General features: G+C 43.2%; 1 protein-coding gene across 2 annotated transcripts; it reads right to left on the minus strand.

The window, feature by feature from the left end:
• Window positions 1–51,865: 51,865 nt before the first annotated feature.
• Window positions 51,866–111,575, minus strand: trub1 (TruB pseudouridine (psi) synthase family member 1). 2 transcript variants are annotated; one of them, XM_041210527.1, is made up of 8 exons: window positions 111,400–111,575; window positions 98,386–98,481; window positions 97,052–97,107; window positions 69,202–69,283; window positions 62,648–62,720; window positions 57,641–57,780; window positions 53,552–53,608; window positions 51,866–53,409 (listed from the first exon to the last, which is right to left on the minus strand). In XM_041210527.1, exons 1-8 carry the CDS (start codon window positions 111,530–111,532, stop codon window positions 53,195–53,197), a joined length of 852 nt encoding a protein of 283 aa, XP_041066461.1. In that variant the 5' UTR covers window positions 111,533–111,575; the 3' UTR covers window positions 51,866–53,194. The 2 variants fall into 2 exon arrangements, with proteins under 2 accessions (XP_041066461.1, XP_041066462.1); XM_041210528.1 differs by lacking the exon at window positions 98,386–98,481.
• Window positions 111,576–144,179: the final 32,604 nt, after the last annotated feature.

Raw genomic sequence — 144,179 nt, forward strand, 5'->3', positions numbered from 1 at the left:
GAGTGGCTTTCTGGCAGTTCTGGGAGGTATGCATTTCTAGAGATTGAGATCACCCTACATTTCATTGTGTGGGGTCGTGAGATGGCCCTCCAACTGATTCTACCTCACCCGATGCCACAATGGTTGGCTGGACCTGCCCTCGTTCTGGCACATCTTCAAGGGCGGTGGGGGAGAACTGTATTGTCAGAATCAAACTGAGAGGCAGCACCCTCATCCATTTCTATTCTAAAACATCATCCTTGTTTCCTGCATTTACCCAAAGTTATTATCTAACAAAATCTAACATTTTCACGCATATATCCAATAGGAAATTCAGGAGAAGCTTCTTTAATCAGAGGTTGGTTAGAATATGGAACTCGTCTCCACAAGGAGTAGTTGAGGTGACTAGCATAAGTGCAATTAAGGGAAAGGTAGATAAGCACACGAGGGAGTAAAGAGTAGAAGGATATATTGATGGGGTTAGATTAAAAAGGGTGTGAGGAGGCTTGAGTGGGACATGAAGACTGGCATAGAGCTGTTGGTCTGCATGGCCTAATTCTGTGCTGCAAACTCAATGTAATACCTATTTATTAGTGGGATCCAGACAACAATTGACTATTTCTTAACAATATATTATACAATTGTATCAAGATGTCAGCCACGGTTTCAGTGATAGCACCCTTGCCTTTGAATCTGAAAGCTGTGGATTTCAGTTCCACTCCAAAGCACATAATCTCGGGCAACAGTGATGGAGCACTGCACTGTTTGAGTTGTCTTTTTTGACATGATTAACCCAGGGCTTCTGTTCTCTCAGGTGGACATAAAATATCCCATGGCACTGTTTAAAGGAGGACAGGAGAGCTCTCTGGACATTCTCAATCAAAATCACTAAAACATTAATTCATTGCTGTGCGAATTAGCTGCCATGCCTCATACATTACAACAGAAAGTATATTTCAAAGGTAGTTCATTGACTTTAAAGCATGTTGATAGGTCCTGAGGTCATGAGAGGTGCCATATAAATGCAAGTTCTTATTAAATGGCAATACTGCTTGTATTTAGATTGAGTCTTATTGTGTAAAACATCTGCAAATGTTGCACACAGTGGGCTGGATTCTAAGTGCATGACACACGCTCGGAGCAGGGGCAGTCTGACAGTGCACAGAAGCCCAGAATGAAATGCAACACATCAGTCAGTGACCTTTTAACACAACTGCTGCATTACTGTACCAGTTCGAGGTTTTCTGACCAATTAGCATCAACGAGTGTGATGACGATCTGCATGACCTGATTTGAACTCCAGTATTTAAAGGGATATCATCCATATTCACTACAAGCCCACTGACTCCCAAAGCTACCTTGACTTTAATCCCTCCCACCTCAGGTCCTGTAAGGTCTCTATTCCATTTCCCCAGTTTTTCCATTTCTGCCACATCTGTTCTGATGATGCCACTTTCCATGTGTGTGTGTCCAATATACTTCTTTTTCCTCAACTAAGGATTCCATTTCATGGTGGTTGACAGCGCCCTCAACTGTATCCATTCCATTTTCTGCACTTCTGTTCTCACCTGCTCCCCTCCCTCCCAGAACCACAATGTCCCCTTGTCCTCAGCTGCCACCCCACTACACTCCACATTCAACAGATAATCATTCACCATTTCTGCCACCCCCAACATGATGCCACTACCAAACATATTTTCCCCTCCCCTTTCATCTCCTGAAGGGATTGCCACTTCCACCCTGGTCCACTCCTCAGTCACCCCAAAACCCCCTCCCCTTCCCACAGCAATCGCAGGAGGTACAACATCTGCCATTTTACCTCCTCATTTCTCACAGTCCAAGGCCCCAAACACTCATTCCAGATGAATCAGTGATTTATTCATACTTCTTTCGATTTAGTATGCCATGTTCAATTGTTCACAATGCAGTTTCTTATACATTAGGAAACTTAATGCAGATTCGGATACTGTTTTGAGCAACATCTCTGTTCTGTCTGCAAGCATGACCCTGTGCTATAATTTTAACTTTCTGTTCCCACTCTAATCTCTCTGCCTTTGGTCTCCAGCATTCCAAAGAAACGTAACAGAAGCTCACAAGGAATAGCAACACCTTTCCTTAAACCTTCTGGACTCAACATTGAGTTTAACAGTTTCAAATCATAATCACTGCTTCCATTTTTCCATCCAGTCGTTGCTGGTAATGATTCAGTTTGTAATTTTCAGGTCCTCTAGGCCTATATTTTATTTCTTAACACCATCCACGTTTGTCTAACAATGTCATCCCTTATGTCATTTAATCTCTCCTGGCTCCCCTCTACTACAGGTCTTCCCTTTAGTTCTTTCTCTTGCTGCTCCCCTTATTTCCTGAACTATATACTTGCTTAAAACCTGTTATGTCTCCAATTTCGGTATTGGGAGAATATTTAGAAATGATAATTCAGGACAAAATTAACATTCGCTCAAACAAATATAGATTAATTAAGGAAAACCAACATAGATTTGTTAAAGGCATGTATCATGTTTAATTAACTTGATTGAGCTTTTTTGATGAGGCAACAGAAAGGATTGGTGAGGGTAAGGTGATTGATGTGGGTCTTCCAAAAGATATTTGATAAAGTATCACATAATCAGTTTGCCAGCAAAGCTGAAGCCCAGGAACAATGGCAGTGTGGATATGGAAGTTGGCTGAGTTACTGGAAACAGTGCTGGTGAACAGCTGTGTTTCAGGTCAGAGGAAGGTATATAGTGTTAATCAGAATAGGACAACCCTTTCTTTGATCTATATTAATGGCCTGACTTGGATGTACAGGGCATCATTTCAAAATTTGCAGGCAACACTAAACTTGTAAGTGAACTGTGAGGAGGATAGTGATAGACTTTTGGTATTTTGGTAGGGAGAACAAGGAAAGGCAACAATAGAGCATACAATTCTAAAGTGGGTGCAGGAGTTGAAAGACCTGGAAGTATAGGCGCACAAATTGTTGAAGGTGACGGGGTAGGTACAGAAAGTGGGTAAAAAGGCACGTAAGATCCTGGGCTTTATAAATATAGTCATAGGGCAGAATTTCCTGTGCCCACTGCTATTGGGGTGCTTGGTGGCGTGAGCAGACAATATGGCATGAAGGCCAAAAATTGGTCTCACGACATAGTGAAACCAGTTTACGATTGTCTGCTCAGCCCATTGATGGCGGGCCGCCTTTCCCACTATTGGACGTCCGGAATCTCATTGTAATACATCACCATATCATTGCCAGTCTGCCAGAATCATCCCACCTCACTGGATCATTTGCCCACATCTATGGGAAAACACACAGATGCAGAACACGTCTTGACAACTGTGGTATGCAGAAGTTGGGACTTACCACCAGGCCCTTGTTCACATCACTGACATCCAAGGAGCAGAAGGTGCTGCAGCTTGACAGCAACAGGATCCTGGAAGAGTGTCCATGGCATGCTGGGTGGATTCTCACGGACATGGCTGTGCTGCGAAGCAGCTCACGGAAGTTGGAAAATCACCATTGAGGCTCATGATGGATGAAAGTTGAGGGGGTGGGATAGGAAGGTCTAGGATTGACTGGTAGAGGAAGAGGTGTCGGGGGGGCGCTGAGGTTGAGGGGAAGGGAGGGAGTACAGGGGAGGAGGGGGTAATGGGGAGAAGGTGGCAACTGAGGAGGTAGGTGTAAGGGGGATGGAAGGTGTAAGGGAAGGAGTTCAGAGGGGGGAAGGAGTGTGGAGAGGGGAGGGACTAAGGCTGGAGGAAGATGTAAGGTTGGAGGAAGAAGTAAGGATGAAGGAGTGAGGGAGGGGGAAAGACTAAGTGTGGGGGGAGGGAGCCAGGGAGGAGGGTTTCCAAGGGAGGTAAGGGGATCCAAGAGTGGATGGGGTGGAAGGGGTTCCAAGGGGGAAGGGGTTCAGAGACTAGTCAAGTCACTAGTTAAACCACACCTAGAATACTGTGAACAGTTTCGGTCCCCTTACCTAAGGAAAGATACCTGGCATTGGAGGCAGTTCAGAGAGGGTTCATTAGGTTGATATCGGATATGGAGGGATTTTCTTATAAGGAGAGGTTGAGTAGGTTGGGCCTATACACATTGGAGTTTAGAAGAATGAGAGGCGACCTTATTGAAATATATAAGATTCTTAGGGGGCTTGACAGGGTAGATGCTGAGAGATTGTTTCCTCCTGTGGGAGAGTCAAGGACCAGAGGGCATAATGTCAGAGTAAGGGGGCCCCCATTTAAGACAGAGATGAGGAGGAATTTCTTCTCTCAGAGGATAGTGAATCTGTGGAATTCTTTAGTACAGAGGGCTGTAGAGCTGGGTCATTCAGTATATTCAAGGTGGAGATAGACAGATTTTTAATCAGTAAGGGAATCAAGGGTTATTGGGGAAAAGGCGGGAAAATGGAGTTGAGGATTATCAGATCAGCCATGATTGCATTGAATGGTGGTGATCTCATCAATGGGCCTAATGGCCTACTTCTGCTCCTACGTCTTATGGGTTCCAAGAGGCGGGGGGAAGGAGTCTGGAGGTGGGGGGAAGGGGTCGTGTCCACATGAACATGCAAAGGAGGGCTCTGATGAGTCCATGACTGCCTCTTGGGGAGTGAACTGAGGGTGGGTGTGGAATGAGGGGATGGTGAGGATGACTGAGGGCAGAGTGAGGCAGTAGGGCAGGAGGGTGAGGGTTTGGCAGTAGTGATAGAAGGTGAGGGCAGCAGGTGGTGACTTGGAGGCAGACAGACCCTGGGAATGGGAAGGAGGGGGTTGGGGCGGTTAATGAGGATGGAGATTTTTGGGAAGGAAGGGAACATGCACGTTCACCTGGACAACCACGAAGGAAAAGTGTTGTGGCTGGTAGGTCACATAGAGGTGATGGAAGGTGATGCCAGGGGGTCAACAGTGATGGGGGAAAGGAAGAAGTGGGTGACTGGGGGAGAGGAAAGGACAGGCAAGCGAATGCAAAACTGAATCATCACCATGCTGTCTAAATCAACAGTGAAACGAGGGTTATGGTGGGCAAGATCAGGTGCTGCATGGGAGTGTGATCAGTGGGTGGGCGGAGATGCAGGTCAGCTCAGGTGGACAACTGAAAGTGAACCCCAGCAGGCAGCTTTGAAAATGCCCAGGACATTGCGATAAGTGTGATACGTGAAGGATCCGTGTGCGTGGGAGAGTGCTCGCAGGAGGCTCCAAAAAGCCCTGCCACAAACATACTTCTCCCTCCAGAGTCACTTGTGGCCAGTTGCTTCCTCTGTGGTGACAGAGGATGAGGTTGATGTGCTCACAGGCAAAGGGGACTCAGAGGGAGAGGACAGCCTCAGATTCCTGAGTGGATAACCCGGGGGTGTCCAGCTGCTGCTCCTACTCCCATCGGGTGCCCGGGGCCCCCGGTCCAACTCCTTGAGAGGAAGGAGCACCTGGAGGACGTCAAGGTGCCCTGTTTCCTCTCGTGTTGCCACTGAAGGAACTCACCCATGGCTCCCACGACAGAGTGCAGGCCCACGCACATCTCTGCATTCTGCTATACCAGGGTCTCCATGGCATCCGCCATCCTCCCTATGGAAACCCCCATACACGCACATGTGGGCACCACTTCATCAGAGAGTATGTGGATGCACTCCGCCGACTCGCAAGCCACTCTGTTGAGGGCTTCCAACAGCTGTGTGTGATGTTCCCATGCCTTCTGCCGACTATCCAGGACCTCAGAGATGCCTGGTCCCTCGCAGTCCTCAGAGTTCCAGGGAGCTCGGCTGAATCTGCCTCCTCCTGCTGTGGACAGGTATCCATGCAGCGATCACCAGGTTGTGAACCCGAGCCTGCTCCAGATCTAGTCCCACCAAGGTGTGTGTCTCTGTGCTGGTGGAGGGTGTGGGTAAGCGCTGTGACTGGTCCTCCAGGCTGCTTATTTCCAGCTTTTCAATGGAGGATTCTCCTGGCTGGAGATGAGGACTTGAATGAAGTTGAGGAATTGGCTGGCTGAGGGTATCAGTCGCTTGGTAGAGCTCCCTGTGAACCCTGTGAAAGTAGAGATAATTAGTGCTTGGCAGCAGAGTCAAGAGCAAGAGAGAGCAGTCACATTTGCATCGAGAGAGGGATGGTGTGGTGGAGAATCCTCACGAGAGTATTTGCTGCCGACCTCACCGTCACCGCAGGCATGGCCCATGTCTTCACCAGTCAGAGTGATGGCACCCTCCTCGAAGCGAATGAGGGGCCTAATGCGGACCATTCCACCCCTGGTCTGAGACCTCTCCTTCCTGTTGTGAGCCAGCTTCTCCTGCATGAAAACAGATGAAGAGAGGGTGAGCCGGACACATGGCACTGCGTAGAATATTTATGTGGTGAGCGGAACCATGGACAGGATGAGGATGCGAGCTCCAGAGGAAATGAGCCTGATGGTGATGTGAGGGTGTGTGTGAGAATTAATGGTGTTGTTCCTTGAGGTGGGAAATCCCTGTGAACGTATGATGGGTTTGTGAGTGTGTGAGTTGAGAATGATGAGAAGCGTAAGCTACCCTGGCAGAATGGATGACACCATTCATCCTGTAGTGGCATTGGGAGGCTGCTCTCTTTTTCAGGGCATTGGTGCTGACCACCACTGCCACCCCTCCCATGCTGGATTTGTGATGCCGCTGCCCCTCCTGTGGCCAGAGCGGGGTTAGAGGACATCACAGCGGGCCTCCATGGTGTCCAAAAGGTGCTTGAGGGACGTATCACAAAGCCGGGGGGCTGCAGTTTTTTTGCCTTTTGGCGCCATCGTGAATTCTGTGTGGCAGTCCTGGGCTGGGAGCACTGAGAAGTGTGCATGTGGCTGCATTTTAAATGTGGCGCTCAGTGTGATGAACGGCGGGGTGATGGCATGGCAGGTGAATGAGAGCCCACCATTGAAATGGCGTGTTTCCTGGGAATGCATAATTAATGCAGCAGGTTTGGGTCAATACAGCATGAGAAGCTGCCATTGTCATTTTCCCTGCCCACTACTGCACTTAGAGCAAATCTGGGATGATTATGCCCATAGAGTACAAAAGTGCGGAATTCATGATGAATTTTTATAAAACACTGAGCAGAATTTCCCGGTTGGCTTGTGGGGGTGGGCCCGACACGCTGACGCGTAAAATGATGCACGATGACGTCGGGCGTGCACCCTGAAGTCATCGCACACCATCGTGATATTTCGTTCGGCGGGCGCATGCCAGAGTCGGCTATGCATCTGCCGAAATGCAAACGGCCTATTAAGGCCATTAAGAAATTAATTGAACCCCTTGTGAATGCTGCCCGTCGAACCTTAAGGTTGGGGGGTGCAGGTGAAGAGCCCAAGCAGCCTTCGCATTTTTTAGGAAACCTCATCCACAAGCGGGATGAAGTTTCCTGAAGCTTTTATTAAATAAATAAATAAATTTTCATATATATATATATATATATATATATATATATAAAAACAGGCCCCCACTCATGTGACACAGTCACATGAGGGGGCATGTTTAAATAAACGTTTAACTCATTTCTTTAATTATTTTAATAGCCATTCGATCTCCGAGGCTGCTCCATGCGTCAGGAAGATTTCTGCACTCTTTTGCCTGCATGCGTGAAAGAGCACAGGCCCCGATTCTTCCTCCTCCCCCTGCCCGCACATGTAACGCTGAGCGCTACCGGCCGTGTATTACACTGGGCGGGTCTTAATTGGCCCGCCTGCTTAAAATGGTGGCGCAAGCTGATCGTGGGCGGCGATCAGCTTCGCGCCCGCCCCCATCCACTCCTACCGAACTCACCCACCATAGGAAAAATCCTGACCACTTATTTGGCCTGATTCATGGCTTTCAAAAGGAAATTGGATAAGCACCTGAAGGAAAAAAAGTTGCAGGGCAACAGAATAAGGGCAGCGGGGTGGGATCAGCTAAATTGATCTTGCAGAGAGCCGGCCTGGACTTGATGGGCTGAATGGCCTCCTTCGGTGTTGTAATTATTTTATGTTCCTATTCCAGTTCTGATGAAAAATCATCAAACTGAAGTGTTAACTCAGTTTGTCTCTCCACAGATGCTGACTGTGAGCATTTACACATTTTCTGTTTTTAATTTAATTTTTTAATTTGATCATCGTTGTGATTGATTGCTTATCAAATACTTCATAATCAAACAATCAAAATTTAGGCACTTAAAAATAAATATGCTAGGCCAATTCTTCTTTACGACTTCGTCATATTTAGTGCTATTCTTAAAAGTAGGTTTGTTACATACTTTGCTCGATTACAACTGCAATGCAGGATTTGCAGCAAAGTGAATAGGAGAGAGCCTCTCTTTGAACATAATTCCAAAATGCTTGTGATGCCAATCTTGAAAGTTTTTTTTGTTAAAAGATAGAATACTTTTTTTTTTGTTAAATGATAAAAAGATAAGACACATAGGGTAGAATCTTTCCTCTGGCGGGCGGGGTGTTTGGGAACGAGCGCGGAGCTGATCACCACCCATGATCAGCTGCACGCTGCTATTTTACGTGGGCAGACCAATTAAGGCCCACCCAGCGTAACACGCAGCCAGTAGCGCTCAGCTCTAGCTGTGCGGGCAGGGGGAGGAGGGAGAGTCGGGGCCTGCGCTCTTTCACGCATGCGCACGAAAGAGCGCAGCAATCTCCCTGAGGAGATGCCTCAGGGAGATTAAGTTGAAAATGAAACTTTTTTATAAATAAAGTAAAAAATTATTTAAACATGTCCTCTCATGTGACAGTGTCACATGAGCTGGGACATGTTTGTGAATTTAGCAAAATTTATTCATTGATTTTATAAAACCTTCAGGAAACGTCATCCTGCCCGTGGATGAGGTTTCCTGAAAAATTCGAATGCCGCTTGGGCTCTTCGCCTGTCACCAACCTTAAGGTTGGAAGGGCAGCATTGTTAATAAGGTAAATTACTTTTTTAATGGCCCATTGACAGTTTGGTGGGCGCACAGCTGCCTCCTGCGCACACCCACCAAACGAAATATCGAAATGACGCCCTATGACGTCGGGATGTACCCAAATATTCTGCCCATGTATTTTCGGATGTAAGTGTACAGAGGAAATTTGATTGTCTTCATAGCTCAGAGGTCACAAGACCAGCCCTGCGGTAAATGGGAAGCATTTGCATAGAATTTTTTAATCTGACGGACGATGTATACAATTGCTCTTCTGCTGGATCTGTTTTCATGACACGGAGGGTGGAACTGTCCCAAATTTGTACTAAGTGCGGTATGGGCGGGAAAAATGATGTTTTACCCACCGGCCACATTGGCAGCATTTCACACCGTATTGTCCCAAATGCGCCACATTAATTATGCATTCCCAGGATACACGCTGTTTCGAAGGTGGGCGGGCTCCGATTCGCCTGCCACTTCGTCACGCCTGGCACCACATTTCAAGTATAACTGTACTCAATGTTTCCAGCCCAGGACTGCAGCAAAGAAGACATGGCCACAAAAGGCAGAAGACTGAAGCCCTTGAACACCTTTTGGACGCTCTGGAGGCCCTCTGTGATGACCTCTCTTTCCACTCAGGCCGCAGAAGGCGCAGCTACATTAGCCCTCTGGCTTGGTAAGTGATGGCAGTGGTGATCAGAAGAGGTTGGCTATCCAATGCAGATAGAGAATGAACGATCTCATCCATGCAGCCAGGGTAAGGCAACCATCTCATCACTCTAAACACTCACACTCAAGCCCATCACACATCCACTGGCATCTCACTCACTGCCAGCTCAAGGGACATCAATGCCCATTCTCACACACACCCTCACATGTCCATCTGGCCTCATCTTCTCTGGAGACTGCCTCCTTAGCCTTCACCATCTTGAGACCACTTGCACAGATCAACAAGTGCCCCCACACACCCTGGGTTACCCTCCTTCCCCAGTATGGCTCTGCAGCCATTCAGAAGCCAACCACATATGGCTGATCTGGTAGGTAGAGACCTCCTAAAAGTGATGTGGTGCCATCTGTGAAGTCTGGCGCTGATGACTGAGTGTGCTGACTGAAGCATGTAGGCAAACAAACATTGAAGTCCCGAGTGAATTGCAGCCCACCAAGCGCACATCTTAGGTATGCTGTTGTAAAGCACATTGGTGTGCTTTGCCACCGAAGTGGGCGAACAATCCATTGGGGGTGAGAGAGGGGGCAATTCTAGTGAGCTGGCCTAATATTGATATGCAGGTGTATTACACTGAGGTTCTCAACGTCCGATGGCTGGAATCGCAGCCATCGGTGGACTGAGCGGACAATTGGAAACTGATTTCATGCTGTCTTGAAACCAATCGCACCATATTATCCACTCACGCAACCAAACGCGCCAGACACCAGCGGGCATGGAAAATCACGGCCTCAGTATCAGAGACTTTTTAAGTTAGGATTTATGTAACTAGGGAACGGTAATTGGTCGCTATATGTAGAAAGGCATTTGTTTGTAGTACTGCAATGAAATCCATTTGGTGAAGAATTGTCAATAATCAAACAAACAAAACCAGAGTGATCCCAGTTCAGGATGACTCTAGTTGACTGACCTTGTGAAGCAAGGTAACGTAATTATATCAGTTATGTTTCAAGTTTAGGCAATGGTGACATTGTTAAAATGCTGGAAAATACAAAGAACTGACACTTCAATTGTGCTAGAGTCATAACTTGATCTAGATGTGATATTTAAACTTATAGTTTGCAAACCTGATAATCAGTTTAGCTTAAGATCTGTTTTAAAAGTTACTTTCTTTCCATATTCCTTTAATATTCAGTTACAAAACAGAAAAAATAGAATTACAATTGTATTAAATTTATCAAAATACGATAATACCTTCACTAGAAAAATGCCTGATGTGTTTCAAAAACGACTATTCCTTCAAATAGCATGAGTATGCGGCCTATACTCATCATAATTCCCTTACTGAAGGAAAGATGAATGATTATTTTAAAGTATACATTGGGTCATCATTCACCTCATGTATGCACTTCATTGTGATGAAAATAAAAGTATCACTCAAGAAAAAGAATCACATCACATATTGTTCTGTGGCCTTTGCTTTAAAAAGTGCTTTTATTCTTTAAAAAAAGATTCTAGGAGAAAATCTACAAATGATTCATATTTGCTGTTCAGGTATTTGGTCTACAGGATTATTTCAAGTTCCTTGGAGTTGCTTTTGAAGATACCTCAATCTTTTCTCTTATTTACTTTTTGCAATAAAGCCCAAGGCCTTATTAGATGTCTTAATGCAACCCAAGTGAACAAGCACATGTACTGTAGTAAAATTAGGGGTTTCCTGCGCATGGGCAGTGTTGATAGGCTGGGGTGTATGGTTTGTGTTCGGTATTCCAGGCCTCCGCCAGTGGCCTCCCTAAATGTGGCGACTTAGCTCGCACTGTGTAGCAGCAGGTGTATCTCACTTTTAAAAATGCCCATCAGAACAGATGAAAGAGAATATACCTGCATGTGAAATTTCCTTGTTATTTTTTTCAACATTTTTTTCAACATATTCTAAAAGAAAAGGACAGGGGGTGAAATTGGACAGTCACTTCTGTCTCTGCCTTTAATAATGCTGGTGCTTAAAGTGGTGGCTCCAACTTTAAGATGTAAAACAAAATGGTGTGTTTCAATGAAAGACAAAACTGATACTTGAAAGTGGCAACACGGGTGAAATGATGCATTCATTCAGCTGTGGTTTTCCATTTTAAAAAACGTTTTCATCATGGAATTTTCACTTCATTATCCCGGCTGCTGATATTGTGCCTGACTGCTAAAGACATGCTGAAAATTGCAAATGGGAAGTTTGAAATAATCATGTTCCATTTCCTTTATTGGTAACTTTCATAAAGTTTAGAAATATTATTTAACTAATTCAGTTAGCTTAGAACAGAAAATATTATTATTTTATGCTACGTATTACTACTCATCATTTGTCCTACCAACTCATTCTATGGTAGGCTCTCAGCTTCAGACTTATCTAGGGTAAACATCAGGTATCAAATTTCGCTCTAGAAAATAAACCACAGGCCTTTTAAATTTAGAGAGAGCAAATGTGTCAATATTTTTGCAGGAAATCTGTGATACAACTGCGATCTTTTTTCTGCTTTGCACAGTTCCTTGCATGCTTAACAAATATTCTAAAACTTTTAATTTTGCACCTTTGTGTACCATAAAAAGTTGATTGTATTACCATTTAAAGAAATAGATTCAGCCATTGCCATTTTACACCTACTTTGACAATGTACCATAACTGGGTGGGCATTGATATGCAGAAATATATTTCTATGATCAGGTGAATCATTTAAGAATAAATTGGATACTTTATTATGTACTCTTTGAATGAATCAAAATGAAAAATTTTCCTAATCTGTTATTATATGGCCTGTGGTTATTTCAGCAAACCTTTGCTGCTCATATAGGCCATGGGGTTGATATGAAGATCACTGTTTATCACATGGGTGTCATCTGTGATACCTATATTTAAAGGAATTATGATAGCCCCAGATTTATTTACTTCCCAGAGGAAAAGTGATGAATGTTGCCCCCTGCAAACAAAGCATTTATCACATATTTGACAGACGTACACTACAGATGCTTGTTTCAACTCCTTTCAAATCCATTATTGAAACACCAACAAAGAAAGCTCCTTGTGTTTCATACATAATTGTGAACTTAACAGTCTGCTCACCTTAATGTTCTTTGTATCTGGTCATTTTGTTCTTTGGATGCTGCACAAAGGGCCATTCAAAATTTAACACCTATCTGAAAAGCAAAAACAAATAATTATTTAAAATAATGAATGTACCAGGAAGAAAAAAATTATTGCATGGAAAATGGTCATGATTAATAATCAGGAAGCATGTAGTTCCAATGACACGCCACCTTAGAAGAGTTTAAGGAGGTAAGTCAGCCTTCGGTTAAAGCAATAACATTTATATTTGAAAACTGTGTGTTTTATTGCCAGAAGGAAAATTGGATTTTCAGCAGTCAAGCTTGTTTATTTGCATTTTCCAAATCTTAGGTTAATGACGTTTGAATTAATGAACCAGTTGCCTGAATTCCATTAACCATCATATCTATCTAGTCCCTTAAGTATTTTAATTTAAATAAATTGAACCACAATCTGGATTTAGGGGACAATTAAGATTCTAGTCAGACCCCAGCCATTCATTTTCTATTTCATTTCTTCTTTAATAAATAAATAAGTTGGGTTGCTGTAATACACACTGATGATTGGAAAACACACACAGGAATTCCATTCTCAAATGATATTTACACACAAACTTCCTCTGGATACAGGGGGAAGTTTGGCAAATCCAGACAGGTGTCTCTCAGGGAGATTAAGGTCAAAATCATCCCAGAATTGTACTAAGTGCGGTAGTGGGCGTAAAAAAAAATTTACAAGCTGCAATGGAGGATTTTCCCACTGTATTGTTTGCTTTCCACATCATTAATTATACAGCCACAGGGACCACACCATCTTGCTGGCAGGTGGCCTCTGAATTACATCACCTTTGGCTAATTTTTGACTGTCAATCAGGTGACAAAGTATTCATTTTCCAATCGGGTGGAGCGATACATAGGTGGGCATATCAGGCAACCAACGGAGGGAATGTGGAGATGGGGCACCCGAAGGCAGGAGGTCATGTGTTGAAACCTCTGGGAATATGTCAACTAGAGTTGGCAACTTTAATTATCGATTTAGTTTCCATCGTCTCCATCACAAGGACTGAATGCTTGCAGCCCTATAACACCACCATTGCTGTAGTTGCCTCAGCGCTTCTACTGCTGAAACCCTCATCCATGCTTTGATAAGTCAGACCCAGCTATTCAAATAAGAACATAAGAACATAAGAAATAGGAGCAGGAGTAGGCCATTTGGTCCCTCAAGCCTGCCCCACCATTCAATAAGATCATGGCTGATCTGCCCCAGGCCTCAACTCCTCTTTCGTGTCAGCTCCTCATAACCCTCAACTCCCTGATATTTCAAAAATGTATCTATCTCCTCTTTAAATACTCTCAGTAATCTAACCTCCACAACTCTCTGGGGTAGAGAATTCCAGACATTCACTACCCTCTGAAGGAAGAAATTACTTCACATCTCAGTTTTAAATGAGTGTCCCTTTATTCTGTAACTATGTCCCCTGGTTCGAGATTCCCCCACTAGTGGAAACATCTTCTCAACATCTCTTTAGCTTGCCTCCCCTCGATAAAGATAATCTTATCCAAAAGTCCACTGTTTGTATCTTAATCTGTACCAAGTCCCACTCCACCCATCATCCTCAGCTCACTGGCTTACATTAGCTCGATTTACCAATGTCTCAAATTTGAAATGTTCACCCTTGTGTCAAGTCCCTTCTTGGGCTTGCCCTTCCCGATCTTCTTGCCTTCTCCAGCCCTTCAAGTCTCAAAGATCTCCAAGTTCCTCCAATTCTGGACTCTTGTGCTTCCCAGATTTCCTTTGCCCCATCATTGTCAGCTGTCTCTCCAGCTGCCTAGGCCCTAAGCTCTGGAATTCCCTTCCTAAGCCTTTCTGCCTCTCCTCTTCTCTCTCCTTTTTGATGCTCCTTAAAACCTACTTCCTCACTGAACCTAGTATCTCCCTTGTGCCAAATTTTGTCTGATTGCACTCTTGTGATGTGACTTGGGATGTTTTACAACATTAAAGGCCTCATATAAATGCAAGTTGTTGTTCATTGCAGAAAAATTGGAATTGAAATCCCATATTTTCTTTGTAGTTAAAATATTCTATCACTGCCAGATATAGAACTTACAGAAATCTAAAGTTGTTAGCTGTGACAAATCAGGTTGAAAAACCATTGGTCAGCTATAGCATTGTATGAAAAATGTATGAAAACTAAAATTTACAGATATAAAGTTTGACATGTTACATTACAACATAAGAAATACATTAATTGAACATATTTATTAAAAATTAAGAAGAGAATTTACATAGCTATAAAGTGTAGAATAACAGATCGCAGAAGCAGCATGTAATAGGCACACACTCAGATAATTTCAACTTCCATTTATAGTGAATTGCTAAGTGGCATTGTTATCTCGATTTGGCTTGACACGAAACTTTACTGCTTTAAATAACCAGCTGTCTCTAATCTAGAATGTTGAATTTATTAATTACCATCGGCAACAAAAGGCACGTGCTCATTTCCATCTGAATGCAAATAAAGGCCAGGAAACATTTCTCCCTACGTTCTCGGAAGGACACCTGCTGTGGAAAGTGCACAGTAAAGTTAATTCATTTGTACAGAAGCTCGGATAAAGCTTCCCTAGATATAACAAATCAGCATATCTATTGCATGAAATAAACTATTTTGAATCTTTTTTTTCCACGGACAATTTGCATTTATATGAGGCCTTTATTGTAGTAAAACATCCCAAGTCACATCACAAGAGCGCAATCAGTCAAAATTTGGCACTGAGAAGATATTAGGTTCATTGAAGAAGTAGGTTTTGAGGAACAGCAAAAAGGAGGGAAGAGAAGAAGAGAGGCAGAAAGGTTTAGGGAGGGAATTCAAGAGCTTAGGGCCTAGACAGCTGGAGGCACAGCTAACAATAATGGGGCAAAGGAAATCTGGGATGCACAAGAGGCCAGAATTGAATGAACACGGAGATCTTTGAGACTTGCAGGGCTGGAGAAAGTTGCAAAGATCGGGAAGGGCAAGCCCATGAAGGGATTTGAACACAAGGATGACCATTTCAAATTTGAGATGTTGGCAAATCAAGAGCTAATGTACATCAATGAGCAGAGGGTGATGGGTGAAGTGGGACTTGGTGCAGATTAAGATACAAACACTACACTTTTGGATAAGATTATCTTTATCGAGGGGAGGCAAGCTACAAAAGCAGTTGATTCTGACATATCAGAGCCTGGAATAAACAGAAAACATGTTCATGTTTCAGGGCTGCTTCAGTGTGAAATACACAAATTTTTCACAATATTAGTTCTTGAACTATGAAATTAAAAATAGAAATCTGCATTAGGGAATATTTGAAGCATTATCTTGTTTATGTGAATTATCTTCTGGGATAAATATACATAATGATTCCAACACTTGGCTTCACAAGATGTTGCACGTTAGCACTTAAAATCATAGAATCATTCAGCATAGAAGGAGCCCATTCAGCCAATCATGTCTGTAAAAGAACTACCAGTTAATCCCATTAGCCTTCTCTTTTCCCATATCCTTAAATTTTTTATGTTTATACATGATTTTCTTTTAGCGATGAATATTGAATCTGCTTCCACTATCCTTCCAGACAATACATTCCCAATGTATTAAAACTGGACTTGTTATAACAATGCGCAGGGTAAAAAAAACTCTCATCTCCCACCACCAACCACACCCCCCAAAAACCCCCAACATTGTCAATTATCTTAAATCTGTGTCCTTTGGTTACTGACCCTCTTGCCAATTGAAACAGTTTCTCCCTTTCATAATTTTGAACACTTTTATTAATTAATATCAATTTGACTGGGACTCAAACATGTTAACAATTATCTTTTATCTATCTGTTGGAAACAACACTTGCTCTTTGGTTGCAATGTATCTCTTTTCTTTGTTCTTAAAATGTTGCTGATGATAATTCCTTTGTTGAATGTATATTTGCCTTGGCAGTTTGTCTTGAATGAAAAGAGGGATCCAGGGTAACCTAAAACCTAGGTCTGACAGTGGGCCTGTTGGAGAAGAGGCCTAGGCTAAAACCAAGTTCATAAGAGGAGCAACCCAGGATAAAACCAGGCCCAAGAATGAAGCTGCGTGAGAGAGAGTGAGGGGGACAGCAAGTCAGGAGTCAGAGTTTCAAAAATCAGCAAAAGAAAAATCAAGGAGAAATATCACAGGGCAGCAGGTCGGTAATTGGTTAGTGAGTATTGCAGTTTTACTCACTCTCACGACAGGGAGCTGTGTTGAAGTCAGAGCTAACAATCTCTAACTTTCTATTGCTATATTAAATTAATAAAGCAAGATAAACTTGTTAATCTATAGAATTAAAATAATTGATTGAACAATAATTTTAACTAATTAAATAAGTGAACAGTTTAGATGGACATGGTGGGGCAGGTGATGTACGGTAGCTGTGGGTTGTTGGGAGTTTTTAGGCCGCATTGCAGTACAGGACAGCCAGATCTACAGTAAGTGTGTGCAGCTTGAGGAACTTTGGCTCAGACTTGTTGGGCGGAAGTCTGCACTGCAGACATTGTAGGGCATCAGGGAAGGGGAGGGAAGGGGAAATTTACTTGAACAGTTTGTTCTGGGAGGCAGCCACGCTCCTTAAGTTCGGCAGAACTTTAGAGTTGGTCAATGGTCAGGGACAGGAAGGCTTGACTGTGGGTCAACCAGGTATGGAAATCCAACAGGTAGTGATGGAGAAGCTTTGGCCCTTATCTTTATCCAACAGGTATCGAGTACTTGTTGCCTACACGAACATTCATCCACTCTACAGTCCTTGTTCTCAAACTCAAACATAGCATCATGCAGGAGCCTATTCAGTTGGGGTGGGAGAAGGGATGTGAAAAAGAACATGGTAGTAATAGGAGACAGTATAGTCAGCGACATCCTGAACCAGGAGTTCTGAAAGCTATGTTGCCTGCCCATTGCCAGGGTTTGGGTCAGCTCTTCACAGCTGGAGAAGAACTTGGAACAGGAGAGAGAGGGTCCAGTTGTTGTGGTCCATGTAGGAATCAACAGCATAGGTAGAATGAGTAATGATGTCCTGTGGGGAAGTTTGAGGGACTGGATTTTTAAATAATAAGCAGAACCTCAAGAATTACTACCTGAACCATGAGCAAATTGGCACGGTGTCAACCAGATTAGAGAATTAAATGCATGACTTGAAGTGTTGGGTGGGGAGAAAGCATTTTGATTTATAAGCACTGGCACCAGTACGTGAGAAAGAGAGAACTATGCCATTGGGTTGGGCTCGACTTAAACTGGTCTGGGATCAGGGTCCTGGCAAATCAACTGTGGATAGGACTTTATACTCAATGGGAGGGGAAATTTAGCACTCTAAAGAGGAAAGTCAAGACAACAACGCAGTATAGCATTTTGGGTAAAGACAAGCAGAGTATGATAGGAAGGGAGTTTAACAATAACAGTGAATAAGGTCTATGCAAAGAATAGTGGCAAAAGGAATCAAATGAAAGGTTTGTTATCTGAATGCAGAAAGCAGTCACGATATGATAGATGAACTAGCGAAACAAATAAAGGTAAATGGTATTGATCTAACCGTGTTACAGAGTCAGGGAATTTTATAGCCCCCTGCTGGTGTATTTGCAGGCAGGGAGGGGTCACATAAAATTGAACAAGTGTCTAGCCCTATGCCTTCCAGTCCACCCCTAAGCTATCACGCATAATACAAAGGGCAGATAAGGCGTCAGCCAGCCTGCCCACCTTAGGCCTATTGAAGCACTTAATTGGCCAATTAATGGCTTGTCAAGCAGCTGTTTCCACCTCTACCACAATAAAATGTGTGGCTGGGGAAGACAGAATGAAGGAGGCCAGCCCAGTCTTTCACGACCTTGGGTTAAAAGGCCAGAAGGAAGAGGGAGGTACCTCGTTTGGGTGCCCATTTTGGAAACCCCCCCTCCCCCGCCAAAGATGTTACCACCTCTCTGTGTCTCCCCTCATGACCTCCAGAACCCAATCCCCAACCCCCCTCCTTGCTCTATGCCCCTACCCCTCAAGGGTCATCGACCCCTCTCTGACCAAAAACCCCAGACTCACCTGTAAATCCGGCATCCTTGGATCTTCTCCTTCAGACTGTTTGTGGTCCCGGCAGCAGCCATGACAGAGTTCTCATTCTCAGTTCATTAAGGCCGTACCTGGGACAGCCTTTTTTGAAGTCAATTGGCTCAAGATTGAATTTCTACTGGCGTGGTGGGGGAGGGGTGGGGGTGGGGGTGGGGGTGGTGCAGGATGGTGGTTATCAATATACCCCCACCCTCTGTAAAATTCACCCTATGGTTACAAGATGACCAAGGGTAGAAATTAAATATTCCAGCATACACAAAATTTGCAACAGGCAAACAGAATGGAAAGGGAGGACGAGTAGTCCTGAGAATAAATGATGACATAAGGATGGTAGTGAGAAAGAATCTTGGCTCAGATGATCGGAAAGTGGAATCAGTATGAGTAGATTAGGAATAACAACAGTCAGAAAATGTTGGTGGGAGTAATTTATAGACCTGCTAACAGTTGTTATACTGTTGGACTCAGCATTAAGCAAGAAGCAATTAGAGCTTGTAATAAAGGTAATAATTGTGGGGGACTTTAACCTTCATATGGACTGGCCAAATCAAATTAGAAAAGGTAGTCTGGTAAATGAAAAAAAACAGAAAATGCTTGAAAAACTCAGCAGCTCTGGCAGCATCTGTGGAAAGAGAAACAGAGTTAATGTGCAGAATCCAGTGTGACTCTTCTTTGGAAATGAGCTTCAGAACCGGAGTTCTAAAGAAGAGTCATAAGGACTCAAAACGTTAACGTTGTTTGTCTCTCCACAGATGCTGCCAGAACTGCTGAGTTTTTCAAGTATTTTCTGTTTTCATTTCAGATTTCCAGCAACTGCTGCAGTATTTTGCTTTCACTTTAGTCTGGCAGATTTTTCTGGAAGAATAAAAAAACATATTATCTAAATGGTGAGAGATTGCAGAGCTCTGAGTTTCAGAGGGATCTTGGTGTTCCAGTGTATGAGTCACAAAAGGCTAGTATGCAGGTACAGCAAGTAATAAGGAAAGCAAAAAACGTTATCGTTTATTGCAAGGGGAATAGAATGCAACAGTAGAGAGGTTATGCTTCAGTTGTACAGGGCATTGGTGTGACCACATTTGGGGTACTGTGTACAGTATTGGTCTCCTTACTTAAGTATAAGATGTAAAAACAGTTCAGTGAAGGTTTACTAGGCCAATACCAGGAATGGGCTGTCTTATGAGGAAAGGTTGGACAGGCTAGGTTTGTGTCCATTGGAGTTCAGAAGAGTGAGAGGTGACTTGATCGAAACCTTTAAGATCCTGAGGGGGCTTGACAGAGTGGATGTGGAGAGGGTGTTTTATGTTGTTGGAAAATCTACAACTAGGATTCACAGTTTAAGGGTAGAATCTTTGGCTCAGTGAGCGGGGGTGGGGCCTGCTTGCCGAGGCATAAAATAACACGTGGTGACGTTGGGCATGAATCCCGACGTCACCGTGTGTCATTTAGATTTTCAGTTCAGATGCGCGAAAGAACTCACTCCCCGACTCAGGCACCCCCTCACTCCCACCGCCTGCACAGGGAGCGTCTCGTCAATTCAGGCCCACCCACGTAAAATGGCGGTGCCCAGCCAATCAGGGGCACTGATCAGCTGCACGCCCGCCCACGCCCACCCCCGCACAACCCCCCCGATGGGGAGAAAATTCTCCACTAAAAGTAAGGCGTTACACATTTAAGACAGAGATGAGAAATTTTTCTCTCAGAGCGTTGTGAGTCTTTGGAAATCTCTTCCTCAAAAGGAATCAGGGTCTTTAAATATTTTTAAGGCAGAGCTAGATAGATTCTTGATTAACAAGGGGGTGAAAGGTTATTGGGGGTAGGTGGGAGGCTACAATCTGATCAGCCATGATCTTATTGAATGGCAGGCCAGGCTCGAAGGGCAGAGTGGCCTATTCCTGATCCCAGTTCGTATGAATTTGTGAAATGCATTTCCAATAGATTCCTGAGCAAAAGGTTGTGGAAGCAACTAGGGATAAAGCTTTGTCAGATCTAGTATGGTTTAGATGAAGCAGGGCTAATTAGTAAAACAAATAGTAAAACAAAAAGTAAAACAACCCCTGTGAAAAAGTGATCATACAACTAAATTTCAGATTAAGTTCGAGAATGACATACGCAAGTCCGAAACAAAAATCATAAACTTAAACAAATTCAGTGACATAGATAAGAGGGGAGAATGGGCTAAGGTTAATTGGGTAAATAGACTAAAAGATATAGTGGTAAATAAACAGTGGCAAACATTTAAAGAAACAATTCAAAATGTTCAACAAAAATTCATTCCATTAAAAATCAAAAATTCAGCAAATTGGATCCATCTGTGGCTTACTAGGAAAATTAAGAATGGAATTAGATTAAAAGAAAAGGCTTAAAATGTTGCAAAGTTTAGTAAAAAGCCTGAGGATTGGGAATGTTTTAGAAACTAGGAAAAGGGATAAACATGGATAACTGTGTCACTGAATGACACTCTGGGCAAAACTTTAACTCATTCACAGTTCAGATTCAAAACAGGATGTACCTGATTTCTAATGGCAAAGAGATTGAATATTTGCCAGTTTCAGGATGAATCCAGCTCTGATTTCTCATGACAGAAACACCAACAAAATAGTTGGGGAGCGAAACAGAGTTAATGGGCAGAATTTTCCGAACCCGCTGGCAGTGGGCCGTGTTAGGTGGCTTGCGCGGAAAATATGGCGGGACCCACTTCACAACGGCGTGAAGGCAGGTCGTAATCTTCTGCTCAGTCCACTGACAGCGGGCTGTGTTTCCCGCCATTGGTCAGCAGGGAGCTAATTGTAATACATTAGCATATAATTAAAAGGTCACCCCGCCAGGCTCTTGGCATAACGTCCATCCATGTTGGCAGGAAAGCACGCTGATGTGCTTCACAACAGCACACAGGCGACGTGCACTTGGCGGCCTTCACTTTGGGGGAACTGAGGTGAGTGAGTAGCAGCTTCTCCACAGCTCGCCTGTTCTTTACAGGACTCAGGGGCACAGGGGGGGCAGGGGCAACTGATTCTGGTCCCACAGGTGACTGCTGAGGGGTGGGGGGTGTCTGGGTCAAGTGCTGGCCAGCCTCGGAGGCGACTGCTGAGGGGGTTGGGGTTGGGGGGGGGGCCCAAGTTCTGCCCTGGCGCGGCATCCCGCGCACAGGCAATCGAGGTGGGGGGCAGGGTAAGTGAGGGGAGTGGCCACACATTAGGGACACCTGTATAAACTGACCATGCCTCTACAACTAAAACAGATCAGGCGCAGCCACGGTGATATGACTGGGGTCAGGTTCCTATCTGCCCGCCCATGCAAACGACGCAGAGGCACCAAAAGGCCACCAAGCACTCCACACCTTATCCCGCACCCCCTTCCACCCCTCCCCCCACACAGACTTCGAGTCCGCCACCACTTTATTGGACCGCGGAGCAGTTGGACTGCACACGTTGTACAATCTCCTCGCCAACACTGGCCATGTAGCAGTCACTGCTGGAGGCGCTCACAGCCTCTTGCAATCTCAGCATCCTGGTTTGGACCAGTGTCCCCCATGTCTCAGGTTGATGGGGCAGCCATGCAGTGCACTCAGCTCTAGCCGTCTGAGGGTGACCAGCACTCTCCAGGAAGCCTTAAGGGGCGGTCACACAGGGCCAGGAAAGGTGCTAAGTGCTGCCATGATAACCACGTCGCTCTCTCTTTCATGCTGCAGGAGAACCACGTCAGGATCATGGATCCTGGTGACCTAACCTGATGGCCTACAGAGACCATAGAAGACAGAGGAGAGAGCAACTGAGGCACCTGGCCACACAAAGGCAGGAGCAGCAACCTCATGCAGAAGGGGCAGCAGGGGCTTCTGAACATGTGGCTGGTCGGCGCCTAGCAACACCCAGGGTCTATAGATGCCGCCTGCCATTTCTGCAATTGACTGAGAACCAGTGTCGCCAACAACTACGCATGCCTGGGGACCTGGTGGCTCACATCTGCCACTTACTGCAGGACTTGGTGCCAAGGGGACATGGAGGGCATCCACTGCCAGTGGCTGTGAAAGTGACCATGGCGCTCAATTCCTATCCCAGTGGCTCCTTTCAGGGTTCCACAGGTGGCCTCTGTGGGATTTAACAATCCGCCACCCACAAATGCACCCATGAGGTCACGGATGCCACCTTCTCCATGGCACACAGCTTTGTGCATTTCACCCAGGACTGGGACAGCCAGGATGCAAGGGCCATTAGATTCGCTCTGATCTCGGGATTCCCACAGCTGCAGGGTGCGATTGACTGCACTCATGTGGTGCTCAGGTCTCCATCCCTACACTCAGTGAACTTCATCAACGGCAAAGGATTCCACTCATTGAAGGTGCAGCTGGTATGCGACCACCAGAAATGCATCCTGCAGGTATGCTCACGGTTTCCGGGCAGTGTGCACAACGCTTACATCCTGAGTTGCTTGCAGATCCCTGCAGTCTTCCAGGGTCCACAGAGTGGCACTTGAGTGACAAGAACACTGTTCATCAGAACAAGGAGCCACAGGCAGGGAGACATTCTTTGGAGTTTATTGACAATAGTGAGCAGTGTGTACAAGTGATCAACACCCGTGGTCAGGCTGTGCAACTACTTTTACCTAACTTTCCTAACCCAGCCACTACGTCTTGGTGCTCCCCGGAAATCCACAGCAGAGGTGGAGGCAGCCTGCTGACTGTTACAGCCTGTCTTGTCTGTGATGACCTGTCTGTGATGACTTTGGCGGGTTTCCTCTGGACAGCCAAGACTTGGAGGACCCCGGCCTGCTTTCGGGGTCCTGCTGTGTGGCAGTGGCACACTCCTCGCCCTGTGAAGCTGGATCTGCGGAGGTCACAGGAAGAGGGGAGTCAGATGGGCTGGTCACTCCCAGAGTCACCTGGGTGGATGGCCCCAGAGCTTGCACCTGCTGATCCTCCTCCCTATGGGTGCCTGAGGGTCCCTGGCTGACTCCGTGAGCAGAAGAGGTAGCTGGAGTGAGATCGAGCTGCCCATCACACCTCTTGTGTGCACACTGTTGGAGGCCAACTATGGCATCGGCGATGGAGTTAAGCCCATGCAGAAATGCAGGAGTGAGGTTCTTGGCCAAGGTCTCCATGGCAGCCACCACCCTGCCAGTGTTGACCTCGGTGCATTGCAATGCCAGCACTATCACCCCAATCTGAAGACAGATGTACTCCTCCGTCGTGCCTTGCAATCTGGGGAGTGCAGCAGACATCCCTTCCTGATGTTCCCGAGCTTGCCTTTACATCCCCAACAACTGTGACATGACCGAGTCCAGAGGATCGTCATCTGACTTGGACTCAGCAACGTTCTGGCCTCCAGCAGTCCTCCGAGTGCTGTGGATCAGAAAGTGCGATGTGCTCACCAGATTGTGATCCAGAGTTTACTCTAAAGCTAGGTCCCACCGAGGTATGCCTCTCTGCACTGGTGGAGGGTGTGAGTGAGCACTGTGACAGGACTTCAGGGAGGGTGCCTTCAGATTCATCTTAAGAGTTTTCTTCAGAGCTTGATCGGAGACCCTGGGTCATGGACTCTGTCGGCTGTTTGGCAGAAGTGCCTGCGGAAGCAAGGGGAGATAATTAGTACATGGTAGTGGTCTGTGAAACAGGACACATCACTCACAGCATGGTTGTCTGATGGATGTTGCACTGCTGGATCCTCACTTGGTAGAGCAATGCCAACCTCACCATCAGCACAGGACCGGTTCTGGTCATTACCGGCCAGTTGGATGGCTCTGTTTTCAAATTCTGTCAGAACTTTGATCTCTGGCAACTCTCCACCCATCTGTGGCCTTTCCCTCCTGTTGTGAGCCAGTTTGTCCTGCATGGATAGAGATGGGGAGAGTGTAAGCAGGGTGCCTGCCGGGCCAGATGATAAGTATCCTGGTCTGTGTGGGTGGTGAGTGGTCCAATGGATGGGATGAGGACAATGACGATGTGTGTGAAAGAGTGAATGGTGATGTCCCTTGCACTGGCAGCGAGTGAGGTCCCTGTAGATGTGTGATGTGTTTGTGAGTGAGAGAGTTGGGAGTGATGAAAAGAGTGACTTACCCTGGTGGAATGGAGGAGGTCATTCATCTTTTTGCGGCACTTGGTAGCTGTCCACCCCTGCGAGGCTTTCATGCTGACCACCGCCTCCCAAGCTGGGTTGGTGACATTGCTACCCATCTGCAGCTAAAGTGGGGGTACAGCATATCCCATTCGGCCTCCATGGCATTTAGCAGTCGCTCAACGGACCTGTTGTTAAAGCAGGAGGCTGCATTCCTTTTGCCTTTGCTGGCCATGTCTCCCAGGCAGCGGTGGTGAGCTGGTGGCAATGAGCACTTTGCTGGCAGCTGCCTTTTAAAGATGGCAGCCAGTGTGATGGAACAGCGGGGTGATGGCGAGCAGGCAAATGAGAGCCCACCCGCCATGGAAACGGCATGTTTCACGGGAGTGAATATATGATGAGGCGGGCTCGGGAAGATATGGCGTGAAAACCCACCATTTTCATCGGTGGGTAGCATTTTATCCGCCTGTTACTGCACTTAGTGCAATTCTGGGAAAATTCTGCCTATATTTCAGGTCGATGGCCTTTCATCAGAACAGTTCTGATGACAGGTCATTGATCCGAAACACCAGCTCTGTTTGCCTTTCGACAAGTGACACCAGACCTGCCTGAACTGAATATTTCCAGGATTTTCTGTTTTTATTTCAGATTTCCAGCATCCATTCCATTTTTAACAAAATAATTGGGCTCCCTATACTGCTGAGCTCACATGGGCATTGACATTGCAAATTACTGAAGTAACAGAAATATATTGCATTGTCCTGAAGCTTGTGTCTTCCACAGGGCCCTGGATTGCTGATAATAAATTCTGTCAATGTAATTGTGGAGTTTTTACTATTACTTGGCCCGTTTCTAACTACTTCAACAGGCCTTTGTGGTTTTTGCTCAGTTGTGTTGCTCTTTTCTCCAGAGCATTTCAGCTGAAATTGGTGTAACTGGTGCAAAAGATTGCAGAATTTTAAGTGCAAATTGCATTAGTTTTAAAAATATCGTGCTGGAGGCAAGCTCTGTCCACAATTCCTAGAGTTAATTCATCACCATTGGGAGCTTCTGCTAATTGCATGTTCAAGGAGGCTTTAAAATTAAATTAATCCTTTCGGGTGCAAGGAGGCTGAAAGGTACATTTTAAAAGGTGTTAATGAATTTTTGTTTAAATTTACTAAGAAACTGACTACAGTACTTTAATATAACTAGAAAATCATTCCATATATATTTTTAAGAAGTAGATTTAATATCTGGTTTAGTCAGAGATGGTGAATTGACACTGTGAGTGGAATTTTCCATGCCCGCTGGCGTCGGCTATGATCGGCGGCATGAGCAGGCAATATGGTGAGAAGGCCAGAAATTGCTTTCATGACATTGTGAAACCAGGTTACAATCGTCCCCTCAGTCTGTCAACGGTGGGCTGTGTTTCCTGCCATTTGACGTCAGGAATCTCATGCTAAGGCCAGCCTGCAGGAGGGGTTCCAAGTCCCTCCTTGGGTTCCAAGGTGGGGAAGGGGTCCGGAGGGCGGAAGAGGCATGGAAAGGGGGATGGCCAGGTGAATGTGCAAGGGGGGGCTCTGATGAGTCCATGCCTGAGTCCTGGGGAGTGGTATGAGGGAATGGCGAGAATGACTGATGGCAGAGTGAGGCAGTAGGGTGGGAAGGTGAGGATTCAACGATAGCAGTAGAAGGAATGGCGAGAGTGGTTGGTGGGGACATGGGGGAAGACACGGACCCTGGGGGTGGGAAGGATGAGGTCGGGATGGTGAATGTGGATTGGGGTGGGATTTTCAGGAAAGAAGGGAATGTGGATGATTACCTGAACATTCCTGAAGGAAAAGGGTTGTGGCTGGTAGGTGACGGAGAGGAGGTGGAAGGTGATGCCGGGGGGGTAGTCAACAGTGATGGGGGAAAAGAAATGGGTGACTGGGGAGGGGAAGAACATGGGAGTGCAAGAAAAACTGTAGCACTACCATGCTGTCTAAATCAAAAGTGAAATGACAGTCGTGGTGGTCGAATACAGGTGCTGCTTCGGAGTGTAATCATTGGGTGGGTCGAGATGCAGGTCAGCTCAGATGGACAACTGAAAGAGAACCCCACCAGGCAGCATTCAAAATGCTCAGGACATTGAGGTGAGTGTGATATGTGAAGGATCCGCATGCGTGGGAGAGTGCTTGCACAAGGCTCTGAAAGGCCCTGCCACACACACACACATTTCTCCCTCCAGCTGCTCCCTCTGTGGTGACAGAGGATGAGGTTGAGGAACTCACAGGCAAAGGGCTTGTGGAGGAAGAGGACAGCATCCGAAATTCCTGAATGAATGACTCAGGGGTGTTCAGCTGCAGCTTCTCCTCCCTTCAGGTGCACGGGGGCCCCAGCCTGACTCCTTGAGGGGAAGGAGCACCTGGAGGGACGTCAAGGTGCCCCTTTTCCCTGTCGCATTGCCACTGCAGGAACCCACCTATGGCTACTGCCATTGGAATGTAGGTCTGCACATGTCTCCGTGTTCTGCTGGTCCTGATTCTCCATGGCATCCATCATCCTCCCCGTGGAGACCTCCATACACATACGTGGGCACCAGTTCATCAGATAGCAGGCAGACACACTCCTCTGACTCACGTGCCACTCTGTTGAGGGTTTCCAACTACTCTGTGTGATGTTCCCAAGCCATCTGCTAATTCTCTAGGATGAGTTGGAAGGCCAAATCCAGTGGCTCATCACCTGACTCAGACATCACAGATGTCTCTTCCCCAACAGTCCTGCGAGTGAGAGGAGCTCGGCTGAACCTGTCTCCTCCTGCTGTGGACACGTATCGTGTGGTGAACACCAGATTGTGAACCTAAGCCTGCTCTAGTTCTAGGTCCCACCAAGGTGTCTGTCTTTGCGCCGGTGGAGGGTGTTGGGTAAGCGCTGTGATGGGTCTTCCAGGCTGCTTATTTCTAACTCTTCAACGGAGGAGGTGAGGTCCTGGATGGAGCTGAGGGACTGGCTTGCTGAGGGTGTCGGTTGCTTGGTAGAGTTCCCTGTGAACGAAAATAGAAGTAATTAGTGCATGTTAGCTGAGTCAAAAGCAGGAGAGAGAGCACTCACATTTGCGTTGAGAGGGGGATGATGTAGAGCAGGATGCTCACAAGGGTGTTTTCTGCCGACTTCGCCGTCACCATAGGCACGGCCCATGTCCTCACTGCGATGGCATGTCCCTCAAAGTTAGTGAGGGGCCCAATGTGGGTTGCTCCACCCCCAGTTTGGGACCTCTCCCTGTGGATGTGAGTAGTCTTCTCCTGCATGAAAACAGATGGAGGGAGTGTGAGCAGGACACATGGCACTGCGTGGAATGTTTGTGTGGTGAGTGGAGCCATGGATGGGATGAGGACGCGAACTCCAGAGGATATGAGCCTGATGGAGATGTGAGATTGTGTATTGAGATGTGAGATCCTGTGGATGTGTGATGGGTTTGTAAGTGTGAGAGTTGAGAGTGATGAGAAGAGTGAGTTACCCTGGCGGAATGGATGAGACCATTCATCCTTAGCGGCACTGGGTGGCTGTCCTTTTTGCAGGGCATTGGCACTGACCACCCCTGCCACTGCCTCCCATGCTGGATTGGTGACATAGCTGCCCTTCCTGCAGCCGGAGCAGGGGTAGAGGACATCATGGCGGGCCTCCACGGTGTTCAAAAGGCACTCAAGGGAAGCAGGGGGCTGCAGTCTTTTTGCCTTTCAGGGCCATCCTGTCTTCTGTGAGGCAGTCCTGGGCTAGAAGCTTTGAGTGGTGAGCACGCGGCTGCACTTTAAATGTGGCGCCCGGTGTGATGAGGCGGCAAGGTGATGGCGTGGTGGGTGGACGAGAGCCTGTCCGCCATGGAAACGGCGTGTTTCCCGGGAATACATAATTAATGCAGCGGGTTTGGGGTGTTTTACCAGCCTGCTACTGCACTTCTTGCAAATCTAGGACGATTCCGCCCTGTGATTCAGATACTTATTCTTTGTTATAAGATCATTTTCAGCTGCTTTAATCAAACTTCAAGTTACCACTAAAATTATGAAAAAAAAATGTTATTAATGCATAATTTTTTTAAACAAAAATATTACATTTTAAAATGTTGTGCTATTTCACTGGTTTGTGGCAGATTTTGCATTCGCAGATATGCGAATGATTTTGAGCTTGGGGGGAAAAACACCTTTTTCATACGGGCACAGTTTTGAATCACTGCACCCAAAGCCAAAACCTTACCCCAATATATCCTGCTCCAACCCCTATCACAGGCAATGCCAGATCCTACGCCCAGTCTGAATTGTATTCAAACCAGGCTGTGTGCTGACTCTTAGTAACATGCATGATGCCTTTTCACCTACTTATCAGGACATTACATATGGAATATTAAGACAAATTATCCTCTCCTCCTGCATTGTGCAGTGTTCCCTGTCTGGGAAAACAAGCAGGTCTGCATGTTACTCCCGAATATATTCCACAAAGGCTTGCCTGGAGGCATAGATCAGGTTAGCTCACCTTCTGATTTTCCTGCAGGGAAGTGTCAAGATATTGTTCAGTGCTTTCTCTTAACTGGTTTGGGCTTAAGCCTCAGAGCAATCAGGCAGTCTTGACACCCCATTATTGTGCAGTGCCACATGCTGTACCTTAATGCAACAGATTATACCATTTACCTGACTCACTTCCTCTCCATCCAACAGGAAACAGTCTTAGCATAGAAGAATATAAGGATTTTCTGATCATTTTCATGTTTCACCCTCCCAGCTAAAAGATAAGCAGCTACAGGAAGAATCAATTCAATATTAAAAATAAATAAGTGTAAGAAAAAAAACAGTTGATATAGAATTTCAGACTCGACAGGATAAATTTTTGCTTAATAGTGTAAAACTGGTAATAGTCCTCCAACAGGGATACAGCAGTGAGTTCATTAATATTTACTCATCTCAGCATGATTGACTGCTTATGGAAAGACAGATAGTTTTGTGCTTACAAAGTCACCTTGAATAGGACAACCCAGCGCTAACGTCCTTCAAAGCGCTGAAAACACATCTTATGGTAATGAGACCTCAAGTTAATCAGAAAGATCCTGTTGAGGAGTCACAATACAGAGGCACACCTAAATTACGTGAACGTTAACTTGAAATTATTGGTGAACTTAAAAAAAAATCCATACCTTTGAACAATGAATTTAGATCACATTGCAGGACAAACCAGCACTGCATATGACTGTATAACCATTAGAGAAAAGATTTGTGTGAGCTGCTGGATGTGGAGCATAATTATTTTTTACTGTGTGGTTCCTTCTTTTAAAAAGAAAATATGTTTTATATATATATATATACACATACACATATATATACACACACGCACATACACACATATATATCATATATATTATATATATATAATATATATAGTCACTAGCAGATCTCCTGTGATACTGCTTGCAGGTTGGGTTTAACAGTTAAGATACTGATTTTACCTCTCTCTTCAGGACCACTCTTCCAATTAGGCAAATGTTTAGTTCTTTCAGAGAGGTAACTGCAACTGCTTGTCCATTTCAGGATCCAAAACAATGATTCATTTGCTTTCTTTGTTTTTTTTAACCAATCACTTTCCATCTGGACCATAGGGTGGCAATTTTCAGTATGATATCTGATGGTATGACCTCTGGAGTGTGAAGGACACATATTGGACTCAGGACCTATTGACAGATTTCCCGTGGCAATTACTCTGGATGAGTTGGAAGACATCCTGTTTTATAAAAGGGTCTTGTGCCAGATACTATTATCCCAGTCATTGATTTATGGTAACTGAATGTGTCAAACTGCACTTTTTAAAGCCTGAGGTTTTGAGATCATCACCAGTGTTTTGGGGATTGAATTCTGCTATTCTGTTAATTCTTCCATGTTACCAATAGGAGGGGTGTTTGTCCTAGCAGACGAGTAGACTCTGGTTGACCAATCTGTGTTATGAAACGTAGGTGGCCTATATGTAGCTCTCTGAATTTGGTCTGTGCAGAGCATGGGGTGGGGGTAGGGAGGTGTGGGGTGTTGGGGGGTCGTTTGTGTCTTTTCAGAGATAACGAGGTGCAATTTCTTTGATAATGCCAGGTGGTTCCTTCTGTTCAGGGTTCACAGACAGGCATAGATTCAGCCATTTTAAAAGGTCTTTGTAATAGCCATGAGGATATCTATGTATATTTTATTAAAAAATATACAGGGTGAGGTCTTATTCCCCTCACATCCATGAAAACTGTAATTATTATTTAATTTTGAGATATATATCTTCCACTGTACTCATTTTTGAATGTCACCTTTATTTAGCAGCATGGGATGGTGGGAAATAGCATTTCAGGAATGGGGATAGTCATCACGGTTTCATAGAACGAGGATGAGGGCCCTGGAGTTCAACAGCATTGCTGTGGGTTGGGGGATGGTTCTGGGACTAGATAGAATCATGGAAAGGGGAGGAAATCTGTAGTTTGGCAGAATTAGGTCATGTAACCTGGGATTTATGTTACTGCTAATTCTTTGGGGTCACATAGTAGTGGGAAGGACTGGGGCCTTGGGAATGAGAAGACAAAAGGGGGCAAATATAATGGATCTACTTTCTGTAATTTTGTCCCCTCCTCTCTTCCTGGCTCAAACACTGAATGGAGAGCTGCTTTAATAAATACATTTTAGAAATAAAATACCAATAAAATACCCATAATACAGCACAAAAGCAGCCCATTTGTGCAAGTTTTTTCATTTGGTCACATGGCCTAATTCCACTATCCTGCTTACTCTCCAAATCGTTTAATATTACTTTTCACATTCTAACCATTCTTGGTGTAAAATGTGTTTTTGTGATCATCTTAAGGTCGTGCTTTCCTGTTATAATTTCATTGTTCAATCAAACCTATCTTTCACGACTTGCTTTATCAAAAGGTTCCTTTAACCCTCTCAGCTGTGGTGAAAAAGCTTCAACTTCTCACATCTCTCTTCACAACAGTAACTCCTCAACCCGGGTTACATTCCAATGAACCTCTAAACATTGCTTTTACATCCTTATAAATGGTGCCTAAAAATGTAAGCAATACTACAACTGCACCATAAGTAAAGTCTTGGGTAAATTTAACATGGTCTCCTTCCTCTGATATTCTATGTTTCTGGATATAAAACCAGGAATTGCAAAAGTCTAACTCAAGATCATTTATATTTTCTGAAAATTAGTATTAACCACATCCGCACAAGGAGGCGTAAGGCAGATTGAGGTTGGGAGGGGAAGAATAGAGCAGGGTTAGATGCACCCATACACTCCAATCCAAATGACAGCTGGAGCAATGGAGGGAACTTTGCAAGTGGACAAACACCAGAAAAAAATCTGCCTCAAGACCTGGAAACCAGAGGAGTGAAAAAGCTACCCACCGACTCATTATACCTCTATCACACCACACTCAACCACTCTCCCCCCCATCCAGCCCAAGACACTACCCATCCACCTGCCCCTCACGAGGCTCAAGAGCAAAAAAAATAAAAATTCAATATAAAATTGGTGATTCTGATAGCAGATGGAAGAACACAGGGAGTCTGCAGCTAAGGGAGGGGAGGAAAGAGGCACTGTGTACAAACCAAGGGCAGAAATTATAATATCCAAAAACAAGTGTAATAGCAAGATAAAAAGGCAGGAGGGAGAGTGAACAAGAAACCAGAGGCTAAGAAAACAATCTGAAATGTATAGACGACTATATTTCAAAGTGAAAATGTCAAGAACTAGCTGAACATTGAGAGGTGGGACAGTGCAGCCTGAAACCCTATAAATAATAGCATAAAATAATATATTCTATAAACAAATGTCTGCAATGGGGTGGCACATTTATTTAGCAAAATGTGGGTTGGGGAGTACATTAAATACTTTATATGCACAAATATACTCATGCACAAAACTTTAAAAAATGTCACATGTCCTGTGTGGTGCCTCAGGTTGGGTGAATCTGTGACATGAAGGTGTTACACTCTTAAAATTGAAACTCACTACTCCATTGCCCACAGATGTGACAGGCTCTGTAATGGGTATTTCCGTGCAAGACAGTTTCAATGAAGCTCATGACTCATGTGGCAAAATTAACATATAATCAATTAATGTTCTGTGCCCTTGTATACAAGGAGCACAGGCCAAGGGGACTTCTCAGGTCAAATAAGGTTAGTGGCTGGTAAGATAATTTAACCAAGGTGAGGAAGGGAATGGATAGACAGTAAAGTGGGAAGTGGGGGTAGGGGTGGGGGTGGGGGTGGGGGTGGGGAGAGGAGGAAGGAAAGGAGAAGGGGAGAAAAGAGTGGAGGAGGAGGAGACAGGAGAAGGGAGAGGAAAGCTGAAAGAGGGGAGAGAACATGAGGGAGAGGAGAATAATGGGGTGGGGGTAGGATGAGGAAAAGGGAAGGGACTTAGGACTGAAGTGGGAAAGGAACAGAAGTAAGGAAAACAGGATGAGGAAGAAATGAGGGGCAGGGTTAGAGAATGGAATGGGAGAAAGGAGGGAGAACGGGAGAGGAAAAGATAGGGAATTCAGGAAAGGAGAGTAGGGAAGACGAGATGGAGAAAGAACAGAGGGGAGGGACAGGGGATATAAAGATGGAAGAATGTCAGAGAGGTGAAGGACAGAGGGAAAAATGAAAATCAATAAGATTTAAAGGAAAAGATCTAAAATGAACTCAAACATCGTGAATACAGATGTCTGACATCTATATTCACATGAGATGGTTTAGTGACTGAATTTATCATGTGCTTACTGAAAATTCAATGCACTATGTATAAACTCAAGTCAAACTATTCTAGAATCACAATCTTATGCTGCATACACAGCAGAGACTTCAATTGCCTTTAAGTGACTATTAACCATTATATAGTATTTCCAGCAATGCAGAAATTATCCTATTTATGCTCGAGTCTTCATTGGTAGCTAGGATTGATTTATTGCTTTATTTAATTTCTGCCGTCCTTCAATGTGTGAACTTATTTTAGTCTGGACATTAGCTAGTACAGCAAATCAATGAGCAGAACTTCTGGCAAGAGGGATTGGGGCTTTCAGCTTTTCAAAGAGTGACAAAGATGCCTTTTGCAAATTGAACATTTGGATGTATTTCACATTCGGTCTTTGAAAGCCATGCAGAAGTGGAGAAGTCAGGATTTAAAAAGAGCAAGCATGTTTCATAAAAAGTTAAATGAAACAAGACTGCTTCAGAAACATCTACTTAGAAAAAGAATCAGTAAACTGTAATGAAAACAAGAATATAGCCATATAAAAGACTATTCAAATGTAAATAACTTAATACTAGTAGATCTAGTTATTGGTATTGCTCACAGGCAACAATAAAATAGAAAACGTGTGCCCTCTCGTAAAGGTCTCTCTGTTCCTCTCGCGCTCTCATCTGTCATCTTGTTTTTTTATGTCCTCCATTGTTTGGGGAAATATGACAATAGTAATCTCCAACCTCTCTTTCCACCGCAAAGCCTTTGAATGTTTCGTCATCTCCCAAATTTTTCCCAGGATATCATTTTGAATCCCTCTAATCAGGTTTCTGCTCCTGTTACAGTACTGACATAGCCCCTGTCCAAGTCACAAATGACATGTTATGTGACTGTGACTGCAGTAAACATTCCCTCCTCATCCTTCTCGAACTGTCTGCAGTCTTGAACACAGCATTCTCCACCAATGCCTTTCTTCCATTATCAAGCTGGTTGGAACTGCCCTCACCCTAGTTCCATGCCTATCAACCCAGCCATTGCGATGGCTTCTCTTCCCGTTCCCATAATGTTATGCCTGGAGTCCCCCAAGGATCTATATGCGGCCCTCGATGATATCATCCGAAATCACATCGTGTATGCAAATGGCACCCAATTCTACCTCACAGAAACGTCTCCTCAGACTTCAAAAATCTGATTTGTCACACTACTTGTCCAAAATCCAGTACTCTGAGCAGAAATTTCTTTCAACTAAATATTGGGAAGACAGAAGCCATTATCATCAGGCCCAGCTGCAAACACCATTACGTAACCACTGACTCCATCCCTCTCCCTGACAACTAGACTGTTCACAGCTTTAGTGCCACATTTGACCCTGAGATGAGCTTCCGGTCATTTCCACCTTTCCAACATCACCCGTCTCCACCCTGCCTCAGCTCATGTGTTGCTGAAACTCTGATCCTTGCCTTTGTTACCTCTAGACTTGACTAATTCAACACACATTGCTCCCGGCCCAGCAATGCCCCCAGTACAGCAATGCTTCAAGTTTAGAATTCTCATCCTTAATTTCAAATATTTCCATGGCCTACAATTCAGAGATCTCTGCGCTTCTCCAATTCTAAACTCCTGAGCATCTCTGATTTTGATCACTCCACCAATGGCAGCCCTGTGTTCAGCTGTCTGGACCCTAAGCTCTAAACCTTTCCACCCCCTTTCCTCCTTTTTGACACTCATCTCTTCACCTGGACTAATATTTAATGTGGCCTGTTGTCAAATTTTTGTTTTATATTGTTTTTATTAAGCAATTTGGGTAGTTTTAAATGCACTATAAAAATGCAAGTTGCTATTCCTGCACTGTAGTTCAATATTATTTGGTGCAGACGCATAAAGCCTTCTCTATGTTCAATGAGTTTTGTGCACAATAATACGTCAGCGGCAGAGTACAACATAGAATTTATGCGTAGATCATGAGTCAGGCTAATTATTGTCTGAAAATTTATTTAAAAGAGTCCTTCCTTTAATGTGATCAGGTGTTGGGAGCGTCAACCAGTAGAATCAACAATATGACTGACACCGCTAGGGAGGCCTGTACCTTTCACTAAATTTGTGTTATAGCTCTACTGTTTTGGTTTTATTTCATAAAGGAATTTACCAAATCTTGTTTGAGACTTTGAACAGCAACTTAAAGCTGAACTGCTGTTTTTGGCACTGACTTGACAGCTTTAGTTGTTAAGTGAGCTCATTGTCCCTGAGTTATGGGCATTCTCTATTTGCAGGTTGAAAAGCAGGAAGAAGTAACATGCCAGCTAAGACCACATTTGGACAAGATATCACATTAACACATGTCTACAGGGCTACAGTCTCTTAACTGTAGCTGTCTGGAGAAACCTGCTAGCAGCAACTTTGATTTTTTAAGAAAGTAATGACTGAACTTAGCACACCCCCGTTCTGCGGCCACGTTTCAAGAAGAGACAAGAAAACTCTCAGAAATGCATTCAACAGCATTGCACAACACCTGTCTGGCACTCAGGGAATGAGTGCTCAGAAGATGTAGGTATGATCCACATGAAGAAGTCAAAATGGGGCAAAACTTCACTGGTCTGAAATAGCCATTCCATTGCTTGGACAACCTCTACAGTATAGCCCAGGAAATATCTCAGATTGTTTCCTGCTGTGTCTGCCATAGTTTTTGCACAGAAAATGGGCCTAATAAGCAAATAGCCTGGAAAAAGACAAAAAAACAGCTGATGGTGAAGATAAAGCTGATCAGGAGAGAGAAGAATGGCCTATTGTAGAATCTAATTGTTCTCCCCATATCCTGACCATATTCCATTTTCAACCCCTGCCATTAACAAAGTAACCAATTATTCACTTCACTACCATTTGTGGAACCTTGCTGATGTAAATTCACTGCTGTATTTTCCTACAAACTTTTATATATTTCAACAAGGTAAGTCTATCTATGAAGCCTTTTGGAACACCATGTGGATGTGAAAAGCGATTATAAATCTGGGATCTGCACTAGATATTGTCTTCAGTGACATTGGTTTCTTTAATAAGGCAGCTGACATTCTCTTATAAGCAGGAGGTTGTCTTTACTGACTAATATCCAGTTAGTCTTTGGGATCATAATAATGAAACTCATGATACATTGAATTTTATAATTTCAAACATGTTTTACTAGAATATTTACCAGGAGGTAGGAGTGAGAAGGAGCCAACTGGTAACCAAGAAGCTGGTTTTATTTTGCTTAAATACCAGACTAAACAGAAAAGATATTTCCTTGAAACACAATCTAATCGCTTCTACTCTGGATATAGATATTTCCTTGAAACACAATCTAATCGCTTCTACTCTGGATAACATTGAAAATACCAAATTATACAAATTTCACTTTTATAGTCAGTAATCACTGAGCTAACTGGTTCTAACCTTAAAGTTTCAACTCAGAGTGCTTCCATTATCTGCTCAATATTTCCAACATTTTCTGTACTTATTTTATATAAATGCACCTTTTTACTTTCTTTATCAGTAACTGGAACTTTTATTATTCTTTACAGATTGGTGCTGCTACTATATTCATTGTATTTAGCCTCAATGCTTTCTCCTTGGGTGTCAGTCTTGGTACAGTGGTAGTACTTTGAATCAGGAAGACGTGGGGTGAAGCCCAATTTTAGAGACTTGAGCAGAAAATCTAGATGAGAGTGTGCTTTACTACTCTATCAAAGGTGCTTTCCTTGGAGGAGATCTTAAAGCAAAATCTTTTCATGTGGACATTTAAAAAATCCCCTCAAGGAACCTGAAGAGGTGCAGGGTACGATTTGATTTTCCACCTCTATCCAATTAACAGCCAAGTTCCTGATATTATTGTTATTTGTTGTTACATAATTGGCTCTATTTCACCTATTCCCACATTATTTCCCACACACTGAGCATTGCAACCTATGGCTTCATTTTTTGTTTGGTTTATATTTAAAGCTGCTACTTCCATTTTTTGAAAGCTAATTCCTTTATCATCTTTTTCCCGCTTTGTGTTTTCATCTTCTACTCCCTTTATTCCATTTGAAGGCTATTTTGCTAAATTCTTTAGTTGTTTTATCTCATCTAATTGTACCCTATTTACTCTTTGACTTTCCCCATCTCCTCTTGCTTCTTGGTTTAATGCATCCATTTTGCCAGTTCATTTGTTCCTTTCCTGTAAAATAGCTCCGATTTTCCCCAAAGCTGGTGTCAATGTTTCATAAAATAGATGCCTTTTTCTGACACCACCTTTTTTGTGTTGAGTTTTCTAATCTTTCTACCCTGTCTTATTTTAGTACATGACTGAGGAGTAACTATCCTCGAGTCTTGCTTCTAAACTTGATTCATGACCTCCTGAACTCCTTTCGCAGAACTTTAAGCCTTATCTTCCTCACCTAGTGCCATGTTCACAAGCAAAATTGTATCGGCCCCCATTTAATTAAACTCTGCTGGTAGTCTTTATTGGCAGGTGAGTCATTTCTTTGAATAAGCTACCCACCTTTGTGTCAGACATCAGCATATAGATCAGTGAATCATGCCAACCAGTGCCCAATGTTTATAGCTGTCCCACTTAAAGTGCAGCTTTAAGGGTATCAAGCAGTTCTTTATCAGTTGCTAATGCTTGACATATGTTATAGTCACATATGATGTTACTTGTGACTTTGATAAATAATCTATTAATAACTGTTCTTGAGTTTTCAGAAAAGAACCATCACATCAACTTATTTTACAGGATGCTGAAGTGACCACTGGATTTTCCTGCTTACTATGCTTCCAAATATATCAAGAACTAGATCTTTCGAATATTTCAGGTGCAAACAATGGACTTGAACTATGACTTTATCCTCTATTTCCCTTTCACGCCTCATTTATGCTCTTTGTTTCTTATTGTCTGCACATTGTTAAGTGCTCTATGGTAAAATCTATGGTAACTGCAGAATAATATGTTGGTTTTTAAAATTAGTTTGTGGGATGTGGGCGTTGCTGGCTAGGCCAGCATTTATTGCCCATCCCTAATTGTCCTTGTTCAGAAGGCATTTTTAAGAGTCAACTACATTGACCTCTGAACAAGGACAATTAGGGATGGGCAATAAATGCTGGACACTGACACTGACCCTGCTGTGTCTGGACTCTGACACTGTCCCCACCGCGTGTGTCCGGACACTGACCCTGCTGTGTCCGGACACCGATACTGTCCCCGCTGTGTGTGTCTGGACACTGTCCCTGCTGCGTGTGTCCGGACACTATCCCTGCCCACATCCCACAAACGAATAATGAAAAAAAATTCAATGTTATTCTGTAGTTACCATCGATTTTCCCATGGAGCACTTAACCTGCAGACAATAAGAAACAAAGAGCACAAATGAGGCAAGTGAAAGGGAAATAGAGGATAATTATAGTCCCTGAAAAACTTACTTGAACGAGTGTAGGCATCAGCATCATTCTAATCTGAAGTCTGGGAAGAGTGTCTTCTGCATTCACTGTCGCTGGGAAGCAATCTGGGAAGTGTGTCCTCTGCAGTCACCATCGCCATGAAGCAGTCTGGGAAGAGTCCTCTACAGTCACTGTTGCTGTGAAGCAGTCTGGGAAGAGTGTCCTCTGCAGTCACTGTCGCCAAGTGGAAAAAAAAGAGTGACATCACAGGAAAATCATAAGTTCATTGGTTGGTAAGTAACTGCTAGTTTGAACTACCTATTCTAAGTTGATTTCAGATTAAAGGTAACTACTGGGTCCCAGAATCGGAGGCCTAACACTTCAGCTACAACTCAGCAAAGAGAGAGTTCCAGTTGATTTTAAAAAGTGTATTTTGAATCTCTATTCTAACTTGCTTTGAGATTTAAAGGTAAATAGGAGAAATATTTTACAGATTGATAAACTAAAGACCAGTAGGAAATTTAAAAACAAATTGAAAAACTAATTAAATAAAATAGAGGTGCAGGGCCAGGCGAAGTGTTGTAGCTGCAAGCTGTGGGAGCTGGTGGACCCCATTGTGGTTCCTAGTGACCACATCTGTGCAAATGTTGGTTGCTCGAGGATCTCCAGCTCAGAGTTGATGAGCTGGAGTCTGAGCTTCTGACACTGTGACACATCAGGGAGGGAGAGAGTTACCACACCCCTTAGATTAACTACCTTAAATTTGGCCAGTGGTCAGGGACAGGACAGTGTGACTATGAGTGAGGCAGGTAGAGGGATCCAGGAAGTAGCACTGCAGGAGTCTCAGCCCTTGCCCTTATCCAACAGGTTCGAGATTCTTGCTCCCTGTGTGGACGAGGGAGGATGAGCAAACTGACCATAGCACCATTCAAGTGGGGGGAGAAAAGAGAAATGTACTTGTAATCAGGGATAGTATAGTTAGGGGAATAGGTATTGTTCTCTGTAGCCAGGATCGAGAGTCCTGAAGGCTGTGTTGCCTACCTGGTGCCAGGGTTAAGGATATCTCATCTGGGCTGCAGAGGAACTTGGAGTGGGAGGGGAAAGATCCAGTTGTCATGGTCCACGTAGGTACCAATGATACAGGTAGAATGAGGAAGGAGCTTCTGCTGAGGGAATACGAGCAGCTAGAGGCTAAATTAAAAAACAGAACAAAAATCGCCAGATCACTACCTGAACCACGAGCTAATTGGCACAGGGTCAATAAGGTTAAAGAGGTAAATGTGTGGCTCAAAGATTGGTATGAGAGAAATAGGTTTAGGTTCATGGGACATTGGCACCAGTACTGGGGAAAGAAGGAGCTATTCCGTTCGGATGGGCTTCACTTGAATCATGCTGGGGCCAGTGTCCTGACGAATTACATAACTAGGGTTGTAGCTAGAGCTTTGAACTAAATAGTGGGGGAGGGGGGGGTTTCAGTTGCATGGAAATATAAAAAATCAAAATTTAAGGAGTGGGTAAGAGTGCAGTTTAGTGACAAGGCTGATTGTTACCAAAAGTGATAGGGAGGGACAGAGTGTGTGAATGCCATATTGCACCAAAGAATCATATAAGAGTAGGGAAAATTGACAATAGGGCAAACTTAAAGGTTCTGTATCTGAATGAATGTAGCATTCAGAATAAAACTAATGAGTTAACAGCGCAATAGAGATAAATAGGTATGATTTGATGGCAATTAATGAGACCTGGTTACAGGGGGAACATGATTGGGAGTTGAATATCCAAGGGTACTCAGTGTTTCGGAAGGATAGGCAGGAAGGAAAAGGAGGTGGTGTAGCTTTGTTAGTAAAGGAAGAGATCAGTGCTTTAGTGAGGAATGATATAGGCACTAGAGAGCAAGACGTAGAGTCAGTCTGGGTAGAAATAAGAAATGGTACGGGAAAGAAGTCCCTGGTGGGAGTAATCTATAGGTCCCCAAACAGTAGTTCAGCAGTAGGGCACAGTATAAACCAAGAAATACTGGGAGCATGTAAGAAAGACACGGCAATAATCATGGGTGATTTTAATATGCATATAGACTGGACTAATCAAATTGGCAAGGGTGGCCTCGACGGAGAGTTCATAGAGTGTATTAGAGATTGTTTCTTGGAGCAATATGTTGTGGAACCAACCAGGGAGCAGACTATTCTGGATTTGGTTTTGTGTAATGAGATGGGATTAATTAATAATCTCATAGTAAAGGATCTTCTAAGGAAGAGTGATCATAGCATGATGGAATTTCAAGTTCAGTTTGACAGCAAGAAACTTGAGTCCCACACTAGTGTTCTGGAGTTAAACAAAGGTAACTACATAGGCATGAGGGTGGATTTGGCCCTAGTGGACTGGGCAGGAAGAATACAAGGTAGGACAGTTGATGAACAGTGACAGATATTTAAGGAGATATTCAATTCCTTCCAAGTAAAATATATCCCAAAGAGGAAAAAAGATGGTAAGATGGGGAATAAGCATCCATGGCTAAGCAAGGAAGTTAAAGATAACAAAGGCAAAAACTAAGGCATATCAAATTGCAAAGATCAGTGGCAGGCTGGAAGATTGGGAAACTTTTAAAGATCAACAAAGGGTTACTAAAAAAAAATAAAAAGAGCAAAGGTAAATTATGAAAGAAAACTAGCGCAAAATGTAAAAACTGATAGCAAAAGCTTCTACAAGTATATAAAAGGAAAGAGAATAGCTAAAATGAATGTTGGTCCCTTGGAGGATGAGACTGGGGAGTTAATAGTGGGGAAACGCAGAAATGGCAGAGATTCTTAATCGATATTTTGCCTGAGTTTTTGCAGTGGAGGACACTAGTACCACCCCAATAGTAACAGATAGTGCAGAGGGTGTAGAGAAGGAACTTAGAACAATCACTTTCACTAGAGAAAAAGTACTGAGCAAACTATTGGGATTAAAGGGTGACAAGTCCCCAGGACTTGATGGCCTTCATCCCAGGGTCTTAAAGGAAGTGGCAGCAGAGATAGTGGATGCATTGGCTATAATTCAAAAAATTCCCTGGATTCTGGAAAGGTTCCACCTTTTCAAACAAAATAAAGAATGCTTCTGCATCCCTTTCCTCAAACTTTGGCAGAGCTTGTACAAGTTTGGACATCTCCCCATTGGGTTCTGATCTGGAAATAAGTCCTTCCTCCCCTACTGGTGTCTCTTTTTTAATTGCCAGCATTCAAACTGGAATTCTTCTTTTCTCTTTCCTCCTTTTCTAACCTTGTCATTTCTAATTCCCTTTCCTGTTTTCTCTCTCCTGCATTTCTGCCTGTTCCCTTTGAAATGCTCTTTCCTTTTCTTTTTCTGCTGTCTCTAGCTCAAGTTTTTTCATTTGCAACTGAATTTGAGCCTATTCCAATAACCCACCCCTTGGAGAACTCCAAAGAGTGGTGAATCTATGGAATTCATTGCCACAGAAGGCTGTGGAGGTCAGGTCATATCGTATATTTAAAATTGAGATAGATAGGTTCTTGATTGGTAAGGGGATCAAAGGTTATGGGGAGAAGGCGGGAGAATGGGATTGAGAAACTTATCAGCCATGATTGAAATGGCAGAGCAGACTCAATGGGCCGAATGGCCTAATTTCTGCTCCTATGTCTTATGGATTGGAAAAATGCTAATATAATGCCCTTATTCAAAAAGTGGGGTATGGGGGGAGGCAGAAAGTAGGAAACTATAGACCAGTTAGTTTAATGTCTGTTGTTGGGAAATTGTTGGAATCCACTATTAGGGAAGTAGTAATGGGTCATTTGGAAAGTCAAAATGCAAACCATCAGAGTCAGCATGGTTTTATGAAGAGTAAATCATGTTTGACTAAGTTGCTAGAGTTCTTTGAAGATGTGACAAGCAAAGTGGATAATGGGGATCCTGTAGATGTAGTATATCTGGACTTCCAGAAGGCCTTTGATAAGGTGCTGCACAAAAGATTAATACACAAGATAAGATCACACAGAGTTAGGGGTAATATATTAGCTTGCATAGAGGATTGACTAACCAACAGAAAGCAAAGAGTCCGGATAAATGAGTCTTTTTCTGGATGGCAAGCTGTAACTAGTGGGGTGCCACAGGGTTTGGTCCATGGGCCCCAACTATTGACAATCTATATTAATGAATCAGGGATAGAAGGTACCATAGCTAAATTTGCAGATGACACCAAAATAGGTGGGAAAGTAAGTTGCAATGAAGAAATAAGAAATTTACAAATGGATATGGACAGGTTAGGTGAATGGGCCAAAATTTGGCAGATGGAGTTTAACGTGGATAAGTGTGAGGTTATCCATTTTGGTTGGAAAAATAAAAAGGCGACTTATTATTTAAATGGAGAGAAACTTCAGAATGCCTCAGTGCAGTGGGACCTGGGTGTCCTCGTGCATGAACCGCTGAAAGCTAGTATGCAGGTTATAAGGAAGGCAATAAGGAAGCTTGGCTATTTATTGCTAAAGGAATAGAGTATAAAAATAGGGAAGTGTTGTTGCAACTGTACAAGGCATTGGGGAGACCGCAGCTGGAGTACTGTTTTGGTCCCCTTACTTGAGGAAGGACGTAGTTGCATTGGCGGCAGTTCAGAGGTAGTTCAATGGATTGATTCCAGAGATCCAGGGCTTGTCTTATAAGGAGAAATTGAGCAGTTGAGGCCTATACTGGCTAGAGTTTAGAAGGATGAGAGATCTAATTGAGGTATATAAGATGCTAAAGGGGATAGACAAAGTAGGCGTGGAGCAGATGTTTCCCCACGTGGAGCATTCTAGAACGAGAGGCCATAGTTTTAGGATAAGGGGTGGTAGATGTAAATCAGAGACGAGGAGGAATTACTTTACTCAAAGGGTCGTGAATCTGTGGAATTCACTACCTCAGAGTGCAGTGGATGCCGGGACGCTGAATAAATTTAAAGGAGATAGACAGATTTTTAATTAGTGACGGGTTAAAAGGTTATGGGGAGAGGGCAGGAAATTGGAGTTGAGGCTGAAATGAGATCAGCCATGATCGAATGGCAGGACAGGCTCGAGGGGCTGCATTACCTACTCCTGCTCCTAGTTCTTTTGTTCTTATGAAGTGCAGTGCAGGATTTCAAAAGTAATACAGTTTACTCTGAAAATGGTAATGTTTGAACTATTTCAAGCCATCATTAAAAGTTTACATTTAGATGCTTATCCATTTAAGCAATATAATTTTTAATGTGGACACGAGTTAATTTTTACTAAGGATGTAAAAGGCCATTCAGAGCACACAGAATGCCAGGAACATACAGGGCTAAAGATAACTACCTGGGAACTGAGTAACTTTTCCCCCAAATTCTAAAATGTAACTGCAATTAGAGCATAACTTATCCAGAATTGGGGGGGTCAGAACATTCAACTTATCCTGTTTGCAAGAGGCAAAATCTGTTCATCCAAAACTTAACTTTGTCCATTACAGTGGCAGTACTGTACCTCAGAATTAATAATTTCTCTCTTTATCATCGTGTTATATCAGAAATAGTATGGGAATGATCACAATGCTGATCTGCTTCATATATGGGAAAAAACACTATGATGTCATATATTTCAGGTTAAACTACAAAATATATTACAATAAACAGAAGCTACTTAAATGAGCAATACAGTGCTCAATTTTCATTGGTGCATTAAACTGTTTTGCGTTTTTTAGAGAAGATTGGAGTTGTTCTGCTTAAAGCAGATAAACTTAAGGGGAGTAGAAACAGAAAATGTTGGAAAATTCAGTAGGACAGGCAACATCTGTGGAGAAAGAAAGTTAAAATTTCAGGTCAAAACAAAAGGTAATTTTCTGTTTATGTTACAGATTTCAGCATACACAGTATTTTGCTTTTGTATTAAAGGGAGATTTGATAGTGCAATTTGACATTTGAATGTTCAAAAGCATTTACTTTTATCAAAATCGTTCACAAGGAGAAACTGTTTCCAGCAGGAGAATCAGTAACCAAAGGCACAGATTTAAGGTAATTCACAAATGAACCAGAGGAATTGAGGGGGGAAAAAGTATGCAGTGTTTATGATGATCTGGAATGCAATGCTTGAACAGGTGACAGAAATAGATTCAATAATAACTTTCAAAAGGGAATTGGATAAATATCATAAAAAAGGGGAAAAATCCCAAACTATGGGGCAAAAGCAAATGAGTAGGTCTAATTGGATTGGTCCTTCAAAGAACAAGCACAGGGACAATAGGCTGCTAATGCACAAAGGGCAGTTTGGTCCTTTAGCTTGTGTATTTATATGAATTTTATGCTCATTCTTGTTACAATGCAACTGCTCAAAACACTGATTCAAAAGTTTCAGAGTTAGGTAAGAATATATTTTCCGTTAAAGTGGATGGTCAGCAGACAAAATTATATGCATTTGCTCATTCTACCCATACATAAACAAAGGCCGAATAATACGCTTTAGAAAGGAATCAACAGAAAGTATAAGTCTTTACTAAAAGCAGAAAATGCTGGAAACACAGCAGCATCTGTGGCGAGATGACTTTTCATCAGAACTTAAAGTTAGCAAAACCTCCTTAGATACATTGTTGGGAGGAACAGGTGGATGGTGGGCTGCGACGTGTTGGTGGGGTTGCTGTCAGAGGTCTAAAGAATTGCACTCTCGTTCACAAAAAAGGGTGTGCAAGGATAAACCAGGTCAGCCAGTTTAACCTTGGCAGTGGAAAAGCCTTTAGAAACAATAATCTGGGGCAAAATTATCACTTGGACAAGTGTGGATAAACTCAGGAAAACCAACACAAACGTTTTGAAGGCAAATCACGTTTAACCAACTTTTGTTTGATGAGATAAGAGAGAGGGTTAATAAAAGTTGATGTATTGTATGTGGACTTCCAAAAGTTTCTTAAAGTGCCATATAATGGACTTGTGAGCATCGTTAAAGCCCGTAGAAGAAAAGGGCAAGTGGCAGCATTGGTACAAATTTTACTGAGTGGCAAATTGATAAGAGCACTGGTGAATCGTTGTTTTCAGACTGGAAGGTACAATTCTAATTCTAAAGATGATGCAGGAACAGACACCTTGGCATGTATGTGCACAAATAATTGAAGGTGGCAAGGCAAGCAGGTTCAGAAAGTGCTTCAAAAGGTGTACGTGATTCTGGGCTTTATATTACAAAAGCAAGTTATGTTAAATATTAATAAAACACTTTGGCCTCAATAGAAGTATTGTGTCCAATTCTGGGCACAGCACTTTAGGAAAGATATGAAGACTTTGGAAAGGGTGCAGACAAGATCTATGAACATGGTTCTAGCGATTAGGGACTTCAGTTATGTGGATAGATTGGAAGAGCTGGAAATGTTCTCAGAAAGATTTGATCGAAGTGTTCAAAATCACAAAGGTTGTAAACAGACATACAAAGAAACAGCTCCAATTGGTGGAAGAGTCAAGAACCAGGGGAGACTAATTTAAGGTGGTTGGCAAAAGAACCAACAGCAACATGAGGAAAAACTCTATTTAAAAACACAGCAAGTAGAATCTGGAATGTACTGCCTGATAGGCAGATTCAATCCTGGCTTTTAAAAAGGAATTGGATAACAAAGTGAAAAGGGAACGTTTGCAGGGAAAGGGTAGGGGAGTGGGACCAGCTGAGGTGCTCTTGTAGAAAGCTATCATGGACATGAAAGGTTGAATAGTCTCCTTCTGTGCTGTAACCGTTCTTGAGTCTAACAGATTTTAAGTGCAGAGTGCAGTGTATGATGGTAACAAAAACAGCAAGTGTTGGAAATAATCAGCAGGTCTGGCTGCATCTACGGAAAGAGAAACAATTGAGGTCAAGTTGAATATGACTCTTATTCAGAACTGAATGAAGACAGAATGGGTTTTATGCATTTGCAAGGAGGAAGGGGGAGGAAGAACAAAAGGGAAAGTCTGAGATAGGGTAGAGTGGGAGAGATTAAATGACAAAGATCTCTGCATCATAAAAAGATGAGACCCATGCCGAGTTTTTAGGTACATAGAGAAACACATTTGAATCAGGAGTATACGAGAGAAGTTATTTTCTAGCATATCTTATCATGAGGATGCCATAAAATGTTAGATGACATGACTTAACTAGGAAGATAAGCTATTCAAAAAATAATGGCGCAAATTATTTTTATCCATACTAACTGTTAAGCAGTTCAAAATAGAAGTCAGGAACACATAAAACATGATCTGGATAATCTTCAGTACTAATTGGTTTGCATGCCATTCATAGATTCTAGGTACCATAACATGGGAAGGAAACTTCTGAATTTACCAGGGCTAAATATTTGAGCGTTGCTGAAAGAGTAATTGATGTGAGCAAACAAGTAGAAAGTTTGAGTGTATCTTTTCAGTCAGCCAGCATTATCTGAAGTGAACATGGGTCTTCTGAACAGCTGGCATCATGTATTATTCGTACGGACCAATAACATTACTGTCCTCTTTCCCACTCTTGATGTGATTTCGTTGGGAACTATTGTATATCATTACAAGATTGGAAGTATTGTTCAGTCTGGTTTCAAACAGGCTACAAAATACTCAACAAGGTAATGCATTGCCAACTTTGCATCCTGAAGAAACAGTGAGAATCCTCGCCATACTAAAGCAATAATTTTCCTGTAATTTTCACAATAATGATCAATGGGTAATATGTTACTGTGTTTCAGAACAAAGCAATTGAATTATATTTGTAAATTGTAATTTTACTATATTACTATATTACTGAATAATAGTAATAGATGAGTCTGTTTGCACATCTTTGGGTGATCTGAACTGGATATTTTGAATCATGAACAATGACTAGTTTTTATTTCCAAGCACTTAAAAAAATAGCTATTCCAAAGCAAAGGATGCCAAAACAATATTTCTAGCTAAAAGGAAACAAAAAAAGTTAATGAAGAAATCAAAAAATTGGTTGGAGCCATGCTCCAAACAAATAATACTCTTTCACAGTTTTGGATTGAATAAAGCAATTAAATGGCCAATCTCTGGCACTGACTAACACAATGATGACAAGTACTTATATTATACCTTTAACATAATAAGGCATCTCAAGGCAAAATTTGACATTGAGCCACATAAAGTGATTGGATCAACCAAAATATTGATCAGAGGTAGATTTTAAAACACATCTTAAAGAAGGAAAGTGAGGTAGATAAGCAGAGGGAGGGAATTCCAGAGTTTAGGACCTAGGCAGCTGAAGACACAGTCACCAATGGGTGATTAAATCAGTGATGCGAAAGATGCCAGCATTAGAGGAATGCAAATACCTTAGAGGGTTTTAGGGCTGGAAAAGATTACCGAGATAGGAAGGGGGAAGTTCATGGAGGGATTTGAAAACAAGGATGAGAATTTTAAAGTTGTGTTCCTTAACTGGAAGCTAATTCAAGTCAGCAAGTACGAGCAAAGGGTGAACAGAATTTTGTGTAAGGACAGAGCAGCAGAGTTTTGGATGACATCAAGTTTAGGGAACGTAGAATGTGGGAGGCTGGCCAGAAGTGCATTGGAATAGTCAAGTCCAGAGATAAGAAAGGCATGGATGAGAGTTTTAACAGATGAGCTGAGAAAGGGCAAGTTCAAGTGATGCAAGAGAGGTGGAAACAGGCAGCCTCAGCGATAGCACAGATGTGGTCAGAGGCTCATCTCATCAACTATAACACCAAGGTTGCAAACAGTTAGGCAGAGAGATAATGGAATCAGCAGCCACCAAGTTCATGAGTTAATTTATTCTGAAACCCTCCCCAAGTGAACTTGTCAGCATTACTACTTTCAACTAGCTGATTTCACAAGAATGAAGGAAATTGATCCAAACACATTTTACCTTAATGGTTCAAACAACGAGGGGCACAATTAATTGAAAATTATTAATTAGGTAGTTCGGAGTATGATGACAGTCAAAGGATATCATTTGTTAGTTGTACCCCTTTTGATTTTCAGAACAATACTTGCATGATTAAAAGTTTATGAGATAAATACCACAAGGTATCACAGCTTCCTCTTTATGCCACAGTGGTACATTCTCAAAATGTCCTTTCAGTAGTTTATCATCTCAACTGGGTTGCATTCAGTCTTGTCTCTGATCATCAGTAATAATGGGGTAACAAAGTTCAAATCCAGAACTAAGTTCAAATAACAAATTGGCCCAATTAGTACCAAATAGTTAAGAAGGATTGTGTAAAAAAATTGCAAAAAAGTAACTGGTCCTTTTGAGATTGTAGCACCATTACTGGAGATTTGCATCACATTCATCCTGCTTTATATCTCACTTGACAATGCTCAATGATGCGAATGACTAGAAAGAAGGAAGAGCCATGATGAAAAATATATAATTAACCCAGAAAAGAAAAACATATGATGTCTCAGCAGGCATCTGAAAGATAGAATGTAAGCTCCTTGCATCAATAACCCCCATCTGTGCAGTTTGTTGATTTCATCCACAGCAGTAGTGATAGTGCTACAACTGACCTCACTGCCACAGCTCAGTGGGCTATGGAAGGTTAAATCAGCCAGGTTCTCATTTTTGCAGTAGCAGAAATGGACATGTCTGGCTATCGAGGGAAAACAGGGTTAACCTGATCTATGATGCCCCCATGGTTAAATAGCCCACCATTTATGAGTAATGGCCATTAGAATAAAGCACTGTAGGGCAGTGGCAACAACAGAAGTGTCCAGGAGCACAAAATTGACCACCTTATGAGAGGTGGTTTGTGGGAGGGGCAGGGGGAAGGCAATTTTTAAAAATGTTACCAGAATATTTCTTAATACTTTACCCATCAATTATTTTAAAAACAGCTACATTACATTATAGGTAACTTGCAATTATTGTCTTAATTACGACAACCTTTTGAGTTGAAGGGGGATTTAACAAATGGCTATTGGACTAATTCCTATTCCATTTTATTGAAAGAGATGGATATTAATGGCCTAAAAAATATGGAAATGTGATTGCTGGCAACACCATGCGTCTTGGCAAGAAAATAAAAGATGAAAAAGTAGAACAACAGTACAGCCTCAATAACTGATTTGCATAGCTACACAATGTCTTAACATCCAGCTGTCCAAAAGCTGGACATTTTTGAAAATGTTCCAAAATGTTGCATTTCACATGTGGTTAAATGTAATTCCGACTTAGTGGAACAATTTTGCTAGGCGCTGGTTCTCGGTAGCAAGATGGCTTTGCCACTTCATTTACCAGTCTAGTTCGCGGTCGACAATTCTTGACCCCACTTAGCCTGACCCATATCATTTTCTTTACAAGGTTATTCACTAAATTGTCTTTTTTATTAGTGTTTTTAGTTCTGGCATCACATCAAAATGGTGAGATGCGTAGCACTGGAAAAAGGAAGCATAATTTCTTGTCCATAGACAAGAGTGGAATTATTGCAGAAATTAGAGGGAGGTGTATCAGTGCAAAAGTGAAGTGAGGAGTATGGGGTGGGTACTTCCACCATTTACTGTTTAAAAGACCAGGTCTTGAAATTTAATGCTGAAAGTGGTGTTCAGAAATAAATGAGTAAATGAACAAACTATACAGAAACCAAGAAGTGATGATTTAGACAGAGTAATCCAGCAGAGGATATAGAATGCCATTGACGGCACCGCTGTTAATTAAGCAAGCCAAGATTTTCCACAGTGAACTGAATATTTCAATTTCATGCAACTACACTTCAGGTTGGTTAAGCAAATTTAAAGGCATCATGAAATAAGGCAATTAAAAGTATGCGGAGATAAAGCCTCAGCAGAGTTCGCCAATTGCTGATGAAAGCCTTTCTACTGGACAAACCTATAATGCCAATGAAACATCCCTTTTTGGCATTACATACCAAGGAAATCTTAGCAACAGTTAATAAGAATGATGAGAAGGCACCAACAGGTTTAAAAGGCACAAAAGATAGGCTTACTGTGCTTGGTTGTGCTGAAAAAGCTAGCGTCCAAGATGTTTCAAGGAAGTAAGAATATTTCCAGTTCATTACTATGCTAACAAGTGAGCAGTGATAATCAGGCAAGTTTGTTGGGACTGGTTCAAGAAGCACTTTGTTCTCAAGGCTCACACTCAATGTAAGTCAGTTAAATTTGATGAAGAGGGTAAGATGTTATGATCACCATCCTCACTGTTACTTTCTTTCTCTTCTGGGTATAAAACCATTTCCACAATTTCAATTTCAACATGTGAACAACATGAGCATCATTGCCTATGTTCATAACTTCTTCAATATTTTGTTCACTCAATGATTACGCAACTTGAGAAGACAGCACTTGTATACTCTTAACAGTTTTGAAATCATTTTCTTCTCATTAGATACACAACTCCTTCAAAATGAGTATCTTCATCAACATTAAACATAATTGCTGTCCACAGGTTTTACCAAGCGTTAATCATGGTGGCTTTAGTCACTTGGTTCCAAACATGTGCAGCATGAAGGATGGCATCCTTCATAAATTTCTTTCAGAACTCTGCTCTCCCAAGGATTTGGTTCACAGCATGAAGCATACACCTCAAATTTGTCTTTATACTTGGACTTGATGGACCTTAAAATTCCTTGGTTCATCGGCTACATCATGATGTTACGTTGGGAGGTAAATATATGCCAAACATGTTGCTGAACTTCTCGTGACAGACATCTAGATACGCTGAGCTATTGTAGAACAACAAAGTGCTTCTTAAATCAGCCCAAACAAATTGGCCTTATGTCTTTATCCTTGCATTTGGCCTAGGACAGGCTTGCAATTTTATTTTCCAAAATCCAGGAAAACCCAAAATTTGGCGCAGCCTCGTTCCCTAAGATTTGATACATTGTACCTGGACTACTCCACCAAAAGTCTTTTTAACACATCCATTAAAAGGCACCTTAAGTCTGATCACTTGAAACCCATTTGGAACACTTCAGTATTTGGAGATAATTTATCACATGCTTTTCTATTTTTGGACAACACTGATTTAACATATTTCAACACCCAAGATGTGACATGCAAAATGCTCCAATATCCAAACAAACAGTAAGTCTCTGAGAAATTTTAAAACATTTCTTTAATTTCTTCAAACCTTTGAAGCAATTTTCTTTTAAAAAAAAACACATTTGCAACTTGGATCCCTGAAGTCCCACATCTTCAATGGAGAAATATTGCACTAAATCCATTTTGTTAACAAATGGCATGTATATTACTGTAGAAATTGGGTTGATATCCAAGACCTTCTACAATAACTTATAATAAATGTTTAAACTCATCAGCTGACATCTGCTAGGATTGCTCAAGAGTTTTTAGTTACTGTTCTGAAATAGTAATTCTTTTATGATGATTCTATGAGGATATTTATAAGCTTGCAAGAAACCTAGTTTGGCTAAGTTGCTGCTCTGTATCAGGACTGGCTTTATTTCTATTCATTTTGAATATGAGTGGCCAGACTGAACTGCAAAGTTATCCATGCAAGGACTTGAAACCTTTTCTGGGAGATTCTCCAAAACATCAGAAAAATCACACAGGCATTCAATATTTTGAGTAACTGAAGGACCTTCCATAGCATTACTCAAAAAAGCAGACTCGGGGCAAGAGCATGTTGTGATGTTGAGCTGCTAACTTAGCCTGTCCTTTTAAGGCTAAAACTCTTGAAGTAAATCCAGATAATTGCAGTTATTCAAACTGTTGTTGCAGGGTAGCTGTAATGGCTTGTATATTTCAGACTTAAGGACAGTGACCAATTGCCTTTTTAACAAATGTTGTTTTGTATCTGTAATAGAAGTTGATTGGCTGGATGTAACAGACATTTTATACAAAATATATATGGTGTAGGAATGAATTGTCTAAGGGAGTGAAGGGGTCATTTGTAAATCAACTAGGCCATCATTGTTCATGAGGAGGAGGATATTACAAGATACACTGCATGCTTAAGGAAAAGGTTCTTTACGATCTGATACCAAAATATTCACATCCAGGGTTATAAATGACCGATTCACGTCAATGAAAAAATGATTAATCATCAAACATACAGCTTCAACAACAGTAACAGAAGTTGCCTAATTATTCAAGAGTTATTCATATCTTGCATAAAGGGAAAATTATGTAACATTAACATTTCAACAGAGCAAAGTCTCATAGATGTTGACTGAATCTCCCTTGATGACAAAGTCCATCTGAGGAGCAACAGCTTTGAGATTGTGAAGCTGGATTACAGATTAATTGTGCAACACAAAGGCTTAACAGTTCGGCATTTTCAAAGTGAACTTTCAAAGTGCTGTTATTCAGACTTGTTCAACTTTCAGAATGTGAAGAGAACAGCAGAATAATTCAGATTACATTGTATTCTTTATTTTGTTTTTTCATGAAGAAATGCATCTGAACATCAATCAGCTTCTTCTACTTGTTCAGTGATTTCCTGAGAGTTTGTCTTCAATTTCTTACATGCTGCTTCAGATGAAACTAATTGCGTGCAGGACTCTACGGCTTTTACTATTTCATCTATTGTCCAATTCTCCTCTTGAAGTGCATGTTCATCCAATGTGAAAGGACCCTGTTTGGTTCTGATCAACTCCTTCACATGGGCACATGAAGAAAGCTCTTAAAAATAAAATAGTTGCATTAAAGTATGACATGGCATTTCATGGATATTGCTCCAACAGGGGGGAAAAACTGTTAAAACAACTAATCTTTGCAGATTTCCAGCATGTTGCAGCGAAAGAAGATGCTTACTGGTTCCTACCTTTGCCAAGGTCATTAACCAAACTGCGGACATAAAAGCCACCTCCACATTCAACATCTGCAAAAAAAAACAGCACTTTAACCAGCTAATTTGGAGCATAAAAGGTAAGCAGTCCTTTTCCTTCTTTTAGCACCATTTTACAAGCCAGAGTTTGTGTTTTTTTATTTAGTCAATGCACAATGTACAGAAGGACAAATATGGATCCACTTCAGCAGCTTAGCAAAATATATTCCTAGAATTCATCTAGGTACAATGAGCAAGGCCATTCTACAACATCAGGAACAAAGATGACCAAATTCTCCTGTCACAGCATCTATGTCTCACATCTTCAGGGTTTTTGCCTCGACCACTCTACTCGAAAACCATGTGTATTTGCTTACCGTGCAAAAACAGTTTCCTGAATTTCTCCTTTCGTATTTTGAACTTGTCCCATCAAGATTTAGATTGAATGAGTATTCTGGGGATACTTTTCTACCATTTATAAACCTCTATAAGATCATCTTTCAGTCACTTGCTTTCACAGTTGAAAAGCCCAGATTTTGAGTTTTCTTTTCCTCAATCTTCTTGGCATAAAGCTTGTTTACAGAGCTGGCAGCATTGTAAATTGAGTGGTGCTGAAAATTTGATGATTTGGTGCAGGAATTCGGGGAGGGGAGGTAGATGGTTTCTCATAGGCAATTCAAAAGAAATTAAGCTGCAGTCATAGGATTCTAAGCTAACTATCAAGGTTACATATCTTGGTACATAATACTTAGAAGAGTGTGTGTGTTTGGTATCTCAGCGGTTTTCGCTAAACTTCAGCAAATAATTTGGTCATTGAGTATTTTACTTTGAAGAGTGACTAGAAAAAGAGCAGCGTAGTTTAAATCTAGCTAACAGTAATTATATAAATCTTATATTTTGTTTCCAGTTTTAACGAGAATGGAGAGACACCCACAAGTGGTAGCCTGTAATTGTGCACTACGCGGGAACTTTAAGTTGCTTCCTGTGCCCCAGAGGGCTTTATCTGCATCAAGTACTTTCAGTTACCTAAACTCACGCTGAGGGTTTCTGAGCTTGAGAGATAACTGGATTCACTATATGGGCATATGGGTGGCTGAGTTTCTCTTGTGTCATGGATTCCAGGAGGAGAATCATCCCACAATCAGATAGAATTCAGAGAGGCAAGTGGGTGGCCATGCAGAAGGGTTTATGAAGAGGTAGGCAGTACAGGAATCCTCTGGGATTATGGTACTCAAACCAATATTCAGCACTGAATAGCAATGGGAGTGGCAACATATTGCAGGTGTGTTAACTGCATATTTTGTTTTAATTGTGTGCAAATGGTGGCATTAACTAGAAATTCATTTGTGCCACTATAAATAGACACTGAATGAACCAGTGGTTGTTGAGTTAGGATCTGCATGCTTGTAATGTGTAGCTCTGTAAATAAATGCTTATAAAATAGTTTAAAGATTGGCTCCAGCTCAGTCCTTCACCAACTGGCTTTCTAGAATCCAACAGGGTGCAGTCCTACATCGAGTACCATGAGGCAAGCCAACTCCACAGGGGAATATAGCAAAGTATATATGTGTAGTAGTAATTGGGGATTTGATAGTCAAGGAAATTCCCCTCCAAGCCACTCACCATCCTGACCTGCAGCCATATCGCCGTTCCTTCAAGGTCGAAGTCCTGGAGCTCCCTCCCTAACAGCACCATGTGGACTGCAGCTGCTCAAGAAGGCAGCTCACCACCACCTCTCAAGGGCAATTAGGGGTGGGCAATAAATGCTGGCCTAGCCAGCGAAGCCACATACCATGAATGACAGAAAAAAAATACAAAATTCAGTGCAATCACACAAAATACCAAAAGAGATCCAAGTTAGGTATGGAGTGCAGATATGTAAATGCACAGAGTGTGGCGAATAAGGTTGAGCTGCAGGTGCATTGGAAAGGAATAGGATGTAGTGTCAATGACTGAGGCTTGGCTCAAAAAAGGGGAGCATTTAATGCTTAGTTTTCCAGGCACAAGGTAATCAGGAAACAAAGGGTAGGAAAAAGAAGGGGTAGCAGTTCTGATTAGGAAAAATATTACACTACTGAAAAGGCAAAGAAAATCAAGAGATCAAAGGCAATCTATTTAGTTGGAATTCAGAAACAATAAAAGGAGTTTTTATCTTTGATGCATTTTATAAGCAAAAGAGTGGAAGGAGTTAGAGGAGCAGATATGCAAAGAAATCTTAAGAGGTGAAAGAATGATAGGGTTATGATAATTGAAGACTTCAACTGCCCCTATATTGAATGGGATAGTGATTATGTTAAGGGCAGAGAAGGGGAAGAATTTTTGAAGTTTGTTCAGAGGAATTTCCTTAATTAGTATGTTTCCAGGCCAATGAAGAAGGAGACATTGATGGATCCAGCCCTGGGGAATGAAATAGATCAAATGGAGAAGGTCACAGTTGGAAAGCATCTCTAGACTAGTGATCATAGTATCGTAAGGTTTAGATTAGTTATGGAGAAGGACAAGGACCAGTAAAATAAAATAAATAATTGGAGGAGGATTCATTTCAGTAGATTGAGGGGGGGATCTGGCCTAGGTAAACTGGAGTCAAAAACTGGCAGGCAGCAATGTAATGAAATAATGGGTGGCCCTTACAGAGGAGACAGTTCCAGTAGATGCTTACAAGGGGAAAAGAGAGGGCAGCCAAAGCCAGGGTTCTGTGGATGAAGGAGTTGGAGAGTAGGATGAAGCAGAAGGGGGTGTGACAAATGTCACCTTGATAATACAAGGGGAGATCATGCTGAATATAAAGTACGCAGTAGTGAAGAGAGAAAAGAGAGGTAAAGAGAAGGTACAGGAAAAGATTGGCACCTAACGTAAAGGGAATCCAAAAGTCTTCACAGGACATATTAACACTAACGGTTGCTAGATGACCTGTGAGGCCAAGTAGGGACCATACTGGAGAACCATTGGTCGTGCAGAATGAATAGCTGAGGTACTAAATAAATACCTTGAATCAGTGTTTACCAAGAAAGAAGTCTTTGCCATGGCAATGGTAAACTGGAAGGTTTGTGGGGTACTGGGGAAGAATATAAAAAGGTTGGTAGTGCTTAAAATGGTCAAGTCACTTGCTCCAGATAGGATACATCCTCTAAGTTGCTAAGGGAATCAAGAGTAGAAATTGCAGAGGTGCTGGCCATGATCTTCCAATCCACCTTAGAGACAGGAATGGTACCAAAGAATTGGATGATTGAAAATGTTAGCCCCTTGTTGAAAGAAAAAGAGAAAGATAAACATAGCAATTCCAGGGCCATCAATTTAATCTCAGTGGTGGGAAACATAGAAACAATTATCTGGTAGAACAACAACAACTTGAACAAATATGGACTAATAAAGGAGAGCCAGAGTGGATATATTAAGGGCTAATTGTGTTTGACCAACTTAATTTGAGTATTTTTTGATAAGGTAATAGAAGGTGAATGAGAGGGGTGCAGCTGATGTATATGCAGGCGTCCAAAGGCATTTGATAAAGTAACATATTAGGCTTGTTAACAAAATCAAATACTATGAGATAAAATGGACAGAAGCAACGTGGATTCAAAGTTGATGAATGGATAGAAAACAGAAATTTGTGGTGAATGGCTGTTTTTCAGACTGACAGAAGATATACAATAGCACCTGAGGTTTAATACTAGGACCACTGCAGGTTCTGATATGTATTGATAACTTGGACTTGGGGAGTACAGGGCACAATTTCAAAATTTGCAGAAGTCACAAAATCTGCAAGTGTAGCAAGCAGTTAAGAAACAAAAAAGCAGCTGGTCTCTACTGCCACGGCATTTACAAATTTATGTTCCTACTAATAATATGCAAATTTGAATCTCACTGCCATTGCACTTACTACATTTCTGAAAAAAGGTACAATTCCTGCTGCCTTCCAATTCTTGAAGGCGAATAAACCAGCAGCTACAATTTCTACGTTTAACTGAATTCACCTCTTCTCTTTATCTCCACCCAGGTTGATAAGTGAAATTTTCTTTTTAATAATGAACTAAGTACTGAGCTTGTAATGCATCTCCTTGAAGTAACAGAACGAGTGACTTTGCTTACTTAAAGTAAAGAGAGGAGGATTGTAATCCTGTACAGAAAGACTGAAAACCACAACAGGCCTGGCAGGTTTAGCTTCTACAGCTTTTCCTTTCTTCATCAAACAGGAAAGCCGTTGCCCATTTTGCTTCAAAGCAGAATATCTGAAAGCAAGAATTTTAAAACAATTATTAAACAACATTTTCATGTAATAAAAAAGGCCAAATGTAAAGGTACCCTTGTGATTCCAATAGGTTGTAAAAAAAGTTCATTAACAGCCAGTTGTTAAAAAGAAACGTATATTAAAAAAACCCTGCAACTTTCACAGCAAGTTACATCCATCAGCTTCCTTGCTTCTACTGCCAAGAGAACTGACATGCAGCCAGCAGCCAGACAATCAGTCTCTGAAGCACAGCTTTGAGACACTGTCCAAGCAGGACTCTACCTGTGGATTTCCAATCATGATTAAGTGCAAGCTTCCTGAAGTAATTAGGAAGTACTTTTAAAAAGGTGATTGAACATTTACCTTTATACATTTTTTCAACGTAGGCTAATTAAATGCAGAAAGTCTGCTTTTTGAAAGAAACATTATTTTAGTCAAACTAAATACAATTGGTATAAGACAAAGCCACAGTTGCATAGCAGTTGCTTAATGAATATCAGATATCTGTGGAAGAAACTTTAGGTATAAATAATCTGGATTTGCAAAAGTTGTAATTTAGTTAAAGAATTTCAAATACCAATTACAAAATCCAGAGCCTAAATTACAGCTTTTAGCTTTGTAACTTAGAGATACACAAAGAATGACCAATGATGCAAGATTAATTAATCTTATTTGAGGAAAAAAGCTTTTTAAAATAAGTTACAGAACTTGGTAGCTAGCACAAATTATGTTTTTTTTAAAAAATTCATTCACTGGATGTGGGCTTCGCTGGCTGAGCCAGCATTCATTGCCCATCCCTAGTTGCCCTAGTGGTGAGCTGCCTTCTTGAACGGCTGCAGTCCATGTGGTGTAAGTAGACACATGGTGCCATTATGAAGGGAATTCCAGGATTTTGACCCAACAAGTTAGGATGGTCAGTTATTTGGAGGGGAACTTCCAGGTGGTGGTGTTCCACATCTATCAACCACCCTTGCCTTTCCAGATGGCAGTGGTCATGAGTTTGGAAGCTGGTGTTGAAGGAGCCTTGGTGAATTCCTGCAGTACATCTTGTTGATGGTACACACTGCTGCTACTGTGCATCAGTGGTGGAGGAAGTGAATGTTTGTGGATGTGGTGCCAATCAAGCGGGCTGCTTTGTCCTGGACGGTGTCAAGCTTCTTGAGTGTTGTGGGAGCTGCACTCATTCAGGCAAGTACGGAGTATTCCATCACACTCCTGATTTGTGCCTTGTAGATGGTGGAAGGCTTTGGGAAGTCAGGAGGTGAGTTACTCCGCACACGATTCTAGCCTCTTGTAGCCACAGTATTTATATGACTAGTCCAGTTCAGTTTTTGGTCAATGGTAACCTCCAGGATGTTGATAGTGGGGGATTCAGTGATGGTAATGCCATTGAGCATCAAAGAACGATGGTAGGATTCTCTCTTGTTGGAGATGGTCATTGCCTGACCCTTGTGTGGCACTAATGTTACTTGCCACTTGTCAGCCCAAGCCTGGATATTGTCCAGGTCTTGCTGCATTTGGACACGGACTGCTTCAGTATCTGAGGAGTCGCAAATGGTGCTGAACATTGTGCAATCATCAGTGAACATCCCTACTTCTGACCTTATGATGGAAGGAAAGTCATTGATGAAGTAGCTGAAGATGGTTGGGCCGAGGGCATGATCCTGAGGAACTCCTGCAGTGATGTCCTGGAGCTGAGATGACTGACCTCCAACAACCACAACCATCTTCCGTTGTGCTAGGGAGACTCCAACCAGCTGAGAGTTTTCCATCTGATTCTCAATGATTTCAGTTTTGCTGAGGCTCCTTGATGCCACACTCGGTCTTGATGTCAAGGGCAGTCACTCTCACGTTATCTCTGGAGTTCAGCTTGGTTTGAACCAAGGCTGCATTGAGGTCAGGGGCTGAATGGCCCTGGCGGAACCCAAACTGGGTGTCAGTGAGCAGGTTATTGCTATGCAAGTGCTGCTTGATAACACTATTGATGACCCCTTCCATTACTTTACTAATGATCGAGAATGGACTGATGGGGTGGTAATTGGCTGGGGGGTTGGATTTGTCCTGCTTTTTGTGTATAGGGCATACCTGTGCAATTTTCCACATAGCCGGGTAGATGCCATGTTGTAGCTGTACTGGAACAGCTTGGCTAGGGGCGTGGCAAGTTCTGGAGCACAAGTCTTTAATACTATTGCCAGAATATTGCCAGGGTTCATAGCCTTCGCATTTTGTTGAAGAATAATGGTCATTCAGGAGTGATTACAAGCCAGCAATAATATGACAGAAGTTCAAGCGGTTGCATATAGTTCCAAGAGAAAATAGCTACCTTGTAACGATTTTATGCATCAGCTTTTCAAAAGAAAAATTATGTTGTGGGAGTTTGTGGTAACAATATTATGTTTTGACCTTTTTTGTATCAGCCATGGGTTTCATGTCAGACATCAGTCAATAGGATCAATGCTGTTGATGTGTGATGTCCAGGCTGAAAAATTAATAAATATAATCTAATCACTTAAACTTTGTGATGTGCTAATAATTGAGCATTCCAAAATAATCCTAATGGTGCACATACTATTTGTGGGGAAAAGTAAGGAACAAGCATGTTTTTCCTAATTCTCCTCACTAAAGTTGGCCAGAGGAAGGAAAGGAAGGAGGTCGGGTGGCAGCATTGATAAAGAATGTTACAGTGCTGTAGAGAGAGGATGGATTCCCTGGAGGGGTCAAGTACCAAATCTATTTGGTTTGAGTTAAGAAATAATAGAAGTACCATTACACAGCTGGGTATACTCTATAGGTCATCAACAGAGGTAACAGAAAGGGTTGGTTAGGGTAATGCGGGTGACGTGGTGTACATGGACTTCTAAAAGGTGTTTAATAAAGTGTCACTTAACAGGCTTGCCAGCAAAGCTGAAGCCCATGGAATGAAAGGGATAGTGGCGGTGTGGATACAATGTTGGCTGAGCAACAGGAAACATTTGCTTTTCAGATCGGAGGAGAGTATACAAGTACGCTGATCCCACGGTCAGTACTAGGAACACTGCTTTTCTTGATATATATTAATGACCTAGACTTGGGTATACAGGACACAATTTTAGAACTTTCAGATTACATCAAACTTGCAAATATTGTATTGTGAACTGAGGTAGATGGAGACTTCAAGAAGACGTAGTCAGATGGGTGGTGGTTTGGATGGACACCTTGCAGATTAAAATTCAAGAAATGAGAAATGACACATTTTGGCAGAGAGAACAGAAAGGCAATATAAAATATAGGGTACAATTCTAAAGGGAGTTCGTGAGCAGGTGGATCTTAGGGTTCACGTGCACAAATCATTGAAGGTGGCAGGGCAGGTTGAGAAAGTGACTAAAAAGGCACACAGGATTGAGGGCTTTATAAACAGAAACTTTTAGAGTATGAAAGCAAGGGAGTTATGATGAACCTTTATAAAAGACTGGTTTAGCCTCAACTGGAGTATTTATCGCATCCAATTCTGAGCACCACAATTTAGGAAGAATGTGAAGGCTTTAGAGAAGATACAGATTAGATTTACGAGAATTGTTTGAAGAGTAAGGGTCTTCAATTACATGGACGGACTGGAGGAGTTGTTTGCCTGAGAGTAGCTTGAGACGAGATTTGATAGAGGTGTTCCTGATGGGTCTCAAGTAGATAAGGAAACTGCTCCCCTTGGCGGAATTGTTGCAAAATCAGCAGTCACTAATTTAAGGTGATTGGCAAAAGAACGAGAGGTGGCATGAGGAAATATCTTTTTCTTTTAAGTCTCCATTCGATATATAGTATGAAACAGGCCATTTGGCCCAACCAGCCCATGCTGGTGTTTACGCTCCACTCGAGCTTCCTCCCGTCTTTTTTCATCTACATCTATCACCATAACCCTCTATTCTATTCCCTTAGACGCTTGTCTAGGTTTCTGTTAAATACATCTATACAATTCGCTTCAACCATTCCCTCTGGTAGCGAGTTCCACATTCTTGCCACTCTTTGTGCAAAGAACTTTCTTCTGAATTCCCTATTGGATTGCTGGGTGAACTCTAGTTATGCTTTTATGATTGTTTATGATCTGGAAATGAACTGATCATGTGTGGTGGCAAATACAAACATGGCTTTCTAAACTGGAATGGATAAGCAACAGAAGAGAAAAGATTTGCAGGGCTACAGGGAAAGGGCAGGGGAATGGAGCTAGCTGAGCTACTCGTCCAGAGATGAGGCAAGGATACGACTGGCCAAAAGGTTATAGCATAGAACGAGGCCATTCTATGATTTGGGGCCCTGATGTAAGACCAAATGAGGGTCTTGAGCCCGCACTTCAGGCAGCTGGACTAGCTCGATGATTTTACTGGAGATGGTCTCTTAATTGGTATATCACCACCCCCCCAGGCTGCTGCAGGGGCGGCCACTTCTATGAGCTGATGGCCTGCCCATGCAGCAGGAAGCCACTCAGCCATTAACAAATGCTGGCAGCCCTACGTAATGGCCCCACGTAGGCCTTAATCATGTGATTTGTCTGCTGCCTCCGTGAAGCAGGTAGCCATTGCACATATCAGCCACTGGGAAACCTCCCTGTTGGTGAAGTCATCAGGGAGCCAGCCTGACATGGCTCCCTGCTATTTTAGCAGCACCCACTCCCACCTTTCCCACCACTGGGGAGAGGTTAAAATTCAGACCTATGATTCTGACTGAAGCAGGGGATTTAACTTCATTATAAGTTGAACAATTAAAGACTGTTTCTTATGTAAACGTTTCTTTAATTTATCAAAGTAGCAAGTGGATCTGCTGGTTCAGCAACGCAAAATATCCATAGCAATTGCCCCCATCAGTTTCATATTGCCAAAAACGCATAAGTATTAACTTACAATGGAGGAGTCTGCATAATGTTTCCAGCAAATTTCTTCAGAGCACTTTCCAGATCATCCTTTGTTATGTGATCTAGTTAATAGCAAAATAAAACACTCAAGCTCTTGCATTCATGCCAAAAGGGAGGGGAAAAGTATTATTTCAAAGACTGTTTTGATTCAAAATAGTCAAGATGGTATCACTGTTGCAAGATGCTTTGAATAATACAAATGATCCTTGGATGCTGTATTCCAACATATATAAAAACCTTCCTTTCTTTTCTCTTATCTCTTGCCATTCCACCCACCCCCCCACCCACCCACCCACTAAATCTTTAGTAGGTTGTAATGGATTAGCATACTGTGCTCTCGTCTCTGGGTTGGAATCTCACTTTACTGATGCGATTAGTCACCTTTTATCTTTCTTGTTATTTAGTTGAAATGAATCTGGGTAGATAAGGCTCTGTTCTACTTGGCACAATAGCATAAATTTCACATTGAAAGAGCAAGGAGGACTGCTGTGAGCCTAGAGAAAATTCCATTGGGAAAGTTTTGGCTAAGCCACAGTTGGCACTCAGAAATCCTTTCGTAGACTTCATGAAGACATAGAAAAGCTGGTGGAATGGGTTGACACATGACAGATGAAATCCAACGTAGCAAAGTACTAAGTGATACATTTTGGCAAGAACGACGAAGACAATACGTACTAAATGGTAACATTTTAAAGGGTTGCAAAAAGACAAGCCTGAGGATGCTTGTGCACAGAACTCTGAAGGTGGCAGGACAGGCAAAGCAATTGGTATCCTGGGCTTCTGAGAGAGTGAGTACAAAAGCCAGGAAATTATGATAATGTTCAGCCCTAGGATGAGGGATTAGTTGTGGTAGATAAACTGGAAAGCCGAGGCTGTTGTCCTTCAAGTAGATAAGCCAAAGGGGAGATTTAATAGAGGTGTTTAAAATCGTGAAGAGTTTATGTAGAGTGAATAGAGTAGCTGTTTCCAATGGCTGAAGAGTCAATAACCGGATGGCACAGGTCTACAGTAATTGGCAAAAGAACCAGAGGTGACGAGGAGCAATTTTTTTTAACTTGTGGTGAAGATTTTGAATGCACTGCCTAACAGGGTGCAGGTGGCTAAAGATTCAATAATGGCTTTAAAAAGGGAATTGGATAAATACTTGAAGAAAACAGCTGCAGAGATATGAGGAACGCTTGGGAGAGAGACAAACTGGATTTCTCTTCAAATGAGAAGGCACATACTTGATGGGCCAAATGACTCCCTTCTGTACTATTCTACGGTTCTATAATTATTGGAGCACAGCAATGAAAGCATCAGTCTGCTTTGGGCACATACATTAGTTGGTCCAGGGTTGCTCGACAATGATCCTGCATGCCCAAAATAAAAAAAAATCAATTCCACAGTCCCAAAATACTGTCTTAAAATGGTTCAATTAAAAATGATTTGAGACAACTTCCAAAATTACTCAGTTGCTAAAGAAACCAAGATGGCATTTCCACAGGGGTTCCCCTCTCTGCCACGATTTACCATTGTTTCTCAAGGTTTTTGCCAAAGTTACAACAGGAACTTGAGTAGACTCCATGGAAATTTCTGCCTAATAAGTAATGTGGAACTGAGTCACACAAAAACAGGAAGGTTGCAACCTCGAATAAGAGTTAGTACAAAGTTACTGTAATTCAGCCAGGATGGCAATAAAGATTCACAATTAGCCTCAACATATAAACCCATCATCCTCCCCCATCTTGCCCAGGGGCAAACAACAAAGGTTGATCCTCCTTATCTACATGTACAGTTGTAATGAAGTCAAGTGAGGGCACAGAGAGGCTTCGAGTTAGAATTACCTGTCAGTACTCACTTGATTTAGCTCACACATGAAAAGTATGAGGTAACAGAAGGTACCCAACACCCACAGAACCCATAAAGCCATACAATCTGTCACTTTCAGGGATGGGAAGGAGAGAAAGAAAAACACTGGTACAGGACTAGTCAAAGTGGATTCTTGATCTTTGATGACATATGAAGCAAAAAATGGTATTCTTAGAATTTAATGACTTCAGGTGCAAAAGTACATTATTTCCTCTATTCCATATATTCTCTGTACCCTCCTCAGGAAAAGATCTCTCTGGAGATTGCAGCTAAATCCACTGCAAAGCAGAGCCAACACAAGGAAACATGCCTACAGCAAAACAGGGTGGTGCAGAAGTTCAACTTAAGTGCAGGGAATTGTTGACTAGCTCAATCCGAATAGAATCAGCCTAGCACTGAGATAAAAACAAAAAAACTGCGGATGCTGGAAATCCAAAACAAAAACAGAATTACCTGGAAAAACTCAGCAGGTCTGGCAGCATCGGCGGAGAAGAAAAGAGTTGACGTTTCGAGTCCTCATGACCCTTCGACAGAACTTGAGTTCGAGTCCAAGAAAGAGTTGAAATATAAGCTGGTTTAAGGTGTGTGTGTGGGGGGCGGAGAGATAGAGAGACAGAGAGGTAGAGTGGGGGGGTGTGGTTGTAGGGACAAACAAGCAGTGATAGAAGCAGATCATCAAAAGATGTCAACGACAATAGTACAATAGAACACATAGGTGTTAAAGTTAAAGTTGGTGATATTATCTAAACGAATGTGCTAATTAAGAATGGATGGTAGGCACTCAAGGTATAGCTCTAGTGGGGTTTTTTTTTTATATAATGGAAATAGGTGGGAAAAGGAAAATCTTTATAATTTATTGGAAAAAAAAGGAAGGGGGAAACAGAAAGGGGGTGGGGATGGGGGAGGGAGCTCATGACCTAAAGTTGTTGAATTCAATATTCAGTCCGGAAGGCTGTAAAGTCCCTAGTCGGAAGATGAGGTGTTGTTCCTCCAGTTTGCGTTGGGCTTCACTGGAACAATGCAGCAAGCCAAGGACAGACATGTGGGCAAGACAGCAGGGTGGAGTGTTAAAATGGCAAGCGACAGGGAGGTTTGGGTCATTCTTGCGGACAGACCGCAGGTGTCCTGCAAAGCGGTCGCCCAGTTTACGTTTGGTCTCTCCAATGTAGAGGAGACCACATTGGGAGCAACGAATGCAGTAGACTAAGTTGGGGGAAATGCAAGTGAAATGCTGCTTCACTTGAAAGGAGTGTTTGGACCCTTGGACGGTGAGGAGAGAGGAAGTGAAGGGGCAGGTGTTGCATCTTTTGCGTGGGCATGGGGTGGTGCCATAGGAGGGGGTTGAGGAGTAGGGGGTGATGGAGGAGTGGACCAGGGTGTCCCGGAGGGAGCGATCCCTACGGAATGCCGATAAGGGGGGTGAAGGGAAGATGTGTTTGGTGGTGGCATCATGCTGGAGTTGGCGGAAATGGCGGAGGATGATCCTTTGAATGTGGAGGCTGGTGGGGTGATAAGTGAGGACAAGGGGGACCCTATCATGTTTCTGGGAGGGAGGAGAAGGCGTGAGGGCGGATGCGCGGGAGATGGGCCGGACACGGTTGAGGGCCCTGTCAACGACCGTGGGTGGAAAACCTCAGTTAAGGAAGAAGGAGGACATGTCAGAGGAACTGTTTTTGAATGTAGCATCATCAGAACAGATGCGACGGAGGCGAAGGAACCGAGAGAATGGGATGGAGTCCTTACAGGAAGCGGGGTGTGAGGAGCTGTAGTCGAGATAGCTGTGGGAGTCGGTGGGTTTGTAATGGATATTGGTGGACAGTCTATCACCAGAGATTGAGACAGAGAGATCAAGGAAGGGAAGGGAAGTGTCAGAGATGGACCACGTGAAAATGATGGAGGGGTGGAGATTGGAAGCAAAATTAATAAATTTTTCCAAGTCCCGACGAGAGCATGAAGCGGCACCGAAGTAATCATCGATGTACCGGAGAAAGAGTTGTGGAAGGGGGCCGGAGTAGGACTGCAACAAGGAATGTTCCACATACCCCATAAAGAGACAGGCATAGCTGGGGCCCATGCAGGTACCCATAGCCACACCTTTTATTTGGAGGAAGTGAGAGGAGTTGAAGGAGAAATTGTTCAGCATGAGAACAGTTCAGCCAGACGGAGGAGAGTAGTGGTGGATGGGGATTGTTCGGGCCTCTGTTCGAGGAAGAAGCTAAGGGCCCTCAGACCATCCTGGTGGGGGATGGAGGTGTAGAGGGATTGGACGTCCATGGTGAAGAGGAAGCGGTAGGGGCCAGGGAACTGGAAATTGTTGATGTGACATAAGGTGTCAGAGGAATCACGGATGTAGGTGGGAAGGGACTGGACAAGGGGAGAGAGAAGGGAGTCAAGATAACGAGAAATGAGTTCTGTGGGGCAGGACCAAGCTGAGATGATCGGTCTACCGGGGCAGTTCTGTTTGTGGATTTTGGGTAGGAGATAGAAGCAGGCCGTCCGAGGTTGGGCGACTATCAGGTTGGATGCTGTGGGAGGGAGATCCCCAGAGGAGATGAGGTCAGTGACAGTCCTGGAAACAATGGCTTGATGTTCAGTGGTGGGGTCATGGTCCAGGGAGAGGTAGGAGGAAGTGTCTGCAAGTTGACGCTCAGCCTCCGCGAGGTAGAGGTCAGTGCGCCAGACAACAACAGCACCACCCTTGTCAGCGGGTTTGATGACAATATCAGGGTTGGACCTGAGAGAATGGAGTGCAGTAAGTTCAGAGAGAGACAGGTTAGAATGGGTGAAAGGAGCACAGAAATTGAGACGACTAATGTCGCGCCGACAGTTCTCAATGAAAAGATCGAGAGAAGGTAAGAATCCAGAGGGAGGGGTCCAGGTGGAGGGAGAATATTGGAGATGGGTAAAAGGATCCGTTGAACTGGGAGAGGACTCCTGCCCAAAGAAGTGAGCCCGGAGACGAAGACGGCGGAAGAAGAGTTCAGTATCATGCCGAGCCCGAAATTCATTGAGGTGAGGGCGTAAGGGTATGAAACTAAGTCCTTTGCTGAGCACTGAACGTTCAGCATCAGAGAGGGGAAGGTCAGGGGGTATAGTGAATACACGGCTGGGGTTGGGATTGGAAGAAAGGGTGGGGACGGAGGGACAGGCAGGGGTGGAGGGTCCTAGATGGGTGTTGGTGTCGATGAGTTGTTGGAGCTTGCGTTCCTTAGCACTTGAGAGAAAGAGAAAAAGTTTCTTGTTGAGGCGTCGGATGAGCCGAAGGATAAAATGAAACTGGGGGCACACGCAGCTTTGAAAAAGGGTACGGCGGTGCTGCTGGAGGGAGAGGTCGAGTGTGTTCATATGGCAGCGCATGGCACTGAGTGTGGATTTCAGAATGTGACGGGAACAGCAGTCCGAGAAACGTTTTATGTCCCGGAGATACCTGTAATCCTGGGTGGGTTCGAAACATGAGGGGTGGAATTTCAGTTGAAATCCACGTGGGGTAAGTCGGAGACGGAGACAGTCACTGAGAAAGGAGATATGGCTGTGAAAGCGGGTTTTAGTAAACACCTTGTCAAACACTAGGAGGGAAACGTGAGCTCCCTCCCCCATCCCCACCCCCTTTCTGTTTCCCCCTTCCTTTTTTTTCCCCAATAAATTATAAAGATTTTCCTTTTCCCACCTATTTCCATTATAAAAAAAACCCACTAGAGCTATACCTTGAGTGCCCTACCATCCATTCTTAATTAGCACATTCGTTTAGATAATATCACCAACTTTAACTTTAACACCTATGTGTTCTATTGTACTATTGTCGTTGACATCTTTTGATGATCTGCTTCTATCACTGCTTTTTTGTCCCTACAACCACAAAACCCCCCCTCCACCTCTCTGTCTCTCTATCTCTCCGCCCCCCACACACACACCTTAAACCAGCTTATATTTCAACTCTTTCTTGGACTCGAACTCAAGTTCTGTCGAAGGGTCATGAGGACTCGAAACGTCAACTCTTTTCTTCTCCGCCGATGCTGCCAGACCTGCTGAGTTTTTCCAGGTAATTCTGTTTTTGTATCAGCCTAGCACTTCTATTTATAGTTGTCAACTTGTGTTTGCCTTTGCTCTGAAGTAGGTGAGGATTGGAGGTCGGCTGGAGACACTTGCGTATGAAACAATTTTGATGTTCCAAGATCTAACAAATGTTTTGTAACCTGTGGCTGGAAACAGAACAAGAGGACTGCTCGCTTCACAGTCACTACTTCTTGTGTAGACAAATGAACAATGTCCCACAAACAGTAATGAGACAAATGATCAATAGATCTGTTTTGGCAGTGTTAGTTGAGGAAAATTTCCTATTTCTTTGAAAAAAAAGTGGCATGAGAGCTTTTATGTTCACTTGAACTGGCAAATGGGGCTTCGGTTTAACAGCAAGATAGCACTCACTTTGTAGCACTAAAGTGTCAGCGTAGGTTAATTACTCTGCTCAAATGAAGTGGAACTTGAACCCATAACCATCTGTCTCAGAAGTGAGTGCATTGACCCTGAGCCAAGAATTAATATTTTAAACAATGCAGCCAGTGCACCCCCGAATATATTACTTACCAAACCTATCACATTATGAAGTTTAAAAAACACAGGTAATCATAGTCAGTAGAAAATTCATCTGGAAAAGAATTACTAAAACAATTTAGATTGCTGAAGCTTTCTTACCATATGATTGTTCTTCTGTCACCATCCCTAAAGCATCAAGTGTGTCTGTGGCCTTTCCAAGTTCCCCAACTGTTGTATATTTCTGAAAATAAATTGGGACAGCTAAATTCTACAAGATTGCATTGCCAGATATAACCCAGAGCTCATGTTCAAGGTAAACCTCTTTTTTCATTTCCATGAAATTGTAGTGTTGGTAGATATTGTTCCAGACCCAAACATTTTCACCATCCATTCTTCTTTATGGTATGTCTTTAATTTAAAAAAGACCATTTGTTGCTCACATGTGGTCTGAGACAATTAGCAGGGAGATGGTGAATGAGAACATTAACAGAATTAGACTGCGAGTGTGACTTGCTTGAATTTGACACTGATTATCTCTCGCCTCTTCCTGCTTCAACTACCAGCTGATTTCTCAAACATAGCTAAAAAAGACAAATTACACAAAATTGAAATGAGAATGAATCTGATTCAGTGATTCCAAACACTGGGTCTTAACTTATAGTATGATAAAAATGAAAAAACATTAACAGTTTCTATGGTGTGCTGAATGACAACCATATTAAAAGTGCACAAGGAAAAAAAAAAATTTAAAAACATAATTTGCCAATTTGTTAAGTGACGATTGTCCTGATGAGTACAAAACACAAAGTTTTGAAAGCAAGTCTTTTTTTCAGCAATAACATGCAATTATTAACTTTTTCATGGTCTCCTGGACGTTATATCCTGGACTTAAATGAGGGCAAGTGGACATCCATGAGCTTTTTCCCCTAGTTTTCAGCAAAGCTAGTAAGGCTTGAAATGTGGTTCAAGGTGAATCCCTTTAAATTTTCTGAGCTACTAGCCTGGCTCCTACCTCCTTGGAAGATGCTGTGCCTGACAGGCAAGCAACTGGCAGCAAGCCACCCTGCAAGGCCATATGTTAGTGAAGGCTGGAGTCAAACCACTGCTCCAGCAGTCATAAAGCATACTAATACACACTGCCAGTGATTGCCCATGGAGGGTCAAATTGATATACCAAAAATTGCTCATTATCCTATATTAATAAATCAAAGGTCTAATGAAAGTTAGAAGCAGAATGCTATTGTATTGTTACAAAATTACCAGTTTACTCATATCTTCCTTTCCCAGGGCATAATTTGTTGAAATACTCCTACCACAGAATCAATGGTGACCTATATTCATACACTTCTGTTATGAGTATCTTGGCACACAAACTAAAACTATGAAAACTCTGCAAAGTGAAATGAATCATAAAGTCTAATTAAAGTTTTCAAATCACAACCCCAAAAAATAACTTGAAAATTATATTATCACTGTACAGTTATGGCCAATTATCACTCCACTAATCTCGTCCTGCAGTATAATTCAAAGTACAATGTTACAATAACAGAGCAGAACTTAAAACCTTTGGTAATTGTCAAAATTAAGATGTGGAACCAGAACTATAAGTACATGTCAAAGGTCCAATAAACTTTTATTACACTTTGCAAATGGTAGATAGCCATAAAAACTACACTATTTACTAAAAGGAGGTCATGGATGTTATCAACAGCTAAGAATACAATATTGAGCTTTAAGAAATACAATATTGTGACTGGCAGCAGTGCAAAATATATCTGATTGCCTCCTTGTGCTTTTGGTTTGGAGCCTTATTGCGCCTATAGAATTTGGGAAGTTAAGCACCCAGCAATAAAATGTGGCCTAGGGTCACATTCATAATGCATTTCAAATCCCAAATATTTAAGCAAAAACAAAACATTTGACATGGCAAGTAAATCCAAGGCTACTGCTTTCTTGTTCACCTGTTTTTCTATCTAGTTTCATTTTGAATTTTAAAAGTCATCTCAACCAAACGGTGAGCAGGTGACCTATCCTATCACCAGCCTCACTCACCCGGAATTGGGTGGTGCACAGATTTCCAATGTTCTATGGCACTGGGCTGCCACAATACCTGTTGTATATATCAATGCCAGCTGAAGTATTTCAATTGTCACCCAAGGTCCTTGTTGAACCATTTAGCATTATTTTAAAAAATGAAATTTAATGCAGCAAAATGTGAAGTGATAGGAAGAACAAGAGGAGGTAATATAAAGGGCAAGTTCTAAAAGGGGTGCAGAAGCAGAGGTATTTGGGAGCATATGTCACAAATTATTGAAGGCAGTTGGGCAGGTTGAGAAAGTGATTAATAAAGTAAACGGGATTCTGGGCTTTATGAATAGAGCATAAAAGCAAGGATGCCGGGGGAACCTTTATAAAACACTAGTTCACCCTCCGCTGCAGTAGTATGTCCAAATTCTGGGTACCACACATTAGGAAGAATGTGAAGGCACTGGAGAGGGCATCGAAAAGATTCACAAAAATGGTTCCAGGGATGAGGGACTTCAGTTACGTGGATAGATTGGAGAAGCTGGGGCTGTTCTCCTTAGAGAAGGTTGAGAGGGCTTATGAAGTTGTCGATGTTCAAGCTCATGAAAGGTCTGGGCAGAGTAGATAGAGCGAAATAGCTCCCATTGGTGGAAGGGTGGAGAAGCAAAGGACACCGATATAAGGTGAATGGCAACAGAACCAAAGGCAACTTAAGGAAAAATTTTTTTTTTTAGATGCAGAGAGTGGTTAGGATCTGGAATGCTTGAGAGCATGGTCGAGGCAGATTCAATCACACCTTACAGGGAAATGGATAATTATCTGAAAAGAAAAAATTCACAGCACCACAGGGGAGTGGGACTAGGCGGGTTGCTCCTGCAGGGAACTGGCATGGTCACGAAGGGCAGAAAGACATCTTTCAGTGCTGTAGACATTTAATGATTCTATAATTAAGCAAGCTTGAGGGGCTGTACGAGATATTCCTGCATTCTTAACCATGTCAGACCTCTCATATTAATGAGTGACCAAGCTTGTGAAGACTTGAAAGACATGTGTTAAGCTTTAAAAACAAAAAACTGCGGATGCTGGAAATCTAAAACAAAAACAGAATTACCTGGAAAAACCCAGCGGGTCTGGCAGTATCGGCAGAGAAAAAAAAGAGTTGACATTTCGAGTCCTCATGACCCTTCAACAGAACTAGAAGATTTTCCAGGTAATTCTGTTTTTGTTTTGTGTTAAGCTTTGACTGTCGGATGACAAAGTAAACATTGCAAGGAAATAACCTACTTGATCTTGTCCTTACCAAACCACCCATTGTAAACATGTCTTTCCACAATAATGCTGGTAGATGATACCACTACACAGTCATTGTGAAGATAAAGACATCTCCAGAGGGAGGACAATATCTATTATGTACTCTGGCACAAGTGCTATTTGGGACAGATTAAAGACAGATCTGACAGTCAAAAAATGGGCATCCATGAAGAGCTACAGACATCAGTAGTAGAAGTAAATACCATAATCTATAATCACATGGGCCAACACATCTCTCACTCCATGATCAAGTCAGGCGGCCAGCTCTGGTTTAACATGAAGCATAGAAGGGCATGCCAGGAAATGCACTGGGCACGAGTTGAAATTACAGAAGCTACAAATTGGGTTACCAACACACTAAAAACCAAAAGCAACAAGCTACGGACAGAGCTGTTCAAGTAGCACACAATCATTTGGAGTGAGAGACAGGGTGGGCGAAGGAAACAGCATTACGGACACCTTATATTAAGTGATAATTCCTCTGGAACTGAGGCAGTTCAGGTGCAGTTGCATTGATTTGATTGGAGTCGGGCTTCTAGCTTATCTGCCCACTCAAGCAATGCAGAGGCATCAAGTGCTACCAAGTTCTGCAGAGTTTCTCAGCCCTCAAGCACAGGCTGCAAAGTAATGACCGTTTTAGTGGACTGCAGAACAGTTGGACAACTGCACATGTTGCTAAAGCTGGCCTTGGAACAGTCACTGGTGGAGGCGCTCACAGCCCCTTGCAATGTCAGCATCCTAATTTGGACCAGTCTCCCTGATGGTTCCAAGCTAAAATTGCTGGCTTGCAGCACAGGTTAGGAGAATGCCTGCACCTGAGCTGATAGCACAGCATGCAGTGCAATGGGCAAAGCTGCCACCGGTTGGGTGGACTGGGGTTTCAGACAACCATGCAGCACACTAACCTCTGGCCATCTATGTGGCAGCCAGCACACATTGCGATGCATGAAGGGACCTTCACACTTAACCAGGACAGGTTCTCAGTTCATCCATGCTAACCTGTGTGTCTTTCCCTTTCATCCTGCAGGAGTACATCATCAGCATCATGGAGCCTGGTGAACTAGTTGTATGCCCTGCGGCATACAGAGAGTGCAGGCAATAGAGGGGAGAGCGACTGAGGCGCCTGACAGCGCAGAGGGAGGAGCAGCACCCTCAACAAGAAGGGGTGGCTGGGGCTCCTGCATAAGTCGCCGAAGAGCCACAGCGAGCTGTCACTGATAGGTGCTTAGCGACACCCAGGATCTATAAACGCCGCCTTTAATTCCTGCAGATGACTGAGAACCAGTGTCGCCAAAGACTGCGTATGTCTAGGGAATTGGTCGGTCACATCTCCCATCTGCTGCAGGATTTGGCGTCATGTGGACATGGAGGAAATCTGCTGCCAGTGGCCGTGAAAGAGACGATGGTGCTCAATTTCTATGCCAGTGGCTCTTTTCAGGGCTCCACACGTGACCTCTGTGGGGCATCTCAAGCCTCCATCCACAAATACAACCATGAAGTCACAGATGCCATCTTTGCAAGGGCACACAACTTGGTGCATTTTGCCCAGGACCAGGACAGCCAGGATGAAAGAGCGATTGGATTGGCCCAGATCTCGTGTTTCCTACAGGTTACAGGGTACCATTAATGGCACTCACGTGGCACTCAGGCATCCAACACAACACGTGGTCAACAATGTCAACTACAAAGGGATTCCATTCATTTAGTGGCAGCTGATGTGCGACCACCAGGAACTCTTCCTGCAGGTCTGAGCACTGCTTCCAGGGAGTGTGCATGACTCCTACATTCTTAGTCACCGTCGTCTTCCAGGGTCCACAAAGGCTGCAGAGGTTGGCTCCTCAGTGAGGAGGGCTACTAGCAGAGGACGTGGCTGATGACACCCTTGCAGTGGCCTCGGACTGCAGCAGAGCAAAGGTATAATGATCATGAACGGTTCATGCTTCAACTTGGTGGAGCAGATCATCAGGATGTTGAAAATGAGGTTCTGGTGTCTGGACCAGTCTGGCGGAGTCCTACAATGCAGTCCACAGAGGGTGCCATGCATTGTTGTCGCCTGCTGCGCCCCTTAACTGGCACTGCAATGGGGAGAGGAGCTGGCTAAGGAGGAGATGGAGGAGCTGGAGGTCTCCTTGGATGAGGAGGATGCCAATGGAGATGAGGGTGAGGAGGTCCTCGAATGCAGTGGATATGGATGAGGCCCTCGCATTGGCCAGATGAGGCAGGGACGCTCAGGAGGCCCTCATAACTGTTAGATTTGTGGAGGATGACGGCATGCAGTGAGGACACCTTATAGATGCTCACATTGTATCTGTGAATGTTTGACTCCAGTCTGGCTTATGGCAGGGTGCATACCCTCTGAGATAATGCTCCTGTCATGGAGACACAGTGGAGGCCCGAATAGATGCTCAATTGCAGGAGGATGACGACAACATGCAGTGAGGACACACAGACTCTGAGAATGTCTGACTCCTGTCTGGCAGAGCAGCTTGCTTGCGCTTTGATCAGGGTCATATCAGAGACGCAGCCATGAAATTTTAGAAGCATCTGATCCTTTTTCCGTCTTCAGCACCAGAGGGTGAGCGTGAGTGAGAACAGGGTTGCCTGCCGGACCTTCTTGGGTGACTGTGGAGGTGGTGCTGTCACTGTTGGCAGGGCCTCCCGAAGAAAACTTATGCGGGTGCAGCTGCTTCTGTGGCCCCGTCACCTTTCCGCCTCCTCATCAAGGCCCTTGGGGCGAAGAGCTACATCCACCCCGAAATGACGGTTGAGGCGCGCATAAAGGCAATGGCTGGAGCTGTCGGCCCATTAGCCGTAGTTGCTGCCTCGAAAATGAAAGCTGTAATTTTCTTGAGGTCAGAGCAGGCGATGCATCTGGCCCTAGAAAAGGGGTTCACTGTGGGCGGGACTTTTCTGGCAGTGGACTCCTTGGAGGCCACCGCGCAGAGGATTATATTCCCAATGTCCCGCCCTTTGTCCCCAGTGAGCTCCTCCTCCCCCACCCTCCATCAATTGGCAGAGGTTAGGTCAGTGGTTGTGCCGATCCCACTCGGCCTCAAGGATGTGGTCCTCTGACAAGTGTATTCCTTCCAGCAACAGGTTTTTGTCCAGCAAGCCCGGGAGGAGCGTGTGGTGGGCTTTAATGTGGAATATGAGGGGGCCGCCTTACAGAACCGCAGGGATCTGAATTGGAGCTGTACAAACATGAATTGGGTACAGCTGTGCTTTACAGCCAGATGCTAGGATACAACAGGCCAACTGCCATAATACTCCCAGGTTTCAAGGGCAAAGGGAGGCCTGGAAGATGACTACAGGGTCTTCTGGACTGCAGATGGCGTGTTGAGCTATGCCTGCAAGGTGGTGGGGCATATCTGTAAGAACTGCCCCACCTCCAAGGCTGCCAACACCATCCAGGCGGCCACAGCTGGCACCGCCGCTCCTCCCCCCACCAGCACTCCATTTTCCTCCCTGCAAAGGGAGATGCCGCCAGCAACCTTCTCAGCTGCAGGTGGGGGGAGATTGTGTGTGTGTGTGTGTGTGTGTGTGTGTGTGTGTGTGTGTGTGTGGGGTGGTGGTGGTGGGGGGGGGGAAGAGGCCCTGTGCCATGAGGAGGCATGGAGGTGGCCCCCCAGAACAGCCCTGATCCCCAGAGCCCTGAAAACACCAGCTTGGGCTGGTGTCGTCCCCACTCGGGTCTCCGGGTCCAGCAGGGGTGAGGCGCACAAGAGCCGGTGGCCCTAGTAAAGAGGGTGGACCTGGAGGAGAACAGGGTTAGTTGGTGAGCACCAGGGATAACTTAAGAGTCGTTGTCGGGTGATGTGCTGGATCCCATGGTGCCCCTTACCAATTCTCCCCTCACCCTTTTACAGGAGTTCCAGCATTTTCTAGCGAGTAAACACAGTCACCGAGACAAGGTCCAGTTGGCATTCTTTTCCTCGTGTTCTGGTCTGCCCATGAGGCTCTCAAGGCCCCTGGGCTAGACCAGAACGCTAAGAGGAGGGTCCACGTGTTTCTCGTTGGGCTCCTGAAGGAAAGGGAGGATTAAAATAGTCCTCTCCTTCTTATACTAGGCACTGTAATGGTAGCACATACTTCTGACAATGAAGAGTACCATAGCTAGTCTCAACATCAACGGCAGCAGGGACGCACAGCGCAGGTTCCAAAACTGAATCCTCAGAGACGGGAGGTATGCATTATGCTTCCTACAGGAAACCCATTCTGTTCCAGGTGACAAAGCTATGTGGCTCCTGGAGTGGCAAGGGGTGGTCTACATGAGTCACCTAGCCTCTAATTCTGGGGATGCCTATCTTGTTGGCCCCACATTTTCAGTCGGAGATCTTGCGGGTCAAGGAATCAGTGCTCAGGCCTTTCATCTGGAGAAGGACCAGCCTCTTCTAACTGGGGGGTCCACCTCGGCCTGGCTGAGGAATCCTAGCCGGCGAACTGGCAGGAGCTGGAGACCAAAGTCACCACTCGCCTGCTGTGTTAGGCAGGGCTGCTCCAAGTGCTGTCTTACCAGGGTCGACTTCTGGTCATAAACCAGCTGATTGCTGCCATATTGTGGTACCGGCTGAACACTTTGACCCCATGCCCCAGACTTTGTCACAAAAATCCAAAGAATGCTCGTCGACTTCTTCTGGGACAAAAGGCTGCACTGGGTCACTGCTGAGGTTCTGAGTCTCCCGCTTAGGGAGGGTAGTCAGGTGCTGGTGTACCTGTGCACCCAGGTGGCGACTTTCCGCCTTCAGGCCCTGCAGCGTTACCTTTACGTCGAGCCCCCTCCGAGATGATGTGCTCTGGCAATGTATTTCTCCTGCCAGGTGCACGGCCTGAATTGTGACGTGCAGCTCCTGTTTGTAGACTGGAGGTGCCTTCATGGCTCCTTACAGGCGTTGCCCATCTTTTACCAGGACCCGATCAAAGTCTGGAACTCGGTCGCCTCGCGAACCAGCTCTCCGCCGTCAGGAGTAGCAGCTGTCATCAGAGATCCAGTGCTTAGGAATCTGCTCCTCTGCCCTTTTCAGTGGTTGGCGGAGAGGAGGGCTGTGGCTGCCGGGGTGACCAGGATAGGGGACATGCTGGGTGACAGAGGAGTGGGCTGAATGCCTCCACAGGAGTTGGCACACCGCACATCCGTGGACATCTGGGTCCCAGCCAATGCCATTCAAGACCTTTGGATGGTCGTGCTTAGCTTCGATGTCATTCTGGGTCTTGAGATGGCGCAGGTGCAGTGGTCTACCGTCGAAGCATACCCCTGTTCGGATGGGATTCCACATTGGCCCCAAGCCCTGAGACCTTGTTCAGGAGCCAGTGCACCGCCATCCAAGTCGCCTGACGGAAGTGCCCTCCGTGGCCTTTCGCATCGCGCAGAGGGGTTTCCTGTATGGGCTGTTGCTACACCCTTCACCTCTTTGCCCGCCACCCAGATACATCCTGGCATGCCTTGTTGCCATCTGGCAGTGGAGATCCCCAGAGGGGGCCCTGACAGGGGTGTCCTCCCACTTTCCATCGGGGACCTGGGGTGGAGGGTGTTGCACACAGCAATCCCATATAACCATAAGTTGTGTCAACTCACGGTCTCCCAAGATACCTGCGTCTTTTGTGGCCTTGTGCAGTCTGTGGACCATGTACATGTTAACTGTTGTAGGCTGCACCCCCCTTTCAGTTTCTTGAAAAACTTTTTACTGTTGTCTCATTTGCACTTTAGTCCCACGCTCCTGATCTATGGGCACTTGGTGCAGAGGGGGGCCGGGAGAGAGGAGGACCTCCTCGTGAACCTGCCCCTAGGCCTGGCCAAGTTAGCCATTAACAGGTCCAGGCAGCGGGCAATTGAGGGGGTCGTCCAACCCGACTGTCTGTCCCTCTTTTGCAGCTATGTTCGCAGCGGGTGTCCCTGGAGAGGGAGCACACGGTGTCCAACAGCACTGTCAAGGCCTTCCATGCTCAGAGGGCGCCGTGGTGCTGGGGATCTTTGTAGGCCCTTTTAATCACATTTTGATTTGATGTTGGTAAGTTTCCTTTGCATTTTGTCTTCTGTTCTAGTAGGTTCCATGTAAGGGCTGCTCTTATTTTGTCCCTGATTTTGTTAACTTAGTTTAATTGTTTTGACTCAAAAGAGTTTCGAGGATGTAACTAGTAGAGTTGATGAGGGGGAGCCAGTGGATGTGGTTTATTTGGACTTTCAGAAGGCTTGTGACAAAGTTCTACATAAGAGATTGGTGTGTAAAATTAAAGTGCATGGGATTGGGGGTAGTGTATTGAGATGGATAGAAAACAGGTTGGCAGACAGGAAACAAAGAGTAGGAATAAACTGGTCTTTTTCCAAATGGTAGGCAGTGATTAGTGGGGTACTGCAGGAATCGGTGCTGGGACCCCAGCTATTCACAATATATATTAATGATTTAGACGAGTGAACTAAATGTAATATCTCCAAATTTGCAGATGACACAAAGCTGGGTGGGAGGGTGAGCTGTGAGGAGGATGCAGAGATGCTTCAGTGTGATTTGGACAAGCTGAGTGGGCAAATGCATAGCAGATGCAGTATAAGGTGGATAAATGTGAGGTTACCCATTTTGGTAGCAAAAACAGGAAGGCAGATTATTATCTGAATGGCTATAAATTGAGAGAGGGGAATGTGCAACGAGACCTGAGCGTCCTTGTACACCAGTTGCTGAAGGTAAGCATGCAGGTGCAGCAGGCGGTAAAGAAGGCAAATGGTATGTTGGCCTTTATTGCCAGAGGATTCGAGTACAGGAACAGGGATGTCTTGCTGCACTTGTACAGGGCCATGGTGAGACCACACCCGGAATATTGTGCGCAATTTTGGTCTCCTTAACTGAGGAAGGATGTAATTGCTATTGAGGGAGTGCAGCGAAGGTTTACCCGGCTGATTCCTGGGATGGCAGGACTGACATATAAGGAGAGATCGAGTCGATTAGGATTATATTCGCTGGAGTTCAGAAGAATGAGGGGGATCTCATTGAAACCTATAAAATTCTAACAGGACTAGACAGGGTAGATGCAGGAATTTTGTTCCTGATGGGGGGAGTCCAGAACCAGGGGTCACAGTTTGAGGATATGGGGTAGACCATTTACGACCAAGATAAGGAGAAATTTCTTCACCCAGCGAGTGGTGAGCCTGTGGAATTTGTTACCACAGAAAGTAGTTGACACCAAAACATTGTATGTTTTCAAGAAAAAGTTAGATATAGCTCTTGGGGCGAAAGGGATCAAAGGGAATGGGGAGAAAGCGGGAGCAGGTTATTGAGTTGGATGAACAGCCATGATCATAATAAATGGCGGAGCAGGCTCGAAGGGCCAAATGGCCAACTCCTGTTCCTAGTTTCTATGTTTATTAACTTTCCTAACCCTGCCACTATGTCTTGGTGCTTCCTGGGCATCTACAGCAGAGGTGGAGGCAGCCTGCTAACTGATATGCCCTATCTGTGATTACCTTTGCGTCCTCCAGAGGGCCAAGACCGGGAGGGCCCTGGCCTGCTTTTGGGGTCCTGATGTGTGGCAGTGGCACCCTCCTCGGCTTGTGGAGCCAGAGCTGCTGAGGTCACAGGAAGAGGGAATTTGGATGGGCTGGACACTACCGGAGTCACCCGAATAGGTGGCCCCAGGCTGACTCTTTGAGGAGAAGGGGTAGCTGGAGTGAAATAAAGCTACCCCTCTCATGTACACACTGTTGGAGGCCAAAGATGGCATCAGCGATGGAGCTGAGCCCACGCAGCAGTGACATCCTGTACCAAGGTCTCTATGGAGGCTGCCATTCTACCGGTGTTGACCTTGGTGTATTGGTATGCCAGTGCTATCACCTCAGACTGAAGGTGGACGGACTCCTCCATCGCAATCTGATGAGTGCAGCGGACATCCCTTGCTGATGTTCCCAAGCTTGCCCTTGCAGCTCCAGCAACCGTGACATGACGAAGTCCAGAGGCTTGTCATCTAACACGGACTCAGCAAATTTCTGGCCTCCAGCAGTCCTCAGATTGTCAACCACCTGACCCTGCCACTACCTGCTGTGGATCAGACAGTGCGATGTGCTTGCCAGGTTGTGATCCCAAGGTTATTCTAAAGCTAGGTCCTGCTGAGGCATACGTCTCTGCGCTGGTGGAGGGTGTGGGTGAGTGCTGAGATGGACCGTCAAAGAGGGTGCCTTCAGGTTGCTCTCTAGAGGTTTCCTCGTGGCTTGATTGGAGGTGCTGGGTTGCAGACTCCGTCAGGAAGCAAGTAGAGATAATTAGTGCTTGGCAGTGGCCTGTAAAACAGGACATATCACACACCAAATGATTGTCTGATGAGTGTTGCACTGCTGGACGCTCATTTGGTAGAGCACTGCAGACCTCACCATCAGCATAGGACTGGTCCAGATCCTCGCCGGCCAGCTGGATGGCTCCATTTTCAAAGTCTGTGAGGGCCTCGATTTCAGGCATTCCTCCACCAGTTTGTGCCTTCTCCCTGTTGTTGTGTGCCAGTTGTCCTGCATGATAAAAGAGTGTAAGCAGCACACCTACCAGACCAGGTGATAAATATGCCTGGTATTTGTGTGGGTGGTGCGTGGTCCCATGGGTGGGATGAGGACAATGAAGTATGAGAGCGTGCCCCTCGAAATGGCAGCAAGTGAAATCCCTGTGAATGTGTGATGGGTTTGAGTGTGTGCGAGTTGAGAGTGAGAGAAGAGTGACTTACCCTGGCGGAACCCAGTTCATTCATCCTCTTGTGGCACTGGATATCTTGCCGTCTTTTGAAGGGTGCTGGCGCTGACCACAGCTGCACTGGTTGGTCACGCCGCTGCCCATCCTGCAGCCAGAGCAGGGGTAGAGGACATCGTGGCAGGCCTCCAAGGCATTCAAAAGGGATTTCCAGTGATGCGTCGCTAAACCTAGGGGCTGCAGTCTTTTCGCCTTTCGTGGACATCTTCCCTGCAACAGTTTTGGGCTGGAAGCACTGAGAAGTGTGCACATGGCTGTGCTTTAAATATAGTGCCTGGTGTGCAGAAGCGGCAAGGTGAAGGGCATGGCGAATGAATGAGAGCCCACTCACCATGGAATCGGTATGATTCCTGGGAATGCACAAGCAATGTGGCAGGTTTGGGATGATGCAGCATGAAAACCCTTCATCGTGGCCAGCAGGTAAAACGTCATTTTACTCGCCCGCTACTGCACTTAGTGGAAATCTGGGACAAATCCACCCATAGTATAATGTGATAGGCAGGTGATGACTAGAAGTCTTGGACTCTTGGAAACTAGTCCAACAATTCTATGCCAAGAGCTTCAATGCTTGAAAAAAAGTTCAGTTCACCACTTTAGTCATCATGGTATCAAATTAAATATTACTTCCAGCTAACTGTAGATTCCTTTATTCCACATCCTATGTTCTTATTATATAAATATACATTCTAAATAACTTAATGGTTCATTAAACCCACTTTCCTCACAGATTAGGTCAAATCCATGATAGGACAGTAAACTATTAAATCGCTTGCGAAAGATAACGTGTCTAAAATTGAAACCTGAATCAGACAACATCTGTGTTAACAACTGGACTGCCAGCAGGTTCTGGGAAATTACTAGCTCCCAGTAACACATTCTTTATAAAAAAGTTCTTTCACAATTCACAAAGACATAATAGCGATAAGCTACTCAAGTTTCAGAAGCTACTACCCCTATTGCAAAACTACAGTTTATAAATAATTTTTGCTTGCCCCGTTTTTCGTGGATCCGCTATTTTTATTACGTTAACTTTTTTGTCCATTTTAACAACGTTTGAACCAAAATATATTACTCATTCGTTATCTTCTACTTCTGGATATCACCAAGTACACTGAATCAAAATAAATACTCAGTCGCGTTTAACTGAGGAAAAAGCCCTTGAAGTTGTTTTCTCAGCTGGTCGAGGCTTGGTCGCAACTAGACCTGATCAATCTCTGCAATAATTTAATTGAGCAACTATAGCATCTCCCATTTAGTTGATATATCCTCTCATGGAAAGGGAGGAAAGGAAGGAGAGTCATAACCTGATAGGCTATTGGGAGTGCAGTAAAAGTTAATCTAGGAACAGAAGTAGGCAATTCAGCCCCTCAAGCCTGTTCTACTGTTCAATTAGATCAGGCTTCATATTTCAACTCTATTTGCCCTCCTTTTCTCCATATACCTCATTATCCTTACCCAACAGAAATTATCAATCCGGCTGTCCCAGCATCCACAGCCTTTTTGCAAAGAGGATTCGAAATGACTTCTACACGTGAAAAAGGTGAGTCCTAATTTTTCACCTGAAAGGTTGATTTCTCATTTTAAGATCATGTTCCCTTGAAGTTGATTTCTCTCCCCCGACCCCCAACTGAGGAAATAGTTTCTTTGTATCTAACCCAATTGTAGCCTTTTAACATTTTAAGACCTTTGATCAGATTATCCCTCAATCTTCTGCACACAATGGAAAACAAATTTATATAATCAGCCTCTTAATTTAGTTCTAAGCTTGGCGAATCTACACTGCAGCCCCTCCGCAGCCAAAATAACCTTCCTGAGGGACAGTGCCAGAACTGAAAGCAGTACTCCAGATGGGACCTGGCCAAAGCTCAGTTCAAATGAAGTATAATTTCCTCTCTTTTATAAAATCCAATTTTACAAACCACACTATTCAGCTCTGACTGGTCACATCCCAATCAAGATTCATCTATTCTGTCAGCTGCAACCAAATGCTTGGGATAGGAAATCAGCTAGTTATGATAAAGAAGGTTGGTTGACCCACAATGCCATTTGTATGCCAGGTGGCAATTTGGAAATCTATACCATTGTGTTCTGCAGAGCACCTGCTCTTCATTATAAATCTTCAAGCTTATGGTGTGTTTAAATTTGTTCTTTCAGTTCATTCATGGGTTGTGGGTATGACTGTGGCAAGGTCAGCATTTACTGCCCATCCCTAATTACCCTTGTTAGTTTATCCAATTCTTGTATGATAAAATCAATATTAAATCTATATCCTTAACTAATTTATTCCAACATACTCATCTACTCTATGGGGAGGAGAGGAAGAAAAACCTCTTCTCATCGCTATTTCAATTGAATCTAGTCATTGTTGTACTTGTGCTTTCTAGTTCTGAATCATGATTCAGATTAAATAATCTTCTTACATCTATATTATTCACACTTTTAATTGCTAAAATGGATACTGAATATTCATGCTAATTATTAAACTTGGTAAAGAAAATATGAACAAAAAATCTGTTAAAAGCTATGGTCAGAAAGCAACAGCCTGAGTGAATTTTCTAGAGCGGTGGCTAACACAATCAATTCTTAATGTACTTCCTGAACAAGTAGTTTTATAAATAGGACAAATCTGCTAAAAATTAGTAGACATCTATGAACTCCTGTAACCCAGTATAGCATACTGCAATGGGCCAGTCAAGCTTAGTTTCTTTTCTCTAATGATGAAACAAAAAAGGTCAGATAAAATCTATTGATCAAATCAGTTCAAATCTAAAACAGTAGCTAAGAAATTCTTCATGTTTAATGGGTCTAAAATATACAAACTATTAAATGCAAGATGTTGGATTTAGGTCTTTCAAAGCTTCTTCTAGGCAATTTGTAAATCAACCTATATGGTATCGTAAATAGAAAATAAAGCTAATAAGCCAGTTTTACATTTCCTACTCAATTTAGTTGCTTACTGATTATCTTTCGCTGAGGCTATATGCATGAGTAACAGATGGATAACAGCCTTAATGTATTTCACTTACATGGATGATTTCTGGATAAGTTATTAGGCTACTGCAAAAAAAAACAAATTTGGCATCAGCAAAAAGTTCTTCTGCCATCAAAGAGCTATTACAGTTCACTTTTCAATATTAGATGCACAAGAAATCTGAGCTAGTAATAAAGATAACAAGAATAGTCATTCCACAAAATAACCTTAGTGGTTGCTGGAATCCCCAAAAGGCTTAAAAACATGCAAAGTTGTCACCTGGCATGTCAGGGATCCAAAAAGATCAAATTGTGAGTTAGTGTATTTACAATGCTGTGGCAGATTTTGAAAATCTGATTTACTTAGGAAAACAGACAAAACAGCATTATGTGCAGGGGTTCCGAACTACCACTGGGCAAAGCAAGAAAACTATTTGGGGCTGGCCCGTGTTATGAAGGGTGTTTGTTCCCCCTTTATTAAATAGTCTATTGGCAAATCTTATCTCATGTGCGTACGGATGCTTCTTCCATAAAGATTGTCCGAAGAGGTAATCTTGCCAATTCTGTCTCCGATGGCCTCCGCACTAAGTATATGAGTGTCATGCATTAAGAAACAATCACGTCCGAAATGGGGTCCAATTTGCAGAAGATGCAAGTTTTCAAACAGCATTTGATTGCCATTAGGAAAGATGCAATTTTAAAAATTTGTTATTTAAAATATTTTCTTAAACCCCTTTGACTAGAAAAACAAGAGCCAAGGTATAGTGAGGAAATATTTCCAGCATGGACAACTCCATAACATAGTAAATGGAGCAGGCAGTTCTCCACCCAACCCCGACCCTCAACTGCACAAATGTCTGGCCCCAGGATTTGGGAAGGGTCAGGGCCTTAGCAGACTAGCAAACAGAAATTCCACCCCTAATAACAAGGAATTTAACAATACTACCGGAGAAAGGCAAGATGAAATACCACAAAATATTTTAACTGCGTTATTGCACTAATCACCTGTGGCTATGCCAAAACTAAAATTAGCAGAATACGCAGCCCTCCTAGTCACATATCATAATCCATGCAGAGAACAGGTGGTGGATGAGTATATTGGGAAGCAGACAATTAAAGAAGGGAGAACAGGCACAAAATAAGAACGTGCAATTTTAATCAAAAGGCACACAGATGTTTAAACCATCTTTGAATATTTATTTCATGTAATATATTTTCCAGCTTAGAAAATATATAGTGCAATATCCTAATTTTCTTAATTGGTGTTCAGCAGTATGCAAATAGCAGGGGGAAAAAGGAGGAACAGATTGATTTACTTATAAGTTGGGAAACAGAAATGTTCTGCAGCTGCACACAGTTCACAAGTTTTGAAATTTTGTTGTCTCCCTATATATGAAGTTCATAGCACAAAACCAGTCAAAATCTTGAAAATATTTTTGTCAAACATTTTGGTCATATCTTGCTTTATTCATTAACCGCAATTACTATTAGAAATAACATTTCCAACATAAATTTAGGGAGCCTGACTCTAGAGAAACACAATGTAATGGCCTAGGTTTAACATTGCATTGGGTGATGTAAATGTGGTACCAGATTTAAACCTAGGTTCCACACAGGAAAAGACAATGTGCCTCTATTAGCCACCAGTCTGCCTCATAGGAGATTTTCTAATCGAGCTCTGTCTTAAAACAGATAAGACTGCTGGAACTCAGCAGAAATTTGGTGTCATAAGCCAGCAAGCCTGTACATTAAAAGAATTTGATTAAAAAACCTGAACAAGAATTCATTTTATTACTTAGAGGTGACTTGAAGAAAGAAGTTAATGAACAAGAGTATATATATAATTTTTTACTTAACATGAAAAGATAACAGTTGATATGTCAAAGCTGTAAAAGGCTTTTACTGCTCAGCCACATCAGCATATCTCATTTCCACAGGTCACTGATTCCTTCCTAACCCAGTGCAGAAATCAAGATCCAATTTCCCTGGAGGAATTAATACAGTAATATATGATTGCTACAATAAATATTCACTCTTGCCCAAAACAAATCAATTGTGTTGGATGCAGAGGGAGAATGGGAGCAAAGGTACTCTTTAGTAGTCAATAAATGTGAACTTCCTTTCATAGTTACATGTGTAGCTGTCTAGACATAAAAAAAACCTCCAGCAGCAATGTTCTAGCAACCCAGCAGTTACAAAATCACAGCTGTATTCTATGTTCAACTCCTGATTAGACCCAGACTAGTAAGATTTGGACATTATTAAATGCATTCTGAATTTTAGGTAAACCAAGAATAGCAATAACTAGTCAGGTTGGTGAAATGGATTAAAATTCAAAATAGAGCCTAAGTTACGATTGGCTAAAATGAGGATTCATCTCTAAAATGACCAAGCAGTGCACTGACTAGACATAGGGCAAAAGCAACTCAGTTGGCAAGTACCAATGAGGAACAGATAAGCAGCAGACTGAGCAACTGAATTTTGGCTTTAGAATTCAACTTCAAGTTACACACCGGCTGGGTACAATGGAAGCTACCAGATTTTGGAGTGAGATGAAGTGGGGAGCATTGCATACCAGGGCTTTTATTTTTTTTTAACTCATTCATGGGATGTGGGCTTCGCTGGCTGGGCCAGGCACTCTTGGTGATAGAAGTCCCCCACTCAGAGCACATTCTGCACCCTTGCCACCCTCAGTGCTTCCTCCAAGAGGTGTTCAACATGGAGGAGCACTGATTCATCAGCTGAGGAAGAGCAGTACGTGGTAATCAGCAGGAGGTTTCCTTGCCCATGTTTGACCTGATGTCATGAGACTTCATGGGGTCTGGAGTTGAAGTTGAGGACTCCCAGGCAACTCGCCCCTAACTGTATACCACTCTGCCGGTGGACACAACATACCCAGGGGTGGTGATGGGTGTCTGCAACATTAACTGCAAGATACGATTCTGTGAGAATGACTATGTCACTGTTGCTTGACTATTCTATGAGACAGCTTTCTAATTTTGGCACTAGCCCCTAGATGTTGCAGTAAACTCTGAATTCAGCACTAAGTGTGGTCATATATGCTTTTGGTGTACCTGACCAGTGTACCACACCAAGTTGCTTTTGTAGTAATAACAGAAAGCATGCCATCCAATGCCCTAAACTATGCTTGGTATAGGATGTCAGTGCCAATTTTTCAAAATATGCAATTGTCAATATTTTAATAAATTCTAAAGTAGAAAGAACTATTTAAAAATTCCTGAAATACGAACCTCATCAATATGTACAGATGAGCAAGTTCTGTGTGATGCACTGAGGATACATATAAGGATGGACATGAACTACTGTTGGCATTATACTTTGTAAAGGCAGGTGTGAGCAATCATTTGCTCGTCACATGTTCTTTTGAAGATCTTTTGCTGACAAAATCATAGTTATGTGGTTACAAAGTTGGTTGTTTTTGACCTGAAAAAGCGGTCAGTTAATTACAATTGAGTTCATGAAGTTTTAACTGAAATTAAGGAAAAACTCAAAGTCTGAAAATTTGAGCTGAATCAATCATATTTCTTCAGAATTCTACAACTGTGCCATATTCGTACCTGTCACGCTCCAAACGGATGAATATCTTTTCCCCCCTTAGTTCACTCATCATGCTATCTAAACAGATAATTTTCCCAGTAATTTGAAGGCAGGATGCAGTAGTTATTAGAAATACAATTTTAAATGAACTGTAATTAGGCTCAGCATTCAAATTTGATACCTACAGTCAGTAGAGCCATGCAATTTATAGCCCGCAACAAATACACTGAGCAAGGAAGGCGGTTGGGGGGGTGGAGAGGAATTAAGAACATAAGAAACAGGAGTAGGCCATTCGGCCCCTCATTCAACAAGATCATGGCTGATCTGCCCCAGGCATCCACTCTTCCTTCATGCCAGCTCCTCACAGCCCTCAATTCCCCAATATTTCAAAAGTCTATCTACCTCCTCTTTAATTCTATCTCCTCTTAATACTTAAACATCACCCAATTCACTCATAACTAGTTCATCTGACCGCTAAGCAGATCTCCTTCATCATAAATTGCTTTCTAAAATGTACTGATCAGAAATCTAAAATAAAAGAACAGAATTTATTATGTCACAATTAAAAAAAAAGTCAGATGACACACTCTCACCCCTCACACTCCACCTTCTCAACATACAGAAGCATCTCCTCCATTCACTTTCATGAAGCTTGGAACACAATGACAGCTGTACAATATATTAACTGCACTCCCCATTATCTGCAATCCTCACAGCAGTCAACCTCAGGACAAACCCACAAACACAAAGCGCAGACCATCCTGAGAACAACGCCATTCAATCATACAGCTTTTTAAAAATATAACAAACCAAAGTTATCACAAAATACATGTGTATTTTTACTCTGAATTCCCTTACTTCTGGCACTTGTTTTACATGATAAACCTATGATTTCCTCAAAAATGTATGACAAAAATATAACCCCACCACAAAAAAAGGACTTGTAATTTTCTTCAATAAACACAATCATTTGGAAATCAACTTTTAATACCTAATTCATGCGTCAGAATGGTAGGCAGAAGAGTAGTTTTTTCTAAAGAGTTTCAACCTACTGTACAAGGAGACTCCATAGTTTTGTGCACTGTATATTGGCTTCCAGATTGAAAGATATAGCTTAAGCAGGTTCAAGAAATCATTCAAAAGCCAGGCAAAAAACTGCACCACAACAGATTGAGAGAAAAAGTATGCTATCATGAAGCAAAAGGAATTCATTTTCAATTCCTTAAAATGAATAGCATTTTTTAAAATAATTTATTACATTTTATATCAAAGTATTTTCATTGTACAATGAAAATTTTCAAAGATCAGACATCTTGCGTCAGCACTGAGCATTCAGGGTAACCAGAAATAAAGTTGCTTTAAAGAAATATAAGCATCAGTTTCCATGGACATGGCAGATTCCCAAGGCATAGTCAATTTGTATATTCAATGCCTCTGACTCAGTATATTCTTAACTTCATTTGGATCATTAGAGGCATAAAAATTCTTGCCCAGAGATTAGGGAAAAGGCAAAGAAAACTTGGATTTCCAATATTCATCTTAGCCACAGAACATCCAAATATGTACTTTAGCCAATAAATTGTTTTTGAAGTCAACACACACTATATATATATAAAAAATATACAATATATATAATAAATATATATATTACATTATATATATTATATATATATATTACATTATATATATTATATATATATATATATATATATATATATATATATATATATATATAGATTAAACAACCAATTTTATTTCTATTAAAACGTTGTGAACACACTGCAAAGTTCTAAATTTGTTTTTCAAAATTGCGTGATGCCAGCCTGTCAGGTTGCTGAACATCTAGTAATTTTTTTAAAAAAAATCCGTAACTGCCTGGAAATGATTCATTCTTAGTTACCTAATGTTGGAGTTCCAAATTCTATCAAATACAGTTCAAAACAGACATCACAAGGAAGTAAAATGGAAAAAAAAATATATCAAAGCAGTATACTTGGGTAGCTGCCATTTTTAATGCATTTGAATTTGTTTGTGTTCACCACCAGTAGCGTTCAAAAGTACATACTGCTTCAGCTTTAGCTTCAAGTACTAATGCATTAAAACCTATTAGCATTGGAGTTTTATTCAGGCCATTGAGCCTTGCACTTAACTCTTATGATATAGTCTCACTATCTTATTAACAGGTGCACCTCAATGCTCTATATTTAGAGGTCCATTTCTTCATAAGTATATTTTGGAATTTGTCAGTGTGGAATTGATGATCAGTGCTCAATCTGGATGCTTACTGTTTGCTACAGGCCTTACCAGGCTTGTTGTAGTTAAATGGGTAGTAAAGTTATTTCAAGCCCAGTAATTCATTTTGACACCAATCCCATACTTCGCATCCACATCATTTTCAGTTGTGTACAAAGTTCTCTGATGTGAATTTCTTTTGAAAGTAGGATCTCTCTGAAAATTAGTAGAAGATTGTTACTGGTGTCTCTAAATAATTGCTTTGCAGATCCGTAGTCAATTCAGCTTTCTGGTTTATCATTGTGTAGGTCTTAAAAATGAAGTGAGCCTGCAATTCTGTGAAACACTTGCTGCATATAGACAATGTGATGCAGATCAAGACATCAACTATATGCTGCTCTGTGATTAAAAGGTATATGACTGAACAATGATTTTTTTTTAAAAAAATTAATGGTCGTTTAAATAGAATTTTAAAAATCCTGTTAAATTATTTTAACACGTGCCATCAGTGCCTGCATAGCATGTTTCATTGCTCACACAAGGGTGTTGTTGTTCTGGTACTCACTGGCTTTGCGATCTTTGAATCAAGCACAAGTGTTTAAGCAGGACTCGTGATTTGCTGGTTTCCAGGTCTTGTGTGCATATTGGCTGTTATGTTTCCTGTGGGCAGAAGAGTAGTATTTTTCTAAAATAAAAGAGTCTCAACATAAGACTTAGGAGCAGGCCATTCAGCTTTTCAAGCATCATGAATGTTGCTCGAGCTGCACTCAACCAGGCAAGTGGAAAGTATTTCATTACACTCCTGAATTGTGCCTTTTAGATAGTGGACAGGCTTTGGGGGATGGTGAGTTACTTGCCTCAGAATTCCCAGCTTCTGACCTGCTCTTGTAGCCACAGTACTTATATGGCTAGCTTAATTAGATTGCTGGTCAATGGTAACCCCCACCCCCCCAGGATGTTGATGGTGGGAAATTCAGTGATGGTATTTGTTGAACATCAAGGGGAAGCAGTTAGATTCTATCACATTGGAGATGGTCATTGCCTGGTACTTGTGTGGCACTAATGTTACTTCTCATTTATCTGCCCAAGCCTGAATGTTGTCTAGACCCTGCTGCATATGAGCTCACACTGCTTCAGTTTCATAGTCATTGTGAATGGTACGGAATATTACGTAATCACCAAAAAACCCCATTTCTGACCTTATGCTGCAGGGAAGATCACTTTGAAGCAGCTGAAGATGTTTGGACCTATGGCATTATCCCGAGGAACTCTTGCAAAGCATTCCTTGCAATTTATAGCTGAATTCTGAGGCAAGGTGGGGCGGTGGGGGGAGGGAGAAAAATATCAGAAGTCTAGCTGCATGAATCATTCAAAATGTTGGCCTAAATATGAAAAACAAAACCAGCACCAAATTTTAGCACTGAAAATGCAGAACTTATGGAAGGGGGAGAAAATTCTCATGGTCTTGGTTTGAAATTTAACGGTGATAATTCTATTTTCTTTTGGTCAACTTATACTCTTGAGAGAGCTAAATTTAAATGTCTATCATCTCCTCCAATATGCTGCAGCATAACATACCAGCCTTTTCGCAAACTAAGCTTACATAGAAATTAAAATTCAAACACACAGTGGCGGAGGTGGGTGGCAAGGTCAAAATGGCTTTCAAAAGCCATCCACAATATGCACTTTCCAGTTCTCCACTCTTTGTGCCTCCCAAGTTCGAGGTCACTGTGACGCATTGTAGTGGCTCTAATACTGCTTCATTATTTCTCAACATCAACACACACCAGGCATCAAATCCCATACTGAGGCAGTGAAGCCCATTTATGTTCTTTTTCCCATTGCTTTCCTTAACAGGACACTCCCTCAATTGCAGTCTTTTATCATGGTTCAGTGGTTAACGCTGAGACAACTATCAGATTGATTTAAGGACAGGCAATGCCAACAGCAAAGATTAATAATAGTTTGATACGTTTGTCCTCTAACCCCGTCTACAGACAAGGGTTCAATTTAAAATGAAGTATGGAATGACATTGATTATATCAGCACAAAACCAAGATACAGTAGCTGGCAGCTGAATAAATGTTGGTCTTTGTGTCTCAAGTTTTGACCTTACAGCAAAGGTTTGCAGCAGTTTTTTAAAAAAAACCATCCAAAAATTACAAAATACGTTAACCCTTCAAGTAAAGAATTTCTGTAATGCATCAAAAAAAACCTAAGCTATACTATACACTTAAGATGAATTCCTTAGAGATTATATTTCCCAATATTATGCCATCTTGATGCATGCTGTAATCTGAATGACTGTTATTTTGCTGAAATTTTCAGAGTACAGATACAGCGTATATTTTCATAGAATGTACACCCCCCACGGCCCCCCTCCCCCAACCCTTCAGCCCAATTCTTGCAATGCTGATGGCAATTTCTTTTTTCCTCCACTGTCCTCAAAGCTTTCAATGATTGAAGATAGGGCTTCTCCTAACAGGTGATTCAAAGCTTCCTCCCTCCCCCATCCAGGGAGCTGCCCTATCACCGTACTCCTTCCAGCAATGGAAAATTAAATTTCACATGCTGCAACGTGCAGAAGACAGGTGTAGTGGAAAGTGGAGTGGGGGGGGGGAAACCATTGCTGCAGACAGTGAAACGATACATATCTATTAATCTAGTGGATGAGTACTCTGTACAAGGCGGACTGCTCCAGGCCTTTCCTTGTCTATCAGGTATGCTTGCATTACAACAAAAGGAAACACATAAGATAGATTAGACAATGCTTTAAGGGTTACATTTGCTGACTGTCTCAGTGCACAGTGAATAGGAGGCAACCGCAGCATGCCTGAACCACAAACACCCGGTACAATGACAAAATGATGTTTCCTCAGGGATGTTTCCTATCCCCCATCCCATGCACACCCCCTCAAAGCATGTATAGCTGAAAAGAGAAAAAGTTACCAGAGGGATACTTTGTGTACAAAGTACGCTACTACCTGAAACTACATACAAGACAACCACCCCTACTTTAACTGTGACATAAATTTCCCATCTCATATACAGGAATTCCATGCTTTCATATTTATGAATAAAACTACTATCCGCACCATATACCCACAAGTCCATGCAGGAAGTATAGTTATACAGATGGTCTTAACTGTTAAGGTGTGGGGTGGACCAAGGGGATGAGCAGCATGGTAGCACGGCACAATGCTCACAAGCATATTACAATTTATTGGCAAGGACTGTTGCATTGGTCTAAAGCAGAGGGTGTTCCAAAAGAGGTTCAGAGAAAAACATACTTTTGTAGTATGGAGTTTCCAAAATTAAAATGGATATGGTAAAAAGTAAGCTGTACAGTGGCTATGGTTATATTGTAGCTGATGAAAAGCAAAATTACTGCAAGTTGATCTATATGTGGCATTATCACTTATATTGATACTAACCTGGTTGGGTATTTTTTTTTAGTGCTTTAGGAAGAAATATGTCAGTATGACCTCACCATTGAGAATGAAGTGCTTGATGACACACAATTTTGGGGTGACTAATGCTGAAGGCAATCCTGTCGATTTACAAAAGATAGCATGGAACATATAACTAGGTTGTGTAGTAGACTAGATGTACTTTGGCCTCAGGAGGCTGGATTTATATTAATTCAAGGCTAAAGAGATGAAAATCTCCACTTTCAAGTAGTCGTAATGAAACAAATTATTCTTGCAGGACACAAGAAAGGCAAGGCTATTAATAGCTTCACAGAATTTTGCTTTTATGAATTTTATGCAGAGAATTTAGCTCTTGCAACGTGATACTCAAAAAAATCCTAATTTTACATTAAGGCTACTAAAACATCCGGTGCTAAAATTAACACTTCAAACAAATTTTAAAAACTTTTTTTCACTCCGTCTCTCTTCTTTTTCACTATTTTCTTTTCCATTTTCATAATTTTAATTTTAATTTTTAACATTTGCATCGTCTCCCTTAAAGATTAAATTTGTCCATTGTTTCAATACTTCTATACATTTTCTCATTCCAGAGTGGAGAGACACAATAAATTCTGCGACTCAACTGGTTGAAAAGCCTGCCTCTAAACCAGAGACATCACAACTCAAGCACCATTAAAAGGATTGACTTATGTTATTAAAATGATTTGTGTTTCAATGGATGTTAGGCACTTTACTAGTTTGAGACAATTCATTGATGGCCCAGGACAGCAGGTTCTGTCATAATTGATTTGTTTTGCTGGCAGCACTCAAAGGATTAACATCATGGTGCACTGGCATTAACGTCTAGCTAACAGTGTATCCACTCAAAACAAAAACAGAATTACCTGGAAAAACTCAGCAGGTCTGGCAGCATCGGCGGAGAAGAAAAGAGTTGACATTTCGAGTCCTCATGACCCTTCGACAGATTCTGTCGAAGGGTCATGAGGACTCGAAACGTCAACTCTTTTCTTCTCCGCCGATGCTGCCAGACCTGCTGAGTTTTTCCAGGTAATTCTGTCTTTGTTTTGGATTTCCAGCATCCGCAGTTTTTTTGTTCTTATCTCTGTGTATCCACTCTAATGGCCTTGGCAATTAACCAGCATGTAAGCTGTTTTCTGTCTTGTACAAAATATAACAGGAGACAACAACTTTGTCAATATTAAAATAATAAGAGTTCTGACTTGTTATAATGATTGTATCAGAGATATTCAGAAACTGGCCAATGGCCCTAGACATTTAAAAAATGTTGCTGCTCAGTGTGCTCTGCCCCTGTAGCATTACATTGGTGTTGAATGCAAACATACCTACTTGACACTGAGTTAATTTACACTTTGCTACCAGAGCCTACTGTTTACTGATCCTAGCATTGGACCTCCTAGTTGCCAGCCTGAACCTTTTTTTTTGTTTAATTCAGTGGTGTTCCCATGCACCTATTGCCCCTGTCCTTTGCTGTTTGACATATATGGAGTACTAGCTTCACTAGGTTGCTGTCTAATTTTTGGATATGCCGAGTGCTGCTCTTCTACACTCTTTGTTCAAACAGGTTTGGGCCCTTGGCTTGATGGTAATGGTAGAGTGCAGAACCTGCTGGCCATGAGGTTACACATTGTGCTGGAATATAATTCTTTGGCTGATGGCCAGTTGATGGATGCCCAGTTTTGAGTCTTCAGATCTGAATCTATCCATTAATCACAATAGTATTACCACACAACATAATGGAGGGATATCCTCAGTGTGAAGACAAGGCGATTAAGTCCCAAGAGCTGTGCTGTAGTCACTCTTACACCATTATTAACAGATGCTTCTGTGACAGATGGATAGGGGAGGACATAGTCAAGGAGGTTTGTCCTTCACGTTGGTCCTCTCACCACCTGTCACAGGCCTAGCCTGACAGCTATGTCCTTTGGGATTAGGCTGATTTGGTCAACAGTAGTGCTACTGAGCCACTTGTGATAATAAGACATTAAAGTTCCTACCCAGAGTACATTCTATCACCTTACCACTCTCAGTTCTTATTCCAAGTGGTGTTCGACATGGTGGAATACTGATTAACCAGCTGAAAAAGGCAGTAGGCAGTAATCAGAGGAAGTTTCCTTGTTCATGTTTGATGGGATGCAACAAGACTACACTATGCAGGGTTTGGAGTCAATGCTGAAGATTGTCAGGGCCTTTACCTTTGGTGGGTCTGTTCTGTCACCAGGACATAGCCAGGAATGATGATGCAGGAGCCTGAGGCATCCTCTGGTAGCTTCATGGTCATCATTACTGGCATTAGCTTTTTAAATCCAGGTTTATTTAGTTAAACAAATTCAAACTCCCCAGCTGCTGTGGTGGGATTTTAACTCACGTCTCTGGATTACTAGTCCAGTAATTTAACTACTCTGATACCATACTCATGCCACTGATGCATTTTGTGTCACCATGCACCTACTCTTTTTGGTATAGTGGGGTGAATGGGGAGAATCAGATGGAAATAAGTGAAAAAGGTAAAATGTAAGAAAGGTTTGACAGTAAAGCAAGGATATCACAGGCCGAAGCAGGGGTTGAGGGAGGAGGGGAGAATAGAACTTAATTTAAGTATGCATGATGTATAGGATGACAAACAATGAAGAAATGGACAAAGGGGAGAATAGGGAAAAGAATGAGGAGAAGAAATATTGGGAGTATAGGGCTGTTATCTACTGCAAATTGTTAATCAGACAATAGAAAAAGACTCAAGGATGTGGGGGGATGCAGGTGAGAGAATGGATAAACACAGGGCACAGAATTACTGGATGAGTTGAGGGGCATAATGAATTTGTGGTTCCATGGAGGGAAATTGACGAGATCAGAAGGGGCAGGCAGCATTAAGAGAACACGCAGGTATTCCAATGAGGCAATGGTTGAAATGACACTAAGACAATCTGACCACATGCATTATTTGGCTTAAAAGTCATCCTGCAACCTCACTCCAAAAGCAATCCTATAACCAAGAGTTGGCATTCCAACCCCCCAACACAGTACCTACCACCCTACTGAATCCTTCCCAAGACTAGCACCTTGCAGACACCATTGGGAAAATTTGGCTTGCATCACTGATGGCTTCCTCCCCATATTACCAAGCACCCAAGGAAGAAAAAAGTACAAGAGAAGTAAAAGAAAGGCAATTGATAAGGTTGATAGAGATGGACAATTAACAATGCAAAAGGAGATCAACAATTAATACAATAAATATCTTTCATCTACACCACACTTCCTGTCAGTTTATAACAGTTTTCCATCACATTTGGCTGAATGATTCAAATCAAACAGCAGCAAATCAAATCTCAGATAAGGTATACATGAAAAGCGATGAAAACTGAGGAAGTAGCAAGGACTTATGAAATTCAAATCAACCTAATGAACAGTCAGAAGAATCTGCCGATGAAGGAAATAAAAAGGTAAATGAGTTAAATCACTCAAAATATATTTTGAAAAAAATTCACATATTTTCTTCTGTGACTCAAAGTTCCATTGTCTAAAGAAGCATTTTAATCAAAAATGTCAAAAATGTAATTGTTTTTTATTTTTTATTTTATATTCTTTGACAGAACGTGGGCATCACTGGCAAGGCCAGAATTTGTTGCCAATCCCGAACTGTCCTCAAGAAGCTGGTGGTGAGCCGCCTTCTTGAACCGCTGCAGTCCACGTGGTGTAGATATGCCCACTGTGCTGTTAGGAATCACCTCCTTATTAAACAATCACACTTACCTTGGAGCAGGACAACATTCCACTGAGCATTTTGGTCCCTTTGCCAATGCCAACCACTGGAGTCAAAGAACAAAGGAAAACAGTAATTATTTTAAAATGTGGAGATAAAAGGAATAACAGCAAATCAGCAATGAAAACAAGAAAGATTGGGAGTGTGGGGCAGCACGCTGATCAAGAAACAGGTCTCAGAGCCATAATGCAGAAAATCTATGAAGCTATCAGCACAGGGCTCAGCTGCTGTAACAGAATGATAAAATATAATCAAAAGAGGTTGTATTATTGCTACATAACTCATTGGTCAGACCTCATCTGGACTCCTCTGTGCAGCTCTGGGAATAATCAAAGGAAATATATTATTGCTATATTGCTCGCAACAAGGTAAAAAAGCAAGAAACAGAAAATTCTGAAATCTGAAATTTAAACCCTGAGGTAAAGCTAAGCATTATATTTTGGGGCTAACCTTTAAAAAGACGATGCCGTGTCAGAATTGAAACAAGTTTGACAAGGATGATTCTGGAATTTAGGGCTGAAGCAGCATTCCCTTTAAGGTATGCAGCAACTGGGAATGTACCACACAGGGAACAGACAGGCCCTTCAAGGTGTGTACATGTGTTAATCTTAAAGGGATTATGCAATGCAACAAGCTGGCTGCATACAGCCAACTGAAGTTAAAGGGGATCATTGGCTCGACGGCATGAAAAAGGTCTCAGGAGTGAACTTGTTTTTTAATAAAGGAAAAAGGAGGATGACATTATCCAAGTCTTTATAATAAATATAGGCCAAATATTTGAACTTAGAAATAGAAAACAATGAGTACAAATATGACTAGTTAGGTGGAGACTGGATGAATGTTTTCTCTTAATTTCAGTTGAATGTCATCTACTGAAGTGGTCCAGCCTATTATCTGTTTAGTAGATTCAAAATCAGTCATACCAGTGGCAAATGAATAATTGCCTGCCCACTTCAACCCAATGCTCCTAAAGGCTTTCTCAGTCACTTTTATATCTGAAATGTCAAAAGTAACAAAATGCTTTAAACTTCAGCAGCTTTTCATTTCTCCATATCTATCAGTGACAGGAGTCATCATCTGGTTGTACAATGAGCTGGCATTCTGCTGCCGTCACCAGCATTTCACCCAAATTAAAATGATGAGCAAAGCAAGCACATATTACCTACAAATTACTGTAATTCCTAATTTGTAATGTGTGTCTTGTTACAAAGACGGAAAAGAAATAAGACAGTGGAGGGTGACAACAAACAGCGCCCAAGAAATCAAATATAAACAGCTAATGTTTATCCATTGCTACAAAGTACCTTTACTCTCCACTTCTTACCAAGCACTCCTGATGCTGCACTATCAAGGGTTCCTCCGTGTCCCAGCTTCAGAACTTGTTTTTTTCTTTTCATTGGATGTTGTTTGATGCCAGCCTCTGTTTGAGCAGGACAATTAAAATGAAAGACTACACATCATGATACAGTTGCGTTTTAAGGCTTTTTGTAAATCTTTTAAAACGTGCTTCGTTCCACCTGTTTGTTGGAATTTTCGTGGTGTCACTGATGCATGACTGTATGTTCGAAGATAGTCTACCATCATCATCTCAACACCAAGAATGAGCATTGAAAAAAAAAATGGTCTTGGTGATGGAGAGGGCATGGGTTCTCCCCAGCCTGCTTATTTGGTCAGCAACTAGTTTAGCCATTTATCATCAGATCTAGCTGGATCACATCAAGCACAACTGGGCCTTATTCTCTCTTGCCAGTCACACTGGAGAGAAAATGTAACACCCAGCTTCTTTATTCCACAGCTAAGCATCTCATTAAATCCCTTTCCCATGTCCCCAGTCACCCTCACCAACTGTGAGATGTTCATGGACTTCTTCACCACTAAAATTGAGATCACCCACTCAGCAGCCTCTGCTGCTTCCCATTCTTTCCTCCCCCTTGCCAACCACAAGCCAAACCTCCAAGGCTCTCCCTAATCTAGCACGGAATCGACGCCTTTCTCTAGTTTCTCTGCCATCTTCCCATATGCCCTCAAAATCTCTCTCAACTCGATTTGTAAAACACTGCATAATTGTATTTACATAAAATAGATCACTTTGCTCCCCTTCCTTTCTTCCTTGTTAGCTGACTTTATAAATGGATTCATTCCTCTCTACAGATAACAACAACCCTTTTGCTTTCAAAATCATCACTATTACTACCCTTCCTAAAAAAAACCCTAGACTCCCCCAGCCTTTGCAAAATTACTGCCCCATCTCCAAACTCCTTTTCCTTCCCAAATAGATTGAACAAGTTGTTACCTCCCAATTATCTGCCCATCTTTCCTTCGGTTCCATGCCTGAATCACTCCAGCCAGAGTGCCAAAATGAGCTTGGCCAACGTTACAAATGACATCATCATCTGTGATTGCCTAGACCGATTCAGAAATTGCTGGTGGTTGCCTCCTTGAACTGTTGCGGTCCATGTGATCTAGGTACATCTAGAGTGCTTTTAGGAAGGGTGAGGGTTCCAGAATTTTGACCAAGCAACAATGCAGGAACAATGATATATTTCCAGTCAGGGTGTTGTGCGACTTGGAGAGGGGCTTGCAGGTGGTGGTGTTCCCATGCATGTGCTGCCCTTGTTCTTCTAGGTGGTAGAAATCACAGGATTGGAAGGTGCTGTCAAAGGAGCCTTGGCAAGTTGCTGCAGTGCATCTTGGAGCTGGTCATTGCCTGGGGCTTGCATAGTGGGAATGTTATTTGCCACTTAATCAGCGAAAGCCTGAATGTCATCCAGGACTGCTTCATTATCTGAGCAGTTACAAATGGCTCTGCACTGTGCAATCATCAGCAAACATCCCCACTTCTGACCATATGTTGGAGAGGTGGTCATTGATGAAGCAGCTGAAGATGGTTGGGCCTAGGACACTACCCTGAAAAACTGCTGCAGCACGTTGGGGCTGAGATGTTAACCTCCAACAACCACAACCATCTTCCTTTGTGCTTGGTATGACTCCACTGGTGCCGAATACTTGATTATCTTCTCTGAGCCTTTGACACTGTCAACTATCATGATTTCTCTCCAACACCCTGCATCAGTTGTCCAGCTCAGTCAAACTTCTCTCACTTGATTCCACTCAACCTATACAATCATAGCCATTGCATCAGCAGTAATGCTTCTGCTTCCTACACCTACATACTGATCTCCAGAATCTCCCAAAAATCTGTCCCAGGCCTCCCTCTTCTTCCTTGCCTACTTGCTGCTTCTTAGTCACACAAACTGAAGATATGGGTTCCACTTGTATGCAGACAATACCCAGTTCTACCTCTGTACCAGCTCTCTTGCCACCCTCTTAAAACCCACTCAAAAATAAGATTTCAGTCACCAAATCTCTTGCCTTTTTACACCTAGTTCAGTCTGATCACACCTCTGTAAAGTTCCTTGGGGTGTCTTTCATTTAAAAGATGCCATTCAATTCAAGTCATTGTTCTCAATCAGGCTATAATATTCCATTACTGAATGAGTATAAAAAAACTTAATTGAGTGCAGGCATTACTGGCAATTAAATTTGGGCTTTGAAAAATTCCATTCCACAACAGTACTAACCTTTCCAATTATGATTATTTGCTTGCTCAAAGATGAATCGGTTGCAATTACCAAGCCAGGAAACTGAACATTTGTAATTGAAGTGTCTGTAAACATTATAAAGCGGAGGTGGATTTTTAAAAAAAATTATTCATTCATGGGATGTGGGTGTCGCTACCTAGGCCAGCATTCATTGCTCATCACTATTTGCCCTTGAGAAGGTGGTGGTGAGCTGCCTTCTTGAACCGCTGCAGTCCATGTGGTGTAGGTACACCCACAGTGCTGTTAGGAAGGGAGTTCCAGTAGTTTGACCCAGCAACAGTGAAGGAACGGCGATATATTTCCAAGTCAAGATGGTGAGTGGCTTGGAGAACTTCCAGGTGGTGGTGGTGTTCCTGTCTATCTGCTGTCCTTGCCCTTTTAAATGGTAGTGGTCGTGGGTTTGGATGGTGCTGCCTAAGGAGCCTTGGCGAGATTCTGCAGCACATCTTGTAGATGGTTACACACTGCTGCTGCCTTGCGTCAGTGGTGGAGAGAGTGAACGTTGAAGGCGGTGGACAGGGTGCCAATCAAGCGGATTGCTTTGTCCTAGATGGTGTCAAGCTTAGAGTGTTGGAGCTGCACTCATCCGGGTAAGTGGAGAGTCAGGACACACTCCTGACTTGTGTCTTGTAGATGGTGGACAGACTTTAGGGAGTCAGAAGGCCAGTTACCACTGCAGGATTCCTGCCTCTGACCCGCTCTTGTAGCCACAGTATCTATACAGCTAGTCCAGTTCAGTTTTTGGTCAGTAGTAACCCCCAGAATGTTGATAATGGGGGCTCAGTGATGGTAACGCCATTGAATGTTGATGGTTAGGTTCTTCTTATTGGAGATGGTCATTGCCTGGCACTTTTGTGGCACAAATGTTACTTGTCAAGCCAAGCTGGAATATTTTCCAGGTCTTGCTGCATTTGGCCATGGACTACTTCTGTATCTGAGGAGTCACGAATGGTGCTGAACATTGTGTAATCATCAGCGAACATCCCCACTTCTGACCTTATGATGGAAGGAAGGTCATTGATGAAGTAGCTGAAGTTGGTTGGGCCTAGAACACTACCTGGAGGAGCTCCTGCCATGATGTCCTGAAATTGAGAAGATTGAGCTCCAACAGCCGCAACCATCTTTTCCTTTGTGCTCAGTATGACTCCAGCCAGCAGTAGGTTTTTCCTGATTCCCACTGGCTCCAGTTTTGCTAGGGCTCCTTGATACCACACTCCGTCAAATGCTGCCTTATTGTCAAGGGCAGTTACTCTCACCTCACTTCTGGAGTTCAGTTCATTTGTCCATATTCGAACCAAGGCTGTAATGAGGTCAGGAGCTGAGTGGCCCTGGCAGCCAAAGGTACTCCTATTTTATATGTGATGTGCTATGTTCAGTGCTGAGCACAGAGTTTGTCTGTTGATTGTCAATTCTGCTCATCTTGATCATCTGTGCTTAGCCAACATTTGTTTTTTCCAGATGCAGCTGGGACTCTATAGTTTACAAGGTCCTTAGTAAATGCATTACTTTTGATGACATCTACCCAAGAAACAGTGAGGCCAAATATAAACATGAGACCTTTAAGCACTACACAGACAAACAGCTTTTTTTAAAAAACAATCATGACCTACATACCATTCCTACATTCTACTGTATTGTCTGATGAAATCACAATCACTTCAATCCATACTAGATGCGCCAGAAAAGGTCAGGATTGGAATAAGGTGGAATGACACTTACCAACATTAAAGTGTTAAGGGTAGTCTGTGCTTAATAGGAAGAGTCATTCCATTTCCAGACCAAGATGTGACTATTTTGCTTTGAAATCAGAGAGCAGGTCCTTGCAATTATGATCCCAGCAATAGCTTCACATTCACTATGGCTTCCAATCCTTTAGATACAATAGCAGCAATGCTAATGTAAAAAAGCCAATTGAGTCTATCAGGGCCAAGTTTGATCTTGCCTTGCTGACATCCACATAATGCACTTCAACAAAATACAGACATAGGAGGCCTTTCAACCCTTTATAGTTCAATCAATACAGGAAACAAGTAGCTCCCCTATCACATCATCTAACTGAAAATTGAATGAATCTAAGGGTTTCAGCTTCACTAGCTTAACATTTCAAGTGTCAATCACCAAGTTCTTCTTGACATTTGCCCTAAATTGTCCTTTCACCAGTCAAACTTTCCTTGTTTCTGTGTTTTAACTTATTTCTACTACTCCAGATTTAATTTTTCTATGGCAAATAATATTTTATCCTCCTTACAGTCCCTTCTTCATCACGTCCTTTCAAGCAACAAGAGCTCCAAGTTCACCAGTTCCTACATAATTCAACCCAGAAATAATCCCCCAATGATACAACAGTTTATTTTGTCTTGGAATACCAAAGCTAGCATAATATTCAAGGAACAATCTCATCAGGGCAATGTACTTTTTTTGCATTTCTACCCTCCAGCTTATATGGTATTTGTGTATGTTAAAGATAAAAAAGTGCACTTATTGGTGATAAGTTAATGATGGTATTCGTGCATTAGAGAAACCAGAATATAGAAGTTTTGCTTGAGATGGGAAACAATAAAGGCAAAAAAAGTCACTTGTCAGAGTGGTGTACAGGCCCCCTAATTGTAACTACACGGTAGAACAGAGTATAAAGGAAGAGACATAATGGCAGGGGGAGGCTGTGGCAAAGTGGTATTTCACTGGACTAGTGTTCCAGAGACCCAGGGTAATGCTCTGGGAATCCGTGTTTGAATCCCACCATGGCTGATGGTGAAATTTAAATTCAATAAAAATCTGGAATTAAAAGTCTGATGATGACCACAAAATTATTGCCAATTGTAGTGAAAACCCACCAGGTTCACTAATGTTGTTTAGGAAGGAAATCTATCATCCTTGCCTGGTCTGGCCTACATGTGACTCCAGACCCACAGCAACGTGGTTGACTCTTAAATGCCCTCTGAATAAGGGCAATTAGGAATGGACAATAAATGCTGGCCTCGCCAGTGACGCCCACATCCCATGAACGAATAAATATGAAAGATAATGGAAGCTTGTCAGAAAGGTACAGTGATAATTATGGGGGATTTTAATCTACAGATAGGTTGAAAAAAATCAGATGGGCAAAGGGACCTGGGATGAGGAGTTTATAGAAGGTTGGAGCCAACTAGGGAGCAGGCTATACCAGATCTGGTACTGTGCAATGAGATAGGATTAATTGATAACCTCAACAAAAACAGAATTACCTGGAAAAACTCAGCGGTCGAAGGGTCATGAGGACTCGAAACGTCAACTCTTTTCTTCTCCGCCGATGCTGCCAGACCTGCTGAGTTTTTCCAGGTAATTCTGTTTTTGTTTTGGATTTCCAGCATCGGCAGTTTTTTTGTTTTTAATTGATAACCTCATTGTGAAGGCACCACTAGGTAGCAGCAAACATAATATGATTGAATTTTACATTCAGTTTGAGGGAGAAAAGAGTGGGTCCGGGACGATATTTTAAACTTAAATAAGGAAAATTATGAGGGCTTGAAAGCAGAGCCAACTAGCAAATGAGGTTAAGGGATAGGTCCATAGGGATGCAATGGCAGACTTTTAAAGGGATGTTTCAGAATACACAGAAGAGATACATTCCAATGAGAAAGAAAACTTCCAGGAAGTTGGGGGGGGGGGTGGTCGTTGGTTAACTAAAAAAGTTAATGACTGTTAAACTTAAAGAAAACACATAATTGCACAAAGATGGGTGGCAGGTCAGAAGGTTGGGCAGAATAATGTGAACATCAAAGATTGGCAAAAAGATTAATTAAGAGGAAAAAATTAGAGTATATGAGATAGCTAGCTGGAAATATAAAGATGGATAGTAAGAGTTTCTATAGAGATTTAAATAAGAAGAGAGTTAAAGTGAGTATTGGTTCTATAGAAAGTAAGTCTGGGGAATTAATAATGGAAAGTAAGGAGATGGCGGTTGATATGATCATGTATTTTGCATCGGTTTTCACTAAAGACGATACAAGTAACATCCCAGAGATAGCTGTAAACCAGGAAATGGAAGGGAGGGAAGAACTGCGGAAAATTACAATCACTGGGGAAGTGGTATTGAGCATATTGTTGAAGCTCCGGGCTGACAAATCCCCAGGTCCTGATGGACTTCATTCTAGGGTCTTGAAAAGTGGCTAGTGAAATAGTTGATGTGTTGGTTTTAATTTTTCAAAATTCCCTAGATTCAGGGAAGGTTCCATTAGAGTGGAAAATAGCAAATGGAACTGCTTTATTCAAAAAGGGAAACAGAAAGCAGGAAACTTGGGGCCAGTTAATTTAACATCTGTCATAGGGAAAATGTTAGAAGCTTTTATTAAAGATGTCATAGCAGAGCACTTACAAAAGTTTAAGGCAATCAGGCAACGTGGTTTTGAGAAAGGGAAATCATGTTTAACCAATTTATTGGACTTCTTTGAAGGAGTCACATGTGCTGTGGATAAAGGAGATCTGGTGAACGTACTGTACTTAGATTTCCAGAAGGCATTTGATAAAGTGCCACATCAAAAGTTACTGTAGAAAATAAAAGTTGATGGTGTAGGGGGTAATATGTTTGCATGGAGAGAAGATTGGCTAGCTAACAAGAAAGAAGGTCTTTTTCTGGTTGGTAGGATGTAATGAGTGGTGTGGCACAGGGATCAGTACTGGGGCCTCAAATTTTTACAAATAACTTGTAAATTACTTGGATGAAGGGACAGGTGGTATGGTTCCTAAATTTGCTGACAGCACAAAGATAGGTAGGATGTAAAGAGGCTATAAAGTGACATAGATAGGTTAAGTGAGTGAGCAAAGGTCTGGCAAATGGGAGTATAATGTGGGCAAAAGTGAAATTGCCCACTTTGGCAGGAAGAATAAAAAAGCATTTAATCTAAATGGTGAGAGATTGCACAGCTGTGAGATTCAGAGGGATCTGGGAGTTCCAGTGCATGAATCACAAAAGGCTAGTATGAAGGCACAGCAAGTAATTCGGAAAGCTAATATGATGTTATCATTTATTGCAAGGGGAAATGAATACAAAAGTAGGGAGGTAGTGCCTCAGTTATACACTGGTGAGGCCACATCTGGAGTACTGCGTACAGTATTGTCTCCTTATTTAAGGAAAGAGATAAATACGTTAGCAGGTTTGGGGAAATTTACTAGGCAAATAGCAGGAATGGGCAGGTTGTCTTTGGAGGAAAGGTTGGACAGGTTAAGCTTGTATCCACTGGAGTTTAGAAGTGTAAGAGGTGACTTGATTGAACCCTTTAAGATCCTGTGGGGTCTTGACAGATTAGATGTGGAGAGGATGTTTCCTCTTGTGGGAGAATCCAGAACTAGGGGTCACAGTTTAAAAATAAGGTGTTGTTCATTTAAGACAGAAATGAGGAGAAATTTTTTTGAAGGTCATGTGTCTTTGGACCTCTCTTCCTCAAAAGGCATTGGAAGCAGGATTTTTGAATATTTTTAAACAGAGCTAGATAGATTCTTGATTAATAAGAGGGTGAAAAGTTATCAGGGGTAGGTGGGAGGCTACAATCAGATCAGCCATGATCTTGTTGAATGGTGGAGCAGGCTTGAAGGGCTGAGTGGTCTACTCCTGCTCCTAGATCGTATGTTATCTAGCCCTTTCACAATGTCCCAAAGCACTTCGCAGCCAATGAACAGAGACAACTTAGAGAAATGTAGCAACCTATTTGCATATAGCGAGGTTCCAAGACTAGCAGAGATAAGTGACAGGATAACCTGTCTTTAGTCATGGCGCTTGAAAGATAAATGCTTGGGGAGGCGATGGTGTAATGGTACTGCCATTGGACTGGTAATCCAGAGACCCAGTGTAATGCTCTGGGGGCCAGATGGTGGATTTTGAATTCAATAAAAATCTGGAATTAAAAATCTAAAGATGACCATGAAACCATTGTCCAGCAATTGTACTGCAGACTTGTGCTTGCCATGCCCCTAGGCAAACTGTTCCAGTACAGCTACAACACTGGCATCTACCCAGCAATACGGAAAACTTCCCAGGTATGTCCTGTGCACAAAAAGCAGGACAAATTCAAACTGGCCAATTACCACACCATCAGTCTACTCTCCATCATCAGTAAAGTAATTGAAGGTGTCATCAACAGTGCTATCTAGCAGCACTTGCTGAGCAATAACCTGTTCACTGATGCTCAGATTGGGTTCTGCCAGGGCCACTCAGCTCCTGGCCTCATTGCAGCCTTGGTTCAAACATGGCAAAAGAGCCAAATTCTAGAGGTGAGGTGAGAGTGTCTGCCCTTGACATCAAGGAGCCCTAGCAAAACTGGAGTCAATGGGAATCAGGAGGAAAACTCTCCGCTGTTTGGAATCATCTAGCACAAAGGAAGGTGGTTATGGTTGTTGGAGGTCAATCATCTCAGCTCCAGGACATCACTGCAGGAGTTCCTCAGGGTAGTGTCCTGGGCCCAACAATCTTTAGCTGCTTCAATGAACTTCCATCATAAGGTCAAAAGTGGGAATCTTCGCTGAAGATTATGCAATCTTCAGCACCATTCGTGACTCCTCAGATACTGAAGCAGTTCAAGTCCAAATGCAGCAAGGCCTCAAAAATATCCAGGCTTGGGCTGACAAATGGCAAGCAACATTCATGCCAGGCAATGACCATCTTCCTTAAGAGAGAATCTAACCATTGCCCCTTGACATTCAATGGCAATACCATCGCTGAATGCCCCACTATCAACATCCTGGGGTTACCATTAAGACTGTGGCTACAAGAGCAGGTCAGAGGCTAGGAACCTTTGTGGCAAGGAGGTCACCTCCTGACTCCCCAAAGCCTGTCCATCATCTACAAAGCACAAATCAGGAGTGTGATGGAATACTCTCCACTTGCCCGGATGAACGTAGCTCCCACAACACTCAAGAAGCTGGGTCAAAATCCTGGAACTCACTACCTAACCTCACTGTGGGTGTATCCACACAACACGGGCTGCAGCAGTTCAAGAAGGCAGCTCAACACCACTTTCTCAGGGGCAATTAGTGATGAGCAATAAATGCTGGCCTAGCCAGCAATGCCCACATCCCATAAATGGATTTTAAGAACTAGCCAGAACATAGCTCCCTTGCTTTTCTTCCAAATCTGTTTAACCTGCATCATTAAAAAAATGATCTAGTCATATAGTTCATTGCTCTTTGTGGGACTGTGCTGAGCGTATTTACTGCACTTCAAATGTACTACACTGACTGCGAAACATTTGATGTCTCTTAGTCATGAAGAGAGTTATAAGTCTAAGTTCTTCGCTTTCTGAATCAAGCAGAGTGTTAGCTCTGAACCAAAATAAGCATAAACTGCCTTGAATTTAAAATTCTCATCTGTGTTCAAATGCCTCCTTGGCCTTGTCCCTACCTATGTCTAATCATGGGAAAATGATGCAATCCGTTATTGAGGTAGCAGCAGGACATTTAGAAAATAATGTCAGGCAGAGTCATACCTGGAAAAACTCAGCAGGTCTGGCAGCATCGGCGGAGAAGAACAAAGTTGACGTTTCGAGTCCTCATGACCCTTCAACAGAATTAAGTAAAAATAGGAGAGGGGTGAAATATAAGCTGGTTTAAGGTGGGGGGATGGTTGTAGGGACAAGCAAGCAGTGATAGGAGCAGATAATCAAAAGATGTCACAGACAAAAGAACAAAGAGGCGTTGAAGGTGATGATATTATCTAAAATAATGTACTAATTAAGAATGGATGGCAGGACAGGTACAGATAGCTCTAGTGGGGGTGGGGAGGCATAAAAGATTTAAAAATAATGGAAATAGGTGGGAAAAGAAAAATCTATATAATTTATTGGAAAAAAACAAAAGGAAGGGGGAAGAAACAGGAAGGGGGTGAGGATGGAGGGGGGAGTTCAAGATCTAAAGTTGTTGAATTCAATATTCAGTCCAGAAGGTTGTAAAGTGCCTAGTCGGAAGATGAGGTGCTGTTCCTCCAGTTTGCGTTGGGCTTCACTGGAACAATGCAGCAAGCCAAGGACAGACATGTGGACAAGAGAGCAGGGTGGAGTGTTAAAATGGCAAGCGACAGGGAGGTTTGGGTCATTCTTGCGGACAGACCGCAGTTGTTCTGCAAAGTGGTCGCCCAGTTTACGTTTGGTTTCTCCAATGTAGAGGAGACCGCATTGGGAGCAACGAATACTAAGTATACTAAGTTGGGGGAAATGCAAGTGAAATGCTGCTTCACTTGAAAGGAGTGTTTAGGCCCTTGGACGGTGAGGAGAGAGGAAATGAAGGGGCAGGTGTTACATCTTTTGCGTGGGCATGGGGAGGTGCCATAGGTGGGGATTGTGGAGTAGGGGGTGATGGAGGAGTGGACCAGGGTGTCCCTCTTCTTTTTGTTTTTTCCAATAATTTATATAGATTTATCTTTTCCCATCTATTTCCATTATTTTTAAATCTTTTATGCACCCCCCCCCCCCACTAGAGCTATACCTTGAGTGCCCTATCATCCAGTCTTAAATAGCGCATTCGTTTAGATAATATCACCAACTTCAACACCTCTGTGTTCTTTTGTCTGTGATTATTGGAAAAAAAAGGAAGAGGGACACCCTGGTCCACTCCTCCATCACCCCCTACTCCTCAACCCCCACTAGAGCTATAACTTGAGTGCCCTACCATCCATTCTTAATTAGCACATTCGTTTAGATAATATCACCAGCTTCAACACCTATGTGTTCTTTTCTTCTTTTGTCTGTGACGTCTTTTGATTATCTGCTCCTATCACTGCTTGCTTGTCCCTACAACCACACCACCCCCTCCACTTCTTTCCTCCCACCCCCAACCTTAAACCAGCTTATATTTCACCCCTCTCCTTGGATTCACCTAGTTCTGTTGAAGGGTCATGAGGACTCGAAACATCAACTCTTTTCTTCTCCGCCGATGCTGCCAGACCTGCTGAGCTTTTCCAGGTAATTCTAAGGTTGCAAAGTACTTAGTCGGAAGATGAGGTGCTGTTCCTCCAGTTTGCGTTGAGCTTCACTGGAGCACTGCAGCAGGCCATGGACGGACATGTGGGCATGAGAGCAGGGTGGTGCATTGAAATGGGAAGCGACAGGGAAGTCTGAGTCATGCTTGCAACAGACCGAAGGTGTTCCGCAAAGCGGTCACCCAGTCTACATTTGGTCTCTCCAATGTAGAGGAGACCGCATTGGGAGCAGCGAATGCAGTAGACTAAATTGAGGGAAGTGCAAGTGAAGAACGACTTCACTTGAAAGGAATGTTTGGGCCCTTGGACGGTGAGGAGGGGGGAAGTAAAGGGCAGGTGTTGCACCTTCTGCGGTTGCATGGGAAGGGGTTGAGATGTAGGGAGTGATGAAGGAGTGGACCAGAGTGTCCCGGAGGGAATGATCCCTGCAGAAAGCCGCTGGGGGGTAAAGGGAAGATGTGTTTGGTGGTGGCATCATGCTGGAGTTGGCGGAAATGGCGGAGGATGATCCTTTGAACACGGAGGCTGGTGAGGTGATAAGTGAAGACAAGGGGGACCCTATCATGGTTCTGGGAGGGAGAGGAAGGTGTGAGGGCAGATGCGCGGGAGATGGGCCGGGCATGATTGAGGGCCCTGTAAACCACCGTGGGTGGAAAACCTCGGTTAAGGAAGAAGGAAGATATGTCAGAGGAACTGTTTTTGAAAGTGGCATCATCAGAACAGATGCAATGGAGGCGAAGGAACTGAGAGAATGGGATGGAGTCCTTACAGGAAGCGGGGTGTGAGGAGCTGTAGTCGACGTAGCTGTGGGAGTCGGTAGGCTTGTAATGAATATTGGTGGACAGTCTATCACCAGAAATTGAGACTGAGAGGATCTTACCTATTTCAATAAGGTCACCTCTCATTTTCCTAAACTACAATGGGTATAGGCCCAACTTGTTCAAGCTTTCTTCATAAGACCCAGGAATGAGTCTAGTGAACCTTCCCTGAATTGCAAGCTCAAGGGGCCGAATGGCCTAATCTTCCTCCTATTTCTTTTTAAGTTATGATCTTATGATCCAACTCCACAATCCTTCATATTGCATAGAAGACACTTTTATTTCCTCACAAGGTACAAAACCTTGCACTTGTCTGCATCTGCCACCATTCTGTCATTTAGATTTTATTAAAATCAAGGTTATTGTGATGATCAAGACTTTGGCCAATTTTAGCCAAAGGTTTGAAACCTACTGCTAATTTGGAATCAGATGAACCAGCTGACCAGGGTCCAATCTGGAATCTTCCCAATTTGCATGGCTCAGCGTCACAGTATTACATCGTATATTTTTACTACCAGTAGCTTACAAATCTAGCGTACCAAAGATAAAATAATGAAAAGTTCAAAAACTCAACAATGCCCCAGTCAAGCTAAGCTGCAGCATCCCCTACACCAGTTCTGTAACAATTTCCAAATATATATGAACTGAGCCTATTCAAAAAAACTCCCCTCGAAAGCAAACCACGCTTTTAAAAAATGGAGCAGGAAATATTTAAATTACTACTGACATACCAGGAGATGGCAAACAGGGCAAATACCCAGCCATGCCAACTCCTGGAATGGAACAACTTGAATTGCACATTTGTTCCACTCCCCACTTTGTAATACGGATTTTACCCCTTGCTGGTCTTCCAGGAAATTTTCTTCCAGACACTAATATGAAATACAAGTTCTGACAGAAATTATTCAAGACTCTTAAATGTGCTTTCGCAATGATGCTTCATTACGCAAACAAAAGCTATAAAACGCATGTACCTTTTAAAAGTTTCGTTTTCAGGAGGTTCAGCACATCTGCTGAAGTGGGGCCTTTCTTTTTGTGAATAGCAAAAAGCCCATTGAGACCCTGCAACTTCTCAGCCAAAACAATGGATCCCGATCCAGCCGCCATGTTGATTCAGAACAAACCCCTTCAGCACCTCAAACACGTGCTCGCTACCGGTTCCCACTGCATTCTGGGACTTGTAGTCTGCCATCGTGAGAATTCAGACACGGTGTCAGCACTGCGCCCCTTGATTGGAGAATTCAGATACAGAGCCAGCAACGCGCCCCGTGATTGGAGAATTCAGACCCCGATTGTAGACTACATGCATCATCCCCCGAACAATGCTCAAGTCAGAGAGATGTGATTAAGGTATTTTTGGTTCTATTATTAAAGAAAAGCACCTACCTTACAATTAAAAATACACAGGGAGAACTGTCAGCATCTGAAAAACAGAAAAATGCAAGCCAACTTTTGTGTTTGAAATGGTCTGCACCAGGTTTTTCTCTTCTTATTTTAAAATTCTAGCATCTTCTTGTATTTACTCTTTTAATTTAGACTACTGATTCCATCTTGATTGCTCACAGAAATAGAATGAGGTTAACTGTATCCACTGTTATTGAAGTGTAAATGGGACAGCAATTCTCATGACAACTTGTGCGCAGTTAAATGTGGAAATCAATGTTCTCAATGCTCTGTTCGTTCACAATCTTCATTATTATAGTATCTTACTGCAATACTCGATACTGATGCACAAGGAAAGGCACGGTGTTACTGTATTTATATGATAAGTATCTGCTAACTTTGCCAGAAAAAGTTAGGGGTTATCCTGTCTATACTCTTAGTGCATTAGAAGTCTTAATTATTGTCCAATAACCTCCCTGGCTCTGAAAATTAACTTCTGTAAATGTGGAGACTCAATGGCCTGAATTTTCCCGTTGGCGATTTGGGGGCGGGCCCTGCTCGCTGACGGGAAGATGATGCAGGATGACGTCGGGAGGAACCCCCAGTGTTATCCCGGTCCATTTAAACTTTTAGGAAGGTGGGCGGACAGCGAGATCAGCTGTTCGCCCGCTCACCTGGCAATGGCCAATTGAGGCCATTGACAAGATCATTAAGCTCATTGAAAGACCTGCCCGTCCACCCTTAACGCTGGCGGGCAGGCCAGGAGCCTCAGTGGGCTTCTGAAAAGAGATAAAACCTCATCCATTGGCGGGATGAGGTTATCTCAATTTTTAAAAAGTTTATTAAAGTTTCACTCATATTTATTAACATGTCCCATCTCGTGTGACAGTGTCACATGAGGGGGACATGTTAATAATGTTTTTCTTTCTCTATTTTTAAAGTTTTTTAAATATTCAGCACTCTCCCTGAGAAAGCACTTAGTCTCAGGGAGCAATGTGCTCTTTCACGCGCATGCGTGAAAGAACGTACTTTAACAGATGGGGAATCCCGCCCCCCCCCCCCAGGAAGCGTGCTTCCTGTCAGTCAGGCCGCTGGCGGCCCGCCCATGTAAAATGGTGGCCGGCCCCATTTTGGTTGTGGAGTTCAGCTGCTTGCCCGCCACTGAGCTGGTGGGGCCAGCCTGCCCATCAAGGTCAAAATTCTGGCCAATCCTTCAGATTTTAATTATTGTTGGAGATCTTTAAAAAGGAACAAGTTTTATTTTTTAATCTTTTATTCTGCCTCTTTTTTATCTCCCTCTTAATCCCATCTTTCTTTCCCTCTCTTTATTTCAACTCTCAGACATGATTCAGCATTGAATTAAATATTCTAGCTTTCACTTCCTGGTTCAGACTCTGTGCTGCTCATTCATGATTCTTCAAATTGATTTGTTAAGGAGTTATAGAGTCGTTTGTACCGTTCACACAGGTCCCAGATTCCCTGTAGAGGGTCCACTCTTTTTGGTCCTCTAATTTATAATTGGTTCCAGTGCAAACGTAATCAACAGCTTACACCATCTGTCCTCCACTGAGAGCAAAATCTGGTTCATTATATTACTTTCAGAATATGTTCAGAGTTGGATTCATAGTGTGGCCATTTCAATTCAGGGGCCTATAGTTAATCATTTGTTGGCACACTGGTTTACAAAGACTTCTCTGAAATTCGAATTTAATTCTATTCTCTACCAAAATTGATGTATTTCCCTTTCACAGTCACCACTTTCTGCATGCAGCCTCATCTATTTCTTGGAAATTTGCATTGCTGGTAGCTACTAATATTAGTTTCCATCTATAGAATAAACAAATTGCTAGATCTCAACACAGATCAACAATATTTTATTTATCACCCTGATTGGATAGTTCCATGAGAACCTAGCCTAAACTCCTATCAAAGGTTACTCCTCATGTTTTTTTCTAGTGCAGGCTAGTGTGCCAGCAATTCATCCTTTTTCCTGCAAACCTATTCAAGAATGATGGCTTTAATGACATACTTCATGTTAGTTTTATATTAGATACATGTTAGTTTGTATCTAGTAACTCTGCAAGACTTTAAAATTGTTGTTTTCTAAGAGGCAGACCTTTAAATAATGCAAAGTGGCATCATATCCCCTCCCATGTCATTTTCCAGCCTAACCTTGAGTAGTTAGTTGAACATGAAGGACATTTGTTCCTGTTCCATGTTCCCAGCAGTAAGGACCCACCTTGCAGTAACCTGTGGAAGGTACATACCCAAGATGTACTGGATGATGTAGAAACCCATTGCCCCTATTTAAATGTAGTGACCATTCCACCAACGCGGTTTCCTTCAGCAGGGTTAGCACTGGCAATCAGCATCGAGCATGATGGAGTTTCTCAGTCCAAGCTTTTCCAGCCCCATGATTCTGCAGGTTGACCTGCAAAGGTAAGCAATTTTTATGATGAGGCCAATTTTGACCAGGTCTGGCAGGGACTTTATAAATTCATTGAATGTTTATACTGCACTGTTTTTTATAGGATTTTAGTGCTGTCGGAAATACCAGCCACCATGAGAAAATCTTTCTCTTTTATAAGTTCCCTTCTTCTATTTCAGACAAATAATCAATCTTAGTCAGTTGCTCTGTATGATCTTTGCACACAAGCTTCAAAGTAGAAAATCAGCCCCACTGTGGAGAGATCAGTTAATTGCCCAATATAGAGAACTTTGCTCCAGAAGGATAGAATGGGAATTATCTTACATACCTTGAAAAGGTTTTTGAACAAGTACAAGACATTAAAAGGGCATAATGAAAATTAACTAATCAGTTTTTCTTAGCCTAGGAGACAACACAATATCTAGGAGGGAATCCATTAAAGTTAATGGTTCCCATCCAGATGGTTGAGCAATTGAGTTCCAGAGCTGTCTGTCACTCAAGATCACTGTACAATGTTGAGAGTAAGTTTAACTTGTTATTACTGAATCACTTCTATCCCAAGAGATAGAGCATTGATATTGTCAATTACTTTATGCTGCTGAAAATGTACTTTGCTTGAAGTGGAATTTTAACACTTCAATCCTATTTTTCTTTGTTTTATCTCCCAATAAGGACTGTACCTTTATCAAGTTCAGTATTGTCCATTCCCATTTGCGCATATAAATAATTGATCTTTGTATTCGGGTTCTTTTATAAGATACAAATAGACCTCCTGTTTTGTTGCTCACAGTGACTTTGAGCCTATGCAGTTTTCTGTGGGATGAAGAGGTTAGTGGGGAGACTGGTGATGTATTTCTCCAGTTAAGGGATCTAGAAATACATTTGTTGAGATCTTCCCAGGGACATTTTTATAATATACTGAAGTAAGTAAACAAATCTTTGCAAATAAATTGAGGGAACAGTTCTTTTACATGTTTAAATGTATTGTGTTTTCTAGCAAACACTAAAAGTTAAGTAAAACTGAATCAGAACTTAAAGTAATTTACGTATTTCCCTTTTTTAAATCAAATATATTGCATGAGTACTTAATGGCCAGATCCAGATAACAAAGAACATATGCATGTTTAATAAGCTGCAGCTTATTTCGTGCCTTTAAAAACCTGTCATTATGGGTCAGCAAAATTAATTTGCATCATAATAAAGTGCACATTCATGCATCTAAGGGAACAAAAATAAAGTTGCTGAAAGTACAATTCTGTAGGAAAAAACTGCTAAGGCATTCCAAATATATTGGGATGCAAGGATATAACCCCAATATCTCTGGTATATAAATTGAAGCTGAAAAAGGTGCTAGAGTAGTATTCCTGTTATCACATAATTCAGACAGTAATGATATTTGTAACAATCTGCTTTTCTCGCAATTCTATACAGGCAGGAAATTGGCTGTACATTGTAGCCAAAAGTCACAGTGGGCAGACATAAATCCCAGGCACCCGTAGTGCACAGCAAGATTAGAATTGCTATCACTTCCAGAAATTACTCAGCAGAAATAGCTTAATGTTGATGCTGACTTACAGACAACATGAAAACAGTATGTACTTCATTTGGAACAATTTTTAAAATTTGAATTACATTCCTCAAAACATCTTAAAGTACAGAAGCAGGAATATTCTAAGCTACATAATGCATCCTTTATTTTTTTTAGGAATGATCCAGTCAGTATTTAAAATAGAAAGATGGAATTTGGTTGTTCAAGGATCCATATATACACTGATTTTGTATCATTCAACTAAATTAAGCTTATTGATTCTACATTTTAAGTGAAATGGAATTCAAATTGCAAGGATGCCTGGAAATCTGAAATCTTGACCTGCCCCACCCCTAACCTGGTTCTGTACTTGCTTAAAAGTTTTAAGACTTTCCCAGTTCTGATGAAAGGTCATCAACCTGAAACATTGGGTTGGATTTTTGGGCCCCACTGGGGCCAAAATGGAGGTAGGTGAGATCTAAAAATAGCCACAATTGCCAATGTGCCAGTTTGACGGCTCATTCCACTGCCTCCTCGCCATTTTTACAGAGACAGAAACAGGTGGCAGCAGGGCTACTCATCAGCACAGGGCAGGTAGCCAACCAGATTCATTAAAAGCCTTATTGAGGCCAATTAAAGGAGGCTGACTGGAATTTTCCACTCAGCCTTCACGTTTGTGCAGGTGGTGGGAGCCAATTTAGGTGCCTGGAAGTGGGCACTTGGCAGCAGGCCAGGGGCACATCATTCCAGGCAGGCCTAGAGGCCCTCCTTGCCTGGTTGCAGGAATAGCCATAGGCTGCCCTGTAGAGGAAACCCCCTACCCGGCCCTGGCTGCTGAATCTATTTTTCAATTTAACAGGTTGGGGAGGGGGCACTTCCATGTTGAAACATCCTCTCTCTTACTCACCTTGCATTATAGCCTGCTGCTCACTTCAAGCCGGAAGGTCTCTGATTAGCCCTCCAGCTTCAAGAGCCTGTCTGCCATCCTTAATTGGTTTCCTTGCCGTTAATTGGCTCCTCTGGGGAAAATCACAGGTTAGTGTTTTCAGAAACAGTCCTGACCTCTCTTTCCCTCCCAATCCAATCCATTCAATTTGCTTCTCCACGTACCTGCCTGAGAGTTTCCAGCATTTTCTGTTTTATGAATAAATATTTGTTTTTCCCTGTGATTTTCTTATGAATTTTCTCTATATTCTCTGTCCTATTATCAGTTGGGTTATAATTTGTAATCCAATCTTCAATTGAAGCTTACGAAAGATCCTAATCAAGTGAATAAGTTTTCAGATTTTCATGGCATATTTTGTCACCTTGTGTTCCTTAAGTATATTTCTAATCAGCAATGTAAGAATTTTGAGAAATACATATTGTTATTAATGAGTTACTAAAATACGTTTTCCTCATTAATTTACTTGAATCAAAACAAATTTAAATTTTAAAGTGCAATGAAAGGCTACTGCCTTGCAATTAAAAGGTAGGTCACTTTCTATCAGTAGAGCACTTGTCACCAAAAGATATTCTAGGAGACAAATAACTACCATGGAGATGAATCTAAAGTAAAAATCAACAAATTACATCTTTCAGGAAGCAAAAATATACAAGACAAGAACACAACATTTATCCAATTAGTTTTGTACAGGCAGCTGAAATGAAACCCTTTGGGTAAAATATAGAATTTAAGGTGATGGCAACATCTGTTTTGAATTGTGAAAGGCAAGGCTTAATACATAAGGCACATGCATATTAAAGCAGTCTGCTGTAAGCTGCTAATATAATGTATTATATGATTTGAATGACAAACTAGCAATAAACAAAAAATTATATGCTCCCAAACTGTTTTGGATGCCGGAGGCAATTCTCAGATGCAGGATCAGTCAATAACTAGTTGCTTTTAATGTGGCTCATAAAGTGTTCTGAGCACTACATTAGTAAAAAGTAATATCCAGGAAATTATTTTAAAACAATGTCATCATCTTTAGTTGTAAAATGTATTGCATTCTCATTAACAACCATGTTCTTTGACCTAACCAGATAATTTAAAAACTGAGAGCACTCTTCTGAACACTCAGATTAAATTGATGTATTAGAATTGTGTCAATCAAAACAGATGAAATTACCAAGCCAACCCAGGAGCCTATTTAGTTATATTTTCTCCTGGTTTAAGCCTTGAATTACTGCCTCTGTCCACCACCATTTCCGCTTCCAAGCAGGACTGCAGTATGATGTTTGCTCCCTTCTTGGTCACTTTCTGAAAAGTTAGAATTAAATATAATATGTTATTCCTTTGCGCATGACTTTCGAGGTCTCTGTTACTGTGCTATCCTCTGCATGGCTACTTTCTTAATTAGCAAGAAGAGGGGAGTACGTTGCCTTAGTTTTAACTCCCCCCACCTGGTGGAAGGCAGATGGAGGTAAGGGCTGTTAAAATGAAATGAGGGACACACCCTCTTCTTTCCTATCCTGATCTGGCTGACTCTGATTTTAAATTGCAGATGGCAAGAGCAGTTACCTCAAATCATCCTCTTTAAATATTCAGGTTGGGTACCCATAATGTAACTGGGGCCTGATCTGTCATTTTAACCTGAAGTTTGAATGGTGGAGGATTGGCTTCCTTGTAAGGCCAAACCTGCCAGGATCATCAGCTGGAGCCTGAAGTTCCCCACAAGGTAAGTTTTTTTTGTTTTTTTTCTTGGTTTCTTCATGGACCAGGAGGAGCAGGATGTTGTTTCTGGGACCCACAAGGAAACCTTGGGCCACCTCGGCCAGTTTCTCCCCCGGTCTCCACCACCCACCCCTGTCCCCCTAATGGGGATTCCCCCAGTTGAGTTTTCCAATGAGCTTATTTTATGTGAGGGACCATTCCTGTAGGTCCTTGGTGGTGACCTATGCTACCCAAAGTCTTATTCCGCATGCCGGCTAGGCATTGATTCCTGTCCAGTTTGGGTGGGAGTCTAATCTTGCAGATATAAATGAGGCCTAGGGACTAAAACCACGTGTATGGCAGCTGAATTGAGATTCAAAGCATGGTTGAGATTAATTTTCAACGGTTCTAGAGTTTCCAAATCATTTTAAGATTTCATGAAGAAAGCCAATACTTGCATTTATTCAAGGAATAAGCTTTTTAGATATTAGGGCCCTGCAATTCTTTAAGTAAGGTAGCGATCTCAGGAGGTGGTCATCTCAGGTAAGAATTCCAGGGTGACAAACCATGGAACCAGCGAATTTTTGGTGGTGATGCAGAAGAGCGAGAACATAGAGGAGCAGTGGCTGCTTACAGGTGGTAGATCTTTTGGGGAAGAAGATTTGTGTTTCCTGTAGGTACAAATGAAGAAGGCAACAGGAAACCATCCCTCGTCTATTCTTTTCCTTAATCATATTGTTCATTGAAATAGTTGAAAACTGGAGAATCTTACATGTAACTGCAAGGTAAGTGCATGATTGTGAGGCATTGAGAAATGTCCAGAGGACCCTGCGCTTGGGCAGATCACCACTGCAACTCTTTAGGGGCTCTCTCAGTCTCATAGAAACATAGAAAATAGGAGCAGGAGTAGGCCATTTGGCCCTTTAAGCCTGATGTGCTATTCATCATGATCATGGCTGATCATCCAACTCAATAGCCTGCTCCTGTTTTCTCCCCATATCCTTTGATCCCTTTCACCCCCAAGAGCTATATCTAACTCCTTCTTGAAAACACACAAGGTTTTGGCTTCAACTACTTTCAGTGGTAGTGAATTCCACAGGCTTACCACTCTCTGGGTGAAGAAATTTCTCCTCATCACAGTCCTAAATGGTCTACCCCGTATCCTCAGACTGTGACCCCTGGTTCTGAACTCCCATGCCATTGGGAACATCTTTCCTGCATCTACCCTGTCTAGTCCTGTTAGAATTTTATAGGTTTCTATGAGATCCCCCTTCATTCTTCTGAACTCCAGTGAATATAACCCTAACCGACTCAATCTCTCCTCATAAAATCGTTGCTAGCGATAGCTAGTAAATGTGCTGACATGAAGCCTGACACATTTTTTCAGGAGTGTTTTTTACTCCTCACACCTTTCTTAGATACGCTGGCGTTGGGCATCATGGTGGGAGAGTGGACGATACAGCAGGAAGGCCAAAAATTGGTTTCATGCTGTTGTGAAACAAGTTTGCGATCATCCGCTCTGTCCATCAAGGGCAGGTCACGTTTCCTGCCACTGCACATGGGAACTTCATTGTATTACATCTGCATATCATTATAAACTCAACACACCGGAATCTTCCCCCCACATCGGCAGAAAAACACGCTGGTGCAGAACATCTCTTGACAAGTGTGATGTGCAGAAGTCGGGTCTTACCATCAGGGCCTTGCTCACATCGTGGACATCCAAGGGGCAGAAGATGCTGGAGCTCAAAAGCAACAGGACCCTGGAGGAACACCTGTCGCATACTGGATGGATTCTCATGGACATTGGTCCACCGTGAAGCAGTTCACGAAAGGTGGAAAATCTCCATCAAGGGTCTGCTTTGGTACTTCAGTGTCTTGGCCATGATCTGTTATAGATGATTGTCGAGGGGGTGGAGAAGAAGGTCCATTTGACTGGGAGAGGAAGATGTACCGGGGATGGGGTGGGAGAGGAAGGTCTGGGTTTGACTGGGAGAGGAAGGTGTGTCGGGGGCAGGGGGAGGCTGGGAAGGGGAAATGAAGATGTTGGGGGTTGAGATTTGGAAAGGGGAACAAAGGGTAATGTGGTTGGGAGGGACGAATGAAGTTGTTGGAGGGTGAGGCTGTTGGGGGAGGGAATACAGGGGTGGGGGGAGGAGGGAGTAGCTGGGGAGGTATGTATAAGAGGGAAGGAAAGGATTCCAGAGAGGGGAAGGAGTCCAGAGAAGGGAAGGAGTCCGGAGAAGAGAAGAAGTCCGGAGAGGAAGGAAAGAGTCGGGGCGGATAAAGCCAGGGGGAAGGAGTCTGGGGCTGGGGGAGGAGTCTGGAGAGGGGAAGGAGTAAGGGTGGACGAAGAAGTATGGGTGGAAGAAGGAGTCAGAAAGGGGGGAGGAGTAAGGCTAGAGGAGGAATTAAGATTGGAGGAAGGAGTCAGGAAGGAGAAGGAATAAGAGGGAGGGAAGGAATCTGGAGAGGAAGGAGTCTGGATGGGTGAAGTCGGGGGAAGGAGTCTGGGGTGGGGGAAGAAGTTCCAAGGGGAGATAAAGTTCCAGCAGGGAAAGGAATTCCAAGGGGGGAAGGAGTCCGGAGGGGGAAACGTCCAGGTGTACGTGCAAGGGAGGGGTCTGTTAAGTCGACGACTGCATCTTAGTAAGTGAGTGAACTGAGGATGGGCGTGACAGGAGGGAATGGTGAGAATGATAGAGGGCAGAGTGAGGTGGGAGGTTGAGGATGTGACAATATCAGTAGAGGGGCCGATGAGGGTGGTTAGTGGGGATCGGAGGTAGATACGGATCCTGGAGGTGGGAAGGAGGAGGTCGGGGACGTTAATGTGGATGGGGGTGGAATTTTCGAGAAGATAGGGAATGTGCACGTTCACCTGGACACCCCCTAAAGAAAAGAGTTGTGACTGGTATGTGATGGTAGGGAGATGGAAGGTGATGCAAGGGGGCCAACAATGATTGGGGGGGAAAGGACATGGGGAGGGGAAAGGATGGGGAGCCTGAAGAAGAATGTTAAACGCACCACGCTTGCAAATCCGAAAGTGAAAGGAAACTCGTGTTGGGCGGGAATAGGTGCTGCATGGAAGTGTAATCAGTGGGTGGGCAGAGATGCAGGTCAACTCAGATGGACAACTGAGAGCAAACCCCAGCAGGCAGCACTGAAAATGCTCAGGGCATTGAGATGAGTGTGATGGGGAAAGGATCTGCATGTGTGGGAGAGTGCTTGTACAAGGCCCCAAAAGGTCCTGCTACACATGCACTTCTCCCTCCAGAATCAGTCGTGCTAGTGGGGTTGGCGGGGTGACTCATGAAGCCTGTAAATGAAGATGAAAGACACCGTTGCACATTATTCAGTGAAGGTGAACATATTTTCAGATTATAAAAACCTCACAGATGCCTCTTTCCCTAACAGCCCTCTGAGTGCCTGGGAGCTCGACCACACCTGCCTTCTTTTGCTGTGAACATGTGTCCATGCGGTGACAACCAGATTGTACCCAAGCCTGCTCTAGATCTAGATCCTGCCGAGGCGTGTGTCTCTGCACTGGTGGAGGGTGTAGGTAAGCGCTGTGATGGGTCTTCAAGGCTGCTTATTTCCAGCTCTTCAGTGGAGGAGGTATCCTCTTGGCTGGAGGTGAGGTCCTGGATGGAGCTGAGAGACTGGCTGGCTGTGGGTGTCGGTTGCTTAGCAGAGCTCCCTGTGAACCAAAGTAGAGATAATGTGCATGGCAGCACAGTCAGAAGCAAGAGAGAGCATTTACGTTGAGAGAAAGATGATGTGGTGCAGGATCCTCTCGTGGATGTTTGCTGCCGACCTCACCATCACCGCAAAAATGAGTGAGGGGCCTAATGTGGGCCACTCCACCCACAATCTGGGACTCTCCCTGCTGCTTTGAGCCAGCTTTTCCTGCATGAAAACAAATGGAGTGTGTGAGCAGGACGCACGGCACTGCAAGGAATGTTTGTATGGTGAGCGAAGCCACGGACGGAATGAGGGTGTGAGCTCAAGAGGATATGAGCCTGATGGAGATGTGAGGGAGCGAGTGAGATGGGGGTGATGAGAAGAGTGACTTACCCATGTGGAATGGATGAGACCATTCACCCTCTTGCTGCACTGGGTGCTGTCCTCTTTTGCAAGCCATTGGTGTTGACTACTGCTGCCATCACCTCACATGCTGGATTGGTGACCTTGCTTGTTGGCCTTTGCCAGAGTGGCGGTAGAGGACATCACAACGGGCCTCCACCAGCATCCAAAAGGTGCTCAAGAGACCCGTCACTGAAACAGGGGACTGGAGTCTTCTCACCTTTCAGGGCCATGTGTTCTGTGCAGCAGTCCTGGGCTGGAAGTACTGAGAGGGTGTGCATGCAGCTGCACTTTAAATATGGCGCCCGACGTGAAGAAGCAGCAAGCTGATGGCATGGCGTGCAAATGAGAGCACACCCGCCATCGAAATGGCGTATTTCCCAGGAATGCGTGATTAATGAGGTGGGATTGGGACGATACAGCATGAAAAGCCGCCATTGCAGCTGGCAAGTAAAACGTTCTCTTTCCTGCCTGCTACCACACAGTGCAAATCTGGGACCATTCCACCCACAGTTTCATATCGAGAGACAATACATTGCAGAAGCATCACATAGTCATGCAGCGTTTACTATACTGTCAGTAATTAACAGTGCTCACAGAAATTCAATTAATTATCTAAATGCATTTTTTATCTATATTTTTAAGAAATGCCATATCACAAATAAACTGTTGTCAACAGATTCTATATATGGAAATAGCTCACATCAGTGCACTCTAAATAAAAGTAATTTCCTCTGTCTCTTGGAGCATCTTCTTCATAAGCCACACACATAGATCCATTTAAATACAATGCACTCTTTAATTTAGTTTATATTGTACAGCAGATTAAATTTGTTTCAAATGTACAGGTCAGAATGCAGCCTTAGTGTCTGCCACATTAGTGCATTCATTTTTCTGACTCCCTACTGGTTCACAATTCTTAACTTAAGTGGATTCAAGATTTTTAATAAGTTATTCATCAGTTTGTATTATGCATAGTAAAGACAGTTGCCCTTTGCTAACACTGACATAAAACAATAGTATTTCACGACATAATAAGGCTGATTGCTGTTGTTCATAGAACATAATATCCTTCTCTAAAAGATATATTAGCTTAAAAAAAAAGGTGAATTTTAGATCATTTGTGTCTCTCAATGCATCTTTCAAAGAACAACACAAGGGGCAGAATTTTGCCCTCGTTGGGTGGGGGCAGTCGGAAATCCGACTACCGCCCGCGGTCGGGGCCCGACTGCAATTTCATGCTGGCAGGCCAACTAAAGCCTGCTCAACATGAAACACAGCTCGTCACTGGCTGGGAAGGGCCAAGCAGGGGCGGGGGCCTGTCAGCCACCGGGTCCAATGGCGGCCCAACGGCCTATTTAAAAACGGCCCAGGCAGCCCCTGAAAGGCTGCCAGGGTAGGACATTGGTCTGCCGATGCAAGGATGGAGATTGTGTGGTAGCAAACGCCAGGCAGGAGGGTAGGCTGGGGGTGGCACTTGGACCCCTGTTTTTCTGATGAATGCCTCTTAGAGAAGATGGTTGCCAGAAGGGACACCCTTATCCCCAGAGATGGAAGGAGGAGGCCCCCGCACCTCACCAAGATGGCACGGGAGGAGATGGCAGCCCGGGTGAGCAGCCATGATGTTGGGCGGAGCACCTGAGTGCAGTGCCGGAAGCTGCACTCATGAAGGGTGAGTACTATGTTGGCATGGGTCAGTGTGTTTAATTGTTTTGGGCTAGCCGTTCACCTATGGAGCTCAGGGGTGTTAAAGTCAGAGTGCCAACTGTCAATCACGCCGGCGCTGGCCAAGGGGCTGAGTCCTAGCTGCTTTGATTGAGTGCCTTGTGGCTCAAGGGCCACGATCTGAATGTGCCCTGCAAGGTGCTCCTCAGCTGGGGTTGGCCAGGTTGCAATGGCGCTGCAAGTACAGATTGGACTAATCAATGCTCCTCTGTCCTTTCAGGAGAATACATCGCACAACAATATAGAGGTCGCGGATTGGCAGAGGAACACACACCTCATCCTCTCCCACTATGAGCAGGAGGCCTTGGAGCTTGAGAGGCACCATACACCTTGGTCAAGCAGCCACGGTGAGACTGGGATGTCAGACAAAGGTAAGGGCGCGGTGCACTGAGGTGAGAATTTCGGCTTGTGCAGCCATGCTAATGCAGTCTCTTCATCGATGTGAGCATCGAACCTGGAGTCCTCATTGATCATTGAAAGACAAGGGCACCATGATGCAGATCTCTGTTGTCTCACCAGGGTACCTAGCATGCACAGCGACATTGTTATGACTTTAACCAATGACATGTCCTTCTCCTCTCTTTTAGGTTCACCAGCAGGCTCTCCAGACCCTGAAGGGCCACCCCTGACATCGGAGGACCACCATTCTCTCCAAGTCCCTGCGTCACACCTGCTCTCTGAAGTAGGCACTAGCGCAGATAACAGGACCTTGGGCATTCGTTCGGCAGATAGTATCTCGGTGCACATTGGTGAGGGAACTTCACACTCGCTTGAGTTGCAAGCAGAGGCAGAGAGCACCCAGAGTGCCGGCAGTCAGAGGACTGCTGGGGACCAGGACGATGCTCAGTTGAAGGCTGATGATGGGCCTCTGGAGTTGTCCATTAGGCAGCAGATGCTGGACATCCAATGGGGTGTGCGGGAGGATCTGGCGGAGATGCAAGAGGGCATGCATGCCATGTTCTCCATTGTGGAGGAGTTGTGAGCACTACGTTTACCCTCATAGCCGAGCGCAATACCTCTACCATAGAGAGAATGGTGACTCTCGTGGAGAGGCTGCTCCAGGAAAAGAATCAGGGGTTCCTGGGGTTGTGCTTGGATCTGCAAGATCCTTACACAGGCACTGACCTCAGCTGGTTAGTGTCTGCGTGTGAGATGGATGGGGGCACCCAGCATCCCAGCTAGGTGCCCATCCATCAATGGTGAGCATGGAGGTCCAGATCAACCTCAAGTTGGCGCACGAGCTGCTTGTTATCTCTGCGGGCTCCTCTCAGGGCACTCTGGATGGCGGCAGCAGCTCCTGCAGTCCTCTGCCAGTGACTGTGGCATCTGATGAGGTTGCAGCGACTGGGGAGATGCCAGCTGTGGTACCTCCCTCCCAGGTGGGGCCTGCATGGGCTCCACTAGCCAGAGGACGACTGCCAAGGTCATCAAGGCCAACAGGACAGCAGAGTCAGCAGGCTATCTCGAATGCCATTGCCAGCGAGGATAGAGCACCTAGATGTAGCACCCATAACCGTAAGTTTAAAGCACCTTAAGCACAAGAGGGACTGGTCATGGGTGATCTTTTGTTCCCCCAATTTGTTTTTCTTTTTTAATGGCGTGAATACCAACATCGTTTTTTTTCTGTTCAAGACTATGTGAGTTACAACATAAAATTAAATTTGCTTTTATGTTATGGCTTGAGTATGCTTCATTTATTTTGTAGGTGCAGGGTAGGCCAGTATGTAGTGCTGGACGTGGGTAGCTTGAACCTTTATTGCACAGGCACTGAGTGTATCTTGGGGGCCAAGGAAAGTGTCATTCCTGCGATCCACGATGGAGGTATGAGGTGGTATTTGGTAGCCTAGCTGAAGGAGCGTTGGATCAAGGTGTCCCTGGTGTCCCTGCCTCCCTGGAGGTTAACAAGGTCTATGCCCTCAGTGTTCTCCTCACCGAGCTCCTCTTCTGACTCACTACTGGATTCATCCTCTGTTGCCTGTGCAGCTGCATCAAGATCCTCTTCCTCCAGTGGGTCCCCCCTTGCCAGGGCCAGATTGTGGAGAGTGCAGCATGCAACCACTATCAGTGACACCCACTCTGGGGGGTATTGAATGGTCCGGGCATCGGAAGCGCATCTTGAGAAGACCTATGGTTCTCTCTACCACCACCCATGTGGAGGCATGGCTCCTGTTGTACTGCTGCTCCGCCTCTGTTCTGGGGTGGTGGAGAAGCATCATGAGCCACCTTTTCAAGGGATAGCCCTTGCCACCCAGAAGCCATCCATCCAGTCAGGTTGGAGCGCTGAAGACCCTCGGCACTTGGGAGTGTCTGAGGATGTACACATCATGGGAGCTGCCAGGGTACCTTGCATAGACTTGCAGAATCTGCATCCTGTGGTCACACACTCTCTGGACGTTCATGGAGTGGATCTCTCCCTGTTGACAAAGGCACCCGGCTGACCTGCTGGCGCCTTGCTGGCCACATGTGTGCAGTCGATTGCACCTTAGACGTTGGGGGGAGCCAGCAATCTCTTCAAAGCCTCTGGCTTGCTCACTTGGTCCATACAGAAATGAATGAAAGTCAATATCCGTGTGAACAGAGCTTCTGTCACCAGCTTGATTCAACTGCGGACGGCTGATTGGGAGATTCCACATAGATCCCCCACTGATCCCTGGAAAGAGCCAGCTGCATAGAAATTGAGGGTCAATGTGGCCTTCAGAGCCACTGGCATGGGGTATCCACCCATTCAGTTGGAGCTAATCTCAGGCCTGATCATCTGGCAAATGGAGGTCACGGTCTCCCTCGAGAGGCGGAGCCTTCTTTAGCATTGCGCCTCAGACATATTGAGATAGCTGCATCGCCGCCAGTAAACCCTGGCAGCAGGTTAATGGCGTCTTCTGCGGCCCCTTCCACCTTGTACTTTCTGCGGACCCTGCGCCCCTTGTGCCTGCGCCTCTCCTCCCACAAGTCCCTCTCTTGGAAGCTACATTGGGACACGTGGCCTCCTCGCCGTTCTGCCCCTCTCTTCCTTCACAGAGGAGATGCCTCCAGTGGAGACCACAATCCCTATTAGCAGGCTAAGGGAGCGCTGTCTGAAACTTGGAAGAGTCAACACGGTCCAAATCCTCAGCGGGCCTGGAAGTCACCAATGAGTCCAGAAATGAAGCCTGGAAATGCTAAGAGTGAAGCCCCAATCAGAGAATAAGCTGCCAAAACTCAATAAGCCACCAGCAACAAGTTATCTCCAAAACTCCTCACTACTCACATTGACAATGCTGCTGACCCTTCTTATCCTACCCATGGATGAGGTTTTGCAAATTGTGGCCTACCTGCATCCCTGCCTGTTTTGCCTGTGGGACGAGCGGAAAATCACATGGGCAATATTAAATTGCCGTCAGTTGGGTTGTCAAGGGCCTTAACTGGCCTGTTAATTAATGGCGGGCACAGCTCCAACTCCCGTGCATGACTGCCAGGCAAAATATTGTGCCAGTGTGCAATGACATTGGGACGCTCGCCCGACGTCATTGCATGTTATTTTATGCTCAAGCAGGTTGGGCACGCGCTCACCCGCTCAGCGGAAAATTTTGCCCACATAATTGAAATGCCCCAGCCCTGTCACTAATATCCTTTTGCCAAACAAATGATGATGTGTGGTCTCCCCAATAGTGCTATGCTAAATCAGGTTGCAGTCTAAGCCCGTGCACCTTCTAGAGAGATACAGTTAGCTCATAACTTTTAAAATTGTCAAGTGCCCTTGGGTCGCTCTACAAATACATTGGGTTGAGAATCTGACAGCTCAATACAAGTTCAACAAGGAGCTACAACATCATCCCCAAGATATTTGTTGATTCTTGCACAAGAATACATAAGGAGAAAAAGGAAAGGGCATGAACTTATATATGAAACATCTGCCCTGAAATCCTATGTGTTTTGCTGCCAATGAAGTATTTTTGAAGTGCAGTCACTGTTGCAATGTCAAGAAATATGGCATTCCAATGTGTGCACAGTAAGATGCCATAAACAGAAAAGAAATACTGTACATGACTAGATAATCTGCTCTGGTGATGTTGATGGAGAAATAACTATTAGGCAGGCTACTGAGAAAAAGCCCCTGCTCTTCTTCCAAGTCGTCCCGTGGAGACTTTTACATCTAACATAAAGAGCAGACTGGACCTCAGTTTAACAACATGTCATCTAAAAGACAGAATCTGCAACAGTGTAGCACTTCCTCAATACTGCTTACCACCAAGTCAATATAACACCACAATCATGACCAGAGACAGAATAGGATGATAACGATTGAAGGTAAATCTTGCACGTTCATTTGGGATTTGATTTCTAATTTGGTCAGGGATGTTTTCCAAGATGTTGCATTGACCTTTGACCAAAAATTAGTTTCAAGGGTGATTCTCACAATGGCTGATAAAAATTAAAACTGAAAATGCTGTCATGTCAAAGTCTAGTTCCCTTGGGAATGATCTCCACCAGCAATTCCCTAAATATGCAAATTGGAATATTGGATGGACAGGGATAGAGTGTGGCGGTGTTATCATGGTCATGAAGCATCTTTTGTATAAAGGTTATGTGGTTTTAACAGATAAAATAAATTCTAGAATCAACAATCGTTTGCTCAGTCCAGCCCAGATCATCTTCTACATTATCGTTTTTGCTTTTAACTTCATGTGACACCAATTTTAGTTGGTTTCCCCTTCTCCCTAATGGAAGACAGCAATCCAATGCAATACGAGTGTCTGCATTAGGGAATAGACCCTCCAACTCCAACAGGGAGGAAAGTCCAGCAGTCATATTGAAGAAAAAACTCTGATAGGAAATTCTAGAGGATACATGGAAAATTTAATGATAATCAGTCCCAACATTACTAGGGCCCTACTTTGCCAGCTCCCGAAATTGGAGATTCTGCCGCAAATTCCACGGATAGAGCCATTCACATGACCCACACAGCACACTGCATCTGCTCAATTCATCTGTGAAAGGGTGAAGCAGCCAAAAGGTGCTCTCTGCCCAAGGTGGCAAAAGCCAAGAAAAAAACTGGCTACAGAATTACTCAGCGCTCAGTGTAGACAAAGGTAGTGAATCCCTTCTGGGCTATTACCCTTGAAAAGGAGTGCCTTTTAAAAGGCCTCAGTTGTTGTGATGTACTGATGGGAAAAGTTGGGGTAATTCCTAGGCATGCCTGTGGTAAATGCCCCAGAAACAATGCCTTGACATGTTGGGGGAGGGGGATGACACTTCTCCGACGCTATTAGAATTTAAGAAGCAATCAAATTGCAGATTCCGGTTTACCATGACAGAAATTAGATTTCCAGCCCTCTTCAGCCCAGGAATGTCGAGGCAATTGTGTTTAGTTAATCAAAATAATGAAACATTTAAAAGGTGAGATGTAGACTCCTCTTGGAATAAATGTGTCATATTAAGAATTTCCAAGTTTCAGCTTTTGCTATGAGCTCTTGCGTTCCTTTTTAGCAAGGAATGTTGGGTGCAATTTCTACCAAGGAGGGGAAATTGCAATTTTTGTAGATTGTAAGAACTGTGCTTGTTTGTAACAGAGAAGCTATATCATACTGACAGATCTTGTACTTAAAGTAGTTCATTTCAAGCACAGGGATCCAATGGAATGGCTGATATCTGAAAATGTAATTTTCGCAAATAAATAGGAAATGGGGCTCATGATGATAATAGCAATATTCCACAATGCAGGAATCACTGCAAAAGATGATACATATGTGCTTCATACCATTGCTGTTTCCTAGAGTCATTCCCCAGTATTGTTTGCAATTCAAGTTGCTCTAAAAAAACTCACTATTACAACGTTCCATGCAGACTATACCACTGTACCATGTGCTGACAGTGTCATGTACAATATATATGTTGTAATAAGATAGCAGCAATTTTAAAAACTAAGGGAAATTTCCTGTATGCATTATTTGTATCATAAATCTGTTCATTATATAAGACAGAGAAAGGAAATATTCCATGAGTTGGAATAATCTTATTTGCTTTTTCAGTGTGATGCCATAAACCATAATATTTCAAATAGTATAAATTCAGTCAGCAATGTATTTGATAGATTAATTCATAATATACGCAAATTTTTGTAAAGTTTCAAGATAATTTCTTTTATGCTAAGTTAAGAAAATGACTGGCGGGCTGAACTGAGCAGATTGGTTAGCCCTTAATCTTTGACTCCCATAATGTGCAAGTAAATGGAAATAATATTGACTATGCAGTACCATAACTGAAATTTATTATCTTTGTGTTATGACAGATGGCATTTTAGGATCTTTGTGCCTCCTCCGGAGGTCTCCAGCATCACAGATACCAGTTTTCAGCCAAATCGATTCACTCCACGTGATATCAAGAAATGGCTGAAGGCATTAGATACTGCAAAAGCTATGGGATCTGACAATATTCTGGCAATAATACTGAAGACTTGTGCTGCAGAACTTGCCGCACTCCTAGCCAAGCTGTTCCAGTACAGCTACAACACTGGCATCTACCCGGCTATGTGGAAATTTGCCCAGCTATGTCCTGTACACAAAAGGCAGGACAAGTCCAACCCGGCCAATTACTGCCCCATCAGTCTACACACGATCACCAGTAAAGTAATGGAGGGGATTGTGAACAGTGCTATCAAGCAGCACTTACTTAGCAATAACCTGCTCACTGACACCCGGTTTGGGTTCTGCCAGGGCCACTCAGCTCCTGACCTCATTACAGCCTTGGTTCAAACATGGACAAAAGAGCTCAACTCCCAAGGTGAGTTGAGAGTGGCTGCCCTTGACATCAAGGCAGCATTTGATAGAGTGTAGCATCAAGGAGCCCTAGCAAAACTGAAGTCAATGGGAATCTGGGGGAAAACTCTCTGCTGGGTGGAGTCATACCTAGCACAAAGGAATATTGTTGTGGTTGTTGGAGGTCAGTCATCTCAGCTCCAGGACATCACTGCAGGAGTTCCTCAGGGTACTGTCCATGGCCCAACCATCTTCAGCTGCTTCATCAATGAGCTTCCTTCCATCATAAGGTCGTAAGTGGGGATGTTCACTGATGATTGCACAATGTTTCGCATCATTACGCGACTCCACAGTTACTGAAGCAGTCCATATCCAAATTCAGCAAGACCTGGACAATATGCAGGCTTGGGCTGGCAAGTGGCAAGTAACATTTGCCTCACACAATTGTCATGCAATGACTATTTCCAACAAGAGAGAATCCAACCATTACCCCTTGATGTTCAATGGCATTACCATCACTCAGTCCCCCACTATCAACATCCTGGAAGTTATCATTGACCAGAAACTGAACTGGACTACCCACATAAATACAGTGGCTACAAGAACAGGTCGGAGACCAGGAATCCTGCGACGAGTAACTTACCTCCTGACTCTCCAAAGCCTGTCCACCATCTACAAGGCACAAGTCAGGAGTGTGATAGAATACTCCCCTCTTGCCTGGATGAGTGCAGCTCCAACACTCAAGAAGCTTGACACCATCCAGGAAAAAGCAGCCTGCTTGATTGACACCACATCCACAAACATTCACTCCTTCCACCACCGATGCACAGTAGCAGCAGCGTGTACCATCTACAAGATGCACTGCAGGAATTGACCAAAGCTCCTGAGACAACACCTTCCAAACCCACAATCACTACCATCCAGAAGGACAAGGGCAGCAGTAGATGGGAACACCACCACCTGCAAGTTCCCCTGCAAGTCATTCACCATCCTGACTTGGAAATATATCGCAGTTCCTTCACTGTCGCTGGGTCAAAACCCTGGAACTTGCTTCCTAACAGCACCGAGTGTGTACCTACACCACATGGGCTGCAGCGGTTCAAGAAGGCAGCTCACCACCACCTTCTCAGAGACAGCTAGGACTGGGCAATAAATGCTGGCCCAGCCAGTGAAGCCCTCATCCAGTGAATGAATTTGAAAAAAATTTGGCTTTGAGAACCATGTTGCTGAACTCTGTAGGCTTAGGCAGTTTGAAATGAAGGCCTAAATATTGTTATATTTTCAATTCCCTCATTATTTGAACATGCACTTCTTAAAACTGTGTGATCCGGATTATCTCCTATTAACAAGGAATGGATACAATATGCATAGAATAGGCACAATGCCAGGCACCAATGCTCTTGGCTTACCTCTGTACAGAAATGTGATCCCATTGAACAATGCAGTAATACAGATTTGCATTTCTTAATATAATTAGATCAGTGGACTTGTGATAGTTGCTCTTGGTAGATATTTTACTGGTTGAGTACGAGAGGGATTGTTATAACTTTTCTTTGGAGAATTTTTTTGATCAGCAAGGTGAGGAATTTCATTAGAGAAGGAAACATTTTTCCAGACTTTATACTCAATCTTTTTATCAGGTGTTTTTAAGACATAAATTAGATACAGGATAAATTTCTCTCTACATTGTTGCAACAAGGCCTAATCTCATTAATCTAATTTTTGCACTTAGTATCAGCATTATGCACTGCTAGATCAGATACAGAATTACTGAGGGGCAGAATTAAGCTATTGCTACACTCTCTCAATAATATATGTTAACTGAATCTCAGGCACAAAGTCTGTCTGCATTATTGTGACATTTCAATTTCCCAAATCAACCACCCTTATACACTCTAAATCAGGTTGCCAATTTAATGCCAATTAGTGCCAAATTATGAGCAGTTTTATGCTGTGGATTCATACCCACTAGAAAATATATTGAAACTTCCTAATCTAATTTATTGATGGCCCTTCTACCTACCAGAATGTAGACTTTCATTACATTATTCTATTCTGCATTCAAAGTCGGTGTAATGGATTGATCAATTTCCTCACAATAAGTACCAAAAACACTGCAAATTAGTTACATTAGACTTTCATAAGATTGGAGATATTTATCCATCAATTAACATCATTAAATAACAGATTACTATCCATTTCTAGTTGCCCTGAGGTAACTGTTGGTTTAATTATTTTTATAACGGTGTAGCTCGCACGGCCATTCCAGAGGATAACCATGCAAAGTGAAGCATAAACAGAAAATGCTGGAAATGCTCAGAAGGTCAGGCAGCATCGGTGAAAAGAAAATCAGATTTAGTGTTTCAGGTCAATGACCTTGCATCAGAACATAGTGTATGACATAAAAATTGGGTTTAAATTTCACCTGCTCTCCCGATCCAATGGTGTCTCCCCCTGTTCCTTAAGCCTGTTTCACCTCAAGATTAACTATGTGCAACATAATAGTTGACTAATCAGTGAAATGCAAGAGTGTTCTGATGAAAGGTTATTGACTTGAGACAGGGAGCTGGATTTTACTTGCCACCCGGCACCTGGAGACATATGGGAGGTGGGCAGCCCTAAATATGGGTGACAGGAGGGAAGCCTGATATCTTCCCACCACCGCTGGATATTCTCAACGGTGGGAAAGGCAGTGGTGTGGTTGCCGGCCAACCAGAAGCAGGTGTCCAACTGACTAATTAACTGACAATTATTAGCCACTTCCCACTCCCACCAGCATTTCCCGAGGGTGGTGTGTCGTGCTATTGGCCAGAATTTTTAGCTCAGTGGGTGGGCGTGCTCCCAAACCGACCGAGTGTGAAATGACACGCGATGACATCGTCTGAGCGTGCTGACATCATCGCGCAGTCGGGCAATAGTTCGGTCGGTGGGTATGGACTGTAGCCAGCAGCACTCCTGCCAACAATTAAAAGGCCTATTAAGGCCAGTAAGTTATCAATTGACTTTAATTTTTCATCGCCTGTTCAACCTAATGGTTGGCTGGCAGGCGAAAAGGCCAAACAGCCTTTGCATTTTTTTTGGAAACCTCATCCACGGGCGGGATGAGGTTTCCAAAAGCAAATACAAATAAAATAAAAACTTTATTTTTTAATTATAAACATGTCCCTGCTGATGTGACGGAGTCACATGAGGGGTCATGTTTCATTACATTTTTCTGCTCTTTATTTTCTAAAAAATATCTCTTCATCTCACTGAGGCAGCTCCCTGCCTCAGTGAGATTACTCAGCGCTCTCTCACGTGCATGCACACTAGGCCTGCTTGCTCTCCTCCCCCCGCCCGCAAAGGCAGCACTCAGCGCTGCTGCTCACGTATCACATTGGATGGGCCTTAATTGGCCCGCCCGCGTAAAATCACGGTACACTGCCAGTCGCAGGTGGCAGTCGACTTCTCAACCACCCCTACCAACCCTGCATGTCAAGGACAAAATTCTGCCCATTGTCACTGAACTAGTAGTCCAGAGACCTAGGGTAATGCTCTGGAGACCCAGGTTCGAATCTCACCACGGCAGTTGGTGGAATTTGAATTCAATAAAAATCTGGAATTAAAAGTCTAATAATGACTATGAAACCATTGTCAATTGTCGTTAAAACTCAACTGGTTCACTAAGGTCCTTCAGGGAAGGAAATCTGCTGTCCTTACCTGGTCTGGCCTACATGTGACTCCAGACCCACAGCAGTGTGGTTCATTCTTAAGTGCCCTCTGAAATGGCCTAGCAAGTCCCTCAATTGTCTCAAAACCATGAAAAAGCCTAAAAGGAATGAAACCGATCAGAATGCTTGGCATCCACCTAGGCACCAGAAATGGCAAACTCAGCCCTGTCGACCTTGCAAAGTCCTTCTTACCAACACCTGGGGCTTGTGCCAAAATTAGGAAAGCTGTCTCACAGACTAGTCACCAACAGCCTGACATAGTCATCCTCACGGAATCATACCTCAGAGATAATGTCCCAGACACCACCATCGCCATCTCTGGGTGGGGCACTTGAATGTCCATCACCAAGAGTGGCTCCGTAGCACCACTACTGACCGAGCTGGTCGAGTCCTAAAGGACATGGCTGCTAGACTGGGTCTGCGGCAGGTGGGGAGGAAACCAACAAGAAGGAAAAGCATACTTAACCTCATCCTCACCAACCTGCCTGTTACAAATTTTGTTGACTTTCACAGGATGTGGGCTTTGCTGGCTGGACAAGCATTATTGCTCATCCCGAGTTGCCCTTGAGAAGGTAGTGGTGAGCTGCTGCAGTTCTTGAACTGCTGCAGTCCAAGTGGTGTCAGCGCAGCCACAGTGCTGTTAGGAAGGGAGTTCCAGGATTTTGACCCCGTGACAGTGAAGGAATAGCGATATATTTCCAAGTCAGGATGGTGAGTAACTTGGAGGGGAACTTCCAGGTGGTGGTCTTCCCATCTATCTACTGGCCTTGTTTTTCTAGATGGTAGTGGTCGTGGGTTTGGAAGGTGCTGTCTAAGGAGCTTTGGTGAATTCCTGCAGTGCATCTTGTAGATGGTACACACTGCTGCGACTGTGTGTATATGGCGGAGGGAGTGAATGTTTGTGGATGTGGTGCCAATCAAGCAGGCTGCTTTGTCTTGGATGGTGTCAAGCTTCTTGAGTGTTGTGGGAGCTGCACTCATCCAGGCAAGTGGGGAGTATTCCACCACACTGCTGACTTGTGCCTTGTAGATGGTGGACAGGCTTTGGAGAGTCAGGAGGTGAGTTACTCGTCGCAGGATTCCTAGCTTCTGACCTACTTTTGTAGGCACAGTATATATATATATATATATATATATATACATATATATATGATTAGTCCAGTTAAGTTTCTGGTCAATGGTAACTCCCAGGATGTTAATAGTGGGGGATTGAGTGATAATAATGCCATTGAATGTCAAGGGTCAATGATTAGATTCTCTCTTGTTGGAGATGATCATTGCCTGGCACTCATGTGGTGCGAATGTTATTTGCCACTTGTCAGCCCAAGCCTCGACATTATCCAGGCCTTGCTGCATTTGGACTTGGACTGCTTCAGCATCTGAGGAGTCACGAATGGTGTTGAATATGGTACAATTATCAGCGAACATCCTCTCTTCCGACCTTATGATGGAAGGAAGGTCATTGATGAAGTAGCTGAAGGTGGTTGGGCCAAGGACAGTACCCTGAGGAACTCTTGCAGTGATGTCCTGGAGCTGACCTCCAACAACCGCACCCATCTTCCTTTGTGCTCAGTATGACTCGAACCAGTGGAGAATTTTCCCCCTGATTCCCATGGACTCCCGTTTTGTTATGGCTCCTTGATGCCACACTCAGTCAAATGCTGCCTTGATGTCAAAGGCAGTCACTCTCACCGCACCTCGGGATTTCCACTCTTTTGTCCATGTTTGAACCAATGTTAATGAGGTCAGGAACTGAGTGGCCCTGACGGAACCCAAACTGGGTGTCAATGAACAGGTTATTTGTTATGCAAGTGCTGCTTGATAGCAATGTTGATGACACCTTGCATTACTTTACTGATGATGGATTGTGGTCCAGAACTTGTCTCACCCCTAGCCAAGCTGTTCCAGGACAGCTATAGCGCAGTCAATGTCGGTAGGAGTGACCGCCGCACAGACCTTGTCTTCACATTGAGGATACCCTCCATCATGTTGTATGGCACTACCACTGTGCAACTGGGATAGATTTTGAACAGATTTAGCAACTCAAGACTGGGCAGCCATGAAGCACTCTAGGCCATCAGCAGTAGCAGAATTATACTCAACCACCATCTGTAACCACATGACCCAGCATATCCTCCACTCCACCATTACCACCAAGCTAGGGGATCAACCCTAGTTCAATGTAGAGTGCAGGAGGGCATGCCATGAGCAGCACCAGGTATACCTAAAAATGATGTGTCAATCTGATGAAGCTGCAGCACAGGATTACTTGCATACCAAACAACATAAGCAGCAAGCGATAGACAGAGCTAAGCAATTCCACAACCAATAGATCAGATCTAAGCTCTACAATCCTGCCATATCCAGTTGTGAATGCTGCCGGATGATGAAACAACTCACTGGAGGAGGAGGATGCACAAATATCCAAATCCTCAATGATGGAGAAGCCCAACACATCACTGCAAAAGATAAAGCTGAAGCAGTTGTAACAATCTTCAGCAAGATGTACCAAGTGGATGATCCATTTCAGCCTCCTCTGGAGGTCCCCAGTGTCTTAGCTGTTAGTCTTCAGCTATTTCGATTCACTCTATGTGATATCAAGAAATGGCTGAAGGCGCTGGATGCTGCAAAGGATATGGGCCCTGATAATATTCCGGCAGTAGTACTGAAGACTTGTGGTCCAGAGCTTGTTGCACCCTTAGCCAAGCTGTTCCAGGACAGCTGCAACACAGGCATCTACCCGGCAATGTGGACATTTGCCCAGGTATGTCCTGTGCAGTAAAAGCAGGGCAAATCCAACCTGGCCAGTTACTGTCCCATCAGTCTACTCTCCATCATCAGCAAAGTGATGGAAGGGGTCATCAACAGTGTTATCAAATGGCACTTGCTTAGCAATAAACTGCTCACTGATGCTCAGTTTGGATTCTGCCAAGGCCACTCAGCTCCTGACTTCATTACAGCCTTGGTTCAAACATAAACAAAAGAGCTGAACACCTGAAGTGAGTGTGATTGCCTTTGACATCAGGACTGCATTTGACCGAGTATGGCATCAAGGAGCCCTAGCAAAACTGGAGTTAATGGGAATCGGGGAGAAAGTTCTCCGCTGGTTGGAGTCATAACTTAGCACAAAGGAAGATGGTTGTGTTTGTTGGGGGTCAATCATCTGAGTTCCAGGACATCACTGCAGGAGTTTCTCAGGGTCGTGTCCACGGCCCAACCATCTTCAGCTGCTTCATCAATGACCTTCCTTCCATCATAAGGTCAAAATTGGCGATGTTCGCTGATGATTGCACAATGTTTAGCACCATCTGCGACTCCACAGATACTGAAGCAGTCTATGTCCAAATGCAGCAAGACCTGGACAATATGCAGGCTTGGGTTGACAAGTGGCAAGTAACATTCGTGCCACCCAAGTGCCAGGCAATGACCATCTCCAGTAAGAGAAAATCTAACCATCGCCCCATGACATTCAATGGCATTACAATCACCAAATCCCCTACTATCAACATCCTGGAGATTACCATTGACCAAAAACTCAACTGGACTAGCCATATAAATACTGTGGCTACAACAGCAGGTCAGAGGCTAGGAATTCTGCTTGAGTAACTTACCTTCTGACTCTCCAGAGCTTGTCCACCATCTACAAGGTGCAAGTCAGGAGTGCATTGGAATACTCTCCACTTACCTGGATGAGTGCGGCTCCAACAACACTAAAGAAACTTGACCCCCATCCAGGAAAAAGCAGCCTGCTTGAATGGCTTCCCATCCACAAACATTCACTCCCTCCACCACCGACACACAGTGGCAGCAGTGTGTAAAATCTACAGGATTCATTGCAAGAACTCACCAAGGCTCCTTAGGCAGCACCTTCCAAGCCCACAGCCACTAGAAGGACAAAGGCAGAAGATAGGTGGGAAGACCACCACCTGGAAGTTCCCCTCCAAGCCACTCACCATCCTGACTTGCAACTATATCGCTGTTCCTTCTCCGTCACAGGGTCAAAATCTTAGAACTTCCTCCCTACCAGCACTATGGGTGTACCTACACCACATGGGCTGCAGTGGTTTAAGAAGGCAGCTCACTGCCACCTTCCCAAGGGTAATAGGGGTGGGCAATAAATGCTGGCCTAGCCAGTGATGCTCACAACCCTTGAATGAATAAAAAAAAGGGATGGTCCCCCACCACCTGGGGAGATAGCCTGTTAAACGGTGGCGGCCTACAAGCAGGTTCCCAGTGTGGGGGTGGGTTGGGGGAAGTCTTCCTTCATGCCTGCTCCATAGCCCATAGAAGGGCTTTCCCCGCAGCTCTGACACCATCGCTGGGGGATTCACCCAGTTGCTGGGGCCTCCCTGCCTGGCCCCAGCAAAATAAGTAAAAAAGCTTTGAGGGGGCATCTCAACATGGAGACGCCCCTCTTCTTGCAGCCTCAGCAGCAGCCACCGTGGCATTGTCAAGGTTGCTGAGATCAGCTTTCTGATTGGGCAACAGCTCTGGGAGATGGGTCACCGTCTTCCATTGGATTCCTGCCATAGGTCCTGCTCTCCTTCTACGTGGGCTCAGGACTTGCTTTCTGTCCCAGAGGTGGGCAACATGGGATTTGGGAAATTCAACCCATTAAGCCTGTTTCTCTCTCCACAGATACTCCCCGACCTGCTGAGTATTTCCAGCATTTTCTGTTTTGTGCAGATTTCAAGTATTTGCAGTATTTTGCTTTGGTATTAGTAAGCAACTGAAGTTGTGTGTTGCCAGACTGGGGTGTGGCTGGTTAGGTTTTTACAAAATTGTGGGTCAAGGCCTATGCATTTAAAAATATATTAAATTTAACTTCCAAAATTATTGTGGTGAGATTATGAATTTGGAACCTCAGGCTTTCACATTCTGCTCACGTAAAATTTTAAATGATGTTACTCCTGTTTTATGGTTAGAGGTAACTTATAATTGCAAGACATTGGGGTATGGATGCATATAGAGAAAAAATACATTTTAAGAAACTTTGGAGGTTCCTAATGGTAGTTTTGTAAATCGATATCCAGAACTTCCATGCTCTCCGGGTTGTCGTACCCAGAGGTGCCCCAAAAGATGCGCTGGGGGACTCCTCGGAAGTCCCTACACACTGACTACACGGGAATTGCTGGGAAGCTTGGACTTCCAATGGGCAATTACCTTGCGTCTGGAACTCTCCAAAGCTTTGAGTTAAAGTCATGGACTTGGATGGTTCTGATTTATTTACTAGAATTACCCAGGAAAAGTTAGAAGGATTAAAACCAGTTCTAACTCTGGGGTAACTATATTACAAACCCTCTGACTCACCACTGGACCCACCAACTACCCTTCCCAACCATCCATCTAACTCCCCATCCACCCGACTAACACTCCCCCCAATTAAATGTCCCCCATCTGACTATCCTAAACACCCTGATCCCCCGACTGGCCCCTCAATCGACTCACCCTACCTTCTCACCCACTTGCCTTGCACACAGCTTCCCTTCGTAACTTGTCAAAGTGACTTTGGGACATTTAAACTTACCGGTATAGAACAGCTAGTGCCGTAAAAAGGGGATGTGGCTTGGCTTCCCCCAACGGCTACTGCACAATGAAGGATGACTCTACACTCCGCATTTCTCAGGAGGCCCTTTTGTTCGGCAGTCCTGACAAGAAATGTGGAGTTCCAGTGCAAGTTAAGTAAATAAGAGCTGAGTGGCAGTCTGACGGTGGTTGCCACTCCTCAGAATATTCAGCCCAATGTTTCTTTAACTTTATAAAATGAGCAATATAATTATAAAGATTGGCATCTGTCCACCTCAGTAGATGATGTCTGCGCCCAGGGTGTGTGTCACTTCTGTATTGAACTTCTGTTGTGGTTGTGGGGGCCAATCCATGAGTGGAGTCCCTTCCACAGCTGTGTTGGGACGACGTCAACTGTTGTTTTTTTCCTTCTGGCAGGCAGAAGACAGGCATTTAATAAATGGTTTTAAGACCATCGAACAATTGGTTATCAGGTTTTCATCCAAATTGTTCTATTGTGAAGAAAGCCTTGATACTTTCAATCATATTGCACTTTGTTTGAAACAACATTAAATTCATTATTTCAATATGCAGTGAACAGGTTGCTATTTTATGTGCACAGATCAGAGTTATTTGTATGTGGTTCTAAAGTAAATTATCATACATCACAATGTACTTTGGCATATTAGACCATAAACAATGCAAAACTTACAATCGCAATGTCATAGTTCCTTTGTTAAAAATGAAACTCTCCAGCTGCAGTAAGTTTAAAATGTAATACTAAATTGCTGAAGCATATAGCTATAACATGGTTGTATGTTGCTTTTTGCTAGCTAAATATTCTGAATTAAAGTGTGCTATCCAGCTAATTGAAAGATACTGTGTGACCTTGGGCAGAAGTACAGTTAGTCAAAATATCATAGATTTTTTGATGCACACAGGATTCACGTACTTCTTTTCTCTTTGCAATGCCCTAGAGACAAAAAGGCTTGTTAAAATGCAAACATTTATATTCCACAGCACATTCAGCCATGAATAAGGAGGCTGACATGATGGTGGCTCTCAAGTAGATATACTTATCTGTGGTAATGCAGCTTATCAGTGTCTCATCTTCGCTCAATTGACCCTTCAGGGTAAAACATTGTCTCCTAGCAACACTCATAGCATTCATTTACCAATGTGAATCAACTTTTAAATGTGAAACCTTGAAATACAAATGAAGCTAGCAGAAGCTAGCATTCAGCAGTCTTTCCTATAAGATTACTTAAGGCATGTACTGGGGTAGAGAACATGTGTTTGAAGTGTGATCTACTGGGACCGCACACATTGTATACTCCATTTATATTTTGCAAACCTTTTCAGAAGAGACCCTTGCACAACTGTTTCTAATTAATTCTCATGGGTTTGAAAGAGAAAAGGGACAGAGGAAGGCGAGACTGTTCTGTGCAACTAACTTGAATAACAGGTTTCCTCTCCATTAGTGGAAGAACACCAACATTTACCAGTGCATAAGCCAGATAACAGTAAGTGGCACAGGACACAGCAGCTTGGTCACAACTTCATGGTTTCAGTTGTAGCACGCACAGTGGGATATATTAAATGTTGTTAGTGGAAATACTAATGCACTTGATGCACTGTTGGAGGTGGTCTTTTGGCTGAGATGTTAAACTGAGGCTCCATTTGCCCTCTCTGGTGGATGTCACTATTTTGAAGAATAGCAGGGAAGTTATCCATGATGGCCTGACCAATGGTCTCAGAAAGAATAAATAAAGCCTCATACCTCAAATGATTCTGCTCCATTGCACCAATGTTGTTAATTTTGGTGTCAATTACATATATGAATTACAAATGATCAAAGCAAAAGTTTTAAAAAACATATTTTTCTCTTTAAAAATGCATATCAAACAATAGAATAAAAAGTCCTAACACTATGGAAGAATAATCCAAGAAATAAGTATCCGGGTAAAGGGATTGTTCAGGCAGTGTCACCCTCAATCATGATCACTGAAAAAAAAAAGGTTATCTAGTCATTATCACATGGCTCTTTGTGAGAGCTTGTTTTTTTTTTGCAAATTGGATGTTGTTTTTCCAATGTTAGAGCAGTGACTGTACTTCAGAAATTATTCATTTGCTGTAAAGTGCTTTGGAATGTCCTATGGTCATGTAAGGCACTATATTAAACCTAAGTTCTTGTTTGGTAAAAAGGCTTGCATTTATATAGATGTTCCAAAGCATTTTACAGCCAGTGAAGTTTTAAAGTTCAGCCACTGTTGTAATTTTGTGGCAGCCAATTTGTGCACAGCAGTATCCCACAAACAGCAATGTGATAATCTGCTTAAGTGATATTGGTTGAGGGATTGTTATTGGTCAGGATACCAGGGAGAACCTTCCTGCTTCGTGACAAAACAGTGCTATGGGATATTTTATGCCCATGAGAGAGCAGAAAGGCTTTGGTTTAACATTTCATCCAGGGAAACAACATCTGAGATAGTGCAAGGAACCTCCTATCTTATAGAAAAGTACAACTTTATTAAATCCATTCAGGAGTGAGCACATTTAATTGCAGCTAAATATCCATGAAATTAAATGATTGATGTTGAGTATAGATCTCAATAAGCCTCAGGGAAAAAGTCACGTTAATAGGTGATACTTCTTCCCGAAGCCTGGAAATTACTATTCCATTATTAGTGGATGAGCACTTAATATGTTCATCATTTGTTCCTTATTTTAATGGAGACATTAATCAATTGGAAATAAATGGCTAATGACAGGGTGTTAAAATAGTGAATTGAAGAATATCCTACAAGTGTTAAATGTTCATCCCCTAATATTGGAAACAGTAATTTCTAGGTTTATAATTTTAGGAGATGGTGCTTTGATAGTAATTTAAATGATACGTTTTAAATATATAATTCATTGTCATAAAGTAATTGTCAAAATAAGCAAAAAATTGAAAAAGCATCTTTTTACAGTAATTGATTGGAAATAAACAGCATCCAGCCTGAGTAAAGCATTGCTGGAAATGCACCAAAACTGCATCCACTGCTCAACAACAATGCCTTACAACAAGAAGTGTGCATTTTGCACAAAAGAGACATCCTCTCTGATGAAGGGTCATACGGACTCAAAACGTCAACTGTACCCCTCGCCGCAGATGCTGTCAGACCTGCTGAGTTTCTCCAGGTATTTTTGTTTTTGTTCTAGATTTCCAGCATCTGCAGTATTTTGCTTTTATCCTCTCATTCTATATATGCTATACCTTTGTCAAAGGGTCTGAGAGTTCTTTCACATCATTTTCAGTCTATGGGCGGCATTTAATGCCCTACCCCAATGTGAGTTTTGTGGCAGTGTGGCATTTAATCGGGTGAAAACCCCACCGTCTTGCCGGCTCTGCTCCGATTAATTCCAGGGCAGGAAGGCTCATGGGTAGCCTTCCCACCCCGCCACCAATTGAGGTTCTTAAGTGGGGAATTAGTGCCCCACTCTGCCAGGTAGAGGACTCACCATGCGGAAAGTCCAGAAAGCAAACCTTAGCATGTTTGTTTGCAGGCTTCTGGGGGTGGGTCCCTCGTTCAAAAGCACTCAGTGCCTAATCATGGGACCCAGCATTGGTAAGGAGGGGGGGCCCACTGTGAGCCACTCCTCTGCCCTTGCTGCAGACTGTCCCTTCCCTGCAAGCTCCAACCCATGACCCTCATCCCACCGTCACTCACCCATGGGCTGGGTCCATCAGCGATCCTTGGCCTCGGTGGGTGCTTTACCAGCAGCAGCTACTGCTCTTGCTGGCGCTGCCGAGCATGCACTGCTGTCGGTCTCTCGAGGCTGGGATTTATATCCCCAGGATCCTTGATCCCAGGGAAGGCCAGCCACTGCCCAGATAGCTGCCTGTTTGACACTTGATTTGGTAGGCATTCTTGAAACCCCCACTACCTCCTTTAAATACTGCTCCTTGAGTCCTGCATCATGATGGTTATGTTTTTGAATTACTAATCCAGAGCTTAGACTAATGATCTGGAGAAGGGA

This window comes from Carcharodon carcharias, chromosome 17, assembly GCF_017639515.1.
Source record: "Carcharodon carcharias isolate sCarCar2 chromosome 17, sCarCar2.pri, whole genome shotgun sequence".
Lineage (NCBI taxonomy): Eukaryota > Metazoa > Chordata > Chondrichthyes > Lamniformes > Lamnidae > Carcharodon > Carcharodon carcharias.

Excerpts from the sequence above, each read along its gene's own strand:
- trub1 (XM_041210527.1), bottom strand. The coding sequence starts at position 111,532 with ATGGCGGCTGGATCGGGATCCATTGTTTTGGCTGAGAAGTTGCAGGGT. Across the intron at positions 69,284-97,051 it reads GAATGTTGTCCTGCTCCAAG|AAATATACAACAGTTGGGGA; the intron begins GTAAGTGTGATT and ends ATTTATTTTCAG. Across the intron at positions 57,781-62,647 it reads ATTATGCAGACTCCTCCATT|ATATTCTGCTTTGAAGCAAA; the intron begins GTAAGTTAATAC and ends TCTTGCTTTCAG.